The following is a 143,645-nucleotide window of genomic DNA, read 5'->3' on the forward strand; positions in this document are numbered from 1 at the left end:
TACAGTGGCGGTGCCACTTATTTACACGGCACCCCCAAAGCTCTTTTAAAAAATAGAAATAAAAGTTTGTTGTTTTTCCTCCAAGTTCCACACGGCACTTAAAAAAAATATATTATTTTCTCCTACTTACGCAAGTTACCACTCGACACTTTTAAAAAAAATTTAGCGGCACCTTTAATATGAATTGTCTGGCTCCATCACTGTTTACTTAAAATATACATGTATAGTATTGACTAATAATGATAATATATTTTCATACAATATGAGAAGCTATGAGGAAGACAGAGAGACAACAAAGAGTGGAGTTGTAGAAAGAAAAAAAAAAAAGAAAAAAAAAAAGGAAAGTGTGTGATAATAGAAGGCCCTATGGGGTAGGATTGAGACCTATTGCAATTGTATACCTATTTATTTGTAATTTGAACACCTAATTGGAGATGACCCATTAACAATTGTCTGCCCGAGGGTGTCAGAGCGATAGATGGAAAATGGTTTACGCATTGTGAATGTTATTTCCCTTAGTCAATTAAAAATATTTTTAAATTAACTAATATTTTACACTACGCCAAATACTTAATATATATATATATATATATTTCGAAAAAAATATTTTACACCAAAACGAAACGAAACCATTATCCTAATCATGTTCCATCCTAAATTATTATTAATTTATTATTATAAAGCTTGCCCAAATATGGTCAAAATGTATGTTGACCCATGCTCAATGATTTAAAAAGCAGCGCAGCCCCTCATATAATTGAGGCTAAAAAAACCCTAAAATTGCTCCAAGAGGTTTGACCCGACTACCCACTTCTTGCATACCAACAAACAAAATTGTGAGAGGTCAGATTCTGATGGCGCCAACAGCCAATCAAACCCCCGATTTTTCATCAATATTTTACTACCAATTAATTGTCAAACTTTGCTTTTATCATGTGTTGGGGCATTTCTGACCTGTCCATGCCCAATCAGAACGCGACACGTGGTGTTTTTGGGTCTTTATAAACAACGTTAGAGATGACATGTTCTGATGACGACCGTACATGACATGTTTCGATTAGACACCAAAAAGTAGCAGGTTTAAGTTAACTCCCCCCATTCGAATATCTAACGCATTTGTTCCCTTTTTTCTCTTTTTAATATTCTCTTCCTCAACTAACCAATATTGACACAACTTTCTTATTGATTCCAAGTGACACCCTAGTTTTATATCGAATAAATGAAGAATAGTTTACATAGAATAGAATGTGTAATTTATAAGGATAACAACGAATGTTAAGTGTCGTTGTAGTGTTCAGTTATTAAGTGAAATTAAACTTTATAAATAATTATAGAAAAACTTCAAAATTGACTAACCAGCGTTTTCTTTGTGTCGTTACTAGATTGAACTCTAGGGAGTCATTGCGTGTTCGAAATTCAAAGAATTGATATATTTTGCTTTATTATTCAAATGACTAGCAATTTGGTAGTAACTGGAATAAAGTCTTTATGAAACTTACATGCACAAATAAGTGGTTTGACGACTTATAATTTATTTGGATAGATCAATCTCATATAAGCTCCCTTACAATTCCTGCTTAAATTGCTAATAAATTGTTGAAGATCTTAATTTAAATCGAGATTAGTTCAATTAATTATTTGTCTATATTGCATCCAATACTAACCTCATACATGTTTGAGGTATGAGAGAGATTGAAATCTCTTAAAATTAGGTTATATGAATTTTACAAAAATTCAAGCAACATAATTTTATTGGATCCTCGTTAGACAAAAGCACTCATACTTCGATTCAAGCTGCTCGAACACGCTTCAAAATAGATGCAATGCCCACTTGCCTTTCGTGTAGAAGTAACCGTATTACATACAATATGTTGGGCTAATTGCTTCCCTCTACAGTCGTGAGTTCTCTCACTCTAAGAATGGAATTTTGAAATTAAGTAACGTTAAAAATTACATTTTTATTTCACAACTATTATAATATATTAATGTGACCGACATATTGTGCCAATCCATCATTAATATATATAATGTTTTTTTTTTTTTTTTTTCTGGACTGAAAAATAAAATGTGTAAATTGATATCATGCAACATAAAGAGAAAAATAATTAATCCGTCCTAAATTCTTCAAGTTCTTGACAAAGCATGGTTGAAACAAAATTTATCAAGGCAGTATTTTATAATTCATATCAAATTTGATTTATTTATTAGTGTATGATGTATATGTTGTCACGTGGTGTATATATTGCCACATTATTTAAAAATCTTGAAACGGAAGATCTTATTATGTGGGAATAGGAGAGCAATTCCTAAAAATTAGGGGCGACAATTTGCGTCTACGTGTAATTAGGTTCAGATATTGTCAAGGCATGGGTATAATTATAAGATTATATAGATTAACTGGAACTTGATTTATTTAATTAAACGGATCAGACCTCTTAGTCTTTAACTCCTTAGTTTTGTATTAGGTTCGTGTCAAGTTAGCGAATTGCGTTAAAAATGGTCAACCATAAATGGTTCGTGTCAAATACAGGGGTATAGAACTATTTATGTCAACTTTAATACAACTTATTTAATTAAACGAGTAAAACGCTTCAACTTTAACTCACTCATTTCGCGTCGAATTCACAGATTGTGTCAAAAATTATCGGTGGTAATAAAACTACACGTGAACCATGTTTGCATATATGAGCCACATTCAATGGGGATCCATTTCTAAAATGTTTATGAAAAAAAAAAAAGGTAGAAGAAAAACAAAAACAAAATAGTTTTTGGTAACCATCCACAACCTGCCGACCAAAAGAGCCCACTTAATAGCCTGGTATCTCATGAAGATATTTGTGTCCGATGGATGTTCAAATTCCAGTTGTTTCCATCATTTTGGCTACACTTGAGTCAATTCCTCATATAAAGCACACATGGTGTGTGGGCTAGGAGAGTAGGAGGGTACTTCATTGTTTTGGCATGAAATGCAAGTCTTTTTCATGTCATCTACCACTGCTTTCCCTAAAGATCTTGAAAGAAATATGACCCAACCAACCATACAAAAACCCCATCCTACTTCAGGCTTGTTTGAGTGTGCGTTTTAGGAGTTTAGAAGTGCGTTTAACGCTCAAAAAATTTGTTTGAAGAAAACGTACCCGTTTGATAAAAAAAATTGAAAGTGCTTTTAAGGGTCCAAGGGTTTGTTGGGGTGTGCATTTAAAATGCTTAAAAGTGCGTTCAACAGTCAAAAAGTTCGTTTCAACAAAAAAGTACTCGATTGGTAAAAAAGAATTCAAAACGATTTTAAAAGGTCCAAAAAGCTTAAAAATAGCAAAAACGCACTTTTGACAAAAGCTTAAAAATGAAGCTTTTGCAAAAAAAAAAAAAAAAAAGTTTTTTGACATAAAAACTCTATTTATCAAACACAATATCAAACATGCTCTAAAAATGGCAAAAAAACATTTTTTGACTTAAAAATTATATTTTTCAAACACAGTCATCAACATGCTATTCGGGTGAATAACCCTACTTGAGCGGTATTTAGAACATGTTAAAACATGAGTATATGATTATATATGTCAATCTTAATACAACCTATTTAATTAAATAAGTCAAAGTACTCATAAACTCTGTCCTATAAATTTCGTGTTGGGTTTGTGTGAATCGTGTTAAAACAAAATACGAAAAACTAAGATTTTAACCTACAAAGCAATTTCTATTCATTTTCCTTGGAAGATATTTGAGTAAGAGATTGGATTCCCATAGCTCTTTTTTTTTTTACTTTTAAGATCTTTTGTTCACACTTGTCTAACCATTTTAAATATCTGGTGGAGGACCTAATCTTTGACGAAAAGGAAGTAGTATCTTTAGAAGCCCCACCCAATTGGACCACTTAATTTGTTTTCCATCCTTATAGAAAGATCTATTACTTTCATGCTCCCCTCGCATGGACCTTTCCGTCATTTTGACAAGACCTTTAGACAAATTATCACCATCATTACCTATTCATGAAAATATATTGCAATGGTGATGAAGATCCATTTATGGAGGAACTTTGAATTTTGTATATAAATACAAATAATTTGTTTTCACAAGGTTTCACTTGTTTTTTATGCGTATATTTAGAGATAGGATCAGAGGATTAAGTTGCCTGTAACTTTTAAATCTGTGTATAATTTGAAGCGAAATCAGACAATCTTAAAACTATTGGATTTAAGGGTAGTTAAAATTGCTGCAAATAAACCATTAAATAAAAACGATTGTTGGAATAGCATCGGTTTTTAAATTGTAGCCAAAACCGCTTTTACATTTCTGTCACAATTGACATGATAAATCAATAGTTGAAAGTTGTAACATTTTCCATTTCCATAGATACATTCTCTAATTTTTGTTTTTGTTTTTGCGATTTGGGTCCTTAAATTAAATATTTAATTCTAATTTTTTCAATGTTTTCTTACATTGTCTTATCATATAGTATATTGGTATAATAATTATTTAATCATAATTCACAAACTTGAATTATTATTTTAATTCAAAAGATATAAAATCACATGACACGTGTCCATGATAATATTATATACATATGTCAATATTCTAAAAAAAGTTTTTACAGGAAATATCTATCAAATCAATAACTATCATTTCATAATAATAAAATAATATAAAAATAACAAATAAATTATTAAATTAAATTAAAAGATTAAAATCTAAGATATTTTTGTGCGTTTTTTAATAACCTTGGTTAACAGACTTCTATGAATTTTGCACGAGAACTCATTCCTAAGGCCGAGCGAGCCGAGCCAATAGCAATTAGCCGAGCCAACCTTTAAATGTAGAAAAAGTCCATGTTGTGTGTTTGTGTGGACTCACCTTGGGGCTCTCAAAAAACCCAGACGTCGCTGTCGAACCTCGACGCGCACGTTGCTAATACCACAGCTCGTGTCGGTACAAGGAGTCCAGCTATATGGGACCACCCCAGTTGGAAGTTGAACACGTGTCGTATTGCCCCGTTATGACAGCTCACAACCTATATCATTGGGATCCGGCTTGCTGTTGAAAATTTAAACGGTGAGGATTTAAGAAAAAATTGGTATTTATTAAGATGAATCTGAGCCCTTCAATTATTTAGTTAAATCCTCACCCTTCAAATTTTTAAAGGCATGTGTGCTGTAGTTTTGAGGGACCGGAGTCCGGACCATGCTCTTTTTTTGCTTCAGTTTTCCTATTTTGCCCCTCTTCCTCTTACTTTTCTCCTTGGATTCTGAGCTTCTCCTCACGGTTTTCCGCGTGCCACGTAGGGTTGGCTTGATGCGGTCACGTGAGGGGTCAGAGGCCACCTCAGCGTAGCGTCATTCTATTTTGGGTCCCATACTTGAGCTTCTCTTTATCTCATCCGTAGGATCACTTTGATATAAGCATGATCACGCTGCTCTAAAAGAGGATCTAATGAAGTAGAGTAGAGCCAGGCTTAAGGATATAATGTTATCCTATTTATTTATTTTGTATAAATATTGTTACGTTATTAAATAATTTACACGAGAGAAATGTTATACCGTACTTTCAGACGTGACAATAAAAATTATTATTAAATTTTAGATATATAAGATTAAGGGAGTGAAAGTGTGTTGAGAGAGAAAAACTCATCAGGGTAGATTTATTGGTTGACGAACAATAATTCTTTTAATTTCACTTTAAATATAAAGAATATCAATATTTAATATTGTTATATATAATTGTGTAGATAATGCTATGTCATTTGAAACGAAATGCTATACACTCTCAAGTGCACACTCTATGACGTGGTAGTCAAAATCACAATTCAATTCAAAATCCAATAATGATCCTTCCAAATGTTCGTGAAATTACATATATTTTTAATATGTGTCATTTAAAAAAAAATTAAACTTGTTTAAATGAAAATTTTGTCTAAATGAATAATCTCTTGTTAATTTTTTTTTTTTTTTTTTTCTACGGATTACCTGAGGTTAAATGGGTAAGGAAAATGACATAGAGTTGAATAGGAGAAAATAGTTATAAGCGGGACTCACAAAAGTACCCCATCCAAGCCATTGTAGCCTATAATAAACTTATAATATAAATTATAGTACCTATAGCAGCAGTCCTTTAATAATATTGGGCGGTTATATATATTTTTGAAGGGATTAAAAGGGAAGCTTGTGAAAGTAAAAGGACATAAAAAAGGCAGTGCAAATAATAGAAAGAAGAAGAAGAAAAAAAAAAACCATTCAACATTCTATGACACTATAATTAGAGCTTATATCCGCCATCAAGTTTTTCTCCCAAAGGATTGAGAAATGGCCCCTTAGAAGGCAAGCAATCATCATGAAGCAAACTTTTTCTTAAATTTGATATAAATAAAATAATAAAAAATAATTTGATTGGGCCTGTGCTCGGCCCACTAAAAGCCGCATATTGATTCCACATAAGGGTGGTAAGTTGGGCCCACAGATGCTCATTACCTATGACCTTTTGTCCAATCAGAACTACAATTCCCCTCTCAGCCTTTTGACTAAGTTATGAACTCTTCTTCCCAACTCTTTTAGGCCAGAGAATGAGTCTTTCACGCTTTGCTTTTCAATGTGCACCAACTTTCAGTGTCAACATAAACAGTGCCCCAATACTAAGCATCATTCACTTTCATACAAAAAGCACACATGAAAGGTGTTTCCATAAGTTTAGGCCAACCAAATTTTGGACCGGGTCAAGATCTACAGTAATTATCTATTCAACTACACATGTGAGTTAGTCTACATAAAATTCGCCAGTCCCAATAGATGGTTGGAAAACCCGACGTTTATATGGACAAGTGAGTCCTATACGAGTTCTCTCTATTAATTTGGAGAGTTAATTGCTGGAGATCTTAATTCCCAAATTTTATGACAGGTTTTCCTCAAATCAGGTCTTTCGATCCGATAAATTATTTACGTCAATATTTTTTTCCATCTTTTTTATCTCATCTTACAAATTTGGACCCCACGCAAATTCAATAATGGATACATCAATTCATTATGAAGATGATTAAAAAAATGAATGAATTCTATTATTTCTCTTTCAATACTGTCTATTAAATTGACATATGTCTTCTCACATACTCTAAAGAAAGATGTCAGATTATATTAAAAATGCACGTAAGAATCATATATTTTAAGAAACAAAAAAATTTTAATAGAGGTATTTTGGAAATTTCCTTAATAAGTCTGTACAAGTAGGGTTTAGGGTTTTTCTATATATATATATGTATGATGTAACCCTAAATCATTAAGAGTAAAAATACAGTCGTCTCTATATAGACGTAGATAAATTGCCAAACCACGTTAAAATTGTGTTTTCGACTCTCTCTTAATCTCTTTCTTTTCAATTCTATATTATTCATTAATTATCGTACATGATAACAACAGTTTTCATCAACCTAGTTTGAAAGAAGAATTTGTCCCCCATAGCCATAGGCTTAGCCGAAAGGTGAAAAAAGAGAGGAAGAAAACAAAAAGGACAAAACTTATTGGTACAACATCACACAACATTGTGGGGGCACCCAAGTGCAAAACAAGGTGCACCACATGACTTGAATTATTCACGTGTTTGAAATAGATGGGCCCATGGACCAATGTAGTGTGAAAAAGAATTATTTGGGCCCATATGTACGAGCCCATATCCTAAAAGTAAAAGCATGAGTTTTACGAGGGCCCACACAATAGCACACACATGGATCAAATCCTCTAGAATTTCTCCCTTTATCCCCCTTGCACTTAGGAAAAAAAATAAAAAAAAATAAAAAAATCCTCTAGAATTTCTAAGGTATTTTATCATATTTTTTTTTGTTGTTGAAAATTTCGATATTTATTCCAAATCAAATACTTAGAATAAATAGATAATCAATTTCACAATTCAGATTTTATTTTGTTGCACCTAATAGTGTATATAGTGTCACATTATTTAAAATTTAAATAACTTGGCAATATATAAAACATTTAGAATTATGAAATTTAATATGAAGTATGAAATGAAGAAAGATTAGAGACATTGGGGATTGAAGGATTGAAGGATGGAATCTATTAACTTAATGAGTTTAAGAGCCTATTTGGGATTGCGTTTGAAAAATAAAGCTTTTAAGTCAAAAAGAGTTTTTGGGCAAAAACCTCATTTTAAAGCTTTTGCCAAAAGTTTTTTTTTTTTTTTTGACAATTTTCAAGCTTTATGAACCATTAAAAGCGCTTTTAATTTTTTACTAAACGAATACTTTTTTTCTTCAAACGCACTTTTTAAGTGTTAAAAGTACTTTTAGGCCTCTCAAACGCAATCCCAAACAGGCCCTAAGCACAATTAAAAGTAATTTTTATAAACCATTGATTAAAGTAATTTCCATAGAGCCTGGGCCATTGGGAAGCAGGCCTTTTCTAGCCCAAAAAGTTGGTGACTCAGCTCTGCAGGTGCCACAAAAACAGCAGAACTGCATCATAAGATTCATTACCTCGGATTACAGCTGTTGGCTTCATCTTCGCACCAAAAGGAAAACCGAAAGAAAAAAAAAAACAAAACAGAAAACAAATAGATTCTTTGTTGTCAGAGTTGAATAGATCAGACAATGGCAAAAGAGAAATGGCAAAGCAGCACTAGCCAAAGACAATGAGCCCCACATAATCCACCACCTCAACCTCCCCACAAATAATGAGATAAAATCTTAATCAATTTTTCTCGAGATTTTCGTCTTACTGGGGTCGATGTGGGAAGAAAGTGTAATTCTACACCCCATTGGCTCGTCACACCCCTGTTAAACTAGGTTGATGTCACAGTGCTTTGAATCAGTTCTTGTTCAACAAAAAAAATTCAAGAACTGATGAACACTGCCAAATAGAAGGGTGTAGTGTATATTATTTTTGTTCACGATAAGCTGAAGTGAATGTGAATTTAAAAGGAGAGAGCACACATTGAATAGAAAAGAAATAAACAATCTTCCTTAAAAAAAATTTGAAAAAAAAAAAAAATAGAAAGAATTAAAAGAATATCAATAGAAGAGCTAATTAGGCTGTTCAATTAATAGAACTAATTAGCAATCTTCCAAGAAAAGAAAAAGAAAAAGAAGATAAATTCAGTGTTCAATTAATAGATCTCCTCCAGAAACAGGCATTGGTTGGCAGCTTTGGTTTGCTTTCAAAAGCCCTGGCAGTAGTACTAGTAGTTGACAGGCACGAATGTCCATTCCCATCAACACCTTTCCTCTCCTAATTTGCATTCTCTTTTCCCAACACTTTCCTATCATCACCATCCCATGAATTCACTTTTTTTGTTCTCAGAATCCCCACAATCTCCCTCCACCATGCCCCTCAATGATTGCCCCTTAATTCTTCATCATACCGTATGACACATCCCCATCCCGGCAGCTCCGGCGCCCGCGCCACCATCAATCAGCCAGAATCATCACTCACAACATTCTCGCCCTTTAATAGAATTGCCCATTTTAAGACCCAACCCTATAAAATTCTCCATTTTGTTTTTGATTTAATAGAAAAATAGTGAAAGAAGTTGTCATTTCTGGCTTCTCTTTTTTATTGCCGATGGAACATAAAGAAAAGTCCAACAAGTATAAAAGGCATGTTCATCCTTGTCTACAACTATCAAACTTTAGTGCCAAATATCCAGATATTATTTGTACTTCGATTTATAATGGTTGGAGTTAACAATTTGGATGATATATCCAAATCTATCCCCGTTGATTGAATTATTTGAAAGGTATTCCTATGGCCCCACCGAAAAAAGTAATATGCTCAATACAAGAAATAGGAAGCAGACGCAGTCAAAGCAGCGTGCATTAATTAATCATTTACCATGTACAATATACACATCCACATTAAGTCTCATCAAAGTTGTTTCTTATGATAGTCACTAGTTTGTAAACTACCATATTTCTTCTTTTCTAACAAGCCGGAAGAGAAGGAAAAAAAAAAAAAAAACCCAAATAGACAAATTAAAGGTTTTGCCTAACAAATCTGCCCCGCTAGATGTTGGGGCAGATAAGTACTCTCAAGTAACGTGCCAACTCATTCCCGTTTTGCTTCCCTACGCAACAAATCAAATCACGATTGGGCGCATCGTAGACCACAATAGACAGCTTTGCGAAAGAGAGGATGCACATTTTCCCCTAATACCTCCGCATCCAACTTCTCGATGTGAGGCCATATCTGCCGGCCAATATTAAACGCCGAAAAAAAAAAGTTAGAAACAAAAGATCTTTGTATTAGATGACAGTAAGTACACACATGTAGCAGAATATACAGCACACAGCCAAGCCCCAGATCATTCCAAAGGTTGATGCATTACATGAAGAACAATCAAAGTCTGAAAATAATGATGTACTAGTTAAGAACAGAAAAAACCTTCTTTCCCGTGAACCCTAGCATAGGATCACTCATAAATCTACTTAAGAAAGGACCAAATAAACCATCAACATTCAACAAAAGTATAATTATGTTCACACAATGCTAAAGTTATGCAGTAAAAAGAAGGCCCACCATGCCGTGAGGCAATGCTTTATGCTGTAAAAGATAAGACCGTCTGCCAATCCCCAAGACATGCTCATAACATGAGCAAGGGGGCTAAGGTGGGTAACATGCAGCAAGACTATAGGAAATTGTAAATAAGAAAAGATAAAAGAAAATGGAAAGTAAAATGCACTCTAAAGACAATTCTTAAAACAAAAGCTCCCAAAAGATAAAAGAAATTGAAGATTAGCAAGGCATCGCCATTTTAGATATTCTTCCAGGATCATTTATTCCTCCAGTCCGTTCAAATAGATCTATTAAGGTGAGATTTTTTTACATTTTGCATGAGTTAGTGGAGTCAAATAATAAACATCTTAGCTTATAATTGAATATTAGATAATATTGCACGTATAGACCAATAAATACACCTTTTCTTAAAGAGAAAAGAAGTAATTTCATGTTTTGTGCATACTCATCTCCCATATATGACCTCCTTAATTTATTGATTATTTACATTATTATAAAATAGATACTTAAAACTGAAATGGTTGACAATCTACCAAGATTGATAGGCTAGCACCCTAACATAGTTTATCCTTTATGTATATGCCATATTATAGCAAAAAAGAGAATATGCAGCTACATTAGCAGAAATGTACTGCAGATATAGAAGAGTTAAGAAAACGAGACAAGGAAATGGGAAAAGGAAACTCCAACAAAACCATAAAGAAGGAATAACAGGAGTGCCAATAGACTTTATTTACCTCAGAAGCATATTGTCTCGAAAAGGCCTTGACATAGCCCAAAGTTGACAAACACCACTGCTCTTTTTCACCTATGTTATAGCCGTTGCTTGTCCTTCCACCATTTGGCTGACTGCCAAAAATAAAACAGAGCTATTACTGGGATGCCAATATAAAGAAGTTTCTTTTCTTCTTTTATTTATTGATTTTCGGTTGGGGGGGGTGGGGTTGTTGTTAACCTCTTTTGCTGTCTTTCATTCTCATTGTCCACCTCCATCGTTGATGATTCTTCAAGGTCAACTGCCATTGAATCGACTTGAATAGATTTCAATTCCCGCATTGTTCCAGCTATAGATGCATCAGGTAGCCGTTCCATCAATACATTAGAGAAGTTTTTGTACAAAGAGAGGAACAATGCCTGTAAACGCCAATCATGGTAGAAACAAATGTGTAAGGTAATGCCAGATCATAGGGACCGAAATGAAAATGTTAAGTTATAGGTAAGGAGGTGCTAGATCATAGGAACCAAAAGAAAATGTTCTATTCTGAAAATCTCATCTAGCGCAGTCATGTAAGCTCTAACAATGGTTAAATGTTGGAAGCTATTGTAATCACACTTACTATTGCTGGAAGCGCCTACTGCTGACTCACAGATACACCATTGCATGAATTATTCAATAAAAGCCAAGCAATAGTAAACTCAATCTACATGCATGCAGTGTACAAATTGCCATTCGATGACATGTATCTCTGCTCCATTTTTCCAAGCCAAGGCACATAAATAAATGTCTTTCACATTATTTAGGAAAGAATCAATGTTGATGTCTTTCATGTAAAAAGCAAAAACAGAAAGGATAAAAAAAAAAAAGCCTGAACTAAGCATAAGAGACATTGTTTAGTAGATGTTATACACTGCAGGTCAAGAAGGTCAAGATGATAAGAGTCTAGAATTGAAAAGGCAAAAAGCAAAATAAAGCAAAATCCTTGTCAGAAATTAAAGCATAGAGCAGCATTTCCACCCAACCATCCAAGCAATATTAAACATGTCTGATTTTTGCCACCATACATAACTACTAAAATTTTTTTAATTATAACACCTAATTCCAAGATGACAATATGTGCTATGTTTCCATTTAGACTAGTGATTGATGAAAAGCACATTAATTCTTTTTCCCTGATGGTGAACAGAATTGTAACAGATCAAAGGTGTTGGGGAAAGGGGTGGGGAATAAAGAAACATTACTATGAATTATATATCAAGCACCTCATTTTCATCAAGGGCTCGAGCAAGAAGAGCCTCCTTTGCCTCCAAAGACTCACGTACTGATATCTCCTCCTCTTTAGCCTTTTCGGCACGCAATTTCAAACGATTCAACCTCACGGGGTTTTCACCAAGAACAGGTTCACCATCTACAAGTGTAAGCTTTGACTCGGCAACCTCCAACTCAGCTTTTGCCTTTGCTGCAGCTTCTTCAGCAGATACAATACCCTTCTTAAGAGATGATATCTCTTTCCTAAGATCAGAGATTCGATTATATGTCTTGCTAACCGCATTTCTTAGAACCTGTAGATGGGAAAAAGAAAAGGTCAGATCTACAAGACGAGTTGAAAATAATTATTATAATATTCCAATGCAGTACAGGAAGGAAAACCAAATAACCAAAAATATTTCTCTTGGTTTTTTTTTTTTTTTTGGTTGGTGGAGGCTTGGGTGCTGGTTATATTCAGTAAACATACATAAACCATCAAGTAACAGGGAACAAAACAATCTATAGAAACTGCGATGATGTACCTCCCATGGATGATCAGATGTATGAAATTGCTCTATATTTTCTGGAGAAAAGACCCATCTCACAATGGCTAAATTAGATATAAGTCGGTAACCCATCATCCTATCAATTGCTATAGCTGCCACTTGGGCATTATTCTTCCAGTAATAACCCACTTCAGCTATAAGCATGACTTGCTTGTCTTGATCAGGACATATCTTTGTAATTACTTGACCATATCTCTCCAAGACGGTGATCAAATGTGTAAAACTTTTAGATCCAATGTCAAGAAAAGTTTGCGTGACCACTTTGAGGGTACCTTCCAGACCATGAGGTGGAAACACACTTTCTTCAATCCATGAAATAATCTCACGGGCAGCTGCCCTTCCTTTCACCATGTTACTGAGATCTGCAGAAAGTGCATGCAGTTCAGTTCTTTCTGTATCACCATCAACACTGAATCTGAAGTTTGGTCCACCCCTCGGAGGAAGCAACTCTTCTAAACCAGGTGCGTTCTCAATGCTCTATATGGAAAAATATTATGAGGGAAATACGTCAGAAGATTAACACCATCTAGAGGTTGACTCTTATGGAAACAGTTACAACCATGCTTAAGCAGACTTCAGCATGACTTGTTACCTGCTTAACTTTGTCCCAGTATGACAAACGGACTTCTCTCTCTAAAACTTCCTGAACAAACACACGTTGCGGGGCCCATTTTGGGAGGTCCAAGACATATGCCCACTCTGTCCATGGCCAGATGAATTCGAAATTTGATCTGCATGGTTAGGATGCCATTAAAAAAGTACATAAACCAAGTAAAGAATATGTTCAACTTCTATAATGGGAGGATGAACTTCTTCGAGTAAGGTGTTTCCTTTTGTATACTTTTTGTGCACTTAGAGGCGTGTCGATTACTTATCCAAAAAAAATAATGGGAGGATGAATCATGAACTTAGCCGTAGTTCTAAGCACCTAAGTTCTACTCATGTGGACATGCCTTGATAGTAAGTTCACTAAACCTCAGAGAAAATTCGTAATAAATATTTAGTAACCTGGAACTGTCCCAAACACAAACGGCGGAAGAAAAAGAAAAAGAGTATTCCTTGTTTCTAGTGCACTGGACATCTAATCTGACCATGGTCAGACATAATCAAACTAGACTGTCAAGTGTACCAGAGATCATATATTTGGACCCATAATTCAGATTTTCAAGGAAACATACATAACTAGCAAAGACACATTCCAAATTCAAGGCCTTGACAAATCCTGAAAGTTCCGACTTCTTTATTAAATGAACAAAACATTGTTTTGATAGAAATCCATTGATAGTGACAACATAGGAAAACAATTCAGGCAGCAACCCCAACTAGCCAAGATTAAGGTCTAGTTGAGTTGAGCCAAGTAAATGGAATGTACCTGATTATTAGCACGTGTGGCCACTGAGTGACGCAATGTGCAGACTTTTCCTCTAAATAAATTTCATTCCTTTTTACACAATTAGCTCCAAATTTGGTACAATTTCAAATCCAAATGATTCTCAAAAGCAAAAACTAAAAGTGCAGTTGTTAATTACATAAACACAGTTCAAAGAGCAATACTCAATCTTGCTTTTATTTGGAGGAATGGACTTCCTCGTATCATTGCTACTCTCTCTTTATAAAACTTAACCTTTCCACAAAAAAAGGGAAAATATATTTTAGCCTCATGAACTACACCACATTTTCATTTACACCTCCGTACTTTAAAAAGTGACATCGGGGTCCTTCATACTCACCGCGTGTAAAATGAGACATTTTTATATTTTTCTCCCCAAAATATCCTTGAAGTTATTAAAAATACGAAAAATAATTCTTTGAAAAAAAATTAAGGGGCTAATAGGAAAAGGGCAACACCCCTCTTTGGTATTTTCAGTTTTTCTTTCTCTTTTGTTCATTTTTTTTAATATTTTTTATTTTTTAATATCTTTAAGGGTATTTTGGTAAGAAAAATGAAAAAAAAAATGTCTAATTTGACATGTGGTGAGTATGGGGGGCCCAATGTCACCTTTTAAAGTTTGGAGGCGTAAATGAAAATGTAGTGGTAGTTAAAGGGGCTACTAAATGGGGTAGTAGTTCAAGAGGGATGTGTACTTTTTTTAAAAAAATAAAATAAAAAATAAAACAAGATTACATTCCTTTGATGGCTAGATCTCATAGTAGCATAGTAGCATGTAACTATAGAATTGAGGAAACTCTTCATAAAGCAACACTAAAAGCAATTCTTAAAAAATGGATTTTGTCACCTCATCTAAATATCAGAAAAAGTAGAAAATGTCAGTCTAGTTATCACAAAAACTACATTCTCAAATAAAAAAAATCCCAATGCTTGAACTTACAGGTGGTGTGAAAACCAAAGAATGAGCCGTGTTCGACATTCCATATCTATATCAGCTATTTTCTCAAAAAGAGCACGAACTGCACCCGCTACAACTGAAGGAAATGCCCCGGGAAGAGCCTAAGAATAAAACTTCATAGTCAGATAACTTTACGAATGAAACAAATCTCATTTGCCTATGCAACTTATTACAGAGCCTCTGGTAGATCCTTCCAAGAAAACAAAAGAGGAAGTGGTAAGACTTGCTTCAACTAAAATAAAGTTTCCATAGTACCTTACAAAGGTCTATGATAACCAGGGTGTAATATATTGGCCTGAATGGAGGTTGTGGTAGCATAAGTAACTGCAAGAAAGAGGCAGAAGTATCATTTAAGTCGGACATTCTACTAAACCAAACTGTTAACAAATGCAAGTATTAAAGCTATACCGAGAACAATTGGAAACAGATTCTAAACATAATAAAACCCCTTTTTTCCCCTCAGTTTTGCAAGTTAAGACTTTGCTAACAATTTGCCTGCAGCAAGTATCACTTCCATATACTCTCAAGGGGAAGAAAAAAAATGACAAAGAAACCTCATGTTTCATATGGTTTTGGTTTCCAACATGAATATTGCAATTAAATTGAGCCAAAACTTGCACCAGGACTAGTTGGGTTAAGGGGACAAACCAAATAAATCTTTCCCTACAGCTTCTTTAAGAAATCCTACAAGTTCCAACTTCTGCAATTTTTCAGGCCTGAAGCAATGGACTAAACTCCTATCAAGATTGGCAAGATCTTGACCAAGGCTTTGCATATTAAGGGTTTCAATATGTATTAAAGGTAAATGCATAGCATTTTGCTTCATCACTTAAAAAAGAAAAAAAAAAAAAAAAAATAGAAGAAAGAAATGCATGTGCATGAGCAATAGTGCAATAAAATAAAAACTGACATGACTTTTGAAATCGCATGTACAGAGTGTGACCAGTAAAGAGTACCATATGATGCTAATAAAATGAAGAGAACTATTGATGTCTCACATATATGGAGATAGGGTGCAGCATTATGATTAATGACAAACTACCATTGGAAAATCCTATTATTTCATTTTTCACATTATAAGGGAACCTGGTCCACACAAAAATTGTATCCTTCAATTCAATTTAACAAAAACACAAATAAAAATACATTGAAGCAGAAGGAGCTACTTCAATTCAATTAGACCCTTAGCAATTCACACAAGAAATGAGAGGCCAAGGATGACTTCAAATGGCAAGCGCGACTTTACGCATATAACCTTAAAGAAGATTGAAGCTCACTCTTTCCATAGTATTTTTGACACAAAATATTGCACAGAAGACTGTAGTTCCCTAAAATGGCACAATGTGGTAAACTCCTAACAATTAGCCATCAGCTATCTATTTAATCACTATAAAATCATACAATGTATCATACCCCTATCAAATACATTATTTGACACCACATAAATGTGTAACCGATTTGAGAAAGCATATAATCAGGAAGAACCACATAACACATAGGATCTTGCTAAATTTCCAAATAGCATAATGGCAAGGTTGCAAAATCTTACTTGGGAGAAAATTGTCTCTGCCATAAGATACTCATATCTAAAAGGCACCGGCAGGCCAACCATGAAGGAAGCACATTCCTTTCGACTAGCTTTGCATGAACCAAGAAACATCAATAATAAAAATTAATACTAAAGGCCAAAGGTTAAAAAAAAAAAAAAAAAACTGAGGATAGGAAAGTTCACCCGCATAAAGTAAATTAAGGAGCATAAAAAAGCAGCAAGATAACTGATCTAGATCAAACAAATTAAACAAGAGACCAAATATAATAACTAAAATTGAAACTATAAGCAAAACAATATGCAGGATTAACAAACACTAACAAGTTGTACAAAAAAAATTCTAGGGTGTGCAAATCTCTCACTGACCCATTATTCTAACCATAGCATGGCTGGCACATTGCTTAAGATCTTACCTAGGTAACAATATGGTCCAATGAATTTTTTCCTACTTAATTAGTTATTTGATTGGTACATTACACACATTCAGTGGGGTCTTGAATCCATAACCTCATCCTCAACAAGAAGAGGAGGTGCAACTTCTTCAGGGATTCTTCTTTAGCTTGAAAGCTTTAATGCTTATGTGTCATAATGCTATTATTTTTCAGAATGAAGTCAATTAATGCTTTACGTGTGTTTTAGACTCATCTAATTCTTTAAGTACCATTAAAAGCCTTCGAATGCACTTGATTGAAGATCCAACTATGTCCCAAAACTTACAGAGGAAGAGGAAATTTAAGTTTAAGATATATATATATGAAAAACCACATAGGCTATAAAATTGGTCTAATCTTTAAATAGCAGCAATACAAACCATCCATTAAAGAAGAAAAGCACATCTAGCAGATACTCTTCCATAACGAACCGATCAATAGGTTGTAGGTCCTGCCATTCAAGAGAACACAAAAAATTATGGCATCAATCAATCACCGTTTCCAAATGCTCTGCCAATTTGCATTTGACAGAAATAAAAGAGTCCAAATACTGAAATATGACATGCTAATACTTAATATTAAAGTAGCATAGTGATAACACAGAATTATATACGAGAATAAATGCAATAATTTTCTATTTGCAGCCTTATTGAATATGCTATGTCCAGTCTAATCCACTTTTTAAAACTAGCGTAAAACTTATTAAAGAGATAGCACGAAATAGCATGAAAAATCAAGAAGCAGAAATGCAAACAAAAGTCTGCAAATCAAAAAAGTTTGGAACATCAAATCAGTCACCAAAAGGTATAAGCTCACAAAACTACCCTCCTTAATTTAAAATCAAATAAAGCAAGTAGAAAAAGGGTATTTATTGACTATTCAAATAAAGTAAAGGGTAAATTAGACAAGTTATTAAATATTGCAGACAATATTTTAGGACATTCCAAATGAAAGGACCAACAATATAGGGCAGAAGGGTAACTTTTAAGCCACACAGAATAAAAAATGTTTAATAGATAGCTGTATCACCTAGAGGTCAAAAGTTTAATAAGCACTAGTAATTTTAAAATCAAATAGCTTAAGAACCAAAGAGGTTAAATACACAGATAACCCTGAAGAATGAAAATATTAAACCACATACATTTAATATTAACATCTACTATTGAAAACTACCTCAAATTTACTTGCGGGAAATATATTGAGCCTGCGTATCCTTTGAGGATACTTTAACTCCGCTTCATGCTTTTGTCTACCATAATTTATCCCAGAAAGTGCTGAAGGAGAATGGGTTTGCTCAGGACAGCTAATGGGCCCAAACTCATGAGACTTACCAGAAACCAGCTGAGCTTCAAATGAAAGATGAGGTCTAGGAACTGACAAGTGAAAAAGTAGAACACAGATCATAAAACCAACCAGAGAAAACACGAATGAATACAAATGATTAGCTTGTCAGAACATAGACTAATCAATGAACATACAATACAATATATAAATAAGTTAAATACATACTTGTTCAATTTATATACTTCTGTAAAAAATTACGAATCCTTCCACAGTTCCCTGATAGAACTGTATGAAAGGAGAATACAACTTTGTATTCATTAAATTCAAAGCAGTGCAATCACCAAAAGTTATTATTAATTACTACTAATGCATTACCTATAAACCATCAATTGCCATAAAACATTTTAAAGTTGCAAATGATTTTCCCAAATTCAAGCATTAAAGGAATAAATGAACTAGTAGCCCATTTCATACAACGATTTAGCTAAAACACCATTACCGCTATCAAGTTTCCATCCATTGTTAGATAAATCTTGTACCCGACTCCATAAATCTTCCAAGAAATCCTGAACAAAGAAAATAAAATAAAATGATTGAGTAGAACAGCTGCACCATTGTAATCCAAGGAGAAACAAGAAAAAGAAATTGTTGTAAAAAATGGCAACATATATATAGTTTTGTCTTATAAAACGTCATTTCATGATTTAATCCACCCTGCTGTTTTGTCTAGGTTAAGTAGAAAATGAAACCCTAATGCCTCATTTTCTTTCTCCCCCACTCTGCAGCCTCAGATCTCCTTCAGCCCTCCCTCTCTCTCTCTAAGCGCTCTCTGTATTTTCATATTAGAATCTACAAGTGTATTTAGTTCAAAAATTAGATTAACCCCATAGAAAAAGGCTCATAAAAGCTTTAAAAAAACAAGAGGCCCAGATAAATTAAGTCCATAGTTCAAAAAAGCCCAAAAAGGAACCCAAAATGCAAAGCGGATGTCATGGGCAGGCAGTTACTAAAATCCATCCATCACAAAGTGCATATGCGGAACAAGAGTGTTATCCGCCCATATAGTGCAGTTTACACCCCTATTATGTGTACAGAGCGGGGCCAAATACTCTCTTCAGAGCATTTTCAAATCTCACATTATTTATATCCTCATTCTATATTATAATTTGTACTTATTAGAATATAATTTTAGAGTATGTAATACTTATTAGAATATAATTTTATTCGATAGCTAAATTATTTTATTCTAAATGCACTCATTTTTCAGATCAACCCTCCTGGCACCAACAGTCTAAGTAGCAATTTCTATATTTGTTATACAACGATTGTTTGAGGCCTATTATTCTTAGAAATCTACGAAGAGTCTTATTTTACACTGGCTTTAAATTGCAGATCTTTTTTCTTTTTTCTAGATCAAGGGACCTAAATGGGTCAATACTGGGTGCTGGAAAGAAAGCAGCAGTGGGCTGAAACAAAGCCCTTACTGGGCTACAAGTGGGATTCAAATTGAGAGCTGTCTTGGCCCTCTTTCATTTAATAAGTAATCAAATTTTATGGAAAGAAAATTAAAAGTGTACTCCCTAGTACATGAGATGTAAACAAGAGAGATGCAAAAAAAGAAACAAGTTGGTGTTTATTAGAGAGAGAGAAAGCCATAAAAAAAATTATAAAAAAAAAAAAAAAAAAAAGCAATTAGCACCCCCTAACAATTGATAGTTACTAAAATACCTTTTCACCAAGTCCGTTCTTAGTTTCATCATCATCTTCAAAAAACGACAAACCACTGTCAGAAGCATGCCTTCTGATGCTCAAATAAGCTTCTATACCAACCATGACTCTCTCTATCTCCTCAGGAACTTGCTGCATATAGATGTGCCATGTCAATAAACAAGGGGGAGAGATAGAGAGAGTTTTACAATTGATAGCATTAAAACTAATGATTAGAAGGGCACATACAAAATTCACAGTACATAAACAGTTAGACACTAGCATATTCTATATGGTCAAGCTTTCTGCTTATGATATGGTTCTTTTTCATTTTATCGAAAGGGAACTTTGCTTCAAATGGATCAATGCATAAATATGATTGACTGCACAGGACTGCTAATTTTACTCGCTTTTTTCAATTTTTTTTTTCCTTAAATGGTGATAATATTTCAATTCATCAAACAATCCCATGTTTTTCCCTATGTTTTGCAACTTAATTCATAGCTGTGACATACAAGCATATGCCCATGATAGTCATATACGCACAAAATATGAGAAGCAAAAGAATGAAATACCAAAGTTTGAGAACTCAAGATTAAGGATGTTGTTGAGAAAAATGTTGAAAGAGATGTCTAAGCTTTGGGGGAATAATGCGAAAAAAAGAATCCACTTTGATGATCATAACTTTCATAAGAAGATAAACTAGAAAATGCCACATAAAATCAGGCAGATTATATATGCAGCACCTAAATAACGTTAGAAAAAAAGAATCCACTTTGATGATCATAACTTTCATAATAAGATAGACTAGAAAATGCCACATAAAATCAGCAGATTATATATGCAGCACCTAAATGACGTTACCTCCATCAGTTCTGCTCCTCCCCATGGGAGACAAGATAAAATGCAAGTTATGTAAAAGTCAGCACATGCTTGCCACGAGGGATTTCCCTTCTCTTCGTCCACTGTTGTGGCAGCCGATGATAATAATGTTTCAAAGACAACGACCAGAGAACTGGGTTGGAGGACTTTACTACACATCTGTAGAACATAGATGTATATTATTCCAACTATTTCAGCAAGAAAAACGAGTGTCTGTACATAGTAGCACCAAAAAACAAAGATATTCCTACTCTAGAATACAAAAATACTGAATACAAAATTTTCTTCTAAATTGAAACTTATGTGTGCATGTCAAATGACAATAAAGAGAGAATAAAGAATGTCATGTGGCCTGTCGGAATTAAAGCCAGTAAAAAAAATGCAACTATTGTGCCAAGCACTTAAAGGGGCAAAACATGAAAACTCTTTCAAAAGTGTCCAAACTGATATCAGAAAGGGGTCAATATAGCGCCATCTCAAAAAGATCTTTTTTTTATAAGAGCAAGAATCCACTGAAAAAAAAAATGGCATCAGAAAATAGGTGCTATTGTGCTACCCAATCTACACATGATGTATACAGGTAGTCATGTCTAAAGCATTTCAAACACCAACTGTATATAGACAGAAATCTAGAAATAAAAGGTATAATAAACTTAGTTTATCATGTTGATTCTGGTTTTCTTATAGAGTATACTTTATTGGAGTTTCTACTTTTAATAAGTACAAGGGTAGAAAATGCAAATATGCATTATGCATTATAAGACTGAAAATTTCCCACTACAAGCATGGGAGCATGCATTTCATACAACCATAACAGTACAAGTAAAAAACATTGTTTTTTGATAAGTAATTCAGTAAGTCTTAGTCACAATATTACTTATCAAAAAAAAAAGGTCTTAGTAACAATATTAATAATTCAAAATCCCAATTTCTCTTCCAACATCATTTTCTTATAAGTGATCTAATTCAACCATTCACCAAAATTTTAAGGCTAAAAAGTCAAGTTTACAAACAAAAACTAGAGAGACGTCATATTCCCATAAGGTAGAACAGTTTCCCAGTGTATGTCAAAGAACTAGGTAATTAACAATACAAGTTAATTGCAGATTTTATTGCATATCTCATTCCAAAGTGTACATACCAAAACAGTCAGGAACCGCATCAAAATACGAATCCTGTTGCAATTTCCAGAATCTAGGGCATCCTGAATGTTAGCCACAAAGAAAGAAAGAGAACAAGAGGTTATCTACAGGAATAATCCCTAAAAAATAATAAGAAAGTTACGTCCAAATAAGATCAAAAACAAACTTTCAACCTATGACATAGAAGTTATCTAGCTTGAATCAAATTAAACAACACCTTCCACATCCTGGGTGGCCAACCTATGCCAAAAATCAGCAGCTTATGTCTATCTTCCCAAATCAGTTTCACATCAGCATCATTTTCGTTCTACTCATTATTCATGGCAGAAAATAGTGTTTATTAACAAAACTTTATCTTTATATAAAAATGATACAGTTGGACTCACTACAAAACAAAAGCCACCTCCCACCTTTCGTGTTGACAAAGGTCAAATTCTAAACAACAATCTGTTCTATTGGAATAGTGAATAAAATCCAATTTACTATCCTGTAATCATTTCTCTTTTTATAAGTAATCAGGAACCTCATTTAGAAGCCTCCGGGCGTGTACAACAGATTTCGAACAGAAATTCAAAAGATCATCAAAATCTAGAGAAAAAGGAATGTTGCTGAATGCAGCCATCCAATCAATATTTTGAATAGAGATAGGGATTTCAAAAAATAGAACTTTAGCTTGTTACAGAGAGCTAAAAATTTGGAACAAATATAGGTCCAGTTTGGTTGTGTTTTCATAAAACAATTCAAAGAAAAACACTGTATTTTTCCAGAGAACAAAAAAGAACCTTAAAAACATGGTTTTGCAATGGATTTATTTTTTCTAAGCCGAATAAAAAAAACAGAAAACATACTTTTAATGTTCAAATATGTTGTATTTTCGATTAGTTTTCTGGAAGAAAAAAAATGTTTGGTAGTGAATTTTTGCACCATTTCCTGTTTTCATGAATTTAAAAACAGAAAGCAAAGCGGCCCATACTCTCTCATTTCTAACCACTCCTGCTGCAGAGTCAATGTCCAGGTCTGGTCATGGGCCAGGCCAGATATCATGTGTATTGCTGGCCTTGGCCATTAGATGTTTAATCATGCATGATCAATCAAAACAAACAAAAAAAAAAATTACTCATTCGACATCTTTCTGATCAATCAAAACCTCTTCCCAAACTCTGTCCAATCAGGAATAACCAGAGAAGGCTAGGGCATCTAAGCTGTAAGATAAGAACTAGAGAAAGGCACCCTAGCAACCTTTGCCAGACACATGCTAGCTCACCTGAAGATTAGTTTGAGTAGTTTCCACTACTTTCCTGACAAAGTCTTCATTTTCCAAGTTTGTCAAGCCAATCTAATGAGAGAGATAAGAAAGAAGGGGGGTGGGGAGGGGTGGGGACAGAGACAGGTAGATCCATTAGTATCCAACAGGGAGTATCATCTAATAAGCACAAAATATCCAGTCATTTATGATAAACAAATTGAGGAAAACATAGACGGATTCAATAATTCAGTATATCTCCGATGTCCATACCCAAATTCTAACCAGTTTTTCTAGTTGGTGCACGTAAACATCTAGTCATAAATACACACACAGTAAGCCTAATGGAGTATCTTTGATAAGAAGCCTAATGGAGTATTCTGAAATCAACCTCTACATTTAGTTTCATAACTTACATTCAGAGAGACATAAATAAGTACATGTATCCATATATATGCAATGGCATTCAAATAAATATATGCTCTTTCTAGAATGAAAGCAAAAACATAGATGAAAAGGCTGAACGAGAATGGAGAGCAATATGATGAAAATGCACTTACCACTGTCCCATATAAAGGAATCTTGTGAGGCAGTTGTTCAGCACATTGGATAAGGAACTGTCAGCAAGAAGACAAGCAAGCAAATACCTCAATAGATGCATAACAGCTAAATCATCACATAATACAGAGCATTAAAAAACATCTTATTCAAAATTATAAATGTCAAATGATAATCTATTGAAATTGAACAGCAGACACAACATAGGGAGCTCGAAGAGACATGGTGTCAAGCATGGAACTGGAATTTGGAAGCAAGAACACATCTATACACATATTAGCTATGCAAGTACAATATATATATGTACATGTTAACCATAATAAATCAACAATGGGCCTGCTCTTTGGCGAAAAAAATATTAACTATCACTTGCCCCATACTGATATTCAACGATTAATAAACCTAAAACTTTCTTCCTCTCAATTTTCTGCTTTACAGTTAACTTAAGCAAAATTACTCTTCTAATTTTTCCACTTAGCAAACAAAGAGCCAATATCATCCTAAATAAATAAAATTACACCTCAGAACTTAAAAAAATAAAATTACTCTTCTAAATGCACACCCTTTTTACTATTCCTCGCTAATTGAAGTAAACAGAGTATATGCACTTATGTATAAGAAAAAGAAGCGAACATTACATCCAAAACATCGTTCTCGGAGTGCTCCATCTCTCGCCGAAGTGCGCCGAAACATGTTTCCTGCAAGTCCGAAACGAAACCCAACAGTGTTCAGTCAAGTGCAAAGCTCGCGATAGTCGCTTTGTAGGTAGGTAGAGCAGAGAAAGGTTCACGAATTGGTCGTGAAAAACACGAGTGTGGCGCAAAATAGGGTTTCAGAGTAACCAAGAACAAAGTAATACACACATGCATACATATATACAGAAACACGGAGAGAGAGAGAGAGAGAGAGAGAGATGCTACAGACAATGTGGTCTTTGAAGTCGGAGGAGGTGCTGTACTCTTGGGAATTGTCGCCGATTCGTAGAAGAAGATTCATCCAACTGCTCATTTTCTCCTATTTTCTTTGCTGAGAGACGAGCAGAGACTTTCAGAGAGAGAGAGAGGGAATTTGCAGGGTTTTATCGTTCATGGCCTGTACTATTGGGGAAAGAACCAACTTCACTTGAACCCTAATCCGAGCTGCCCCGGAGGTCCGGCCCATTAGAGTTTTTTCTTTCTTTCTTTTTTTTTTTTTTTTTTGGGCGGATAGCTTGAACTATATACTTTTTTTTTAAAAAAAAAAAAATTTATTTCTTAGAGTTTTCCTTTTTCTTTTTTTTTCGCGTTTCATTGCATAAGTTTATCACGAATTTGAAATGATCATTACGAGAAATTTTCAGCCATTTTTGCACAATGTCACGTTAATTTTAAATTTTTATTAAAAATTAAAATAAAGAGAAAAAATGGGAACCCCTTGGGAGGGTGGCCAGCAATGTACCCTAGTGGCGGAGTTAAGAATTATTTTTTGGGAGGGCCAATTTTGTTTTAGTTATGTATAAATAAAAATGAAAAATAGTAGGTATTCTCCGAATGTTCTTCGAGTGTCCTCATAGTTCTTGGTGGATATTATTTTCTAAAAACCAAGTGAGATAAATAAACATCACTTTCTTTTCTTTTTTTTAGAAAATAATTTCCACATGAGATCACGAGAATACCATAAGAATACCTAGCATTCCCCAATAAAAAAAATATAATAAACACAATCTAAATAGAAATGAAGTATTCTTCTATAAGATAATATGTCAAACTTTCATAAATATGTGTTAATTTGGTATATTAGTAAAGTAACATGCATGTAGGCATAATTATTAATTAGTACCAAACAAAAAAAAAAAAAAAAAAAAAAAAAAGCAATTTGAAGGTGTCTCTTTCAATTTTCTATATTTTCACATTTGTTCAAGGTCGACATTTTTCTCCAGAATTTTCTCTAGCTTTCTTTTAAATCATGAAATTGTTAGAGTATTTCATAAAAGTTCAGTTTAAAACTATTACTGAATTACAATTGAAGAATATCACTGAGTGACACTTGAAAACTGTCACTGAGTTACAAGTGAATAATTAAAGATTATCACCTAACTAACCTAGCTAGAATAGAAGTTTATTTGTATCCCACATGATTCTCCTATAAATAGGAGCATGTTATATTGTAAATATCACTCAGATAAATAAGAGCTTAATGTAGCCTTAGGCAGGGATGGAACCATCTTTGAATTTGGGGCAACCAAGGGCTAAATTTTTTTTTTTGAGGACCAATTGGCAAAAAATACCTTAAATTAGTTTTTTTTATCAAATTTTTTTTTTTTTGCCTTAATTTTTTTTTCTTGTAATTTGGGGGGACCTTGGCCACTACCGGTCCCCCTAGATCCATTAGATCAATATCTAGCCTAAGGCTTAATCTTATGGATGTAGATCATATACCGAATCACGTTTATCTTTGTGTCGTTATCTTATTATTTCTTATTTATTTCATACGTTCTCACATGTTAGAAATTTCTCACAAATGGTGCAATTCATTAATGAAAGATATATATATATATATATATATATATATATATATATATATATATATATATATACTTTTCATTTATTTATATATTTCTTCTTCTTTTTTTCCTCTCTCTTTTTGGATGAATAGTAGTTTCTTACTTTTTGCTCAAACTGAGAATGGACAAATCATTTATAATAGTTAGATCTGATTATTATTAGCATTTTTTTCTCCCTAGCAGAATATATATTTTGTAGATTTTCTTTATAGTATGAATAGTTAAATAGGCTAATTAGCATATTCAATATTCATACTATAAACTTTGTTTATTATTATTTTTCTATTTCTTTCTTTCCTTTATTACTTTCTCTCTCCTCCTCTTTCTTTCACATTGTCTCTCACACAAAATAACATTTTAAAAAATAAAGAGTATAATAGATAATATGTTGGAGTGCGTATAGAAAAATGAGTAGTTAAATTAAAAATTTATATTTTTTCAGTAGCTATTTTGATTATTTTTATTGGAGATTGGATTTATCTCAGAGATTCGCTAATTTAAATAATTAGTGATAATGCACCTTCTCCAACTATATAAGACAATGTTCACGTGAAATGAATGGTAAAGTTCACGTGATGCTAACATGCATATTGTCCCCATCATCATACATAACAAATTCTTAGCTAAAAAGCAAAATTAGTCCAAAACGCAACCATCTATCCAAAACTGATCCTACACAGCTCACTTTCTCATTGCCAATTTCAAGCCCAATTCAGTCATTTCAACCCTCCATGCAAATAGATAAAGTAATCCTCAATCTCATTCTATAAATTAATTAATCTAGGGCACATAGAATTAGGATTAATTAGAGGTGGCCGGGAGAGCTAGAGATGGCAAAAATCGGTTGCTTTTCTTTGGCAGTCTTGGTGGTTGCCGGAATACTATTGATGATCTCATCGTCCGGCAATGGTGAGCAAGTGATAATGGGCAAAGGTTGTGAGGGTGATGTGCTAGGGCTTGCGTCACAGTGCGAGAAGTATGTGCGTAAATCGGGGCCGAAGATTAAGCCATCGTGGGGCTGCTGTGCGGTGGTCAAGAATGCTGACGTGCCATGCGTGTGCAGTTTAGTTAACAAAGAAATCGAGCAGGTGATTGATATGGAGAAGGTGGTCTACGTGGCTCGCAGCTGTGGTAAAACAGTTGCACCAGGAACTAAATGTGGAAGTAAGTTTTTTTATATATATATTAAATTTTTTATGTGGTGTAGGATGTTATTATCATTTTGAGTTAGGTTAGATTTAAGGTAAAATTCTAACTAATAAGTGAAAAGGGTAAGGTAAATTACAAGAACATTGAACATTTAATTAAGGGAATAAGTGTGGTTTTCGCTTATTATTATTATTATTATTGAAAAAAGGACATACTAATTAATGTTGTGATTTTCAGGTTATTCTGTCCCACCGCCACAGGCATGAAATCAAGTCGAAGAAAAAGAGGGGGAAAATAACGATGGTGCTTAATTACGTATACGACATGTCTTTCAGTGTACTCAGCACACTATCATATATTGTTTTCCCTAAGTAATATTGGTCTACCAATTAACTAAGAAGTAATGGAGATTTGTACTCGCTTTGAATATGATACAAAACCTCTATATTTGTATCGAGTATTATTATAATCGTGCGTTATATGATTGTTATATAATTAGAATGACGTAAAAATGAACAATTTTTATCATTCATATTTTTTCATTTGATGACAACATATGAATGATCAAAAGTTTTCATTGGACTTAAATCAAATTTCATAAAATATCAAGTTCTAAAAATTATTTCCCAAAAAACAAATTTATTTTATTTTTTCTTTTTTATACACAGACACCACCGAACAAAAAAAAAAAAAAAACATATTTTCCCCATGGGTGGCCAGGGTAGTCGATCACCCATGGGGATTAAAGAAATAATAATAATAATAATAATAATAATAATAATAATAATGGCATTTAAAAAAAAATGATATTCTATTCTTATAGGAATAAGTAATGATGTACAATCAAACAATAGAATAACTATTTCATTCTAAGGCTATTCTTGTCTACCAAACATGACCTATATTGCAAACGAGACTTTGAACATATTCCGTGCCGAATTCCAGAAGCTTAGATATATAAATTTAATTATTTAGTTAATACTTTAACACTCTCTTTCACGTGTAAATTCAATCTCGTACATCTCTTAATTCAATTAACCTTTTTTTATTAGCCTCTTAATTAATTCAATTATCACAATCACAATTTAGATGGCTCTTATGGTGGCTAGTGGCTCATGATATATATGACTGGATTTGAAGATAAATACAGCAAGCCCAACTCTCTCTATCCCCATCAAGTTTTCAAGCCCAAGTGCAAATATCTTGTTTAATGAGAAATGTGAAACTAATAAATAGAATACAAAAAAAAAAAAAACAAATTAAATAGGATTATTACAAAAATCGTTATCATACTTAAATCCCTTTCTTCAAGTAAACCCAACTCTCATTCTAAAACAGCTGATGTATGATTCTATCACTATTTATAGCTACCCCTTAATTAAATTCATTTTTCACTCACACTATTTTGTGGCCCCATATTCGTCTCTATCACCATTTAAACCAGACCAAGTATTCTATCACCATATTCGTCTATATCCCCCTCTCCCGCTCTTTGAATAAAAAAAAAAAAATGCTAGAATCTAATAAAAATTTAATATTTTGTTCATAAAAGTCTATGTGGCAAGATGTCACATCATCTTTTTTTTTTTTTTTTTTTTGTTTCGTCTTTTTTTCTCCACAAAAAAGAAAAAGAAAAAGAAAAAGAAAAATGATAAAGTCACAACTTAAACTCATCTTTGGCCCAACTTTTCTCTTAAGTTTTTTTTTTTAAAAAAAAAACTGCCTATGGACGAGAGAGAGAGTCTTAAACTAGAGAGAGAGAAAAATTTGGTCTAGAAGTTGAGTCAAAGTTGGGTTTAAGCTTGCCATGTGAACTTTTATAGGTAAAATGTAGAGTTTTTATTAGGAAAAATGTTAAGGTCACAACACAAATCCAACTTATGGCCAACTTCTCTTCTACGTATCATCTAAAAAAAAAAATTTTGAGAGAGAAGATTTTGGGATTATGAAAATTTGGGAAAAAAGACAATTTGTTTAGTTTAAAATTTAAATTTTTTTACACGTAGGAGATAAGTTGGCTATGAGTTGGGTTTGTGTTGTGTCCGTATTAAACCTCTTTTATTAGATTCTAGAATTTCTAAAAAAAAAAAAAAAATTAAATTAAAAAAAAATAAAAAAATACCAAGTGTTTGGATATAAACCCCCAGCAGTCAGCACCCAACTTTAAAAGATAGACAAAAGCACATATATTGATAAAAGAGTTTCTACCATTTATTTTTTCATAGGAGAATATCCAGTGAATTTTTATAATTGTTGTTGTTGTTGATTTTTTTTTTTTTTTTTAAAAAAAAACTGTTATTATTATTATTAATACTAAGACTCTGTTTGTTTCGTTGAAAAATGTTTTTCGCTGAAAAATGATTTCTTGAAAACTATTTCTGAGTATTTTGATGCGTACGAAAAATCACAATATATATATATCAAACTTTAAATTATGAAAATATTCCAAGTAGGTCGTGGTCGAGCCTTGCGATGTCCTGATCGGGTCCCGACAAGTCCTAGAAGAGCCCCGGTCAGATCCTGGCGTGGTCCCGATCAGCTCCCCCGATTAGGCCTCAGCGGGGTTCGGGTTAAGTCCTGACGCGGTCCTGGTCGAGTCTCGGTGCGGTTTGGGCACCAAAAAATTCAAAAAACATTTTCTAAAAATCAATTTACGCAAAAACAAACAAAACTCAAAATTAATTTGCTCTTCGTATATCTTGTTGTAAATGTGGTACTTGTATCATAATAGTAACTTTGGACCAAAAAAAAAAAAAAAAAATAGTCCTTTTCCCAATCATGAAGATTAAAAAAAGTGAGTGTTGCTGCCTACTGCCTAGTTGATTGTTCGTTCCTTGCTGTTTCTGTCGCTTTGGGTGTTTCTGTCCTTTTGTCTTGTGTTTGTTCTTTCTTAGTTGTTCTGGCCCTTCTGGTCCCCTGTTTCTTTTTGTTGCTCTGGGTTTCTTTGTATTCTTTTTTACAGTTCTATTAACGGGTTTATTCACAAATTTTATTTATTTATTTATTTATTTTTTTAAAAAAAAAACTAAAGAGATTTACTATCACATCCTATATTTCTTGACGTTGCATGAAAACCGACATATTAACCCCAAAAAAAATTTAGAGAAATGATAAAATTTATTTTTTTCAACTATCTTTTAATCATCTCTATATAGTAAATAAATAAAACCTTCATTCATTTTGTGCGAAACTCACATAAGTTCATAAATTTAATAGTTGATTCATTCAATTTTTTTTAAAAAAAATGATGTGCAACAATGTTGTGGTGTAAAAAATTATGATCTTTTAGGTAAAAACTGGTCATGTTTGGAATGAAATGGAGTTGAACTGTTATGAGGCAGGTATATTGGGCCTTGTGGATAGGCTCAGCTTTGTCAGTGCTTGACAACTTCCCACCAAATGAATTGATAGCTTTTCATATGCGTATTCCACTCCGTACACCACTTTCCCTGATGTAGGGCGATTTGGTCTCAGGATTTTCATACAGCGCCAAAAGATTTCATCGGATAAATCAGCAGATACCACAATCATAAATAGTCTTATTCTTTGATTTAAACGATTTCGTTTTTGTTTCGGTTCATATTGTAACAAAAATTGATTAATGTGAAAAAAAAAATGAGAATGTTTTTTTTTTTTTTTTTTGAAAAAGTGAAAAATGAAGAATGTTTGGTTTTGAAAAATGAAATTTTTTTTTTTTATAATAGGTTTTTTTATTTGAATAGTAATAAAAAGTAATTGATGTAATGTAAAAAGTAAGAATGTTAGAAAAATAAAAAAGTGAAATTGTCTTGCCTTTGCCGAAACTTGTTTACCAAACAGACCCTTAGGTTTGTGGTGATGATCATATGCTCCTTGATGCTATCATTGAAAGTTCTAATCAAATTGGAAAAAAGTTACATCGGATCAAAACACCAAAAAAGAGGTGGGCTCACCAACAACGGATTACAGATCCAATACAAAAATAACAGTGCAGAACAATCAAAGAATATGAAATAGACTAAACAAGTGACTCGATCCTTTATGAATGACAGCATAAAGTGATTACTCAAGCAAAAAGGTCCCAGATAAGAGCACCAACACTATTTAAAGGTGTACGAATTTTAAGAGGTCCCGTCAAACCTATCTGAATCCCTACTAGGAAACTGCAATGACCACTATAAAGAAGCTGAGGCGAGAAAGAAACTGTCAAAATTCGATGAAGTAGTTAAGGATGAAGTGAAATGGATACATAATATCAATGTTAGATTCTTGATAAAGAGTGTAAGGGAAGATGGCCTAGAACTCTAGAAGACCAATGGTGGACTTGACACAAAGCGGTCTAATATTTGGCTCTCCTGCTTGATTTAGTGGTTTTAAAATATGTGATTAGGAAAAATAACAATTTTAAAATATAGTTAATAAAAAAGTGATTTTTAAAAATCCACCAATTCAAGGAGATTTTGGATGATGTTCTCCACCCTCGTTAGGTAGTTGTGCCTGGGTATCCTGTTTTTTTCTGTTTATCTCTTTCACTTTTGAGATAGTTTACTGTATTTTTCTTGAGAAACAAACAAATAAAACATCCTATACTCAACCAACCAACCACATAACAACAGAGAAAAAAAAAAAAAAAAAACTCAACAATTAATTACATCCTCGAAGAATCCCCATGATCTAACCAACCATCTTTTAGAAGAAGACTGAAAACTAGACAATGTTCTAACCCAAAAGAGAATATTAGAGAGAAAATTAACTACTTTTTTCACCTTGCTATGAAAGATCCTAGAATGTTTTTCATACCAACAAAGTTTAAAAAAGATTTCTCCATTGGATGGTTTCCTCCCAACAACTATTGAGCTAAGAAAGATTGCACTTATGATAAAGGAGGAGCTTTTCAGCTACAATGGCAAGAGCTTTGTTATTTCTTCTCAACAGAACCAACACCTCCCTTCACATGGCACAATTTCTCTGTAAATCATAATATCTTAATCTTGGTCGCCAATACTTCAATAGAGTCAACTTTTTTTTCTTTTTTTCTTTTAGCTACCTGGAACCTATTCTTTACCAGAAGGAGGACTGCTGGGATGAGAAATGCATGCAAATGGAATGCTATGGAAGAACTTTCTTCATATGGGGTTCCCCTTTGTTTTCTTAGAAATTTCCAGGCTTTAATTCTATCTGGTATCCATAGAATGGAGATATATGCAGAAATGATTAACCAGATGCAGGCATTGTCTAGATGTACTCAGGAGACAATTCTTTGGGAGTGAAATCACTGCTGAATGCAATTACAAGCACCATACTAAAGTTTAATCCATGTAATTTGAGGCTGCAATATTTGTAATTAAATTGCAGAAAAATGCCTAGAGAGATCCATTATGATAAATGCAAAAAATTAGTTCATAAATATACAAGCCAAACATTGGTTAAGGTTCCATTAGATATAAAATGAGAAGAATTAAACAAATTCTATATGTAGGTAATAAAAGAAGATGGCCTTTTTTGGCTGGGTAATTGGAGGACCATCAGAACACTCTTAACAGTATTCAATTGCAGATGAACAAAATTCTCTCATACAAAAAGAAAAAAGAAAAAAATTACTAAAACCTGGGAGATCAGTAATTCAGATCTCATTTCCTACACCTCCAAGCCGATATTGAAAACAAGGCTCGGTCTTGCCAGCATATTACCACACAACCATTCTCTTCCTTGATCTTATACCCATCACAACCATAACCTTGCAACAACCCCCTTGCTTGCAACATACCATAATAGCTCAAAGGCACATTCCCAAACCCAGCCAAATCAAGCCTTTGGATCCACTTCTCAAGCTTTTCATGCCTTTCTTTCCTCTCAGCTCCTTCACATGCTATGATGTTCTTGATTTCCTCCCCAAACAGCATCTTCTCCACCTTCAATCTCTCCAATGACGTTCTTGGGACTGTAGACTCCAAACAATCAAACAGTGCTGCATAAGAGTAAAGAGCTTCCAATAGCCTCTCCATTAGAGTTGATCCATTGTGGTTAGAATCTTGTTCTGCTATTACCATGAGCTTCGGTGTCAAACCCCACAACGCATTAAGGAAGCTATCCATCTTTGCTGAAGCATTTAAAGATATAGGCGATGATGAGGCTGAGTCAGGACTCTGGCTATGCCCGTTAACCATATCTTTCTCAAGCAGCTCACCCAATGTGCTTTGGTTAATTTGCAGGACTCTAGGTAAATGACTTCCATTCAGATTCTTTGATGCAAGTGGGGATTTCTTTCTCAAGAGTTCATCATCAGAGGCCAACAGGGAATGCAATTGGAAAACTGAGCTGATCGCTAGAGCCTCCCCGGTTTTGACACGGAGTTTGTCAAAATCAAGATTATCTATTTTGCTAACCACGGCATTGAACTGAAATGGGATATCCAGTTTTTCAGCTTCCTCAGTCAGTTTATACGCCATTTGGTCCAATATCTCTTTCTGTTGATGAACTCCAGTGATTCTCAAATGGGGTGGGCCTTCAGGCCGTATACTCAAAACTTGAAGAAGTGCAATCCATTGGGCAGGTTCAGCTGCATTCAGGTCAATTATGTGAACCATCTTTTCCCCTTCCATGGCTTCAATAATAGCCTGGTTTGAGAGCACATAGGTCAACTTCAAGAAGGGAAACAGCTCAAAAAACAGTTTCTGAACAAGAATTTCTTCAGAAACCAATGTTATTCTAGTGGAATTGAGGGCCTTGTGAAGACCAGGCCAAGCTTTCAGGATTCTATCGGCAAGTGCCTCAGTGAAATATGCAGCTATGCGCTGCATGGTATCACCATCAGGAGAGGCGAGTTGGGAGATTTGCTCAAGGGCAATATTTGCATTTTCAAGGCTACCGGCAGCAACATGATTTGCACAAGTGAGCAACAAGTGGATCAAATACAAACCCCGCTCTTCAGATTTAAGTTCTTTAAGCCATGGGTATGGTGATCCTAAGCTAGGAGGAAGTGACATCATGGAAAATAATTGGAGAGGCGACGAAGTTACAGACGAAGACCCTTCGTCTTGAAACATTGGTCCCATACAACAATCACAACAATTTGGGGAACTGAGAAAAAAAGACAGACTATCTTCAACAAAAAGAGAAGAAAACTCACTCCACAAAATGATCTAAATGATGAGGAAGTCCGGGTCTTCTAAGGAAACATCATATCCCTCATGCAAGAGCCAAATTTGCATGAAATCATAAATAGAGAAAAATGGTTAGCCCCCTGTCACCATTCGCAAGAACAAAGCAAAAGAATACAGATTCAGAGCCCGTGAGGGCTTAGTTATAAGTCTAAGAAGGCTAAGGATCTACCAAATTCGCCAGATCAAGCATGCAAGGAAAGGAGAACAGGCAAAACAAGTAGAAGGGTAAGATCAAACAACAGGCGGAACCCAAATCAAAGAAAGTTATCAGAAAGGCAATTTTCACTAGAACTAGAACTCAAAACGGTTATAGAATATTTTTTCATCAATTAAGCTCAAATTCACAGAGGAAAGCATCTAAGCGGTCACAGAAGAAACAGAGTAGACAAACAGAACCAGCTCAACCAAACCAGAACCAGAACTAGCCAACTAAAACAAGAACAGCCAAATCCTTACTGGGTTTTGCAATTGATCAAGAACCCAGATGGTGGCCCACGAGAATTCCAAAGATTGCTTCTCCAACCCCCCTCTCTTTTGAAACAGCTGTTGTTGTGGGTTTCTTCCTGGGTTTCCTCTGTTTCTCTCCCACAGAAAAATTCAATCCCCCTTAATTAAAGTTGCTCTCTTTGTAAGGGCTTGTCCATGGCTACGTTGTCGACAATGCGTGGGGGGTCCTTTTGTCGTTACTGTTTTGTTGTCCTTCACTCTAAGTGGAATATGGAATTTTGTGAGTAGGTGAGAGAGCCTTCTCTCCCTCTCTCTCTCTCTCCCCAAAACTCTGTCTTTCTCTCTCTAGAAATTGTCTTTATTTTCTCGCTCTGAAACTTCCACTTCTGTGGTTTTTTGTCTTCATATAAGGTGACTAGGGAATCAGGGCTGGCCTAATCGACTTTTTATTATTCCCAGAGGTTACATGAATCCAAACATGCCCTAACAAAGACAAACAAAGTCCTGAGTCTTGTTTCCTAGTGGGGCAAGTGTGGGAATTGCAAGGAGGCTCCCCAAGATGCTTCCAAGAACCCCATTTTGTTTTCTTTTCAAAGGCAATGACCATACAATTGGTATTATCTTCTCAAGTTAAGACAAAGAGACAAGGAGGTTAGGGAAAAAGCCAAAAGTAGATACCACATTTATCTTTACTTGTGGAGTCTTAGGTGTCAATATTCAAATCTTTGTTTTCTTCCTATTTTTTTCCTTTTATTTTATACATAAAAAATAATAATGAAGAAATTATCTATTTGCCATGTCATAATCTTTGGGTTTTCAGGATTGTACCACGTTATCTCATACACCTAGTAAATCCAATCACAAATCGCCAGGTTAAGAATCCTTTGCATGATCTCATAATATCACGAAATCTTGTGTTTGTGATTAGGGTTTAAAGTTTTTTGGATTTTAGGGTTTCGGTTTATATATTCAAAGTCATACAAACGATAATCTTCAAGGTCACATCTACTGAATTTATTTGGTAAAAAATTAATTTTGACATTGCAAAGTTTCAAGTCAAAAGAGAATAATTATTGACCTCTTTCCCTTTGCTAAACAATCGAGTAATTAAAGGCATCATGTATATTGTATTTGTGGTATAGGATGCAAGTTGAGGGTGTTATATCAATAACGAAGATACATGATTAGGTCGGTATAAGATTATATAGGTAAATCATAATCATATTCATTTTATTAAATGGGTCATAACCATAACCCACTAAATATGTGTTGGGTTCGTGTCGGGTTCGCGAATCGTGTAAAAAATTGTCAGTCATAAATGTTGCAGATAGGTCAGTCACAAGTTCCTAACCTAATTCAATTTAATTAAACAACCCATCAACTATGAAATATGATAATCTCCGGTTAGTTATATTGAATTGGTGTTTTTGTCTTTTTCACTTTTAAGATGACAAAAATACCTCTTCAATATAACTAACGGGATATTATCCGGTTCAAATGAACCGGAGAGGATCTTGTTCCATTAACTATAATATTCTAATTTCAGATTAGATTCGTGTAAAAAATTACCAACCTTACACATAATACTCCCAACTTATGTCCACACAAATACGAACACAAAACCAAAGCTCAAAATGAGAGTAATTGGCATTCATCAAGTGGAAAGGGGAGGCCATAACCAGGACACTTTATTTTTATCCAATTAGAAGCTTTCCTTTTGTTATATATGTTTAACGCAACTATTAAACACTTATTAAAGAAGATTAAAAAACAAAGATTAGATAATATTAGTTGAAACAGAGAAATATAATAGAGAGAGACACCTTTTTTCCTCTCCAATAAGAAGCTTTTCTTTATCATATTGACATTGACACAACTATTAATCCGTGCATGTATCTTCAAAGGGAAATAGATTTGTTGGGGCCAATTGGAAGGGCCAGATACATCTATGATACCCATTGTATTAATTATTAATTTTATTTTTATTATATGTTCCCATCCACACAAGGACATATTAATATAATAATTGGTAATAAATACAATGGGAACATGTCATATATATATATATATAAAAGTAATTGTGAGATTGACAAGTTGACCCTCTTTATAATTGTAAAATGATGTGGTTTAGGGTTTTTAATATTTTAATCATATATTTTTATAGATAATATAATGCTATTTTGAAGCCATATATATTCATCAGTGTCCCATAAAAACCCTAATGGGGCGTTAATTTATATGAAAATGGTAAAAATTTTCGTACATCATTTGGTTGCACTTAAATAGAAAGGAATCTACATACTCAACGGAATGTGTGAATTCCATTGTTTTCTTTACTGCTTGGGACTTGTCACTGTGTCCTTTTGCCATTTGTCACCGCTTTGTGCGGCCCTTGAAAATGCCCGACTTGTTTATGGTTTTTGGATCATAAATGAAATTATTGCCTACACTTTGTTACTGTTATTATATTTGTATTGCATTCTTATTTGGGCTTTGTTGTTGGGGTGTCTACCCGTATGTGGTTGTTTGATATCATGTAATCCGTTTTCCCTTATTTGAATAGAAAAAAAAGAAAAAAAGAAAAAAATGAATTTGTGAATTCCCTTCCAATTTAGAAGAATGTCCACATCTCGTATGTTTTTATTAATAAGGCGCTAAACATTTTTGACATTTTTGGTGCTACTATTTTTTTTTTCTTCTGAATATTGTTATAGTAGTACAAGAAAAGTTAGATTATGCGATAATTTTGTTATGATTATTTTTTTTAATGCTTTTTTTTTGGATTTGATCATGATCGTTTGTAAAATTTGTATACAAAAGTGAATAACTATTTTATCCCAAAAATCTATTTTATTCTAAAAAAAAAAAGAACATAAAGTTTGTATATAAAAGTGATGAACTATTTAAAATTGGGTTTTCGAAACCAAATTTATAAAATCATTTATTCTTTAAACATGTGAGAAATGTATACTTTCTTAATAGCATCAACAAAGTTAGAGGAAATTATATTAAAAAAACACGTGTTTTAATCACATGAAAATTTTAGAAATTAGATTGATTTCTCTGACCCCATTTTGAAAAAGACAAGTATTGTATTTTTTGTGAAATTTTGGATGAGATGGGGGTTCATGAAAGCTCATGACAAGGGGGTTCCACCAATAACTCATTACTATTAATTAGTTGTGATTCTGTCATAATGGTGTCTCAAATTACAGTCCAACACTATTGCATTGCATGTGGTGCCTCACCTTAATTTGAAGACATCACCACAATGTCATATTTTCCTCTTTTTTTTTTTTTTTTTTTTTTTTTTTTTAAATTTTTTTTTGGTCTGGTCCAAGAGAGCTGTTAGGCATTATAACACTTTTTTTCAAATTTTCTTTCCTAAATGATCTGAACTCTACATGTATTTAAGATAAGAAAGCAATATAAATCTATTTATTTATTGAATGGACCGGATCATTTGAGAAAAAAGTGTTGAAATATCTAGTATTATTCCTGGTCCAAAGGTCACTCATTATCTTGAGATTTGGGTAATGGTGAGAATTAATGCAATTGGTTGGATTTCTTGTTTTTATTTAAGTATGGGTAAAATTCAGTTTGAGTAATTTTTTTATTATTTCCTGCACTCTCCATAGCACAAAAAACACAGGTATCCCCCCTGTGATACAAGGCCACACCATTAGTTATTATGATTTGGTTAAAATATGTGGCATGTGAGACACGTGTTATGATCTTAAGCTAGGTGATATGGATCTCCGTTAAAAAATTTGACGATACTTTTTCAAAAGTATCAACTAAGTTTTTCGGTTAACGACAAGTATCATCTCTGACACTTTTTGAAACTGAGGCGGCCATTTAATTTTGGCTTTAACCACTCAAACCAAAACTGCATTTAACCCATATTATAAAAACATTGTAAGAATTAGAGTCCATTATCCTAAAGAGGAGGAGAGAAGGGTCATTAAATATGATAAGACCGAGTAGATAAATCGGTGTTGTCTTAACTTCATTGGATTCATGCATGTGGCCACCAAGAAGCAGGACGTGTTTCAGGCTAAACCTTAAGAAATTCAATTAAAAATAATTCCTTTTTGTAATTTTAATTCCCACTTACGTCAATTGCATTCAACCAAAAGATAAAAATAAAAGAATAATAATAATAAAAAAAACCATAAAGCCATGAAGTGGGGCCTTGTTTCACCTACTGAGAAAAATAATAATAATATATATATATATAAGGTCCATGTGGTAAGGTAAGAATCATAAAGTAAAAAGCGACAAATGGAGAATGTTAGAAAGCAGTATCCAAAATGATGCTAATGATGCTGGAGGTGGATGTGGAGGTGGAGGTGTTTACAAGAAGATGTTCCTTGATATTTTCGTTTAAAGCTTTTAATTTATAGGAATTAACTATTTTGTACCAACTTCAACAAAAGAATAAAAAATAATAATAATAAAAAATCTTAATACTAGAACTTTTAGTTTGGGAGTACAAAATTCTTGGCGGGGGGAGGGGTGCAAATGTTAAATTTTAAAGGTCTATTTTTTTTAAAAAAATATTTTTTTGGGGACCCCCCAAGCCATAAGATGGTTCCGCCCCTGGATAAGAGATTCAAACTAGTGATTTATGTTTCATGAGACGTAATCTTTAACCGATTGAACGGTTTTGAGTGTGGGGCGAGAAAGAAAGTCTAAAACCATTAATTTTAGAAGACAAAAGAGGTGTAGAATGTGTGGAATCATGCTTTGATTGTGACGTCCTAAAATTAAACTCTTAACAAACCCACATGTTTAGAGAGAGAGAGAGAGAGAAAGAAAAAGAATACCATACTCATCATCATAATTAGTTTTTTCTTCTTGTTATCTTATTCATCTTATATTAATGTCTAGATAGTGAGTTTCGTCTATAAGGTTATTTGCTAGTATCAGACGGATCCGAGTCAGAAAGTTTCGTTTGCTAGCCCGTTCACTCATGTTGGGGTGATTAATTTTCGTTCGTTGATGTTTCGAGAAGATGTTATAAAGCATGGAACTCTAAAGTTGTTTGGATGCCTCATCAGCATGTCATAAATCCTAATGCCACCACATAAAACCTAAACATACTTTAGCTCTCTAAAATACACGAATTTTAGAGAGCTAAGCAGTACTATTCACTTTTGATATTGAGTTCTTTCATACACTAAGGGCTTAGTAATTTATTGTATGCTAAAAGATACCGTTGGGATGAGCTTTTTAAGTTTCAATATCTTGGAGTAGACACCAATGTTCTTAACTTATCTGGTGAAATTGCAGATAAGAATCAAGAATTCTTCTTGTCTGTGTCATATTCTCTATGGGAGCTGTGTTTGTATTTATAAATATCTTGGTACAACGAAATAGCTATATGGTAGTTGCAAAGAGATATATTTGTTATCATCTCATGACATCAACATTTTTCTCTGTTGAAAACTCTTCACCTCTATCTTGTGCTTGAGTTGAATTGCTGTTGTCTCAATACGCCCCCTCAACCTCAACGATAGTTCACGAACATTGAGGTTGTCCCGCAAAAAAAAGTTGTAGTTTATGGGGATGTGTTTGATTCTGTGAAAACCGGCTTGTAAGAGAATGGTGTCTAAGAGTTTATATACACATGGTTAAAATTAAACTTAATCCATGTGAGACACAATAATCATAACAAAAGAGAACGATTAGAGAACGCCTTTCTCTAAAGCTAGCAAGAAGAATTTCGACAAAACACCAAAAAAGTAAATAGGCCCAAGATCCTTCAAGCAAAATTCACATGTAATGCATTGATGAGTTGAGAGACGGACTAAAAGTTAGAAATTAAAATCCTCTCCAGTTCATTTGAACTAGAGAATAATATCTAGTTAGTTAGAAGGATATTTTTATCATTTTAAAAAGTAAAAAGACAATAATACCCTTTAAATATAAGGGTAACTAATAATTATCCGTTCAAATGAACTGATGAAGAACTTCTTCCAAAAGTTTTGGATCCTGTTACAATAATGTCATTTTGGTTGTTGCTGCCTCAATAAGCAAAATGGTGAGCCAGAAAAAATTAACACCACAAGCAAAGTAGGATATACGAAGTAGATTTTCTTGGAAATGGGAAATGACAACCTAATGGAGTCGGATTAACTTTGTAGGGGCCTAGGGATTGAAAATGCTGTGCAATAGCTCTAATAAATGGTTTTGATGACATTAAGTACATAAACTACAAAAGCTATGGCGGTGGGAAGACTAAAGATCATAACTGCAGAATACGTCATCTACTTTTGAAATTATTTCTGTTGCAGTGGGAGATAACAATTCATAGAGCATTCAATACAGTTAATAAATGGCAACGAAATTGACACGTTTGCCCTTCAGATCAGTTTTTCATTGTCATCATGAGTAAAACGTCACACAAAGGAAGAAAGAAAGTTCAACTGGCCACATTGTTGGATTGCCCGGATCTGGATCAGAAGCTTTGGGGCCTATGACACTGACTCAGCATCACCTGTTGAAAATGAAACATGAGCTTCTTTTGAGAGAAAACAAGGCAGCTCAATCATATCCAATAGAACAAGGAGCCAATGAGAATCTTTTCTTCTTTTTTCAAGCACCTAGTGCAATTTCTATAAATATGTTCCCTCACTTTGAAATTAATAAAGAACTAGTGCCAGTACTAAGACCCTTTTTTTTAAAAAAAATTTAAATTTTTAAACTGAAGCGCCCCCTTCACATAGGTCGGTTGGGTAAAAGCTCGGACTTGTGGCCCAAAAAATTGTTTGCATTCAAGGAGAATCAAACCTTAGACATGATGTTTCATGAGGCGCAATAGCCAGGTTTGGCCCAATACTTCTCAACACTATTTATGTCGTCAGGTTTCCAATTATAACTTAAAGACTCAAAGGAGCTCCCTTTTTTTTTTTGTCAACATCATGAAATTATTATCACAGATCAGCAAAATAATCCTACCTTCATTACAAGATTTCCTGAGCTGGGAAAGGGCTACAGCTATCCTTGCACCAACAAAAGCGTTATTCTTCACAAGTGCAATGTCTAAGAGTTGGTTAAGAAAATTAAATTAAAAAAAAAAAAAAAAAAAGTGGAAATATAGACACATGCTTAAACAGATAATTCCAGTTAACTTTAGTCAATATAAGCATAAGCTGTGACTTGGGAAGTAAAAAGTAAGTGCAAATACTCATATAATAAAATTGAGAAAGGATACTTGAAGCAAGTGAGGCTCCTCCAGTTAGTTCATTCACTCTTGCAAGCAGGAAAGGAGTTTCAGCATTTCCGGTTATATTCTTCTCCCTGAGGATCCAACTCCAGATTTATTTAAATTAGTATGGGATATACAATATGTAAAAAGGAAAAACCAAACAAAAATAAAAGCAGTTTCATGTTTGCATGCATCTTTAAGCACATTTACCTAGCCTCTTTAAGTGCTCCCTGTATAGCACATTCAATTATGCTTCCAGAAGCCGAGTGTTCTTTTGGAATTGGAACTGCGAAAAGAATTCCAGTATCAAGCTTGAGTTTCATGTTTGCATCTGCAAAAAACAATAATAAAAAAAAAATGAAAACAGAAATTACTTGAAAACTTTTGAAGGTAAATGAAAATAAAAAAAGAAAAAGAAGAAGAAGAAGATAAAATGGAGCTGACTTTGTCACTTGCCTATAAGCCGAGCACAGTCTTCCGGGCTATCTACACGACAAGGCACCTAGAATTTTATGTTATGATTGGGAAAAAGAACTTCAGTACAAGATGTCAAACCTTAAAGTTATCTTCACTGACACTTTTGCAAAATAATTCCACCCAAGAAGTTTAAAATTTGTGTTAGAGATCATCCATATAACTATTTTTTTTCTTACTTGTACGTGTATTTATCATTACATCTCTTAAACTTTACAATCTTACAAAAACTTTCAAACCCCAATTAAATGAAAAAAAGTGTTTTTCACAACAATAAGAAGAGATCTTCAGAAGTTGATAAAATGTAAAACCACTTATAGGAATTTAAAGGAAGAAAAAGAAAAAACCAACTCAGAGAGGTATATAGTATAATCTATTAGCCACTACGTACCGAAGAGGTTTAGCTGTTTATGCCCAAGAACACAACATGTGACCGGGTCTAATGTTATATGCTAATGCCATAAAGAAAACACTAAAGTAATAGCAGAAACTATAGTTGAGAGTGGAGACAAAAATTACCAAGGCAATTTAACTGAACTTGACAGCTTTTAAAACAAAACAATAACACTGACAACACAATTTGCTTATTGAATGGAAGAGCAATGCAACTCTAAGAAACATTTCTCTGAAATAGAGTTGACCATCAATACCTTGCAGCCACTTGTTTCTGTAAAAAATGCTGGAAACTCGTTGGTTTTGTAAGCAGCAACACAAACTCCCTGCGTTTCCTGTAATGATGACAAGAAATGTAAGGAAAAAAAACCTTTAAATCATACTTCATAATCTGAACCTCTGTTCTAATTATATTGGAGATGAGTTGGTGAATACCAAATATTCCAGGGTCCTGGGAATATCTAAGATTGATTTTACACCGGCAGAGATAACTGCCACTGGGGTCCTTCCAAGCTCTGTAAGGTCAGATGATACGTCCATTGCTGCAAAGGAAGAACAATGAATATGAATACTAACATAAATATTCATTCACAGGTGATTGAACTCCAACAAAATCAATAAAGAACTTGAAAATTATAGGGAATCAGTAGTGCATTTTTACAATTCATAACTTGTATGGTTTGTGTACGTTAATCCTAACTACAAATAATAGGTGGCAAAATATATTAGCAACTGCACGTTTTTATTTTTTATTTTTTTATATATAAGTAATGTTATGCATATCAAAAAAAGCGAGGGGCACAACCTTAGAACACATGAAGTATACAAGACAATGCCAAACCCCCCCTCCCCCCTAAAAAAAAAACCCCAAAAAAGAGAAACGGCAAGACACCCACAACAGAACCCTAGATCCCAGAGAAACCCTAAACCCTCAACTGCATGTTTTATTTAAATTGCTGAACAAATAATAATTAATGATAGAGTCAAACATCAGAAAAGTGTCTGCTCTTGGCCGCTTACAGACATGGCCAATCTGTACCCCAAACCAGACCATCTCATGGACCATAAACTCAACAATGTACAGATCATATGACTTGTTGATTAAACAAACCCTACGCCTAAATGGGTTTGCTTAAATGAAGCATCAGTGGCAAACAAAGGATAGGGTCCATGAAAGAAGGCTCTGCGATCCAAAAAAGCCAAAACAGCATGCATGGAGTCTTATATAAAAGTTGCGTCCATCAAGAACATCACCTTATTTCTAACATCTGATATACATAAAGGTAAACTTACTTTGCTCGCCATGTCTATGTACTCCTCCAATACCCCCAGTGACAAATACAGGGATGCCAACCTGATGAGATGTATATTAAAATATAAGCAAAACCTACATTAAGGATATTATAATTTAAAAATGTGCATAGTACACCTGCATAAGCAAAGCCAGATGGAAAATAACAAAGCTAAGAGTATAGTGGTCACCACAGAAGCAAAGAACATTGTCGCAGAAACAGTAGTTGCTCCATTCCCTCCGGTAGCCACCTAAAAAGAGCATAAGTGAGCAAGTAAAATCAGCAGCAAAAGAAATAACAGCCAAATAAAGAAGTCATAATGTCAAAAAAGGAAGTCATAATGCCAAAATAGGGGTTTCTTGTGTCAAAATTTTACAATGTGATACAACATAAGAATATAAGAAACACAATAAATCATTTTAACACGCAGATCGAGTATGGAGACATCACCTTTGTTTTTTTTTTTTTTTTTTTTTTTTTAAAATTCTAAACAGCATATACAAGCTCTAAACATTCATGACAGAAACATTCGCAGATGTGAAATACTTAGTTAATTCAAAGGATTCAGAAAACCAAAGAATAAGAGGGCAATGTATATTTTTTCCAAAACGTTGCCAGACTTTGAAAAAGAGGGCAATGTATATTTTTGCCAAAACATTGCCAGGCTTAGAAAAAGTCATATTTTTGTAGTTTGAATGTTGAGGTATATGTAACTGAGGGATTCTACGACTTCAGAACATATATGACAGTTTTGCCAAGTTTGGTACTGAAGTTTAAATTGCTCAAGCTATGTAATATCTTCAGCGGTAATTAGTCTTGTAAGTCATTACACTTTACCCATTGTTAATATTTTTTTTTATAAGTTTTTCAAAACTGTTTTCACTTTTCAAACACTGAAAAATCTTCTTAAATATAAGTTGTCCAAACAGGTTTTTAGATGTAGCACCAACCACTAACACACTTTTCAAAACAAATCACAACTTTTTTAAAAAGACCACTTCTCAAAAAATAACTAAATACATGTACATTTTTTTTTAAGTGTTGAGACTGTTGTTACATATGAAAAAAATTAAAAAATGAAGGCGGCCACCCGTGGTGGTGGTGGCCACTAGGACTGTCTGGCAGCCCCGTGGTGCCTGCCAGTTGACCACTTCGGTAGCTGCCGGCAGGTGGCTACCACTGTGGAAACTACATGAGCTTCTTTTTTTCTTTGATTTTGTGAAAACAATACTGAAGTTTTAGTTTCTCATTAACATTCCCCAACTTTACCACACGAATTTCCTTTTTTGGACCCCACATACAACACTTTTTCAAATGTGGCCCCCACCAATTCAATTCTCAATTTTTACCCTTTTCAAAACCCAAAATGCTTCTCAAAATTTTTCCAAACCAACCCTAATATCTATCGAATTGGCAGCCAGTTCACATGCTTTAAAAGTGTTAAGAAAATATAGTGATTCCAAATTCACAATCTTTTCATTCATACACTAGTATTTACAGGAGTAAATACAATATTATAAATTTATGACACCTCACACTAGGACATCTCATAGGGACACCTCGCTACCTTCTAGAACAGGGGCACTTTTCCCTCTCTCTAACAAAAAGAAACACTTTGTTTTATATTGAAAATTAGGGATAAGTACACTTTTGGTCCTCAACTTCCATTAATGTGTCTATTTCGTCCCTGTTTTTCCAATTGCAACAATGTTACCCTCAGACAAAGGTCTGATTCTGAGTAGGATTCTCAGATCTGCTTAAATGGAGATTTTTCTTGAAAGAGAAAATGGGCAGCTGGGACAAACTCTGAATTTAAAGTCTAATCACCCCAACCAGTACTACAACTTTCTTTTTATACCACTGGAGAACTTACAAGGCAAGACCTGGATGATTGCATGCCTGAGTTCGAAATGCATATTAGCAGTTTCGTAGTTAAAGGAGTCTAAATCTCATTCTAGACTCGTCCTGCCAGTGCAGCTGATTGAAGTCTATTAAATCACCTATTTCCAATATAAGTATTGCATAAAAATGTACTAGATAAACAAGGTTTAAGGAATCATTACTATTTTTCTTTGAAATACATGCCAGTGCTTGTGGTCAGTTTAATTACCCCACATTACAGGTTTACTGTTATTCCATCAGTATGGCTTAGTGGCTCCTTAAAATTCCAAGATAAATTACTTACAGGACAGTCCGAGAAATAACGTTACCATTTGACAATTTAATGAGTTTCAAATAACAGTTTGAGATTTCAACATCTATATGAACTTGGTGGGAAAAAAAACTTCCTCTGATCAAAACAGGATATCCAAAAAATCAACTAATACTAATAACAAATAATGTTGATGAATGTATAACATACTACATGAACTTGGTGGCCAATCTAAAAGCTACTCACAACATGTGCAATGTCCCTCCGAGCTGTCTTCTGAGCTCTTGTTCCCAAAATAGCAAGCCTTTCCAGTTCTTCCACACTCAAGCCTATACATAGATATATTTCCACATTACAAAGTAAAATGAACTTAAATAGTTTATACCAGCATTAAGCAAGACTACTACTTCTTTTCCCAGAATATTTTGAATTTAAAAAGTTGAGGCCTCGATAAAGCTGATTTATAGAACATATATGTACTCAACATATAAAACCAAATGCAGACTCCAACCATCTTTCTTATTGATAATCTAATAATGATCCATCTTTTTACAGTTGCCCACCATTGTTTGTCTAATCAATAGGTTGCCCGGTTACAATAATTTTCCTATCCACGCTCTGTTATATCTGTGTAGAATGAGTTTCTCTTGGGTGTCCAACATCCAATACGTACAAGGTAAGGAGGGACCTACATGTATGCTAACAGTATAAACATGCTGTTTAAGCAAAAATGGCATCTGTGACATTATGAGGGATTCCACTATATAGAAAATATGTCAAAATATCACCATGATTGGATAGCATAGATCCATCTAATTTGCATTATATTCCTAAAACTTCTCAAAAGTTATATTACTGATTAAATAAGTTTAATTTCATGCAGTACAATCACTTGATCAAGCTCTTACTGTCTTACACTAGATTTACTTGATAGAACCTCTTCAACTGTCAATTCTCCAAGTGTACATATATGGATATGTAGTACAAGAACAAGTTCAATATAAACACCTACGCATGGTATGCCATCTAAAATTGCAGTAGTAGCAGGAACAGCTCCGTTTGTCCTAACAATCGCTTCCACCTCCTTTGCTGTCTCCAAATTTAGAGGATATGGCATTCCTGAATATATGTATAGAACATGAGTCAGAGTCTGCACCAGATATTTTGCAATGTACATACGAGGTTTAGTTGTAAACACAAATGCATATTATTTCCTTTCTAGAGAATCAAGAAAACAATTCCTCAAAACTTATGTATATTATGGCCAGAATCACTTAAAATGCTATTTAAATGAAATTAGGTTCAATTTAAATGTTAAGTAGGCATCTTTTCCAACTCAAAAGGATGCCAAAGGGAACCCACAAATATCCTGGGGAGTTTCTGAAACTCTAGATAACGTTCCCTACATTTCTTTGTTTCCATGGGAAACATTAATTTGAAAAATCATTCCCATGTAAATATAAATTTAGGTGCAAAGAAATGCTACTATCAATGAAGCAAAGTGTAATAAATTATAAAATCTTACCAATCATCGTCACAAAGTATATGATAAATTATCACTCATCCTATAAGCTTAAGCTATTGAGAAATGATGAATTTAATTGGTTAACCATTATTTTAGCACTTCCCCTGAGACCCAACACATGGAATTTAATTTAACTAAAAGGTATAATGTGCATACAGAGTTTAAACTCCACACAACTTGCTCTCTTACTGTGATGAATTACCAATTATACCAAAAGCTTAAGTTCATAGAAAATAATCATTTAATAATTATTTCTAACAAAATAATTAGACCTAGAAAACCATCTGCTGCCAGTGAGTATGAAAAAGGAATCAAGTATTTTCGCTTTCTTTTTTTTTTTTCTTGTTTTTTTTTTGATAAGTAAGTGGCCCAAAGGGAGGGGAGGGGAGGGTAAATGAAGATTCGACCTAGTCACCTCTTTCATAAGGTGTACCCTTTCCCATTATAAAAACAGAGCAAAAATACCATCAGATTTCTCAAAGAACTAAAAATCATGTTACGCAAAGCATCAAACTTGCAAGAACACACAAAGAACAGAATGACCATTACCATGGGAAATAATAGTGGATTCAAGAGCAACTACCGCACGCCCATGCGACAAGGCTTCAGATACCTCTGTAGAAATCTTGATCAACCCTCCACCAGCACCATCACTGCCCCCCTATGAAAAATAAAAAGAAAAGAAATTTAAAAACCGACTCATCAGTTCATGTTCCGAGAAAAGCAAGCAGCAATGGATGACGAACCACACTAGGAATAATGGGTAAATCGAATACTAGCTGATCAGTTTAAGCATTGGTTTAAAACCCCAGAAGAGATAATTGTGAAACTTGAAGGTGGAGAACCGCTTTGGAAGAGTGGAAGTTGAAAAAAATATATGAAAAGAGAAAGAAACAGAAGGGAAGGTTGGGTGCCATAGGCATAGGACCTTGTTGTTGTTCGAGTCCGTGGGTCGGAAGTGTCTCTGCAGATTCGTTAGTCTTGAGAGTGCTGAAGACGCCATTTCCACGGAACTGAAGGGAGCAACCCGAAGACCATAGTTTTAACTTTTTTTTCGCCTTTTTTTTGTTTTTTGTTTTTTGTTTTTAAAAATAATTTATTAATTTTTCTTTTGTGTTTTTGTATAGTGTCTTTTTTCCTTTTATTTCAAGAAAACTCAACCGAGAGGGCCCATGGATCATTTTGGTATTCCACCCCTTAAAACAGAACCAGCACCACACAACCGTTGTCCTTCCGCCTTTCTGCTTGTTGCTGACTCATGTCCATGTTCATGGCTTCCAGACTCTCGTTCACTCCACTTCCCGATTTCCCAGTCCCAGTTGAAGTATCCCCGGGACCCCATCGACGAATCCCATGTTTTACTCTTCCACTATCAAGCTTTTGTTCTGTAGTTTCTTCTTCTAAGACCATTTCAAGCTCTAGAAGAGGATCGCCAGCTCTCAATGCTGTCAAGGAGGAAGTCCTCCAATCCTCAAGTTCAGAACCGAGCCATGATTCCAAAACTGCTCCTTCTTCGTCTTCTAAGCTCGTTCTCGTCGTTGGCGGCTCCGGTGGAGTTGGTAAGCACTCTTTGCTCGTTTCCTCTTCTGTCTATGATACGACATGGATGAATATATGCTTATCACCCTATTTGTTTGTGTGCGTTTGTATATAAGTGAGTGTTTGACAGTTTGTGTTAAAGAACTTTAGTACATGTAATTGTTGTGCCTCTTTATGTTCATTCTGATTTTTTTGTGTGTTTTTATTGAAAGTTTATATTTGCAATATAATGCATTTACAAACCATGTAATCATATAATCTTATCGATAAGCTGGTAACAAAAAAGAGAGGGAGAGGCTAGAAGTAAAGTGTGAATTTTTCATGAGCAATAATTCTTGTTATTGGGTTCCGGTTTTTGAGCAATTGATATGGCTTCCACCAAGATTTTTCAGTTTCACACATACCCTTTTGTTAGTTTGTTTGGGGCGTTTGCAAGTTTAGTGTTTTTCTCTACTTTTCAGGGCAGTTGGTAGTAGCATCATTGCTAAACCGGAATATCAAGTCACGGCTACTAGTGAGAGATCCTGAGAAAGCAATCGACTTGTTTGGTAAACAAGATGAGGAGACATTGCAGGTGGCAGCCTTCTGACTGAATTATGCATCAACTATTCCTCATCAATAATAAATTTGCACGTATTTTATTTTTATTTTTGGAGCATAATTATATGAATTTTCTAGTATATAATTGTTATCTTCCCTCAGGATGTTAGACTTTGTAGTCATAGAGCTTTTCAACTTGATAGGTATTTAAAGGGGATACTCGGAATCCAGAAGCTTTAGATCCATCTATCTTTGAGGTTTTTCTTTTGCTTTATTCAAATCTGCTTTCTATTCTTTTATTTTATTTTATTTTTCTCAATAAATGATGAAGAGAATGTTGGGCAATAAATGACTTCTATTCTTAAAACCTTGTCTCTAAGGGAGTTACACATGTGATTTGCTGCACGGGAACGACAGCCTTTCCTTCTAAACGGTGGGATGGGGATAATACACCAGAGAGAGTAGGTCAGGATTAATATTTTTCATCTATTATATATTTTAGCATCATGAGTAAACAAGAGTCTGCAAGTAACAAGACAGACAACACAATCTTCAAAGTTTTTCTTGTACTACTGATTGTGCACTGAAGTATAGCCCTGCATAGTCGGTAGAGTTCATTGTTCTTGTGCCTTCAAATCACAGTTAAGTGTGTACACATGACTGCAGGCATGCGTGCACAAACACCCACACACTTCCACATGTATCTATGCTTTCAGTGCTTTTGACTATAAGTTTTTAATTGAAGATTGGGATGGTGTGAGAAACCTTGTATTGGCACTGCCGCCTTCACTGAAGAGAATTGTTCTTGTTTCATCAGTAGGTGTAACAAAGTTCAACGAACTACCATGGAGGTAATACTACTTCTTGAATGGATGGAAAATTAAAAAACAAATAATTATAAGGAAATTATTATTTAATGACATATATAAATATTAGGACCCTATAAACAAATATTGAGGTTGCTACTCAACTTCACACAATTTCCAAATTGACATTCCCAATAGTTTATTTAGGAAGTCACATATTATGTACCCTTTCTTTAGTGGTTCTTTGAGGCTGTGTTACAAAAGAGTGTAGGTCATACATATGTTGCAGCAGATGTATATATTTTTCGGTGGTATGAAAGCGGGGATCTTTATGTTCTCTTCTTGTTATGGCTACAGCTTGTTCAAACTGCTTGTTGTGAAGTTTTAACTGGATATTGATCCCATTATATATTCACAAATTATGAATTGACTAAAAAAACTTGCTTATTTTCTAGTACCATGGGCTAATTTAATTATTTTGTATTATTTCTATAGCATTATGAACCTCTTTGGTGTTCTGAAATTTAAAAAGATGGGGGAGGATTTTCTTCGTAATTCAGGTCTTCCATTTACCATAATCAGGTATGGCACAGATTATTATTAACTTGATTCTCAGAAACAAATGCATAGTGACTTGAGAGAGGCATCAGCTTAGCAAAATGTGTCTATGTAACAGACCCGGCAGATTGACAGATGGACCTTACACATCTTATGATCTCAATACTTTGCTCAAAGCTACAGCTGGGCAAAGACGTGCAGTCCTTATAGGTCAAGGTATGCCATAATAATTTTTTTTTTTTTGTGGAACACGATGCAACATGTTTCTTTATCATGTCAAATGGATTATAGATCCATATACCTATTAATCAAATAACAAATAGCCTCATCTGTATATGTAATTTTTGACAATTTATTCTTTCTTTCTATTCATATATCTTTTGTCTGACGGGTTTGTATATGAGTGCTCAGGAGATAAACTTGTTGGAGAGGCTAGCAGACTTGTAATTGCAGAAGCTTGCATACAAGCGCTGGACATAGAATCTACTCAAGGCAATGTTTATGAAATCAATTCAGTTGAGGTAATCTTCAAAAGATGACTGCATCAGTTTATGAAATAAATTCAATTGAAGTAATGTTTAAGTAATGATTGATGTAAATATTTAATCTGCATAGTAATGTTTAGGTAATCTCTCTCTCTCTTTCTCTCTCTCTCTCTCTCACACACACACATGCTTACATTTTCTTCATCTAAACAGAACAAGTCATCACCACCAAAAAGTCCACTTTACCATGCCAAGTCCACTTTGCAATATATTGAATCTCTTGTGAGGGATTCATTATAAATAAGATCAATTGATGTCTAAATCTGCATAGTATTGTTTGTCTTGAAGCATTTTTTCAAACGGCTAGAGTGGTGACGGACCACCTGCTAAACAAGGGAAGACTACCGAGGTGACGCCGGCTGAGAGGACCGGCGGGGAACATCCGATGCTTAAGTCAATAAGGTGTTATTTTGGAAAAAACCGAATAGAAAGAGAGTATATGTGTACCTGAGGATGTGTGCCTTTTTAGTGGGTGAGGCCCCTTGTCTAATATGGTAACATAGGTGTCAACAGTACATGATTTTTCCTGTAGGGTCTATCAGTAGCCGTTTTGTGATTGATGAGGGTGTATGGTTTCCATGTGGAGATGATTTTGAGAGCTTTCGAGTGAGTTTCTTTGTGTGAGCTATGGCCTTATTATTTTTAGGGTTTTAGGCTGAAATAGTTGTAAAGTTTTTGAGTGAGGACAAGAATTGATTGTGGGCATTGATGCAATACCTATGTCTCTTTGATGATCTTGCCATCAATGTGATTAATTGTCTTAAAACATGTTTGAATGCACATATGCTGTGTATCCTCTACTAGTGGTACTCCTTTTGAAATTGATGCATTAAACAAAAGGATGAACCTGATAATCAATATGTAAAGTAACGGTCCCTTCTTACTTTGGCATTTACGTTCAATGAGTACCTTGAGCTGATGTAATACTCTTTTTAATGCACATCAATGATCTAGATAGATACAAATTTGATCTATAATACACATTCATTAAGATTTATAACATATGCTAATGTACCATTGTAAAGGTGCATAAAAAGAATATAAGAAAAATGTTTGACTCATTTCATTCTTGCTTGAGTAGCCGAATTTTTTTGTCTTTGATTTTGGCATTAAAGATAGTTCCTTGTATCTCCCTGAACTGGCGAACCATGGCATTCCTATACTATTATAGAAAGTTTTCAACTCCATTACATTAGATTTGTGGCTTTACATGAGCATGGGGTATTTGGTGTAGGCAATTTGTGAACATTTGGCATGCATCAATAGTTAAAGAAACCTTTATATATGTATGGCTGTTCGAAAACAGGCTGATATGTGCACTAACAACATTTAAAACAAATGTTGCTTTTATCAGAATGCTTAGTTGATGACAAACAAAATGGGTTTCTCACTTTCTCCTAATGTCTTAAGATTTTTGAAGTTGGTTGTTTCATGATGTTCAACATCCACCGATTATCTTATCTTATATAAGCAATGTGTTGCCTTCTTCTTCATCCATAACAGGTTTTGCGAATCCGTAAAGCAGAAAGAAACATGTTTGAACGCATCTTGTATTTTTTGTAAAATGTGTCATCTTGGAGCTTATACGGACCATAGAATATTGAATGTTTCTATCAAATGTTTGTGAGATTCAATGTTGTGCAGTACAATTTCTTAGGCCTTGTTTACCAGAGTCTTTGCACATTCACTTATTTACCAATATTCTTTATCTGGAGCTGAATTCGGGATTCAGTTAGGCTTAATCTGTGTCAACCGCATAGATTTACTCCTAGTTAACTCTACCATATTCTGCCATACTTCAGAAATTGCTTCATTTTGCCAAATTGAAATTTGCATGCAGGGGGAAGGACCAGGAAGTGATCCACAGAAGTGGCAAGAGCTATTCAAAGCTGCACAAGGCCAATGACTCAACAATTTGGTTCATCTATGTGTATTAAGGTATAGATTCTGTTTATCATTACTGTATACAGTACATAAAATAATTATTATTTATGTAAATTCAAAAGACTACTATTAGGGAGTGAAAGAATTACAGAGGAATGGTGTAGCACTTCAAGACTTTCTTCATACCATTCTCAACATAATGGATTTGTAAATTATACAATAGCATTGGTTTGTCGATTGTTTGTACTGAACCATGCACATGAATTCAAACATCTTGTGCTTTATTCAGAATGGTGCTAATTGACCAAAATTTTGTCACAATTATTTTTTTTAATTTTTTATTTTTAAAAGGAATAAATAAGCGAAGGCTTGAACCATTACTCTGCTGCCCTGAACTTAGCTACTGATAGCAGGGTACCCATGTGACATAGGACTTGTGTGTCACCATTGAGGCTTGGAATGTGGCTGTACTTTAGCACATCAGTCTTTGGATTATAGAACAAATAATTATTTCCAGATTTGTCCTTTTGCTTCAGCTTCAGTAGTATTTCACCATGTTCACATAGCCCCATAACTCGAACTTGTGCCCCTACCAGACCAATCTTGTATTCTTTGACCCACTCTTTCTTTTCATATTCCTTCATGACCCATATTTCAATTTCCTTATCAGATGACCGATCAACAATGGCCAAGTCTCCTCTCATATCAACTAAATGAAACGGGCGAAATTCGGGTCGAGAAATCAACCCGAATTCCTCCTTCCCAACATCAAAATGAACAATCTTGCCTTTAACCAGATAACCCCGAGTGCTGGTAGCGAGGTCAACAAGCCAATGAAGCGCCCCGCGTGCGTATATAGGCGATCCAAAGACAGGACAAGGAGACTCTTGACCTTTGCTAATGGCTCTCCACGAGCCTGTGCCTCCAAGAATGTACAGTACTTGAGCAAATAAGCCGCACAAAAGTCCAACAATTTTTTTTCATATGTAACAACAGTCTCCACACTTGAAAAAAATGTACATGCATTTAGTTATTTTTTGAGAAGTGTTGTCTTTTTAAAAAAGTTGTGATTTGTTTTGAAAAGTGTGTTAGCGGTGGGTGCTACATCTAAAAACCAGTTTGGACAACTTATATTCAAGAAGATTTTTCAGTGTTTGAATAGTGAAAACAGTTCTGAAAAACTTATAATTACATAGCTTGAGCAATTTACACTTCAGTAACAAACTTGGCAAAACTGTCATATATGTTCTGAAGTGGTAGAACCCCTCAGTTAAAACAAACATATACCTCAGCATTCAGACTACAAAAATATGTCTTTTTAAAACAAACAAAGGTGATGTCTCCATGCTCGATCTGCATGTTAAAATGATTTATTGTGTTTCTTATATTCTTAAGTTGTGTAACATTGTAAAATTTTGACAGAAGAAACCCCTATTTTGGCATTACGACTTCTTAATTTTTTTGACATTATGACTTCTTTAAAAAATTTATAATGGACCTGATATTCTTTGTTAAGGAAGAGCAGAGCCTCTCTGTGACTTCCAGTGATCTTCTAGCTCGTCTGCAATCTCGTCTCGAAGAGATTGTGGACGAGCCTTTCTGGTTGCTCTCGTCTGCAATCCTGTCTAGACAAGATTGCAGATGAGCCTTTCTTTTATGAGTTATCTAATTCTATAGAAACTCCTACTTATTGTATTGCTATTAAAGACAAACAGATCAATTCTATCAAATCTCTTGTGGATAATTCTCTTTTGTAATTAGTATCCCTTTTGTATTAACCCTCTTAGTTTATTATCTTATCACATCAAGATTAGCTTGTTAGCTTGATGTGATAAACTACAATTGTAACTCTTTTCTATTTAAGCTCAATGAGAAAGCTGCAGAGATTAATCCACCTAAAAGCAAGTTTTTCCTTGCTTTCTTTCAGCAAAGATTGAGTATCATATGTGCTTTACAACTTAATTACCAGATTTAATTGTCGATTATCAATTCCTATAAATAAAAGTAAAAAATAATAAAAAATTGATATTTGAGAGTAATGTATGATATTTTTATGTTATTGTTTTAAAACCATTAAGAGAGAAAATCGGTTTTTGACTTAATTCACCTTCTAGCAATTTCCGTATTAATAAGTACAAGAGAAATTGTCTCTACTTATAATTTTGTTGTTATTATTATTATTATTATTAAAATAAATATATCCCCTTAACTTTGAACCACCCGTATATGCCCTATCTCTCTCTCTCCCCCTTTCTTATCTTATTTCTAAGAGCACCCAAAGGCCAAATACATAGGAATAAGAGAAAACCATATCCCCCACTTTTTCGGTTTTTCCTCACTAGCCCCACGTCTCTCTCTCTCCAACCCCCACTTTTTAAACTATGAAGTCATAGAAGCCAAGTCCATATATAAATATATACATCATCACAGAATTAAACCCTAAAAAGTATCAACACACTTGATCCTTTGGCAATAGCTTAGCGTACACTCAACCTAATTATATAGCATGAACCCTGGCGAAGGCCTCCGAGTAAAACAAGCTACTTACCATGGGGATGGGGCGAAGCCAAAGGAGTTTCCGTCGGATATACTGTTCGACATCTTTTCCCGACTACCCATCAAGACACTCTTGCGCTTCAAGTGTGTCTCTCCGCTGTGGTGCACCATCATCGATGATCCATACCTTGCTCGCCTGCATCGACTCCAATGCGTTGAAAAGCCCAAAGTTCTAGTTCTTGAACCCACGCGCAAACCGGCCGTCCCGGTGTTTAGAGAAGATAGAAGCGGGATCTTAAGGTTCGTAAGTCGCAAATTAAATGCATATTCTCTGGAGAGCTGCTGCAATGGTTTGCTTTGCTTCACAAGAATTTTTGTGAATTGCAACCATAGCCCTTTGTTTTTGGTTAATCTTCAACGGCAACAAGTTGTAGAGCTGCCACGTCCGCCATGCATAGGCACCCCGTGGCCTCCAGTGCATACTTCAGATTCAGATTGCAAGTGTAGTTATGGTTTGGGGTTTGATTGTGCAACAAATACGTACAAGATTGTTGTAGTTTTTTTCAGTGGAAATCCAGGCCAAGATGGTAATTTATGTGCTCAAGTCTACACTCTTGGAGGTAGAGGATCCTCATGGAGACCCGTTAAAGGTCCTCCTAATTGTAGTTTCTATGACAAGCCTGAATGTGAACGTGGTTTCTATGAAATGCCTGTATATGCACGTGGAGCGCTTCATTGGCTTGTTAAGCCCCAAGGTTATAACCTTCCTTGGCTTTTTAAGCCCCCAGGTTATAACGACGTTCCTTCGCATGAATTTCAAAGGGATCTAATTAATATTGTTTATTTTGATGTTGGGAAGGAGGAGTTTGGGTTGATTTCTCCACCCAGATCTAGAACTGGGACCCCCTTTCATTTAGTTGATCTCGGAGGAGACTTGGCCGTTGTTATTATAAAATATCATTTTTGGTTAATCCAAATATGGGTAATGAAGGAATATGATCAAAAGAAAGAGTGGGTCCAAGAATACAAGATCTATCTTGATCAGGTGAACAGTATTCTACCATCCATTAGAGTTATGGGGCTGTTTGAGGATGGTGAAATACTAGTGACGGTGAACTGGAAGAGCTTTCTCTTCTATAATCCAAAGACCGATGTGCTAAAGCGCAGACGCCACTATATTCCAAGGGTGTTCGATTTTGAAAGAGAAGTCTTATGTCACAACATGGGTACCCTACTATCACTTGACATGTTTCGGGAAGAGGGTAGTACTCTACTATCACTTGATATGTTTCAGGAAGAGTAATATATATATATATATATATATATATATGGTTAATCCTTTGTTTATTTCTTTGATTTTCCTTTCCCCATTAATGTCACAATTTCCGTCAATTCTTAATTAGTTCTGAATAAAAAACAAGACAAGTTTGCTTTCAATTTATTTTTTTCAACCTTTATGTTAATTAATTGTAGAATACTTTTTCATTAATTTAGATTTAATTGAAGGAATAAATATAGAATTAATTAGTCCATGGAAATAAATATATTTGATGATCGACGTTGTTTAAAATAAATACAAGAGCATTAGGATTAAAATTGACAATTGTTTACCATAACGAATAACAACTTACCGAAAAGATTAATTAAGTTACAATTGAAAGTTCATAAAATTACTTATAAATCCCAATTTTAGCACTCATGAACATACAAGGGATAAACCCAACTTAGTGCACTAGGGGCTAAAAATTTCCTTAATTATAAGGTGGACCCTTAAAAGTTTATTGTTTCCGCCCAAAAAATAGTCTTTTTATAATTTTACCCCAACATTAAGCTAGCAATCCAAACCTAACTTTTTGAATTAATGTCGCACAATTATATATATGTACATGAAATCAAATATCTTTGTGTTTTATTCAAAATTTCGACACCATGGGAAAGAAAAAACAAAAAAGAAAAAGAAAAAAAAGCCATTATATATATTAATCTGCCCGAAACATAGCAATTGATAGGAGGGTACCCATGTGACATAGGACATGTGTTCGATGATCGAGCCTTGGAACGTGGGTATACCTTAGATTATCAGTCTTTGGATTATAGAAAAAATAATTTTCATGGAAGTCGCCTTTCACAAGTATTTCACCATCTTCACATAGCCCTATAACTCGAACTTGTGCATTATCATGCACCCCTTTTACACCAATCTTGTATTCTTTGACCCACTCTTTCTTCTTCTTCTCCTCGTATACCTTCATTACCCAAATCTCAATATTCTCATTAGATGAAAGATCAACGATCGCCAGCTCTCCTCTCAGCTCAACTAGATGATCACACGAGCTAAGCTTTGGCCGAGAAATAAACCCAAATTCCTCCTCATGAACGTCAAAATAAACAATCTTCTTGCCTTCAATATCACCATCAACAATATCCCAATGAAGCCCTCCACGTGCATATATAGGCTTTCCAAATCCAAACAAACCACAAGGAGGACCTTTATTAATGGCTCTCCACGGGCCTCCTCCAAGAGTGTACACTTGAGCACCACATAAATCAAAACCCTCAAAAACTGCAACAATCTTGTACGTGTTTGTTGAACAATCAAACCCCAAACCATATTTTCTCCTGCATTGGCCGCGGTCGTCCTCCATGCACGGCGGTGGCACTTCTACAACTTCTTGCCTCGCAGGATTAAACAAAAACAAAGGGCTTATTTGGAATTTGCGAACCTTTTTTGTGAAGCAAAGCAAACCGTTGCAGCAGCCCTCTAGAATATTACACGCTTTAGAGTCTGCTGCGAACCTTAAGAAAGCTCCATCTTCTCTTAGCATCACGTCCGGTTCGTGCGCGGGAAGATCGACGAGTAAAACTTTAGGCTCCTCGGCGCGCCGGAGTTGGTGCATCTGCGCAAGGCATGGATCGTCGATGATGCTGCACCACAGCGGAGACACGCGGCGGAAGCGCAAGAGAGACTTGATGGGTAGTCGGGAAAAGATGTCGAACAGTATATCTGTCGGGAACTGCCCCCCAACCGCCATGTTTGTTTTACTTGGAGGCCGTTGCCAGGACGTTTCAGACCTAATATTAATTATACTATATATTTCTTGCTTAGGAAGAAGAAGGTTTTACTTTGGCCGCACTCCTCTATATATATAGGGAGGGTTGATCTGGAGATCTAGTGATATTATGACAAAAAGACTATATATATATAGTCTTTTTGTCATAATATCACTAGATCTCCGGATCAACCTTCCCTATATGTAATCAATTAATTAACATAATCTTCTAATTGTACAAAAATTTTCTTTGATTAATTGGGTTGGAAGAAATTTTTTCTAAAATAATTTTATTTCCAATTCTATTAAACTGAGATGTGTTATTAGAACATGTGATTACATGTTCAATTAAAAATGCATGTAAAAATCTCATATTCTAAATATACTTTAACAGAGTTGATAATTGGAAGAATTTTCTCTAATTAATTTTGGAGAAAAACTTTGTTAAGAGATTATTTAATTGATAAATTTACAATTTTTATATATCATATGTCATGTATAATATGGTATAGATGGACGTGAAGGGCCAAGAAAAAGCGCTATATATAATAATAATTATTGAAGGCGACGTATGCTAAACTAGTGAAACAATTGGATTTTTTTTTTCAAAAAAAAAAAAGGCATGATAAAGGCACAACTTTTCTCTTATTTTTTATTTTTTTATTTTTTTAAAAATAAAATAAAAAACTATTTTTTTTGAAGCAATAACATCCTATGTGGTTCTTTTTTTATTTGGTATTTTTTTAAAAAAAATTGGTATTTTTCGTCATAAAAATGGTCTTTTTTTTAAATGGTCATTATTATGAAGAAAAAGATCTTTTTTTAAAAAAAAAAAAAAAAAAAAATACTAAATAAAAAAAGGACCACATAAGATGTTATTGCTTCAAAAAAAATAGTTTTTTATTTTGTTTTTTTTTTTAAAAAAAAAATGACCACATAAAAAAAAAAGTTTGGCCAAAGTTACACCTTTATCATTTCTAAAAAGAACACCTACAAACGATTACCTCAATCATCACTCATCGGCTAGAAATTGGATTTTTTTTATTTTTTTCTAATTTCAAAATGTTTCCTACCTAATCTACTTTGTGCCATAGGGCCGGACGCTATCCAGGCAGCAAGCACTATACAAGATATATAACTAAATCATAATAATAATAATAATAATAGCAGTAGTACGTACGTAGATACAACAACAAATAACATTAAAATTAAGAGTGTTGATATACATCACTTCAGGCATGCATGAACGCTTGTGTTTACTTTTTATATATTTTTTACAATTAAAATATTAATGCACGCCCGCGTTATGTTAATCACTGCTCTAAAATTAATAATAAAAAATAGTAGGGCAAAATCATAATTTTTTTGTTTGAGGGAGTAGTCTAGCTAGCCATATATATAGACCTATAGAAACTAATAAGTTAATGGAAGAGAGAAAAGACAAAAGTGAAAAATTGACTTTTAAAAGTTTTATATCTTAAGAGACATGTATTTTTATTTTTGGTAATATAAGCACAACTGATTAACCAAAATTTTATTACAATAATACATCCAAATATAAATATTTTTAAAATAAAATATATTTGGGTAACCTACATGATTTATTTAAATATTTCACTTTTTTTTTTTTAATTTTTTAATTTTTAGAATCAATGATAATAAGATATATGCACATGTATGTATAAAAAACAATACCAGGAGCGGGAGATTAAAAGCCGAAATTTCCTCACGACCATCAATAGGTTTAGCTTGGGCATTTATGACAGGACAAAGTTTTCCTTTAAACTTGGCTGAAGGAACCAAACTGGATTGGAGGAATTTCCTTCAACCTAGTCTATAAAAGTGACATGTGTCCTTTGAACATATATGTGGGATGCATATGTTTTTTTAATAACATGGAATAACTTTTATTAAAAATTCATGTGCATCTCATATGTTATTAAAAAAAATGACACATGTCATTTTTATAGACTAAATTAAAAAAAATTTCTCCTACCCAGTTTGAAAGAAAACTTTATCCTTTATAACACACGACCTAAATAAGCCTTAATGAAAGATAAAATATCAGAAACCATGCATTAAGGGCTTCAATTCATGAGTGCAATGACATTATCCATTGGTCTTTTATGCATTATTCGATTAGCTTTTCAATTTTAAAAAAGGCAACAAAAGAAGAGAAGAGAAAAGATAAAAAAAAATTGGAGAAAAAACTACATTTACCATCTTCAATCTACCACCTTTGTTTCAATGTCCCCCAATAATCTTTCAATTTGATTAATTTATCATACCAACCCCTAATATCCCTCAAAAAGATAAAATACCTTTAAAATCTTTTTTTAAAAAAAACCTAACCCACGGAGTATGCGCCCGTTGGACCAAACCCACTGTGTTTCTTGACTCTTGAGAGGGTTAGGTTTTTTTCTTGAATTTTTATGGGCATTTTTATCTTTTTGGGCATAAGATGGACATTGCAACCCCAAATGAGAGGTTAACCAAATTGAAAGATTGTAGGAACATTGCAACTAAGGTGGTACATTGAGGGGCCGGGGTAAGTGTAGTTTTCTCAAAAATATAACTCTCAAATAAAAAAATAAACCTCAAGGATTGATTCCATCAATTTTAAACCTTAAAGAGCGACTTAATAAAAGATAAAATATGAGAGACTACTGAAGTTTGTTTTGGGTTGAGTAAAGGTTGTGGTGAGTCTAAAACTAAATTTTATCCAAACTAAAAATTGGGATATTTTTTTCAACCTTTCTGTTAATTAATTGTAGAATACTTTTTCATTAATTTAGATTTAATTGAAGGAATAAATATAAAATTAATTAGTCCATGTCCATTTAGTATAATAAATACTTTATGGGTCTATGTAGTTATCTTAAATTACAAATCACTCCATGTAATATAATAAATAATTTATAAGAAAAAACTTTATAATGGGCCAATTTGCTAAGCAACTTCTCTTTAATTTACGTGGTTCGACTGATCAATTCTCAAGTTGTTGGATTTTCAAAGGGCCCATCAGAATCTAATACCTTTCTCAAAGATCCAAACAGCCGAAGACAATGTCAAAATAATTTTTTTTTTTTTTTTTTTCATTTTAAAAAAAGGTTATATTTGAAAATATCAAAATTAAATTCCATTTAAACTCAGACAAAGATATGAAATAAAACTCAAGAATTGGGCAATTACTTCCTCAATTTCTCTATAAACTTCTTCCCACAAACGAAGTCATGCTGAAAAAAAGAGAAACTCGTAACAAAGATCTATAAGACAAATAAAACATAGCAAGTTTACAATTAACAATGTTTATTTTATTATTATTATTTTATTTTCATGTGTTGAGTAACTAATACTTGGCAAATAGTCATATGCATGCGACTAAATTTAGATTAAAAAAAAAAAATCTTATATGAATTTCTACTTCGGGTAATATGGTTTGGTCTCTATCTATCAAATTATTTAAATATTAATTCTCAGTCATCTCATCTCAATGTTGCAAATAGAAACAAACATGCGTCCATAAAAACTAAACAAGGAAGAACCTAAATGATGAAAATTAACATGGAGAAACAGGAAATATTGAAGTTTATATAAAAATATCCAATCATAAAGAAGCTTCATTTATTAGTAGGCATAAGATTATCTTCTCTACTGTGGTCTTTGGAAAGAGAATGCTCTTAACCAATTTTAAAGCGGAGACTTAAGGCATTTCTATGCATTTCTTTTACACCATATATAAAAGGAAAATGTACTATATCAAGTTGAAAAATACTTATTTCCTCAACAAAGAGGAGGCTAAAGAAGCTACTTTTTATATAGCTTGTAAGATTAAAAAAAATATGATGCCTATTACCAGTCGAATCCTATGCCAAACAAAAAGTGCCCAACGACTATAGTAGGCAAGTCAGGTGCTAATGCAGTTATGAAAGCTCTAGTACAATAGAATAAAGCAATGCTATCAACTCTCTTTTTGGTTCAAATTCACCATTTAGCTTATTCAAGACACTGAGAATATCATCTACATCAAATGTATCGACCAAATTTAATAGAGAAACTTACCTAAGAAGTCAGCAGCTTTAAAGACGAAGATAAAGCAAATCAATACACCATATAACGAACCACTGGTCTACAAAAGGCACCATCTACAAAATTAGAAACAAAAGCAAAGGGTGTATTCAATTTTCACTATAAATTCAAACAAAAAGTAAGCATTTGATATAAACAAAAAAAGATAATGAATCAAAAACAACTTGTCAACATATAGAATCGTTCTCAAATTAAAATCATTCCCAACATCCAATCATTAATCTATGAAGAACACATAACAAAAATATTAAGTTTCACACATAGCCCTAGCTAGCTAATTAAAAAGATTAGTCACTCATAATCATGAAAATAAATTACATGATCAAAATGCTAAACATTGAGTACAACAAAAGGAAAATAAAAAACCAAGGAAAGAAAATAGTGCTACTGGTCGAATGGGCAAGAAAAAAGTGCTACACGTCGAGCACCAGCTCTTTAAAGCTGGTATTCTTTTCCTCTAGTTAGTCCCCCCACAAGAGACAAAGAACTCTCCTTTGTACAAAATTTTGTTTCCATTTTTAAGCTTCACGTACTGAGCTCTTTGTCTTTGGTCTCCACGCCTCTGTTCTGATTTTCTGAGAACGCAGAGGTGGCAGTGGTTTTTTTGAAGAAAATTTGAAGAGAGGAGAGTTGTGGGTGAGGCCTTAGAAGCCCTGCTTCCATGGTGAAGATGGAGATGAGAGTCAGACATTTTTAAACGTACGGCCAACCCAAAAAGAAAAAAAAAATAAAATGAAAAAACTCTTTTTATGTGGGATATCAGATATGGACATATATTTCTTTTATTTATTGCAACACTTACAAGTTGATAAATATAAATATATAGATCGAATCAATAATATTTTACTTTACGGTCATGCATGTTTCAAAGTTGATATATCTTATTTATATATAAAATTAATATTAATAAGTATTTTAAAAAGTTTATATAACATAAAATTATGTTTTAACTCTAAAATTAAATCGGACATGTATATTTGAGAATCAAGTTTCATCTTATTGACTTATTTCGGAGGAATCAGAACCAGAGCGTTCTGCCTCAAGTATCATTTGAATACAATCCGGAGGATCACTCCACCATACACTATCCATCGAATCATGTAGAGCCTGTTGGGCTAACGTGTGAGCAGCCAATCGGACATGTATAGAGGTGGCTAACTTGCGCGTCCACGTACGTAGCATTTAATGAACAAGTGGCATGGTCTCTCTCTTCGATCTCTTTGGCATTTATTAATTGCGCTCATATGATCTTAAATGGGTCGCTTTTTTTTTTTTTTGGATTAGTAAATGGGTCGCTTTAATTTAAGTGGACAGACACGTTAAAGTTTTTCTCATGAAAAATCCACTAGTTGTCCTCATGTAAACACACAAGTGTTCTATGTGTTAACACACTTTTTAATAATTAATATTTAATACTCGGTTTGGTAGTGAAAAAGAATTTACAATTATCTCTTATATATTCCTCCAATTTTCGATATTATTTTTTGTTTCATCTATTAGCAAATATTTAAAAAATAAGACAACAATAAACTAAATTAGACAATAATTAACTATATATCACAAGCCCAACAAAACAACTATATAATTAATTTTCTACTTATTTTATTCATAACATAATCGCCTATAATATTTCTAGGGATCAGTTTTTATTATTAGAATATAAACTATGGCTGAATGGAATAAAATAAATACAATATAATAACCCTAATACGACTAGGGTTAGCCGACTTATTCTAACATAACGTAAACCTAATACATAAAATTAATAACACTAGCCTAATATGAAAATGTTCGTAACAGTTCCTTCACTGACTTTCCAATCACTCGCACAATATCAGCATCTGCTCTGCCCTTCTTCATAAACCCGATTCTGCGCAGCGCTTCCATAGCCGCCTCTTTCTTCGTCTGTGATCCTTCAAGAAACTCACGAAGCATCCTCAAAACCTTCTCACAACAAACAACCCGTTGTTTGTGAATATCCTTGCACCCTTCTCCAACAATAGTTGCACCGAGCACTCTGATGCTTTCAATATTGCTCTCCATCAAAGCCACCACAAATTCAATGTCTTCTACTCTTTCGAAATTGTACTTGCTACGTACATGTCCATTTTTGCACATCTCTAACAAGCAAGCGGCAACCAATTCCTTAACCTATAAACAAAACAAAAATGAATAAATTCAAAATGCAAATCAATCAAGCACAAATAAAATTAAGTTACCTCATCATCTGGATGAGTGAGGAGGGGATGAGAGCATGTCAAAAGGGGCCAATCTGATTGAAGTTGTATGGCCGCATAAGGTAGCCAATCACTTTCGCCATCTGGACTAGGATGCCAGCGTGTTCCGGACGAGCTTGTTGTTGGACGTTGTTGAGAGCCGCTTCCAACTTCGGGAGGAGTCCAAGATCAACTAGCGTGCGCTGGTCATGAAGACAAAGACCGGTGATCATGTTCAGAGCATTCAACAACTCTTTTGGCTGGTTAGATTCCAGCTGGTGAATCACATTCTCCAGTGATAAATCCATTGCAGGGAGGTGAGGGAGAAATGGAGAATGCAGGGAAAAGGAAGGGAAACACTGCGTGAGGGAGAGTGGGAGGGAAAAAAAACAAAGTGAAAAACTAATCGACTCCCAATTTAAACAATCATGTGCGGAAATAAATCAACCATCAACAAACACAAAGATTTGTTTACGAAGAGGAAACCATTTAGAGAACTCTCTAAATGTAAAACCTCTCCGGGGCAGCCAAACCCAGGAAATCAACTAAATCAGTAGAATAACAAGAAATATCTTAATGTTGAAGACTCACATAACCTATGCACTTTGACATTCAAGTATACCAGACAAGCGACCCACTTATCTACTACCGCAGTAGTTCTTCCAGAACATCTGGATTGTTCCTTCTACGTGATCTCCTTTCACCGGAACTCCGGTTGACTTCGATTTCTTCAACTCCTTTCTAAGCCCAAGATCTCTTAAAACCTAATTAGAAATCGTCCATTTACTTCTATGCACAGTTTCATATATATAGAAACTGGACTCCTAGTCCAACCAAAATACAAATTTGAAAGCTAACAACCTTATCTGCTATAAGGCGTTCGGACGAGTAGTAAGCTCGTCCTACTACTCGTCCGAACGAGAACTAGTTTCTTCGTAAAATATACCTGCAACTTACTAGTCGTCCGAACGACATCAATGACCGTTCGGACGAAGCTAGGTTAAATATGCTAATTCTAGTTCTCTGGAGCGGCGCGTCCGGACGGTAGTGCAGACGCTGATTCAGACGAAGCTCTCGGGTTTCTGTCATATCTATTGCGTCCGGACGGTACATCAGACGAGACTTCAGACGAAGCTCTCAGACTTTCTCGTATAGCTATCTCGTCCGGACGGTGATGCAGACGAGACTTCAGACGAAGCTCTCGGGTTTTCCTGTATTGCTATCTCGTCTGGACGGTGGTGCAGACGGGGTTCAGACGAAGCTTTCTGGAAACAATTCATTCTTCTCGTCCGGACGTGGTGCAAACGAGAAGAATGAATTGTTTCCAGAAAGCTTCGTCTGAACCCCGTCTGCACCACCGTCCAGACGAGATAGCAATACAGGAAAACCCGAGAGCTTTGTCTGAAGTCTCGTCTGCATCACCGTCCGGACGGTACTTGCTACGTACATGTCCATTTTTGCACATCTCTAACAAGCAAGCGGCAACCGATTCCTTAACCTATAAACAAAAAAAAAATGAATAAATTCAAAATGCAAATCAATCAAGCACAAATAAAATTAAATTACCTCATCATCTGGATGAGTGAGGAGGGGATGAGAGCTTGTATGGCCGCATAAGGTAGCCAATCACTTTCACCATCTGGACTAGGATGCCAGCGTGTTCCGAACGAGCTTGTTGTTGGACGTTGTTGAGAGCCGCTTCCAACTTCGGGAGGAGTCCAAGATCAACTGGCGTGCGTTGGTCACGAAGACAAAGACCGGTGATCACGTTCAGAGCATTCAGCAACTCTTTTGGCTGGTTAGATTCCAGCTGGTGAATCACATTCTCCGGTGACAAATCCATTGCAGGGAGGTGAGGGAGAAATGGAGAATGCAGGGAAAGGGAAGGGAAACACTGCGTGAGGGAGAGTGGGAGGGGAAAAAAAACAAAGTATAATAAAAAGTTAAAAGTAAAGAATGCTATTTATAGATGTACAGAACATGCGTTTCTTTCCGTAACTTTAGGGCACAAATTGAATGAATTAAAGATTTTCAATCGCATATTGCATGGTAGTATGCATGCAATTTCCCCCCTGCATGCAGAATTAAAGATTTTCAATCGCATATTGCATGGTAGCATGCATGCAATTTCCCCCTGCATGCAATTTCCCCCTGCATGCAGAATTAAAGATTTTCAATCGCATTTTGCATGGTAGCATTCATGCAATTTCCCCCTTCATGCAATTTCCCCCTGCATGCAGAATTAAAGATTTTCAATCGCATACTTACTTGAGAATTCACCATTTTATGCTTTTGAGTTTTGATTATGTGCGGAACAAATTTTGGGTGCCACAGGGAAAGAGAATGGTAATTTTGGATGATTTGAGTTTTTCATTTCCTGGATGGCATCCTACACATTATGTGCATGGAGGCCCCTGAACCAATATAAAATGTTTTATTTGATTTTTTCTCGAAAAATGATAAATTAATTGCCAAAAATATCTAAGGATTAAATAAAACCAAAATTAATTTATTTATCAATTAATTGGCAATTATTATTATTATTTTTAATTAATTTATCTTTTTTCGAGATCTTAATGCCATATGAAAACTTGCCAAAAATATCTAAGGATTAAATAAAACCAAAATTAATTTATTTATCAATTAATTGGCAATTATTATTATTATTTTTTATTAATTTATCTTTTTTTGAGATCTTAATGCCATATGAAAACTTGCCAAAAATATCTAAGGATTAAATAAAACCAAAATTAATTTATTTATCAATTAATTTGCAATTATTATTATTATTTTTTATTAATTTATCTTTTTTCGAGATCTTAATGCCATATGAAAACTTGCCAAAAATATCTAAGGATTAAATAAAACCAAAATTAATTTATTGGTACTGATAACCAACACACGATCCGCACACTAACCAATCTTGGAGTCGGCTCGAAGTTGGCTGCGGCTCTCAACAATGTCCATCAAAAAGTTCGTCTGTAAGACACAGGCCTCCTAGTCCAGATCTGTAGCCTCATATGGCCATTCAACTTCAATGTGGTCGGCTCCTTCTGGCATTCTTTCACCCCTCCTCACCCATCCAGATGAGACGGTAACTTATTTCTATTAATTGTGCTTGATTTGCATTTTGAATTTTGAATTAATTTATGTTTTGTTTATAGGTTAAGAAATATGTTGCCTCCTATTTGCTAAAGATGTGTGGAAAAGAAATTTTAGGTCACAAGCAAAATTTTAAAAGCGAAGAAGACGTTGATTCTATGGGGGCTTTGATGGAGAGCGATAATGAGAGCATCGGAGTGCTCGGTGTAAAGATAATTTTAGGATGCTGCGTAGATGTTCACAAACGATGGTTGTCTGTTGTGAGAAGGTTTTAACGAGGTTGCATGCCTTTCTTGAAGAATCATCGACGAAGAAAGACACGGCTGTGGAAGCGTTGCATAGAATCGGGTGGACGAAGAGGGGCAGAGCGGGTGCTGAAATTGATGAGAAGTTTTTGCGAGTAATTGGAAAGTCAGTGAAGGAAATCAATCGGATGCACAATAAGATGACGGGATTTGAGATGGGTGACACACATATTTGTAAATATATTCGTGTTTCTTTGTTTTGATTTGAGATATGTTAATATGTTCTTGAGATGCAGATATTCATTTGCATTAATTGCATACATTTTGAGATATACATATGTTTTGACTACTGATCATATACATTTTAATTTGAGATATAGTTGTTTCCAAAATTTACGACAGGCTTGTTATAGTTAATTTTTGTCTAATTTATTATTGTTGTTTTATATTTTTTAGATCCCATTAATATGTTCATCAATAATAATAATAATAATAATAATAATAATAAAACACTTTAGGATTCCAGATTATGTTGATCAACTGATATGTATTACATGGATGATAAAATAGTTGCAAAAATAAGACTAGATTGAAGTTTTGAATTAAGATATAGAAAAATGATAAATTAATGAAAATGATAAATTAATTGCCAATTAATTGATAAATAAATAAATTTTGGTTTTATTTAATCCTTAGATAGTTTGGGCAATTAATTTATCATTTTCATTAATTTATCTTTTTTCGAAATCTTAATGCCATATGAAACCTTCAATCTATATTTATTTTTGCAACTAATTTATCATCCATGCAATACATATCACTTGATCGACATAATCTGGAATGCTAACTTGATCAACATAATTTGGAATCCTAAAGTATTTTCTCATTATTATTATTATTGATAAACATATTAAGGGGATCTAAAAAAAATATAAGACAACAATAATAAATTAGACAAGCTCATCATAAATTTTGGAAACAAATATATTTCAATATATCTCAAATCAAAGTGTATATAAGCGAAACACAAATATATCTCAAAAAGTACAAATATGAATTATTCAAAGTAGGTGTGCCACCCATCTCAAATCCCCTTCATAAACATCCAATTGATGTCATTCACTAACTTTCCGATTACATGCAAAAACTTTCACATAACAAACAAATGTCAAAGCAGAAATTCAAATCAAACATAACCATAGAATTTCATGAGACTTTTAAGGTATTAAAAAGTTTTGGATTGTTATGATTTTTGGATATGTTGTTGGCGCTTGAGTGAAGAAAATTTTAAGTCAAATTTCATGTCATTTGGATTTAAATTGAAAGAGATATGATTTTTCTAAGTTTCGAAGGTCAAGTTATCAAACATTTAAAGCGACTCAAAATGTATGGAATATTTGAGTGGGTTAATGATCACATTTGGTCACAATTTTTGGATATTTTGTGGGCCTTTGAATGAAGAAAATTTCAAGTAAATAAATGTTATGAGCCTTTGCATGGTTAGTATATGGTATAAGGGTTTTTCGAAAATTTTACGTGTTTGTTTTTTGAAAAACAGCGATGGAGATTAATTTTACATGTTTGGTTTCTGGTAAACGGTGTCGTATTATTAATTTCACTAGTTTGGTTGTTGGTAAACTGTGTGATATATGGTATATAAGGGTTTTTCGAGAATTTATACATGTTTGTTTTTTGAGAAACAATGATAGAGATCAATTTTACCTATTTGGTTGCTAGTAAACGATGTTGTATATGGTGTATAAGGGTTTTCCAAGAATTTCTACGTGTTTTTTTTTTTTTGTAAGAAATGGTGATTGAGATTGTAAGTAAACGGTGTCGTATATGGTAGATAAGGGTTTTTCGAGAAACATCAATTTTATGCAACAATTTTACCTGTTTGTTGTGTTTGTTTACCGAGAAACGATGATGAACATCAATTGTATGCAATAATTTTACATGTTTGGTTTCAGGTAAATTATGTCATTTTTGCATGATCAGTATATGGTATAAAAGGTTTTTCGAGAATTTCACGTGTTTGTTTTTCGAGAAACGGTGATTAAAATTAATTTTAACTATTTGATTTTTGGTAAACGGTGTCGTATATGGTAGGTACACAAGGGTTTTTTGAGATTTTTTACGTTTTCGTTTTCCGAAAAACGGTGATGAAGATCAATTTCACCTTTTTGGTTGTTGATAAAAAGTGTAATATAGTATATAAGGTTTTTCAAGAATTTATACTTATTTGTTTTCTGAGAAACGGTGATAGATATCAATTTTACATGTTTGATTGCTAGTAAATGATATTGTATATGGTATATAATGGTTTTTCGAAAATTTCTACATGTTTTTTTTTTTTTTGGGAAAAACAGAGATGGAGATTGCAGGTAAACGATGTCGTATCTGGTATATATGGATTTTTCAAGAATTTATACATGCTTATTTTCCGAGAAACTGTGATTAAGATCAATTTTGCTTGTCTTGAATATATTGACAGTGAATATCAGCACAAGAATGGAAAGAATTGAACGTAATATTTGAATGTTATTTTTAGAATAATATATTATTTTACTTTCTCTCCAACTTTAGGGATATTTTTATATTTACTTTTTTTTCTTTTCAATAATACAAATATCCCTAAAGTTAGGTTTATATTATTGTGAATTAAATTTTGAAGTATCAATTAAATTTAAGATATGAGGAACCATTGAAGAAGGTTGAGAGCTTATGTGTCGAGGAAAAGAGGAAAATGGAACAAATTAATTTTGAAGTATTAATTAAATTTAAGATATGAGGAACCATTGAAGAAGGTTGAGAACTTATGTGTCAAAGAAAAGAGGAAAAGGGAACAAATTAATTTTGAAGTATTAGTTAAATTTAAGATATGAGGAATCATTGAAGAAGGTTGAGTGCTTATGTGTCAAGGAAAAGAGAAAAATTGAACAAATTTCAGTGTACAGTCCACAAGGTGTTTATGTATCCCTCTTAACGGTGGACAGAGCTACTCAAGAATAAGACTGAAGATGATGATAAGACTGAGGGTGCTGCTGAGTTGGAAATCATATGGAGCATTATGAAGGAAGTAGAAGCAGGTTAAGAAATTCAATTGGAAATCAAGTGGCAGAGAAATCGCATGTCTCAAAAGGTAAATTTGTTCTTTAATGGTCTCTCACGTATAACTTTATAGAAGGCTTTTCTCGTATAACTTTATAGAAGATTGAATCTCACTCTTTATTAACTCCATAGTATATATGAAACAAAATATTGCATAGAAGAATAAAATTATAAATTGAAAATCAAGGAATAAAATGATTTTGTTTGATTTTGTAATTTGTGAAAGATTGAAGTGATGATTATTTCCCCAAATGATCAAAGCTGATTATAACTGTGCTACATTTTGTAATTCTCTTTTTTAGGAGAATCCAAGAGTTTAATTAAGGATTTGTGATTAATCAAACAAAATCAGAATGCAAGCAAGTGAAGGTTTGGGGTGGCCAGCCAACCCTTCGAATTTTTGTTTTTTGTTTTTTTAATTTTATTATTTTTAAATTTAATTTTTAAATTAAATTAATAAAAAATTATTATGCTGACGTGGCATTAACGGAAGTTAAAAAAAATTTGACGGCAATGATTTTATTGGCATTTCGATTGACCCAGGGAATAAATTTTCAAAAAAAAAAAAAAAAACTTAGGGACAAAAAAATTTTGACGCGTTAACCCAATGATTTATGATATATTTACCCTAAAAATTAATATTAAAGGCCAAAGGTTTTTTTTTTTTTTATAAAAAAAAAAAACTAAGGAGAGGAAAGTTCACCCTCATAAAGTAAATTAAGGAGCATAAAAAAACAGCAAGATAACTGATCTAGACCAAACAAATTAAACAAGAGACCAGATATAATAATTAAAATTGAAACTATAAGCAAAACAATATGCAGGATTAACAAACACTAACAAGTTGTATAAGAAAAAACATTCTTGGGTGTACAAATCTCTTTCTGGTCCAACATTCAAACCATCGCATGGCTAGCACATTGCTTATGAACTAATCTCGGTAACAATATGGTCCAATGAATTTTTTGCTCCTTAATTAGTTATTTGATTGGTACATTACACACATCCAGTGGTTCTTGAATCCATAACCTCATCATCAACAAGAAGAGGAGGTGCAACTTCTTCAAGGATTCTTCTTTAGCTTGAAAGCTTTAATGCTTCTGTGTCGTAATGCTATTATTTTTCAGAAGGAAGTCAAGTAATGCTTTATGTGTGTTTCAGACTCATATAATTCTTTAAGTACCACTAAAAGCCTTCGAATGCACTTGATTGAAGATCCAACTATGTCCCAAAACTTACATAGAAAAATGAGATATTGTTAATATCTTCTTTTAAGATTCAACTTAATAGAAGATATTGTTATGTAAAGATTGAAACATTTGTTATGATCTAGAGTATCATTCTGTTGTTGAGTTGGTGTAGAAGATAATGTCTTGATACTCACCATGTCGAGTGTTGCGGCTTTGTCAACTTGATGCTATAATCCTGGCAACTCTTGTTGCCCGGCAGACTGGGATGCAAACTGGGTTGGTACGTATGTATGTTTGACTACCGGTTTGCTTTATTGCCCATGTTGAAGTCACTCATGAAGGTTTGTATTGGTGTTTTCTTGAATGTTTTTTACTACCTTTTTTTTTTATTGGCTACTATTTTGAGTTTTTTTGGGATAAATCATTTCTTTAAAAGAATCACTGTAATGATCACTTTTAAACCTAAACAAACAATAAAAAGAATCACTATAATAATCACTTTTAAACCTTGCCGGTCATAGTTGGTGAATGTAAACATGAAGACGTACTCTATTCTTCGGTCATGAAGGAGATTGACTTGTCTATTGCATTTAGTAAAATCGTAGTTTCATCTTATTAAGTGGTTTTTAATTAGTATGTTAAAACAAACTTAGTTAACTGATTGATCTAAAAAATCACAGCTTAACATTTAAAATCACAATTTCACCTTTAAACCTTGCCAATCACGTACGGTTTTAGAGACTTAGGGTTTGTCTGAGTTTGCAATTTAAAAAAGTGCGATTTAAAATAAAAAAAAATTAAAACATACTATTTGAAAAACCTAACTTTTAAATACACAATTAAATATTTGATAAAATGACCTTTAAAATTGCGCCTTTTTAAAAATGCCCCCGTCATGATTCATTAATTGTTGTAACCGTTGGTGAATGGTAACGTGGACACTTAGAGCATGCTTGAGAAATAAAACTTTTAAGTTAAAATTTTTTTTTTTTGCAAAAGCTTCATTTTTAAACTTTTATCAAATGTGTGTTTTCCCCATTTTTAGAGTAAAAAATTCAAAGTACTTTTGAAATTTTTTTACCAAACATGCCCGCTCTTGTTTGGTACAACTTTTTAGGTACTAAAGGTACTTTTTAAGCTCTTTAATGCAATCTTAAACATGAGATTGCGTTTGAGAAATAAAGCTTTCAAGTCAAAAAAACGCTTTTGAGAAGAAAAAAAAATTCATTTTTAAGCTTTTGATAAAAGTGCATTTTACCCATTTTGATAATCAAAAGCGTTTTTTTGACTTGAAAGCTCTATTTCTCAAATGCAATCTAATGTTTGAGATTGCATTAAAGAGCTTAAAAAGTACCTTTAGTACCTAAAAAGTTGTACATTGTTATGTACAACTTTTTAGGTACTAAAGGTACTTTTTAAGCTCTTTTTTGGTACAACTTTTTAGGTACTAAAGGTACTTTTTAAGCTCTTTAATGCAATCTCAAACATGTGATTGCGTTTGAGAAATAAAGCTTTTAAGTCAAAAAAAGGCTTTTGAGAAAAAAAAAATTCATTTTTAAGCTTTTGACAAAAGTGCATTTTAGCTATTTTGAGAATCAAAAGCGTTTTTTTGACTTGAAAGCTCTATTTCTCAAACGCAATCTCATGTTTGAAATTGCATTAAAGAGCTTAAAAAGTACCTTTAGTACCTAAAAAGTTGTACCAAACATGCCCGCTCTGTAAGAATTTAATGTCCCACATGACATGGCACATATGAGTATTTATTAGACTCCTTAAGTTATGAGATTATTTAATCTTAATCCTTAATAAACTGTTGGTTAATTAATTAAGAGAAGTGGTTTCCTATTGAATTAACTCTTACTTTGATGGGAAGTTGAGTTATAAAGGAATAAAGCAAACCGGTCCTCTCTTTACCCTATAAATGTACGCAATTTCCATCATCTTCGTGTACCTTAAGTGGGTCAAGCGAGAGAAACCAATTTCTAGTGTTTAGGCTTTTAAAGAAGAATTAAAGAAGAAATGGATTCTGGTATGTTTTCTTTTATCAATTTATTGTGAAATTCATGATAATTAAGATCTGGAAGTTATAGTATGTTATGTCCATTTTATGTTTTACATGTAGTATCAGAGCCTTAGTTGTAACTTTCATGATTTTCCATTAAGAAATATGTTAAATATTAATAGTTAACCTCTTAATTAAATCCATATCTATCGTAATTTATTTTTGCATATGCCAATGTGATGTTTTTGTATTTGCCACTTGTGTATGCAAAACTAAAACGACTAGATGCTAAATTGAGGTTTCTATAATTATAGTACATTGAATTTGGAATCTATCTTTATTTATGCATGTCATGTACACCTGTTTCATAATTATGATTTATGACATGTGACTGATTAATGATACTCTTCATGAAACGTTCCAACATATAGGTATATTGGTGATCTCTTTTAGGTTATGATTTCTAAAAGAGTTATTGCGTGGACAATAAAGAATTCGGACCCTACTACACGAATTGCACTTGCTATTAATTGTTTGTATTATTATGGTATAAAATAAATATTTTGCTGTTACGGTTTATGTCATTTTGCTAATATATTCAGAAGGCATTTTGGTACGTGTTTGACATATATGATTATGAGTTTGGCATAAAGTGCATAATTACAAAACATATGCACCATTAAAAGCATGAACTCGTGGATGTTGTGTGCAATAAAGGTTAGTTCAGTCTTTATTGTGTACGTATGAACGATAAACCTTCTCAATGTTTATTGTGTACACATGTATGTCTTTATTTCTATATGATTAATCGAGTTCTTTATTTTATCATGCAAAACTCTTAGTGGACAATTTAGCAATATCATTTAGTGCAAATTATAAATATTGGCAGATGCAAAAGTTTTATGTAAATATATTTGCTATTCGCAAAATTCATTGCTCCAAATTTACTGCTGCTTTAAAGAATTGAATTAATGTTATGACAGTAAATGTCGTCTTTAAGAGATTGATTATTTTATTTCATGTATTACTTTTATTATCTATAAACATGAATATTTATGTGAATCAATGTTAAAAAGGCATATTATGACTTTTCGGTTTGCATTGTCATTATTTCGAATTGAGATCTATACTATGAAATAGTTTGGTAATCACCAAAGTGACCAAACTAAAAGGATACATAGATTTCAAGTCGTATGCTAGAAACTTAATACCCATATCCCAGGTATTAAGATAATGGCATTGCAAATTTTTGACGGTTTTTCTAATAACATGAATATTTTGGATAGGCCCAAAGGTGCACCACCTTTCAAGTGATTGATAAACTAAGGTGGGATAATTAATGTGCATCCTTAATTGAGAGTTGGAACCGGATACCCAAAGGTAACAGACCTATTGAATTACAGATGCATTATTAATTATTCCTATAGGTGAAAGGGAATCACCATAATGATCATATATATATTTTTAGTATATCATAATTTCCACCCAAAGGTGAATTGCGGTAGTACTACTTAAAATATTATTTTATTTTTGATAACTCATAGCATTAATATAGTGAGCATTTATTTTATTGCAGTGTTAGTTCCTATTTCGCTACATTCGCATGCTTCATCTGTTCCGATTCTTAATGTAACAAATTTCTCTGACTGGTCTGAACAAGTTCAGTTTCACCTTGGTGTTCTGGATCTTGATTTGGCACTCCGGACTGAGAAACCGCCTACTATTACTGATTCAAGCGGTGCGGAAGAAAAGGCATTATACATGTCTTGGGAAAGATCGAACAGATTGAGCATTATGTTTATGCGAATGAGCATAGCGAATAATATTAAGTCAACACTTCCTAAATGTGATAGTGCTAAAGAATTCTTTACAACTGTGGAAGAACGTTTCCGTTCAGCTGACAAGTCTCTTGCTGAGACATTGATGGCTGAACTTAGTACCATGAAATTTGATGGTACACGTGGGATGCATGAGCATATCCTTGAAATGACAAATTGAGCTGCTAAATTAAAAGCTCTTGGGATGAATGTGGATGAATTTTTTCTTGTGCAATTTATCTTGAATTCCTTGCCTTCTCAATATGGGCAATTTCAAATTCATTACAACACTATTAAAGATAAGTGGAATGTAAATGAATTGACCAGTATGCTTGTTCAAGAAGAGGCGAGGCTTAAGCAATAAAGATATCATTATGTTCGTCTTGTAAGTTATGGAGCCAAAAAGAAGTGGAAGAAGCCTAAGAAGGGCAAAAGATAGAGTCACCTAAAGTTAATGGACCTCCTCAAGTAATTGAGGTTCATCAAAAGGGACTAAACAGTGTTAAGTGCCATTTCTGCATAAAGTTTGGGCATGTTCAGAAAGATTGTCTCAAACGTAAGGCATGGTTCGAAAAGAAAGGTAAGCCTTTAGCTTGCGTATATTTCGAATCAAATCTTACTGTTGTTCCTTCCAATACTTGGTGGATTGACTCAGGTTCTACTGTTCATGTTTCTAATTCGATGCAGGGCTTCCTTACAATCCAGAATTTAAACCCAAATGAAAATTTCATAGTCATGGGAAATGGGGTTAAAGTTCAAGTTGTTGCCATCGGAACCTTTCGTTTGTTTCTAGATACTGGTTGTTATCTAGATTTGTTTCAGACTCTTTATGCTCTTTCTATTTCTCGAAATTTGGTTTCTTTATCTAAACTTGATCTTGATGGTTATTCCTTTACATTCCGCAATAAAAGATTCAATTTATTTAAAAACACCTCTTTTGTTGGTTCAGGGAATCTATGTGATGGTCTTTATAAATTGAATCTTAATAGTCATTTTGCTGAAAGCCTTCTAACTCTGCATCATAATGTTGGAACTAAACGTAGCCTGATTAATAAAAATTCTTCCATCTTTTGGCACAAAAGACTGGGTCATATATCCAGAGAAAGATTAGAAAGATTAGTAAAAGATGAGATTCTTCCGAATCTAGATTTTTCTGATTTTGGTGTGTGTGGATTGTATTAAGGGAAAACAAACCAAACACACAAAGAAAGGTGCTACAAGAAGTGGAGGACTTCTTGAAATTGTCCATACAGACATTTGTGGACCTTTTGACTCACCATCTTTTAGTAGAGAAAAATATTTTATCACCTTTATTGATGATTTTTCACGTTATTGTTATATCTATTTGTTGCATGAAAAATCTCAAGCAGTAAATGCTTTGGAGGAATACATTACTGAGGTTGAAAGACAATTAAATAGAAAAGTGAAAGTTGTCAGATCAGACAGAGGTGGCGAGTATTATGGAAGGTATGATGGATTGGGTCAATGCCCTGGCCCATTTGCTAAACTCCTTGAAAAGCATGGCATTTGTGCACAATACACTATGCCAGGTATGCCTCAGCAGAATGGAGTAGCTGAAAGGCGTAATCGTACTCTAATGGATATGGTTAGGAGTATGTTAAGTAATTCCTCTTTACCCATTTCATTGTGGATGGAAGCCCTTAAGACCGCTGTATATTTATTGAATAGAGTCCCTTCTAAAGCAGTTCCAAATACTCCTTTTGAACTGTGGACTGGAAGGAAACCAAGTTTAAGACACCTGCATGTTTGGGGTTGTCCTGCGGAGGCTAGAATTTACAATCCACATGAAAAGAAATTGGATTTGAAAACCATTAGTGGTTACTTTATTGGTTATCCAGAAAAATCCAAAGGGTATAGGTTTTACTGTCCTACACATAGTACAAAAATTGTTGAAACCGGTAATGCCAGATTCCTTGAGAATGGTGAAATCAGTGGGAGTGATAAATCACAAAATGTGGTTATTCAAGAAGTTAGGGTAAAAGTCCCACTACCCATAACTTCTAAAGAAGCTGTTGTTCCTATAGCCTACACATAGTACAAAAATTGTTGAAACCGGTAATGCCAGATTCCTTGAGAATGGTGAAATCAGTGGGAGTGATAAATCACAAAATGTGGTTATTCAAGAAGTTAGGGTAAAAGTCCCACTACCCATAACTTCTAAAGAAGCTGTTGTTCCTATAGTTGTACAATCATTTGACAATGTTGAACAACAAGTTATTGATCAATCACTCCATGATGAGATTATCACCAATGAACCAATTATAGAAGAATCACAAGGAATAGCATTAAGAAGGTCTCAAAGAGAACGAAGATCCGCTATTTCAGGTGATTATGTTGTTTATTTATAAGAATCTGATTTTGATATAGGGACAAGTAAGGATTCGGTTTCATTTTCACAAGCCATTGAAAGTAATGATTCTGTTAAATGGATTGATGCCATGAATGATGAGTTGAAATCAATGGACCAAAATAAAGTCTGGGATCTCGTTGAATTGCCTGAAGGATTTAAGACAGTCGGGTGTAAATGGGCCTTCAAGACCAAGTGCGACTCACATGGCAATATTGAACGATATAAAGCTAGGTTTGTGGCCAAAGGTTTTACTCAGAAAGGAGGCATTGATTATAAGGAGACATTCTCTCCTGTGTCTAAGAAGGATTCACTTAGAATCATTATGGCTTTGGTACCTCATTATGATTTAGAGTTACATCAAATGGATGTGAAAACTGCATTTTTGAATGGGAGTTTAGAGGAGGAAGTCTATATGGACCAACCTGAAGGTTTCTTAATAAAAGAAAAAGAGCACATGGTTTGCAAATTAAATAAGTCAATATATGGACTTAAATAAGCTTCCAGACAATGGTATCTTAAGTTCAATGATACCATTACTTCCTTGGGTTTTAAGGAAAACACTATTGATCGGTGTATATACTTAAAGGTTAGTGGGAGCAAGTTTATGTTCCTAATTCTATATGTTGACGACATATTGCTTGCTAGTAGTGATCTTGGTTTATTGCATGAAACCAATGAATTTCTCTCTAAGAACTTTGAAATGAAAGATATGGGTGAGGCAACCTATGTGATAGGAATAGAAATATTCCGAGATCGATCACGTGGATTGTTAGGGTTGTCTTAAAAACAATATATTGAAAGAGTTTTAGAGAGATTTGGCGTGGAGAACTGTTTAGCTAGTGTTGCTCCAATTCAAAAAGGGGATAAGTTTAGTCTCATGCAATGTCCACAGAATGAATGGGAACGTAAACAAATGGAAAGAATTCCTTATGCTTCAGCGGTAGGAAGCTTGATGTATGCACAGACATGCACTACGCCAGACATCAGTTTTGCAGTTGGTATGCTGGGAAGATACCAAAGCAATCCTGGAATGGATCATTGGAAAGCTGCAAAGAAAGTGATGAGGTACTTACGAGGAACAAAAGATTACATGCTCACTTTTAAGAGATCTAATCACTTAGGTGATTGACTACTCCGATTCAAACTTTGCCAGATGTGTTGATAGTAGAAAATCAACTTTTGGTTATCTATTTTTGTTAGCCGGAGGAGCAATCTCATGGAAAAGTGCAAAACAGACCATCATTGCTTCATCCACAATGGAAGCTGAATTTGTGGCATGCTTTGAGGCCACTATTCATGGCTTATGGTTGCGGAACTTTATTTCGGGACTTGGAATTGTCGACACTATTGCCAAGCCGCTGAAAATTTATTGTGATAATTCTGCAGCTGTGTTTTTCTCCAAGAACGACATATATTCTAATGGTGCTAAACATATGGAGATTAAATATTTTGTCGTTAAGGAGGAAGTTCAGAAACAAAGAGTGTCTATAGAACATATTAATACAGAGCTCATGATTGCAGATCCATTAACAAAAGGGTTACCACCAAAGACATTTAAGGAACACGTTAACATAATGAGTCTTAATTGTAACCCGTTGTGCCCGTAATGTTTATGGATTGCATAATGTTTGTTTATGTTATTAGACATTTTTTAGATCTCATTAAATATGTTTCTGATTTTCCTGTTTTCCATTTTGTACGTACATATAAGATTGGATGAATAACAACAGGGATAGTCTTTGAAAAAAGACATTTTTGTGGACCATTTTTAGACACTTCTCATTTATGAACCATGATTGAACAGGTTACTAGTGTTGTGGTACATGGAAGGGACTATGTCGCTTTTTGATGTACAACCGCCATGACTCACACTAGTAGGTTGTTTGATTGTGGTATTTATGATGACCAAATTAAAGTAAGGATGTATTAGATTTTTTGCGCACTTAATGTTAACCTCATTGAGTCTAAAACAATATTAGTCATATGGGCCAAGTGGGAGAATGTAAGAATTTAATGTCCCACATGACATGGCACATATGAGTATTTATTAGACTCCTTAAGTTATGAGATTATTTAATCATAATCCTTAATAAACTGTTGGTTAATTAATTAAGAGAAGTGGTTTCCTATTGAATTAACTCTTACTTTGATGGGAAGTTGAGTTATAAAGGAATAAAGCAAACCGGTCATTTCTTTACCCTATAAATGTACGCAATTTCCATCATCTTCGTGTACCTTAAGTGGGTCAAGCGAGAGAAACCAATTTCTGGTGTTTAGGCTTTTAAAGAAGAATTAAAGAAGAAATGGATTCTGGTATGTTTTCTTTTATCAATTTATTGTGAAATTCATGATAGTTAAGATCTGGAAGTTATAGTATGTTATGTCCATTTTATGTTTTACACACTCTTGTTTGGTACAACTTTTTAGGTACTAAAGGTACTTTTTAAGCTCTTTAATGCAATCTCAAACATGAGATTGCGTTTGAAAAATAGAGCTTTCAAGTAAAAAAAAAACGCTTTTGGGAAAAAAAAAATCATTTTTAAGCTTTTGACAAAAGTGCATTTTAGCCATTTTTAAAGCATATTTGTGATTGCGTTAGAAAAATATAGCTTTTAAGTCAAAAAACGTTTTTTTGGCCATTTTTATAGTACTTTTGGAAATTTTTACCGAACATGTCAATTTTTGTTTGGCACGGTTTTTTAGGTACTAAATATGCTTTTTAAGCTCTTTAACGCAATCTCAAATAGGCCATTACTCTGTGTTTTCGGTCATGAAGGAGTTTGACTTATCAATTTGGATTCATTTATAAGACGGATTCCTAATGGAGTTAGACTTGTTACCTTCGTTATTTTCTTATATTTGCTTATCATGTATTTAAGTGGGGAATAATTCAAAGAATATTGGCTAATGACCAGTGAAGTATGCTATTACCTTTTACAAGTTTGCCCCAAAAGAATTCTGATATTTTAACACAGCGGAATAGCAAAACCATATTCAACATAAAGCTAAGCCCAAACCCATTTTTCTTTGACATCAGTGGCCTAAAAATTCCTAAGGTTTAATTATCAACAACATCCTCATATACTATCATGATTGTTCATATTAATAACAATACCATTAATTACTTAGTATGACTATGCAACAGTGAATATCAGCACAAGAATGGAAAGAATTGAACGTAATATTTGAATGTTATTTTTAGAATAATATATTATTACTTTCTCCTCAACTTTAGGGATATTTTTATATTTACTTTTTTTTTTTCCTAATAATACAAATATCCCTAAAGTTACGTTTGTATTATTGTGAATTAAATTTTGAAGTATCAATTAAATTTTAGTCTTTTAGAGTTATTTTTCTATTTGCTTATTTGGGGCAACTAGAATATTTCTCTTCTTTATTTGTTATTTCCTTTCTTCCTGAATTCGGAGCCAATGAAGTGTGGTGAAGGGTAATTGACATCAGGTGGAGCATGAGGAAGGAAGAGGCACTGCTTGAGTGAAGCCAATTAATGAAATGAAAAGATAGGTTGGGGTTTATGGTAGAAAGATTGTTTTTATATGGCTTGTTTTTTCGGGGCAAGGCAGGTCGAAAACTCAATAACTTTAAAAACTATTACTAAATTCCAACACATACATGTCAGAATTACAAAAGAATCACTGTCCTTTTTCAAGCAAGGCCAGATCGGGGGTATCAGGTAGGGCGAGTTCGAGCAGGTTTTGCCCTCCCTAATGGATGTGAAGAGCCAAGAAAAAGCACCGTATACTGTCAATAAATTAAGATTAGTTCTTTGTTTCCATTTTGGAAAAAAGAAAAAAGAAAAAAGGTCGAAGGTGATTGTTTTGAGAAGCTACAACGTAATTTTTTAAAGAGAGGGTATACGAGAGTTATAATATCACTTGTTTAGCTGGTCTAGAGTTTGTTTGCCGATATGTAAGGGAGGGTTAGGGGATATGAACTTGTTGAGCTTCAATCGTGTTCTCTTACTTAATGGCTTTGGCGCTATAGGCTTAAGAAAGAGGCTTGGTGGAGATCGAGTGATGGTAAACGCTAAATATGAAAGATCATGGAGAGGGTAATATTCTAATAATCCTTGCGGAGTGTAAGGGGTGGGATTATATGAAAGAATATCAGGTGGGGTTGAGAAAAGTTTTCAAGTCTAATCGGATTTAAGGTAGGAAATAGCTCCAAGGTTAGACTTTTGAAAATGTGAATGATAACTCATAAATCATTAACAACATGGATATGTGGAACACAAGAAGAAACACATGGAAATAGTGAAAGAGGGAGATGGAATAAACTTGACGATGGATTAGGGTATTTAAAATAAATAAAACAACATTAGGATCAAAATTGGCAATTGTTTACTATAACAAAGAAGAAAATTACAATTTGTAACTCAGAGAAAGTGTTAGTCATTAGTCAAAATTACATGAATTAATGATTAATTGATGTTTCTTAGAATTATTTTCATAAATCCTTAAAATTACAAATGAACCATGCACGTACAAGAAAGCAAATTGACATCTCTTCTGTTTTATTCAAAAGGGTGCCAATTGACCAAATTTGACGATGGGAAACACCACACCAAAAAGAAACAAACAAAGACTTGAACCATATATGTATTACTCTTCCCGAAACAGAGCAATTGATAGTAGGGTACCCATGTGACATAGGATTTCTGTGTCATAATCGAGCCTTGGAATATAGTGGCGCTTGTACTTTAGCAGGCCAGTCTTTGTATTATAGAAGAGAAAGTTTTCGTTGGTCACCTCCACTAGTATTTCACTATCTTTAAATAGCCCTATAACTTTAAAGTTATCACCTCTTATCTCTTGATGCATCTCTTGCAGATCTGCAAGACAGATCGTGTATTCTTTGACCCACTCTTTCTCTTGATCATATTCCTTCATTACACATATCTCGATTTCCTTATAATAATATGATCCACCAACAACGGCCATTGCCAAGTCTCCTCCGAGATCAACTAAATGACAGGACTTAATTAGACTGAAATCTGGGTGGATAAATCAACCCAAATTCCTCCTTTCCAACATCAAAATAAACAATCTTGTATTGAAGATGAACCCCATTATTATGTATATGCATAACAAGCCAATGAAGTGCTCCACATGCATATACAGGCCTTCCATGGATACACTTACGATTCCTAATTGTGGTTTTAGAAGGACCTTTAACGGCTCTCCATGAGGATCGACCTCTTCCAAGAGTGTACACTTGGGCACATAAATCATCATCATCATCGCCTGCATTTTTTCCATTGAAAAAAACTCCAACAATCTTGTACGTATTTGTTGAACAATCAAACCCCAAACCATAACTACAACTGCACACTGTATCATGCACTGGAGGCCACGGGGCGCCTTTGCAAGGGGGACGTTGCAACTCTACAACTTGTTGCCTTTGAGGATTAACCAAAAACAAAGGGCTATGGTTATAATACCAGAAAGGTCTTGTGAAGCAAAGCAACCCATTGCAGCAGCCCTCAAGAGAATACGCTGCTTTGCCACTTACAAACCTTAAGAGCCCACTCCTATCTTCTCGAAACACCAGGTCTAGCGGTTTGTGCGTGGCTTCAAGAAGTAGAATTTTGGGTTCTTCAACGCGTCGGAGTCGGTGCGTGCTAGCAAGGTCTGGATCGTCGATGATGGTGCACCACAGCGGAGAGACACACCTGAAGCGCAAGAGTGTCTTGATGGGTAGCCGGGAAAAGATGTCGAACAGTACATCCAACGGAAACTGCTTTTGCTTCGCCGCCATCCCCATGGTAGCTTGTTTTGCCCAGAAGCCGTCGCCAGGGTTCATACTTTTCAGGCTGCGTTGATACTTTATAGGGTGTAATTCTGGGCTGATACGTTACTAGTATATATATATATATATATATATATATACACACACACGGGAGTATCAGCGTTGCAAGAGTCAATTTGGAATTGCATTTTAAAAATAGAGCAATTTGGAATTGCATTTGAAAAATAAAGCTTTTAAGAGTCATAAACAGCTTTTGGGCAAAAGCTTTATTTTTAAGCTTTTGTCAAAAGTACATTTTAACTATTTTTAGGCTTTTTTGGACCCTTAAAAATGTTTTTACTTTTTTTTTACCAAACGAGTACTTTTTTCTTCAAATGAACTTTTTGAGTGTTAAAAGCACTTTTAGGCCCTTCAAATGCAATTCCAAATAGAAACAAGTCAAAAAGAATTTTTGGGCAAAAGCTTTATTTTTAAACTTTTGCCAAAAAATACGTTTTAACCATTTTGGACCCTTAAAAGTGCTTTTCATTTTTTTACCAAACGAATATTTTTTTCTTTAAACGATTTTTTTGAATGTTAAAAGCATTTTTAAGCTCTTCAAACACAATCTCAAATATGCTCTAAGGAGGGTATTAAAAATACACATCTATAATACAGCAAAATATACAAGATCTTTAGTACAAATCCAACAAGAAAAATGTTACCAAAGAGCAAAAATGGAAGGAACAGATGGGAAAACAAACATATCATCAAGAATTTATATCAATGAATTCCCCCTTTGTATCCCAAGGGCGATTTTCAAAAGATTTCCCCACAATGCTACGCTTCTCATTGATTGTCCCATCCTCACAGCGGTACTCTGGAAAGTAATCCAGGAATGTTTTGCATCCTAGCTCATCAATTCCATTAAAGAGGAAGCTCCTCAGCAACTCCTATGGAGATTACACGTAAGAATTAGCTGCAATTATTGTTTAATTGGTGAAGAAACATTAAATTATTTTCATGAAATAAATAAATAAATACCTTTGCCATTGTCTCCCCTATCAACTTTTTCAGAACTCCATGGCCTGGATCCTGCTTTCCAAATGTTGGATGCACCAAATAAGTCGGGATAATGCAGCAGATTGGGCATAAAACTCTGAATTTCAACATGGTATATACAAGAACAAGAAGTTTTAATTCAGAGTATCATTTAATTTCCATGTTGACCTTAGGTTTCCGCATTTAAAATTTTAAACTATCATTTAATTGCATTTAAAGCTTTGTGACTCCTTATGTTCCTTTTGCGCCTCTGAGACATTAGTTAACAAACCTAGCCTTAACACGCCGAGGCGTGTTACGTGCGCAAATGCAACCAAATAGGTGACCCCAAGAGGTAGTTTCTATAACTTAAAGACCCTTATCGCTGAACACTTTGAGAGCAGCATGCCCTAATGTATCAACCATTTGGATTATACTCTAGGGAATATGTCTGAGAAATGTTAAGGAACATTTGTTTGTTCCCCTCATTCTGTGTGACTTGGAAAACCGAACAACCAATAGTCAATCACAAAGGTTTAGCAATGATGCCATGCATGAAAGAAGAACTGTGAAAGAAATTAATCACCTTCTCTGCTCTCCATGTTAGATATCTATGTTGTGCTTCACGATTGCTCATAATTTGGGACACATCTGTCTCTGCTACTGCGTGTTTTATCAGCTTAAGCCACGCCTGCAAGAGCAACAGTGTTGCAATCTTCAGTCATCCACTTTAATTAGGAACTACCAAATGAATGTTAATTCTCACTTCCAACTAACAGGAAGCAGTTGAAATATTACCACAAACACGCTTTAAAACGGGATGCAAAAATTCATCAGTCCATACCTTGTAATAATCCGTGAATGCAGAATATAAAACATCATTTTTGAGTTCGCTTGGAGTAAATCTAGTCCATATCACAATTGGTGAGAAAAATTTTAGGGACTCGCTCGTAAGCTTTCCTCCCCACGGTAAAAGCTGCATGAAATCTGTGTTCAGTCATGTCATAGATCTTAGGAGGATTAGCCGAAAAAGACGTGCACACGTGTACACACACATATACCTATGTATATATATATACAAGATCAGGATTTATTTAATGTCCAAGTATAGGCAATGCACTTACCTCAGCATACTTTAGGCCAAGAGGCATCAAACTTTTATAGTATCTTTCCTTATAATCTCTTTGACTGATGACATCATGCAAAGGGTTAAGGTCCCTATAAATGGCCAAATTAAAAGTTTATCAAGACCTAATTCTTCCCCATATATTGGTTTCCAGCTTACAAGAATAAACTAACCAGTCATTTGCTCAGGCAAAAAAAAAAAGTCATTGACATGAGATGCACACAGGTACATGCAGACAGCCTAGCATAGAACTAAAAAAGGAAAAGAAGAAACATGCACTCAAATTAAATGAGAAAGTGGCAAAGCATAAATTTTCTGTTAAAAGTAGTATGCACTCTTAGTCATTCGTCTGCGAAATCTCAGTGAAGTCTGGGATCAAATTGTTCAAACAAACACAACTATGCATGTTAACACCCCACCCCAAAACCTTTTTTCCAAGTGAGTGAGAGAGAGAGAGAGAGAGAAGCTAAAGAAATCAATAGAATTGCATAGTATCATTTCCTAAGCTGATTGCCCTGTCCAACAGATGCTGCCTTGTCAGAGCTAAAAGAATCCAAAAAAGGTTGCAAGTCCATAGAGCAGTTTCTGAGAGGTGGAAGTAGCAGTAAGAGAAATTTCCTTCTCAGGATCACGATGTACCATCCATCCAAAGCAAGGGGGTTAAAATAAAAAACAATTAGGACAGCCACTTCGACTAATGGGGAAGCCTTGCATAGTATGTCGAACTGAATATGGAAGAATACAGTCTCAGCTGCCCTCTCACCTTTCTCAATAATTTAAATATAAATATCAACCAAAATCCAGGTTATTTAAGATTGAAACCTTCAATCTGAATTTCAGTTGAAATACCAGAAACATTCTATACAGCTACGGTTGATATCTAGAAAAATCATTAAAAACTAGTTACCATTGCCCATGACTTCTTCACAAATTAAAAGAGCAGAAAAAAACGGAGGAAAAGTCAAATAAATAAATAAACAAAAATACCAAAACAAGATAAAACCAGAAGGCGCGGACACTTAAATGTCAAGGAATCATAATTGGTCAAAACTAAGAAAAAAATATGAAAAGAATAGCCAGAAACAAGTAGAAATGCTTGATGAAAATGTTCCCATTAAAGAATCTAACCATGGATGTTGCAGACAAGGAAAATTGTACAAATTAGCATCAATCCTTTTCAAGGTAAGGATGTAAGAGTAATACAAATTTACTCATTAGGTTGCCCTAGAGAATGAATGTTTAAAATCGTTTATTATTAGATAGTTGCATGAAGTACCACAAACTATAATCAAACAACCAGTGAGACCCTGTATTATCGAAATTTCTGATAGTGGATAAGATTACCCATCAGAACTGTTCTTGGTGACATCTTTAGTAATATATAAAACTAGAGGGAAAAAAAAAAAATTAAATGAGTCATTGCATAAATCAAGTGAAATCTTTTGCTAGTTAGGAAGAAGTGATCTCTTACAATAGAAGCACTAGCAAGGGGATCACTATGCTTGCTGAGAGAGATGATCCATCTTTCCTAACTACAATTAGAGGTTTGGAGTTTTTGCACAAGAGCTGGGTAGGTAGACCCTACAATGATGAAAATGTTAAGCCAGACACAAATGAGCATGAATTGTATCCAGATCTACATATATACATACATATGTGATTACAGAGGTCTATATGTCCATACATGCTCTAAGGGTTGGGAATTATAAGAAATTACATGTAAAAGATTCTACTTAATGTTGTCAAAGCAATGAAAAACCTTATCACCTTTTGGAAATTTCATGAATAGGAAAAATTTGCACTGCTCAAGCATTTCCAATGAGAAGAATTTCTCTCTAGGAATGAGTTCTCCTTGAACATTTAAAAAGTTCTTATCAAACCTTCTAAGAACAGATTGGAGGGCAGCATGTTTTCCCATTCAAGAAGAAAAGAAAAATGGGAGAAAAGTTTAAGATTTTTTTTTTGCCGTAGTTGTAGTAGTAAACGAAAAATATTCTGTTTCTCAGATGTCCAAAATTTAAAGAAAGGAGAGAGCTTACAAGACCACTATGTTTATGCTGGTGGTGGCAAAAAAGTTGGCACAAAATATGGGTACATCAAATTCTGGTTCTGGAAAGACAGTAAAATCTAACACCTGCATATGAATTTTCAAAACAGAGTTAGTAGACAGAAAAAAATATATATATATTGGCCAATACATTAGAAGAAAATATATTGATAAAGCACAAGGTTTGAAGAGAAACCCTGCAGCTTGAGGCTTCCAAACTTCTTCACGTTGAACATATGGACCCACGCAAGAATCAAGATCACACCAGCCAATATCAGATGAGGGAAATCAGAATTTCTTATTGCATTTTCCTTTTTCCCCTACATCAACTTGTTCCATTAATTATTCTTCCTTGTTAATTCATCCTAGGTCAGAATTCTAGCAATGATTTTGGGAAAGTCTCCGAGAATACCATCAATTATGTACTGATATTGTTTTCCCAGTCAATATATCTCAAACTATCTTCAGATAATAGTTTTCTTTACAACAAACAAGGGGTTTGGAGGAGCATATGAACCCACAAACAGACCCATCACCCCCATTCTTATAAGGGGAGGGAGGAGGTGCAACTTGAGCTAAAGTTCATTGGCAACAAAACATAAATACTTATCAACTTCTTTTAGAGTTCATATCTAACTTCTAATTTTATGTGCATCCATAGTGCCAAGAATGTAAGAAACTCAGCATAACAAGATTAAGTTAACCATGATGCCTTTGGTCAAGGGATTTGCATATATATGAATTTTTGCAGCCATGCCATGCCATATGATAATTGCATCCAGATAATAAAGAAGAGCATAAATCATCATAAGGAAGATTTAAATTATCTTGAAAAACTATGTGCTGATGTCATCCACCCACTCAACAGGCAGCTCTAAACTGACCAGCCTTCCTATTGACTTTAAGTAGGTTTCCTTTTTTATTCAAATAAATATCACAATTCCTAAAGTGGCTGATACTAACACCAAATCCAAGAGATTTTCTTGTACTAAATGGCAGTAAGAGCTTACAAGAAGCCCAAATGAGGGCAAGTTCTATTATTCACAATAAATAATTTCAGAAGAATTGAAGTGATAACTGACTATGAGCTATTTGAAAACTTACAATATCAAGGTAAATAGCGTGAATAACAGAGAATGATACCTGCATTGCTTCAGTCTCAATGCACAAACTTCGCAGAAGTCTAATCTTGGGAGCTTGGAATGATAACATTTGAAGCTCTGATTTACCATCTATGGAATTCATTGAATTAAATTTTTCCTGATGACATAAAAAAATCAATATTCTCAGAATATTTCCTACTAAGTTAATAATACTAAAACATTAATAGTTACTTGTTCTTTGAAAGCTTTAACATATTGGTAGTTGCAGCAGCTAAATAGAGTAAAATATCGACATATGTAGAAGCATTAAGTACTTGGAGCAGCTGGAGTAATTACAAAATTTTATTATGTATTATCACAAGTGATCAGTTGAAGAAATGGCTAACATGGAGTTGCAAGTATACCAGTGAAAATTTAAGTATTGACAAACTCTAACTATCTCGTACAAAAAAGTAGGAAGAAGTTCTTCTATTTTTTAAATTGTTAAGTAGAACCAATGTACAAAAATGACTTGTTATAAAGACCATAAGTTGATAATAAAGGACATAGATATGAAGAATGTGATAGATTCTTGATTCCATTTCCTAATATATAGAAATCAGCAGACATGTAAGACTACAAGCCCCAATGAATTGATCACTCTTCACTATTCACAAGATTAGGACAACTAGATACTAAGGTTCTTTACAACAATTCAGTAAAGATAATAACAAGAAGAAGAAGCATGTGGATACATAAAAATCTAATCTAAATTGTTGATTTGTTAAATGAGCATAAAATGATTAAATTTGATGTCACAAATACCAACATTTTTTAAAATTTCACTGTACCGTTTGCAAAAGTGATGATGCATAAGTATTCTAAACTTTTTTTTTTTTTTTTTAACGTAGGAGAACTTTACTCAGATTAATTGCGCGTCGCAAACGCATACTGTACAACAATCCTCACCATTAATCAAACTCCTACGGATAACTAACCCCACCTGCCAGAATCAGTTACCAGGTAACCTAGGAGCTTTCGCCCCTGACGGGCTAAGCAGTTTATCCTCATGCCCAGGAGGTTATTCTAAACTCTTCCCTAGACAAAAAAATAAAATTAAAAAAATAAAATAAATAAACTCTTCCCTAGCTTTTGAGCAAGAATCTAAGTATCATCAAAAGAAGACAGGGGTAATGGAGAAGGGCAGTCAGTATTCAGAGAGAGAGAGAGAGAGAGAGATAGGGAGAAGCAAAAAAGATAATAATAAGAATATTGATTTTAATAGTAGCCTCAAGAGTATCAAGCAGCCCGCATATCCGAAAATTCTACTCCCTCCTTGATTCTTATATCCAAGGGAATGGTTAGACACGATTTGCTGACATGTTTGAAAAACATCATGTATACAATTTTGCTTAACCATTCAAACAAGATAAGCTTAAATATTTGAACAATATTATTCATCAAACAGGCACATCTCTGTGAAGAATTTTCTGTATGGAGAAAGCATATGTCTACAAAAAAAACTACTTTCACCAAAACCTTTGTCCAATCCAATCTATAAGGCAAATAAAAGTCGATCAGCCAAACTGCTGCCCATCTCACTCTTAGGAATGCTGCCAATGCCCAATTGATGGTACCTGTTGGAGGGATTGGTGATCGTTCATCTATAAATCCTCGGACAATGGGAATATCCCCAACACTAGTGTTCTATTAAGCCAAAAAGGGGAGGAAAAAAGAAAGAAAATAAATAAAAGAGTCAAAATTAGGAAAAATGGAGTCCCTAATCAAACAAAACTAATTCTTTTGTTATTGCAACATTAACTTCTCTTTTTATGTGGAGAAGATGACACCAAAAACAAAAATGGCATCAATTATCAGACAAATTCTTAGAACTTATCACAATATAGCACTCCAGTGCAGAGGCCACTTCAAATTCAACAAATCACCCAGCATCAAAGCAGCAACAAGTTGAAGAAGAAAAAAGCTTAAATCATGCAAGATCTTGAATGCAAAATGGAACAAATGGGTTTAAATTAAAGTAACCCCAGTCAGCTTAGAGACAGTACAATGCATATATATACCTGTAAAGGAGAAGGGACCAACTGGGTTTGGCTCTTTGTTTCATTTACAGCGAAGTGGATGTATTTCTGGAACGAAATTGCAGAAACTTGAAAAGCAGCTCTTTTCCTCCTCCAACTGCTGTGAGTGATAGCAAATACTCTTGCATTCTTTATCAGTGGAGGCTTTAGAGTTGCGCTAAAGCTTCTCAGAGAAGAACAGGACTCCATTAAGAGAAAGACTATCACTCACTAAGAGAAAGCAACCCAACCAACACCGCCATTAATGGCAAAATTGTTGCTCTCTCTCTCTCTCTCTCTCTGTGTCTCTCGGTTTTGGGTTCTGGAGTTCGCAACTAAAGCTGTCTTTCCTGAAAGGACCACACCACAAACTCTGTGGCTCTGTCTGCCCACATCAGCAGACATTTTACCACAAATAGTTGAGGTTGGATTACGTTATTTTTAGTTTTACATAGCAAGAATCAAAAGTACGGTTTCACATGACTCTTTGAGAGCAATGACGGTCATTGAATGGCAAATGTTATTTTATTGGACAGAGTTTTGCTTATCTGTTGGGATTTTTTCAACTCTAGACTATAAATTTACCTATTTATTTGCTGTATTTTTAAATAATATGTGAGAAATTTATTTTTTAAATAACATTTTATTTCAACTTTGTTATTGTTATTAAAATGCATGTGTTTTTTTATATGTAAATAGATATATGACATTTTTATAAATTAGATCAAATAAACTTTTTACAATTTAAAGAAAAATTCTACCTGTTATTTTCGATTACTAAAAGAAAAATATATGATTTATAGTTATATAGGTCAAATAGGTTACATATGAGTTATGCGATTTGACCTGAGATTTACTAGCTCGTTTATTAAATAAGTTAATTTGGGTTGATCTGAATTAACAGATATCCGACTATACATAACTTTAATCCACTAATTCGTATTGGGTTAATGACAAATTTAGAAATCATATTACAAATTATAAGCTATAGCCACGAGCCATCCCAAGCATACAATGGGGAGGCCACCTCCACTCCGGGCTCCACCCCCCATACCATCAAAATGTTTACTTTGTTTTGTTTTTTTTTTGTTTTTTTTTTTTTTTAATTAAAAAAAAAAACTCATAAAACTTAAAAAAATATTATTTTAACATTATACGACAAAAATGTTGATAACAGATAGTGCATAATTGGCCCAATAACCCATGGAAATGACCTATTTTAAATTTGCAATAAATTCATGCTTTTGAAATTAAGGCGGGCAATTTAACACCCTAACCGGCGAACCCGATATTTACTTTTAGAGTTTAAGTTAAATGAATTTGGATCATAATGGACCACTATTTTATGACCAATTTAATAAAACGTGTGACACGGGTCAAGCCCCGGGCTCATAAGTGTATTTGTTTATATAATTTTATTTTTAAAGTAAGTAGTCAATGAGAATGGTTAAAAAAAAAAAAAAAATCTAAAGTTCATGTCATTCATGCATGTCGTGTCTTATTAATTCAACCCGACCCAATAATTAAACGGGTCATACATGTCGTGCTATGTCACCTGTTAAATTAATGTGTTGTGTTTAGATTGGCATGTTTGACTCATTTATTAAATAGAACAATTTGACAGTCAAGTGGGTCGGCCACCCGAACCCGACCCCTATATTTGAAACTCATCTAGATCACCTATAGTCGGACAAAACTTGGAACGAGACAGTGCACGAGACTTCCTAAAATCTTTCTATGGTCTTCTACGACAGCTCGATGAAAAGTATTGTTTTGATTATGAATCTTACGATTTGAAAGGTTTTTTTTTTTTTTTTTTTTTTAAATGAAATTGACATTTGAAAAATATTTTGTGTTTTAAATCATTGGATGACAAATTGGGCCTGAGCCCAGCAAGCTTCAATGGGCTGACAAGTTCCAGGGATTCATGCAACAAAGTAACAGAGCAAGTGGACTCATGGGCTTTATTTCACACAATCTCTCAAAAAAAATTAAAACAATATAAAAGTGAGCCTTATATGTAGAATGGTTAATCAAAATCCACTTTATCTAGTTTAATTAATAAATTTTAAAAGACACCAAACATCCGACTATCTTTTTTTTATTATTATTATTTTTATCTATATCATTTGAATTTTTTTTTTTTTTTGATAAGGATAGTATTTTTCATAAAGATCTTATTTTTCAACTTTTGAAAAAAATGGATATTGAGAGAGAAATAGTAGGATAAAATTTTGGAAAAATAGAGATGTGGAGAGAGAAATATTAGGAGAAAATTTTGGAAAAAGAGAGATGTGGAGAGATAAATAATATATTAATGAGATGGATGTGTGAACAATGCCGCTTGTTCACAAATGTAAAAAATATATATTTTGCATTTGAGATGCATAATCCAATGTAAATGGTTTTTTAGTGTGAAAAATTTGAATGACCTAATTTAAGAATAATAATAATTAAATTTTCAAGAACTCTACAATTGAATTTACCATATTAAAAACAAAAACTTGTTTGGTTAAGTCAAAAAAAAAAAATAAAAAATAAAAACAAATTCCAAAATGGTTAACAAACTTAGCAATCATCTTGACCTAACTCCATACTCTTTACCGGATTCGCCACCTCAAAGAAGAAATAAAAGAAGGGATATGCTGAGAAGATTTGAATCTTTACATCAAAAGTAATCAGCAATCTTTGTGTAGAATGTAGATTGTTTCTCGATTTTCTGAGTAATATTAGAGGTCGACCTAACTAACATGTTTTAAGTGACTATTATTTTTATTTTTTTAAATAATTTAAAACTCATCAAATCAATGAATATAATAAATAAATGTGAAGATTTATTGACACTAGGGTTGAAAAGGCTTTGGTTGTAAAAGAGAGATACCTAGTATTCTTTATCTTAGCCCAGAAGCCAAGAGACAATTTCTAGGCATTCCCATTTTGAGCGTCTGCAGTCTGCACAAACCACAGGGTGGTACAGTAAATTACCTTTTAATCACATTCCCACACGCCCAAGCCCACTGCCATGTGGCCCCAACCCATTGGCCATCGTCACAATAGCGAATTTGGGCCGCGAGAGTTTAAATAAAAAAAAAAAAAAAGTCTAGAGAGAGAAAAGGGACTATAAACACGTTTCTCCAGATACAAAAGTCACCAAATCCCCCCCCCCCCTTGCGCCTTAACCTTTACTCTTAACCCTTTACCCCCAATTTCTCTAATTTTCTCAATTTCTCTCTCTCTAGAAATATATTTTTCCCTATTTTGGAAATTTTTTTTTGTCTCTCTCTCTCCCTCTCTGCCTCTCTCTCTCCTGGGACACCGCCATCAACAATCATCGGCGATTAATCCAAAAACCCAACTTCGTCGCATTCCTCTTGAATCGGGCAGTTAATTTCACCCCCCCCAGGCGAATCGTAGCCGCCGCCGATATTGCTTGACCCGCCCGAAAATACTGACCCGATACCCGACCCGGAAACTCAAGCGGGTTTTCCAATTTCGTTATTGTCCTTTGCCGGCGATTCAGGCCCCGGCGAGTCTAAGTTAAACAAGGTGCGCACGATTTTTAACCCGCGCACCTCCTCTCTCTTAGTTGAACCTATTTAGTCGAACTCGTTTTTTTTTTTTTTCTCTTTAGCTGTATACGAAGGTGAGCGTTTTGGAGTTTCGGTCATCGGATTCTCTGGTCGCTTCAATTTGATTCTGGTGTGAAATTAGGGTTTTGGATTTTGGATTTTAGGGTCTGTGCCTGTTATAGGGTTTTGTTTTTGGGAGTTTTTGAAGGGTTTTAGCGATTGGTTTTGTAGGATTGTGAGAATTCGCTCGTTGATCTGTTGCTTGCTCTGTTCGATTTGTTTGTACCTTTGGTTTTTGGCGTTCGTGAATTTTCCGATAATTTGGATCCGGTCTTCGTCAATTTGTGATTGCAATGCGTTGGAGTTCAATTGTGTTCAAGTGTTCTTCATTCAAACTGCTTTAGGCACTTGTTCCTGATTTTTCTTTTTCTAGTTTAGGTTTGGAATTGATCAGAGAAGCTTGGTTTTGATTGGAACTTGCTCTTTTGGCTTTGAATTTGAAGTTTCAGTCGGTGCTTACTCTTTCCTTTTGAGTTCAAATTGTTTTTTTGAGTTAAACTGAAACTTGGGCCACTTTCTTAGACAATAATCCAATATTTGGTTCATGAGAAAGTGTAGGGAAAGCGAGAAAATGGAATTGAGTCAATGATTAATCATTATTTGGTACGCATACATTGGATTTCTATTTGACTGAGCCAAGTACAACTAGCTGGCTTGGTTGATTAAAGTTATTGATTACCTGAGAAGTCATGAGATTCAATATACTTGTTTCCCTCATTTTTGCAGTTTCTCTGCAACCATATGGAGGGGTTATATATATGTTTGTTTTTGTTATTTAGTTTTTGGCCCACCTAATTAATTTTAGTTTCGAGTGAGTAATGGCTGAGAGTGTTAGTTTTCTTTATTAATTTCCGTGAAAACGATAGACAATTCTACTAACAGCCTTCACTTTCTTGTTACTTGGACCTTTCAGAGGGATTTTCGGAGACAACAGAAGCACTAGGTGGTTACAGCTTTACCTTCGTGAAATTGTCCCTTTATGGTAAGGAGATTGAGATAAATAAGCTCCATCGAGGTTCCATGTTAAAGGATGGCTTTTTTTAGGAACTATAGTAATGAAACTGTTTCACAGAGTGTCCTGGAAGAAAAAGGCCAGGGACAGAGTGTCAACAGAACTTGTAGCACGGTAGTGAATGAGGATTTAGATGCGACTTCGAGTGAGAAAGAATTTGATATGAACATGGATGCACAGTATCAAAGTGAAGGTGAACTGAATGATGCCAATAGGCTGCAAAACGAGGGAGCTGCTAATGGCAGTGTTAATATGAGAGCGTCAAATCTGCAACCTTCTGGAAGGAGAACAGGGGTTGCCGGAAAATGGGGTTCAACCTTTTGGAAGGACTGCCAACCCATGACTGGGGGTGGCTCTGATTCTGGGCAGGATTCCAAAAGTGGGTCTGACTATAGAAATGCAGAGGCGTCAGAAGACAATTCATTGGATGGCAGGGAAGATAGATTGGAGTCAGAAGATGACAATAGGCAAAAGGATGTGGGCAAGGGTCAGAGGGGCCATTCTGATGTCCCTGCAGATGAGATGTTATCTGATGAATATTATGAGCAGGACGGGGAAGAACAGAGAGACACGTTGCATTATACAGGATTGAATTCTAGGCCACAATCAAAACCTGTTGCTAACAGTAACCATGTGAAAAGGAATTCCAGAGTTTTAAATGACAATGAAGATGGTGATAATGACGACAAAAATGATGATGCCGATGTGGATGCTGATTATGAAGAAGAGGATGAGGAAGATGGTAGTTTGTTTTTATTTTTCCTTTGTCTGATAGATGGTTGCTATATTATTACTATACTCACTGTGGTGAGTCAACGCTGAATTCATGTTTTTTTGTTGTTGCATGCAGAGGATGATCCCGATGATGCAGACTTCGAGCCTGATTCTGGTGTCACGAGTGGTCGCACAGGGAACAAGGTTATTTTTATATCATTATCGTAGTTGCTAAGCGTTAGTTCGTAATCATGTTTTGTTTTTCTTTTTCCTTTCTACTTTTGTTTTTCATTTCAAGTAGGACTTGTGGTATAGATTTGACATGTTGTAGATCAACTGACCAGGCTCAAAGATATCCCATTGGACTTCCTTTGCTATTTTCTCAGATTTGGTCATGCTTTTTTGATTTGCTGCGCTTATCCCTGTAGTCTGCGTAACTTTTTTAGTTCATATGGTTTAATGCTGTCAGTTGTATATAGCTGCTTGTGGCTCTAGTACTATTTCCCAATACCATCTGACATGGCTATTCCGTGTTTTGCTTCTTCTATCAGGTTGAACAGAGAAAAGTTCTTAAAAGTTTGTTTCTTTTGTTGGTTAGAATTCTGCGAGGGAACCACTTAAGCTGTCCATAATTTTATTTGGTCTAAGTAACTTGCATACTGTAGTGTGGATTCTAGTAGTTAGTATAGTCCAATGTGAAACTTGGTAGTATCTTTGGAAGTAGGTCTAAGCATGTTCTTGTCTGTGGGAAATCATACTGCTAATTGTAATTGTGTGGGTTGTCCCAAGCTAGCTGGTGTCGCTACCTATGATGCGTGTCTAGTAGTGGGGAAATTTTTGAGGTATTGTTCTTTTTATTTCTAGAAATACTATTTTTCCATCTCCCATCCATCTTTTTATCAAATCCGAAAAAAATATGGATGTAGATGGAGGAATAGCAGGTCTCTATTTCTAATTATATTCTGTCATCATCAAGGTTTAAATGTTGTGTTCCATTGTAGTTTAGTTTTATACTGCTAGTTAGGAGAAGGATATTGTGATTAGTGTACTGAGTATACGATGAAAAGGGGTTGCTACTTTGTTTTGTAACCTGTGGGTGCTTACTTGAGTTATGTATTCTTCCACTTAGGTGCCATCTTCTTAGTTTCTGCAACTGCTACTTAGTGTTTTAAACACCAAGATTCTGATATAGACTAGATCTATTTACAGATCATTAAGATTCAAGGTTTTTTTGTTTGGTTATATTGATAGAATTCGGTGTTGAGAGTGATTTGGTTGTGTAATGTTGTGGATTGGTTTATGTTGGTTTGGGTTTTGGTAGGAGTTGGAAGAAGTTTCTTTTTTATTTCTAGTGCTGGTTTAGAAAGGTGACTTTTGTAGTGAGAAAAATGTTAGTTGTAGAAAAGAAAAATAAATAAATAAAAGAGTTTGATGGGAAACCCCAAACTAACGAAGGGGTAAAATTAAATTTCAAGTGACATACGAGTATGTATAAGGGAATCCTTAACCAGAATATTAAACGAACACAATAAGTAAACTCTAATCGAAGGTAGTTAAAGTTTTATTTCATGATTTATGCAAGTAAAATCCTCTTAAAAGTAGTGAAAAGTTTTACCGCATGATCTTATGTAAATAGACTTCCTATGATAGATGGGCTATTATTATATGCATTATGTGTATAGTAGCATTTTCAACAAAGAAAGTAGTATCATGATTTAAATGTGATATAAGCCCATATTTTATGCAGTATTTCATGGCATGAAATTTTTAGCAATTTTTTTTTTTGATAAGTATGATTTATTATGATTATTCAGAAAAAAAGTCATTACGAGAAGAATACTTAGAAAAGTTTTTAAGAGGGACTTATTCACAAAATTTTTTAGAAAAATTTTTAATAGAAGAGACTAGACAAAATACAATTCCATTCGTTGGGTGCAGCGCCCTTGGTGTCAACTTAGTCATGGTTATATGCCACCTGTGGTATCAGTACAGTCATGGGTTGAGGAAGGAAGTGTCTCCCCAATTCGTTTTAGTATGTAATTTTGGAAAAGGGTTTCATGAGTAATTTTAGTAAGATTTAAAAAAAAAAAAAAAAAAAAATTTAGAAAAGTTTAAAGGAAGAGTATTCAAAAATGTTTTCAAGAGAAAGATTAGACATGACAAGATTCCCTTCCATGGGTGCACCACCCATGGCGTCAGCATAGTCGTGGTTGTTGGTGTCACCACTGGTGTTAGTGTAGTCAGACTCATGTGCTACCCATGATGTCAGCACAATCATGGTTGTGTGCCACTCGTGGTGTCAATGGAGCCACAGGTTGAGCGAGGAAGTGTTTCCCTAGTTCAGCTTAGTAAATATTTTTATTGTATAAAAAGTTGGTAGTTATTTTGATAGCACGATGCAACCACATGAGAGTGTGAGCTATCACTTGGAATTCTGTCCTTGGTTGTGTCAGCACAATCATGGTTGGTGTCACCCCTGGAGTTAAGCAAGTCAACAAAGATCTTCTAGGCTCTGTCCTAAAATCTATCAACTCAGCATGTCTGATGTAATTTGCTCTCTTATTTAACAAATAATTGGCCCTCAACTAAAGGAACAAAGCATGTTTTAATGTGATAAACCATTGGTGGCCCTCACAAGCTCAACAAAACTTGGCATTTATTCACCACAACTGGGTGAGCCTCGTAGCTCCGGGTGCCATGGACCAAGTTAACAACTGTGAATACATGGAGGCACCAGAATGAGAGAGGGGCAAGGAAGGCTTACGCAAGGCGCTAGTGCGTTAAGTGAGGTGAAAAACGTTGTACGCTTTTTTTGGGTTTAAAACTTTTTACCCCCCCATGCCCTTATGTTTTCCGTGGTTAAGAAAATATCTTTGGGTTGACCAATATTTTATGTTGTGCCAAACACGCAAAAAAGGAAAATATTTGATGGAAAACATTTTACATAGAAACAAACAAGGTAGCAAGTTGAGACGAGGTGGCGAGGACAAAATTTGTTAGGTCCATTCCAAAAGGCAAAAGTTCGAGGTCAGATCTTTCTTTAGGAGTTTGGTATTCCCGTTGGCTCCCCATTTCCTTGGAAGAGCGTTTGGAGAATTAGGGCTCTTTCTTTGTGTGGACGGTGGCGTTAGGGATGATTTTAACTTTGGATAACTCAAGAAAGAGATACGTCATAGCGGTGGACTGGTGCAACATGTGCAAGAGGAGCGGAGAGAGTAGATAACCTTCTTCTCCATTGTGAAGTGGTTATAGAATTGTGGGTCTTGATCTCCGTCTTTTTGGTGTTGGGTGGGTCATCTAGAAGGGTGGTGGAGTTGTTGGCTAGTTGAAGAGGTCAATGGGGAAGTCAGTGCTTTTTACAAGCTTGGAGGATGGCTCCTCCGTGCTTAATGTGATGCATTTGGAGAGAGGGAATGTGAGGAGCTTCGAAGATTGTGAGTCTGGTGTGAGTAAAAAGATGTTATGTTCAAATCTGTTTATGATTGGATGGCAGTGTATAATAGTCCTTGTTTTTCTAGTTTTATGGAATTTTTGGACTCGTGTTGTTATTTTTTTGTTGGATCTTTTTGTATACTTTTTGTGTGCTTGGGATGCGATCCTCAACTCTTTTAATGAGATTTATTTATTTATATATAAAAAAAAAAAGATAGAGAAAAAAGAAAGGGTTCATTGAAGCTAGCTCTACCCATATTGTAAATTTAGTGCATGATTTATCTATTAATGAACTTCTAAGAGTTTTGTAAATGAAAACTAGTTGAGGGGAGTTGTTGATGGGATTTATGTTCTACTAGATTTGGATTTTAAGCATATTTATGTTTTTGTCCATATGTCTGACAAAATAGAATTGTTGTATTGTCCAGGACATGTCCTTAATGTATTGTTTTATTTCCTGTTTGATTGCCATATATTCTTTAATAGTTATTATTACTAATCATTTTTTTGGGAAGAAAGCTTGTTTTTGTTTTGTTTTGTTTTTTTTTTTTTGGGGGTGGGAGGATAGTAATGAGACATTTATTTATTTATTATGTCTGCTGACTTATCTTGTTATCTTTTTAATGATTCAGGATAAAGACTGGAATGGTGAAGATTCTGACGAAGATGGTGATGGTGGTGATGATTTAGAAGTTTCGGATGAAGACGATTCCTATTTTACAAAGAAACCTAAGGGTAGGCAACAAGTTAAAGGAGGACGTAATGTAGGGTCCACTAGAGATCGTGTATCATTTCGTGCGTCTAGTCGACAAAGAAGAGTGAAATCATCATTTGAAGAGGATGAGTCTTCAGCAGAGGACTCTGACAGTGTCAGTGAAGAGGATTTTAAAAGCATGACCAGGAGAGGTGTAAATCTCCGCAAAAATGGTGGTCGATCCACTGTGTCAACAAATGCATCTGGACGACACAGTGAGGTCCGCACTTCTAGTAGGTCAGTTCGAAAGGTGTCATATGTTGAAAGTGAAGAAAGTGAAGAAGTTGATGAAGGCAAGAAGAAAAAGTCCCACAAGGTGCAGTCTAGTTATTGTTGTGTTAAATCCATGTATTTACCTGACATCTATACGTACTTTCTTTTTGGTTTATATGTTTTCAACTTTTATATTTGATTTAGATTTGGAAGTATTAGTAGATTAGAAAATTTTAGAGATTTAGTTGGGCAGTATAGAAGTAGCATGAGATGATCTTGTAGGGCTCTTTCTTATGGTAAGCGTTGTTTTGTGACATTAATTAAAGTGGTTATTGTTACTGGATGATTTGGAAATTTTCTTCTTTAGTTGCTGCTTTCTTATTTTGCCGAGAAAGATTTCATCAGAATTTTTAGCACAAGTTTGACTGAATGACCTAGTTTTTACTGGGATTTCTTCCATGTTTAGGTCTTCTCTTGTGGGTGACATTTAAATGCCTACCTTACGTAGTTAAATTGTGATATTGCTGAGGCGTGGGCTAGCGTTTTGTTTTGTTAGTCAAATAGTGCTAGAAAATCTGGATGTTCTTATACACGATTTCTAAGAAGCAAAGTGTTGTCAAATAGAATAGAGGTTAAAGAAAAATACAGATTTGTGATGCTTAAGCACAATTTGTCGGGAAGTGTTAACTTCATTTTTGCTGAAGGGTTCGTTGAGTGAATAGTCCTGCAGTCATGAGTCTTATCTGTTTCTAGGGTATCTATCAAATGGAAAAAATTTTTTTTGGACTAAAGGAATCTCCTCCTTGCAAAGCCTTACTTTCTAAGATATGCACTTCCTTAAGTAAGACTAGTAATTCTAGTAGATGATGTTTTTTTTTTTTGGTCATCTAGTTGGGGATGACTTATTTTATCAGCTTTGTTTAGGATTGTGGACAGGTCCATTGGAGGCCTGCTTTGTTTGTGAAGGTTAAAAAAGGCAGAAACTAAAAATATTGGGAAGGATGGGTAGGTTGGATCTGATGGCTACATCCCATACTTTTTGGTTTGGCTTGCCATCAAAGAGCTGGTGGTATCTCTGTAGAGAGAATAGAATATAGTTTCTAAGGCATAATAGATTGAAAGCAATGTGTAGCAACGGGCATGTGCTGGACATGGGGATGCTCTGGATTTGACTGATGTGGGTTTGAGAGCACTTTATGTATCCTCTAACTTGGAAATTAATCTTTTGAAAAGCAGGCACATTTGAAATTAGCCAAGGATAGCCTTTGGGTATGCTTTCTTGCATAGAAAGGAACTCCAAGTTACTTATTTTTCTCAATTTACTGATAAAAGGTAAGCTATTAGTCATTAAAGATTATCAAGTAGAAGAAACATTGAAGAATAGATCCAATCTGGTTTCTGAAAAAACTTGGTGAGAAGAAATTAGTATGTAGACCATTATTTTTTGAGGGTCTACTTATCTGAGTTGTGGCTTCTGCTGTCTGGATATTCGTAGGACTAGATTCTGCTTGTCCTGCTGTCTATTTTTATGTTTTTGAAGCTCTCTTGTTTAGCATTCAAAATGTCTTCACCTGCTCAGTCTAATTTATGTTGTTAATTTTATGTGTGTGTTCATGCATGTGTATGCTCTCTTTTTTGTGCTAAGCTATGACATTTTGAAATGCAGAAATGCTTAGGACACCCCAGTGCGCTCACATAAAGTTGTAAGGAATGTCAGTTGGAAATTGCTTATCCTGGTTGTGACATGGAGTGCTGTTGTTTATTGATAAAAAAACTCAGAACTCTTCCAATCTAATAATATTTATATGTTTGTTGTTTGCACATCTGTTTGTTAATTGGATTTCTCTAAGGTGGCTTACTCTGAAATTGTTTCTTTTGCTTATTCATGAAGTTGTTCTCATGTATGATATACTTTTTTTTTTAATTGTATCTTTTAGGAGGAGATTGAAGCGGAAGACAGTGACTCCATTGAGAAGGTACTGTGGCATCAGCCAAAAGGCGTGTCTGAAGATGCTATAAGGAATAATAGATCAACAGAACCTGTTCTGTTAAGCCAGTTGTATGATACTGAGCCAGATTGGAATGAGGTGGAATTCTTGATAAAATGGAAAGGCCAATCACATTTGCACTGTCAGTGGAAGTCAATCTCTGAGCTGCAAAATGTATGCGTTTTATTCTTTCTATTGGTTGCTTGTAACTTATGGAGGCCATGATTAGTTTTATGGTTCTGTTGTCACATGTTATTCATATGTGCAGCTCTGTGATTTTTGTCTATGTGAGTTTGCAGCTTAGTGGTTTTAAGAAGGTTGTAAATTACACAAAAAAGGTGATGGAGGATGTTAGGTACAGGATGGCGGTCTCACGTGAGGAGGTAATATTTGTCCTTTGCTCTCATCAAACTGAGCTTTAGAATGACTTTTTTTGTTGTTTTCTTTTTCTTTCAAATAACAGAGCAAGGTTTTATAAAGTATTTTGGTAGTTAGATTATTAATCAATTGCAAGAGGGGCACACACAAACAGGACACAAACAAACACTAATATATCTGTGAGGACATACACGCATATGGACATGTAATAGAAACATATTGGTACTTTGCTTCTATATCTATGCCTGAAAGTTAGATACCTAGCGTTCCCCAAAGAAAGAATCAGTATTTTCTCTCTCTCTCTCTCTCCAATATATATATATATATATGAAGTTATAAGTATTATTTTTTTTTTCTGGGTAAGTTATTAGTATTACTTAATGATAGCATTCTTTCTGGTTCTTTGCCTGTGTATCTGGTTTCTAAGGTTAACTGTAATCATTGGGTTAAAACATTGCAATGAACTTAATTGTTTCACTGAAACAAGATGGGCAAACCAATTTGTCAAATGGAACATAGGCACACACAAGCTACTATGGCAGTGTTGTTAATACTTTTTTCTCAGGAGTTTATTCCATGTTATTCTTCTTTTTTTAACCTTTTTTTTCTAGACTTTTAACTTGTAAAATATGTTGATATTACCATCTGAGTAATAAGTAAATTTTTGAAGGTTGAATAACAATTGTTGGTTTTTTGATGAGTATTCAATATATTGTGGTCAATCAATGATAGCTTGGCAAGATTTGAACTTTGCCCTATGCCTAGTGTGGTGTTTATGGCTAGAAAGGAATGCGAGATGCTTTGAGGATTCTGAGAGATCCTTGGAGGAACTCATAGCTTTCTCCTTCTACACGTTTTTCACTTGGACAGCTGCTTGGCTTGCCCTTTTAGTGATTAGCTATCTTGATTTTCTTGTTCTTTTCTCTTATCCTAGTTAGGCGTTTTCTCTTGTATACTCCCTATGTTCTTGGGTTGCGCCCCTCTGCGCTTTTGTTAAATAAACATTACTTATCAAAAACAAAAGATTTGAACTTTGAGATTTACTTCTCTCTCCCTCTCTCTCTCTCTTTCGACTTATTTTTATAACCTGAGCTTGGTGTCAAACCTCAATCGAGCAATATCAGCTTGATCACATGTATAATTTCACTGCACCTTAACTTTTTTTCATTTTTAATATTTTTTACTGACAAGTTGCAACAAGGCTACCACTATAGTTTGTTCATGGAGGAAAACTTACCTCTTAGGTGGAGTTTATTTTTTGTGCTGCGAGGGGTTATTATTCTATATTATTAAGGTTTTTATTGCAATTGATGATTAAATGAGGGCCCTAAAGCATATATAAATAGATAGCCTATGTGCTATTAAGACTATTTTTTGATTTTTTTTCTTGACTCATATTGGTTAATGTAAGAGCTTCTCTGATATTGTCTGTGGTCCTAGATGGAATTATGTGCATTCGGAACTAGAGCTGGAATTTCTTCAAAAAAATAGGATCTTGCTTTGATTTTAGAAAGTTGGGAATGGATATGTTGTGAGTTTATTTCTTTATTGTTATTAGGAGTGGAGAATTGAGATATTCGGCACAGTATTAGCTCATCAGCTCTTTTTATATTTATGCCATTGGTTTCTTGTCCTCTCTGATCTTGATATGAGTATGTTCCACGTATCTGTCACATTTCAGTTTCTTTCTCCTATGAAGTTTCTTTAAGGGTAGTGAGGAATGACCATGCTGCTTTTATGAATATTCTTATGTTTCCCCCCTCCCCACTCTGAATTTCTTTTCAATTGCTTCATAAAAGAAGCATGGCCATTCCTCACTACCGCACCTCCCACCCCCCCCAACTCTGAGTTACTTTTCAGTTGCTATATCCTATGAAGTTTACATACACTTGAAAAACGGGGATATTAATTTATTTAATATGGTAGCTCATTTATTCTTCATTTTTACTGTTTCTGTATATACCTGTTAGATTGAGGTAAATGACGTGAGCAAGGAGATGGACTTAGATCTCATCAAGCAAAACAGTCAGGTTTGTTTTCCTGCTTTGCATTTTTTTGTTGTCTTTACTTTCCTTTCTAGTGTTAAATAATTCTTTTCAATTCAATTTGAGGTTTTAGTTATTGGTTTGCCAAAAATGCATATTCAGGTGGAGAGAATATTTGCAGACCGAATCAATAAAGATAGTTCTGGCAATGTGGTACCAGAGTATTTAGTCAAGTGGCAAGGGCTATCTTACGCTGAAGCAACATGGTAATCTAGACTAGAAGTTTGTATGATGATTCCGTTTCTGGTGTACTATTTACTCCTTTTCCTTACTTATTTTGGCCTGTATATGCTCATATTGGTTAGGATGTTGGGTAGATTAACTTCATTGATACTGGTGTCTAGTCCCTTATGAATAATATAATGTTTTACTTTAGCTAATGGACTATAAATCAAATGACATCTCCTCTCCTTTTAAGAATGGGGCAGAAGGTGTGATCGTTGGTTCAAGACCCACTAGGTTAATGTAGAGGGTACCAATCAAGCAAAAAATGTATTGCTTTGGTGGGTTTGTATGTCTCTTTTATTTACTGGTTTGTTCATTTCTATTTCCAAAATAAAAATTGGTATGCTTATATTTAAATTTATGTGTTATCAGGGAAAAGGATGTAGATATCGCGTTTGCTCAAGACGCCATTGATGAATACAAGGTATGTGTGTTTTAATTGTCTTTCTGCTTTTGATTTATAATGATTGAAAAAGGGCACTTCTTCCAACATCTCCATTTGCTTGATTTATTTATCTAGCCTTAAAATTGTGGAAGAAATAAATGGTGTCTCGCATGTCCAGATTAATGGAGAATTGCGAGCTCATATTGATTGAGGCATATTTGGAGATTGAACATCTAGTGGGCAACTCTTTAACAAGAAATGGAATATTTGGTTATCAAAATTTTTGTCTGTGGTTGATGCCTTGGCATCCCAAACTGAAATTAAGGCTTTGAAGTCTTTTGAACACGGTATTTTCTTTGTTTTTCAATAGGTAATAAAAGAAAGCGTAATAATGGGCTTGCGCAACCTCAGTACTAGGAATCTATACAAGAGAGACACCCAAAAGCAAATTTAGTATCTAAAATTCAAAAGATTGAAGAACTCCAAATAAATTTGAAAATAAAGAGCAGTAGTAGTTTCCATCCGATCATAAAGAGAACTCAAGGACCAAAGCTTCAACCCCTCATTACATGGATATCAGTTGGAAATGAATGGGCCATCTGCGACAATTGTTCTGTGCTTTTCAAATTATGTAGCAAAATTCTTTCCCAATACTGCTGTTTTTTTATGAAGTCTTTCCCAATGCTGCTGTTGCTTTTCGAAAAAAAAAAAAAAAATGTTCAAAGTTCAGGAATGCATTTTTTTTGCAGAGTACTACCACAACATTATGTCAAAACTGAATCTGGAGGGCCATTACTCCCTCAAACCTAATAAATTTGTTAAAGTTATTCCACGGGTGCCTTAATATTCTTCGTAGATTAACACCATAGGGTCCTCTAATTACATCACCGCACCCTTCCTAAGAAACCCTGTACTTATTATCTACCCTTATCCTCCAATGATTATTCTTCTTTGTTGCATAGCACCACAACCATTTTCTGAGTAAAGCTTGATTAAAAACCAGAAAGTTCCCATTCCTTAAGGCCCTTTTTCGAAGTGGAGCACAAACATTATGCCATTTGACTAAATGGAATTTAAAATCATCCCCAATACTTCCCCATGCAAATTCTTGCTGCAGTTTTTCCAATCTATTAGCAATATCAATGGGCGTGGGGCTGGGAGATTAGATAGCATACTATTGATGACTGTGATTCTGCCTCTTTTTGACAGAAGTTCTTCCAGCTTGTCAATTCTTACATGATTTCTGTCAACCCCATCTAAGCATGCCCTTTTTAAATGGAGAACCTAAAGGTAGCCCCAAATATTCTAAAGGGCAATATAACACTCTACTATCAAGAGTATCACAAGCTCCTCTTGCAACACTTCACCGACAAGTCAATTGATGTTTTCTTTGATTCTTTCCCCTTTTTTCTGTTCCTCACCAGTGTTTCCCATAGCTCTCTTGTCAGTATTAACCTCGAATTTTAAGCTTTGTTTGATTTATTACTGTGTCCCAGTGTATTATCATATGAATGTGTCCAAATGCTCATGCACCCAACACATGAGTAAAATACAGGTTTCATATCATGTTAAAGGTGAATGGTTTGTCATTTGTGAGCAGGCTCGTGAAGCTGCAATGGCCGTACAAGGAAAAATGGTGGATTTCCAACGTAAGAAGAGCAAAGGTCAGTACTTTTCTGGTGTTTGGAAACACGCATTAAGTGAATTCTAATGTAGCTATTGTGAACTGAAAATTGGTTATATAATGGGTTTGGTTGAAGTTGGCATCTGATGGAATTTTTGTTTAAGTAACATCATTTAATAACTTTAGATTAATGTTTTGTAAGTACTGTTAGATCACTCTTGTATTCATACTTATCATGTATGCCAAATTTCATATCAATTGGATGGTAGTTACCATCCAATCCATAAATTCATTTATTTAATATTTTAAAATTATAAATTAAACTAACATTTTGAACAATTTATTGATGAGATGGTTAATCTCCCGTCATTTAGTATTTGACGAACATGATAGGTATGGGAAAACCGAAAACATATTATTCAATAGTGGGGGGTTTATTTTTATAAGTAATTGAATTTCATTAAAAGCACAAAGGCACATGAAATATACAAGAGAGACACCAAACCAAGAGATGAAAAAAGATCAAGAAAATCTTGAAAGCTAGAAAAATGAAAGCAATTTATGGCAACCATCCATTGGTAAAGGGTTAATAGTGGGTTTTACAAAATACTAAACGATTAAAAAGATGGTCATTGGTGTACCATAATAAAAAATTATACCAGGTGTAAACTGATATATATAGACAGACATTACATACATACCCACACACACACACACACACACACACACAGTCACTGTCCAGTTTTGTTAGTACTCTATTCCTTTTGGAGATATCCCAAAATATGCGTACTTTCTAAAAGCAGTGTTTATTATTTTACGGCTTTCCTATTTGTTAGAAGTGATTTTAGATGTTTAGTTTAATGCTTTTGTCTCTGCAAATTTTGGTACACCTTTGGTGTTGTATGTGATAAGACTCCCTTAACCAGCATAGTGGATTTTGATTTCCATTTCTTGTGAGATATGGGTTTGGGTAACTAGGCTTCGTGATTGAGACAGCAGAGAAGGAATATGGGAAGGATTAATGATAGTTTTTTTTTTTTTTCCGATAAAACATTCTGAATTTCCCTTAGATTTAGGTGAAAATACACAGGCTTCCCTTATGTTTTTGAAATTACACTCAATTCTGTATCCAGATTATTTTATCAACAGAAATCATTAGTAGATGAATCTTATCATTTCAGACAAAAACAACTAAGATTATGCTTCATTTGAAGGAAAAATAATATATAACAGGCACATGGAGAGTAGAGGTAACAAGATTATGAGTTTTGGAGAGAGGAGGTTTATGACATTCTTTAGGAATTTGATAACAACAAAGCTAAGTGTAGCTTGTAATATTATTTTAACAATGCTTGTAATAATTTGTTAGTGATGGATTGGTTTGAAGTATATATGTCAGCTATGAACTTAGGAGAATTCAGTAATTTTTGGAAATAAGTGGGAGGATCATCCCTTAACTTCATGAATATCGGGTTTTGCATGGAGATTTGTTTTCTATTTTTCAGCACGCAAATTACATACAAAGTTATTAACTAATGTGAATCTGTAATGTTTAGCAAGCTTAAGGAAGCTTGATGAACAGCCTGAATGGTTGAAAGGAGGAAAGCTACGTGATTATCAGCTCGAGGGTTTGAATTTTCTTGTTAACAGGTATACTTTCTCTAAATATTTGTTGCATGTTCTCTCTGTAGTTTGAACCTTTCATCTTTTACTGAAAAATTATGACCTTTCTTTTGATAAGTAGTGGAAAATTTATGCCAAAATGAGGCAGTCTAGTACACAGCAAGTGTAGAAGAAGGTTTCATAAAAGAATTACAATCTGAAATGCATACAGTCATGGAAATAAAAAAAAAGAAAAAGAACTGGAAGAATAAGGACTATGAAAAGTGCACATCCAATCATACAGAGCCCTTTGAAGGGGAAAAGAAAAATTTAAGAGACAAAATTGTTTGCTCCAAGTGGTTACGCTAAAATATTTTTGCTCTTGTACATGGCCTAATCAGTGTCTCTTGCATATGACAGTTGGAGGAATGATACAAATGTCATCTTAGCTGATGAAATGGGTCTTGGGAAAACTGTTCAGTCAGTTTCCATGCTTGGCTTTTTACAGGTAAAATCTTATTCTTCTTCATGCTGATGCCATTATAAGACTTCAGAGTCATCATTTTGCATTAAATGTTAATAATTTTGATCTCTTCTTACAGAATGCCCAACAGATCTATGGGCCTTTTCTTGTTGTTGTACCATTATCCACTTTGTCAAACTGGGCAAAAGAATTTAGGAAGTGGCTTCCTGATTTGAATGTAATTATATATGTTGGCACCCGTGCAAGCAGAGAGGTGAGTCATACTTCTGGACACTTATGGTTGAAGGTACATAGGAGTATAGGATGGGAAAAGAGTTTTCATGTATATACATCTTTGATTGTTTAGTGATGACAGGTTTGGCCAAATGAAATTTCTCTAGATAAAGATAGTTGATTGGTGTACTAATAGAGCTTGCTTATCTTATTGCTAGAGATATATGACTTAAAATGTCAGCACAGCAATACACAATCTGGATTGAGCCATGGTGTACAGTATATGATATTTGACCACAGTAGGAAGTTTGGTTCCCAAGCTTTTGCTTTGAAAAATTTGTGAATTTTATTCTCACATAGCTAGAATAGCAAAGTGTATGTTATAATTATTCTTTTGGTACTTGAATGCTAGAGAAAGTTTTGGTCCCATTGCTGTCTGGGTTGATGGAGCAGGTGAATGTCAAATATCCTTGGCAATCATTAATATTATACCAGTGGGCCTTTGCATCATGATGACATTAATTACTGATCACCGTTTTACTGATTAAAAATCATAGGGCAGAGGCTGCTAGTCTGTTGTATTTTATATGATTCAGATCTGCATTAGGAATGATGCTTTTTTTATGCCACAATGCGTGGTTATGATCAACTTCTCATCAAATTTTTTGTGCTCAATATCACTTATCAAAAAAAAAAAAAATTTGTGCTCAATATTTTTACTGCTATATGGTTGCAGGTTTGTGAGCAATATGAATTTTTCAATGATAAAAAAGTTGGCAGGCCTTTAAAATTCAATGCGCTATTGACTACATACGAAGTTGTTCTGAAGGATAAGGCTGTTCTCTCCAAGATTAAGTGGAGCTACCTGATGGTTGATGAAGCTCATAGGTTGAAGAATAGCGAGGCACAGTTATACACAACTCTTTCGGTATGCTAAATTCTCCAATGAATTTGATTTCTGACCTTTGTGTTTATATTATTGATATTAATTTGGTTGGTTTTGGATATTGCCTTGTGTTTCCTCAGGAGTTTAGCACCAAGAACAAATTACTTATTACTGGCACTCCGTTACAAAATAGTGTGGAAGAGCTTTGGTATGGAATTTTTCTCTTTATATTAGTCAAAACATTGCATTTTTTTTTGCATGCTAAATTAGTTAATTGTTCTTTCTTTGTTGAGTAGTGCAAATATGCTGATAAAAAACGTGTTGCAAAGCTAGAAAATTACTTTTTTTTTTTTTTTTCCTATTTTTAAAGTATAGTATTGCATATTGTGATGTATCTTTTATTTTTGAACCCACTCCCTTTGCTTTTATAAAATAGAGGTTGCAATTACATATGCGTGCCCTATTGATTATTTGTAAAACTTGTAACTCTACGTTTATAATGTTTTCTGCTCATCACCTTGACCTACAAAATTTTCATGCTTCCTTTTTTCTTGGCTGTGCATTTAACATCAATGACCTTGGTTGTCCTTGTGTGAGAACTGGTATCTGTTGTTTCTGAATAATTAATCTTGAATGACTTACCCTTATGTTGATTGTGGCTAGAGTTCTTGCTTTTTTGGTTATTTGAATATCCTTTAATTTGTTTTATGTAATTTTGTTATGTTGCTGCTGAATAATTGGAGCTTCTTCCTGGGCTTATGTAGGCTTTAAACCTTAAAAGATATTTAAACTTGGTTGGTCAGGATGACCAGCTTTAGTGAAATTTACATAGCTACTTGGTAGCTCAGCATGCCTCATGTTCAATTTGAATTTTCAGTGAAATGTTTGAAGTATTTGGTTGGTAGGATTTAATTAAGAAAACTCAAGTAATAAGAAACAACTGCAAGACAATTATATTGATTTATTTTCAGAATATAACATTTTACATGCATCTGGGAAACCGTTTTATTTGTACCTCCAGTGTACTAGGGTTGCACCCCTGTTGGACATTTAAAATATTTATTAGCTTATAAAAAAAATAGGGAAACTGTGTTGTATAGATACATAGTATATGAGCAAAATACTTGGAAGATACTTTTCTATTCTGCTCTCACTAATGTAATAATGTTGATGTAAATATGTATGCTTGGAAGTCTTTTTTGTATGATGCATGTTTGGATGCAGACTGCATGGATAGTTGCATGTAGAACCATCAGTTACTGTCTCATATATGCAATGCACAAATGCAAACATTTATTGTTAACATATACACAACCATGAACATAAGCCCCTTATTGATGTTATCTTTTGTTGGATTTTGAGAATTTTAAGCAATAAAATGTAGGATCATTTATAATGAATATATAGATCACACACTCTTGTCTGTATGTATGTGCGTATGTATATATGGATATATATGCACAGGCACTGTAGTATTTGTACATGGATATATATGCACAGGCACTGTAGTATTTGTACTTATTACTTACTCGGCTATGTTCTGATCTTGTGACTCGGTGATTGACCCTGGAACCAATGACTGAACCAGTTCAATATCTAGTTTTTGTAACAAACCATGATTGTGTGTGTTTGATCTTAAGCCCTGTCTTCTGAAACTTATGTATCTTATAGTGCTTCATAATTTTAACTCTGATGAGACTCGGTTCTTTACCAGGTTTTTTATGGGCCCTCCTCCCTGATTATATCTTGTAGGGTCATCTGTTATGAATGAAATCTATAAGGGTTCAGTGTTGAATTTTATGCAAGGCTATTCTGAGTAGAACATTACTTCTACCTTCTCCCATTGCTTCCACATGAACATATGCTTTGTTTCATTCACCCTTAATGACTTAATTGTTTTTGTTTATAGTCCTTTTCATCCACTCCTACTGCATTAATTCTTTAGAATCATATAATATACTTTTTGTAGACAATATATATTTCATGGACTTTTTATTCTTCTTCTTGTTTTCTTTTTGTCCCTTGTTATTATTCTTTTCCTTCCTCCTTTATCATTAGAAGGGTTCTTCTCAGTTATAGTTTTATATTGTCATTTAACTTATGTCTCTGTTTATTGTTTGGTACCTGGATGTTAGTATAGGGGTACTAGATGTCATTAGTGTGATATTGTTGATTTTTCGTGACTACTTGGAAGCCAGTGTGAGAGTCCTCTTGATTATGAACAAAATTTTGGGAGATCAACAAGGTGTTTTTATTCTTCTTCAAAGTAGAAATTTGCTGTTGTTGGTACCATATCTCATTCATAGTTCTGCTTGTACTCCACCCTCTTTTGTTATAGGGCTCTGCTTCACTTCCTTGACCCTGAGAAGTTCAAGAGTAAGGATGATTTTGTTCAGAATTACAAGAATCTCAGCTCATTCAATGAGAATGAGGTACAATTTACAGTCTTCATCATGCTCTTTTACATTATCTGGTTATCTTCATTAATTTATTTGAATAATATTGATTTCTCTGAACATTAAAATTATTGGTGGTTTTTAATGTAGCTTGCTAATCTTCATATGGAGTTGAGGCCTCATATTCTCCGAAGAGTTATAAAGGATGTAGAGAAGTCTTTGCCTCCAAAAATTGAGCGTATTCTTCGTGTTGAAATGTCCCCCCTTCAGAAGCAGTAAGTGCTATAATAAGCTTGTAATGAAGTGATTTATTCCAATTGTGTCAGTGAGTTCACTATCTGCACACCTGGTTCTGGTTGCGTTTGTGTAGGTACTACAAGTGGATTTTGGAACGCAATTTTCATGACTTGAACAAAGGAGTCCGAGGGAATCAGGTTATTATACACTTCAAACATCATTTATAATGTTTTGGATTGAATTCTGTTTATTATTTCTTCATGTTCTGCATAAAGTCACTATCATAATTGCTAAGCACAAGTGTTATTTGATTTGATTTTTTTAATTTATTATTTATTTTTATTTTTTGTCTCTTTTGGGTTTGGGGGGTAAAGATGAATGTATTGTGTGTGGCATAATACTGACAGAATCTTTAATTTGTTTAAGAATGCCGCCCCTATGCGCTCTTCAATTAAATGAATTATTTATCAAAAAAATAAATTTGTTTAGGAATGCCTTTTTGTTAATAACTTTGGCACATTAATATATCTCTCCATTTCAGGTTTCACTTTTAAATATTGTGGTAGAGTTGAAGAAATGTTGCAATCATCCCTTCCTGTTTGAAAGTGCGGACCATGGTTATGGTGGGGACTCAAGGACAAATGATAGCAGTAAAGTGGAGAGAATTGTTTTAAGCAGCGGGAAGCTAGTCATACTTGATAAGCTTCTTGTTAGATTACACGAGACAAAGCACCGTGTTCTGATTTTTTCCCAGGTTTGTTTCAGAAATCATTGCATTGAATTTGTAGCTTAGGAACTTGGAGGAAGCTATGAATTTTTGTATGGTCTTACCTTGTAGTTTTGTTTTCTCGAGTCTTCTCTTTGCATGTAGATATACCAGTCAATGGGATGAATTATCTTGAGACTGGTGCAACGCATTCTATATTGGTGATATATTAAATACATAGATTTCAGTTATTGTTTTGGAAGTTGAGTCTAGGATAATTGTTTCTGAAGTGTCCAATCATAGACAGAATGGCTTATGCAGATCCCTAGAGACACTCAAGACATGTAATTAGCTTTCCTGACTGAAAGTTAGTGTAGATGTTATTGGCTTACCTGATTGCGTAGTCAGTTGTCCTAGAATTTGGTGAACTTATTGGGAACTGAACAAGTTTTATACTTATGCTGCTTTATTCGTTCTTAATTTAAACAATTGTGTATATTTACTTGTTCCACTTTTACATTGTTAGGGTGTAAATTGGTGTCAATGCAGGGCACTTTCTTTGGCATCAGGATATTTTACACACGTGTATCTTTGGTCAATATATATATATTGAATGCTAGTTGTATGCATATATGAATGTGTATATGCTCTTATAATGTAGACTAAAGGATAATATTGAGTTTTTGCCTAGTGTATCTAAGTGTCTGAGTCATGGCTACAAATGATGGTTTGCTGCAGATGGTCAGAATGCTGGATATACTAGCAGAGTATATGTCACTTAGAGGGTTTCAGTTTCAGAGGCTTGATGGTAGTACGAAGGCTGAGTTGCGCCACCAGGCAATGGATCATTTTAATGCTCCTGGTAGTGAGGATTTCTGCTTCCTTCTTTCAACTAGAGCAGGTGGCCTGGGTATCAACCTTGCAACAGCGGACACTGTTATAATATTTGATTCAGACTGGAATCCCCAAAATGACTTACAGGTTTGTACTGGATGATATCTTTCTCTTTTGGTTACCACCATTTTACTCTTTTATTTTATTTTATATATTTTTTATTGTGCATCAGGCAATGAGTAGAGCTCATAGAATCGGACAACAAGAAGTTGTTAACATCTATAGATTTGTTACAAGCAAAAGTGTTGAGGAAGATATCCTGGAGCGAGCCAAGAAAAAAATGGTACTGCACAAAAATGTTTTGAATTGTTTAATTATTTTTTCGTTATTTGTTCTAGGATGTATTGATTTATACATGTACATGCATAACATTTTAATCTATACCTATATGTTGCATTATATATGAATCTTGTTCTTTTGGCTCAAGGTAAATGAATTTACGTGTTCCTTTGTGTTCATGTGTGCCTCTATAGGTTCTTGACCATTTGGTGATCCAAAAATTAAATGCAGAGGGCAGACTGGAGAAGAAAGAAGCAAAGAAAGGGAGTTACTTTGACAAAGTAAGGACATTTGTTAGAATATGGTTATAATGGTATCATTTGATTGCATGGTTACAATAAAAAAGAAAGTAAAAAAAGCTTATAAGCTTTGATTTATAGTTGGAATTCGTCTTCTTCTTCTTTCAAATATTAAATGTAGCATCAGATTTTTACTTTGTAGTGGCCTGCTGTACTTTTTGTCTTTTGGGACAATCAATATATCTTTTATATTTCATGATTGCAGAATGAGCTGTCAGCTATCTTAAGATTTGGGGCAGAGGAACTTTTTAAGGAAGACAAGAATGATGAAGAAAGCAAGAAAAGGCTCTTAAGTATGGATATTGATGAAATTCTTGAAAGAGCGGAGAAGGTTGAAGAGAAGGAACCTGGTGGAGAGCAAGGGAATGAATTGTTGAGTGCTTTTAAGGCAAGATAATACAGTCACATCTTTTAGTTTAATTGCATGGCATTTTTTCTTAAGCCAATGATTGATAGGTCAAATGGAGGGTGAGGTAATTAGTGCAACACCATTTGGCGTATTTGTAACTTACTGATGAAAAGCAAAAATATTTTATTGTATAATGGCTATTTCTTCTTTCCTCTAGGGTTTTGGGGTTGGGGGCAGCATGTGGGTTGATTTGTTCTTGCTTCTGCTTTTAAATCCAAGCATAGAGTCATTTATATTTTTTTTGGCGAAGCCTTTAAGTCTTTATCTGTTTATGTCCAGGTTGCCAATTTCTGTGCTGAAGACGATGGGAGCTTTTGGAGTCGTTGGATAAAACCAGATGCAGTTGCCCAAGCTGAAGTATGAACCTATTATGTTGATATTGACTTAATATACAATACGTACATTAATTTTTCCAAGTTATGTCTATGAGTTCTTTATTCATTTTTTTGTATATCTTATAGTTTAGACATTTGTTCTCCCTTCAGGAAGCTCTAGTTCCACGTGCTGCAAGAAATACTAAAAGCTATGCAGAGGCTAATCAACCTGGGATGAGTAATAAAAGGAAAAAGAAAGGACCTGAGCCTCAGGAGCGAATGCAGAAACGCCGCAAAGCTGATTATTCGGTCCCGGCAGTACCAATGATTGAGGGAGCTGCTTGTCAAGTGAGAAGATGGTCTTATGGGAATTTGTCTAAGAGAGATGCATTGCGTTTTTCTCGTGCGGTAAAGTTCTATTGATACTTATATGCTATGGCTTGATAGTGTCACTTGAAAATTATTAGATTTTACAGTTTTTTGCTTTATAACATGGTAAGAGTTTATCAAAATGAAATGAAAGTGCTTTTGATCTATCTCCTTTTATTTTATTTTGTTGCATTTTTTAACACTTCAACATAAGAAGGGTCCATTTTTTCTTTGTTGGTAGACACCCCTGGGATGGATATACTAGCTTACTTACATGTGGAATTATGGTTTGGCATAGTAAAGTTACTGTCTGCACGATTGTATCGATGTCCAATATGCATTTTCTTTGAGATACATAATAAGGATCACCCTCTCTTCTGCTGGCTTTCTTCATTCCTGCCCCACACTTTTGCCCATGAGCCAGGGGGGACTGTTTGCCTGTCTGCAGATATTTTTGATTGGGAAAGCATAACTTTTTGACTCATTTACAGAAGCAGTTATTGTTGTATGAGATCCTATGTATAAGTTCAGTTACCACCATCTCTGACATGCTGACAGCCAGGTTTGTTGTAATCACAAGGAAAGAGTACAGAAAAAATTATTCGCCTCACTCATGTGCTTACCTTTGTGGTGTCATAAATGTTTTTTTGGAGCTTTTAATGTTTTATTTTTTAGAACATAATCTTGCTTTGGTTCTGATTTGTGTTTGAATTTCATGTTCGGGTAATTGAACTTTTTTTTGAGAAGTTTCAAGAGAATGAAAGTTCAGTTACTCTATTGCAGTGTTCGAGTTTGGACACAGCCAGCCCTAGAATATTTTTTGTTTGCTCTATTATATTTCTTAACTTTTCTTCCATCATTACAAATTAGGTCATGAAATTTGGGAACCAGAGCCAAATCAGCTTAATAGCTGTGGAGGTTGGGGGTGCAGTTGGAGCAGCTCCGCCTGAAGCACAGATTGAACTCTTTGATGCTTTGATTGATGGGTGTAGAGAAGCAGTTGAAGTAGGAAATCTAGACCCAAAGGTTGGTCTTAAGATTAGACTCTTGTTGTTTTGTCGAATGCTGCATTTGCTTTTTGTTTGTCTTGTTTGCTCTTGTAATCTAACGTTACATGGTAATAATTCGTAGGGACCTGTGTTGGATTTCTTTGGTGTTCCTGTGAAGGCTAATGATCTTCTCACCCGTGTTCAAGAGCTTCAACTCCTAGCGAAGCGCATTAGTCGCTATGATGACCCCATTGCACAATTCCGAGTGCTGATGTACCTCAAACCTTCAACATGGTCCAAAGGTTGTGGCTGGAATCAGAGTACGTGTTACTCCCATTGTTATTTTAATTTGTTTTATATTTCTTTCGGCCATATGAAAAATATTATTGTTTTTCCTGATTTTTCATGTTTTTCACTGTGATAGTTGATGATGCAAGATTGCTTCTGGGAATATACTACCATGGTTTTGGCAATTGGGAAAAGATAAGGTTGGATGAAAGGCTTGGCCTTGTGAAGAAGATTGCTCCAGTGGAACTGCAACATCATGAAACCTTTCTACCACGAGCTCCAAATTTGAGAGACCGTGCTAATGCACTTCTGGAAATGGTAGGCAGTCTGCAATCTAATTTCTGTCTCTGGATTTTTTGGCCTTTTCCTTTTCCTTTCCATATTTGGTCAATGTATAAAAGCCATAAGTGTTGATTTCTGAACCTCAATTGTGAATATCTTGCTCTGGCTTTAATGGTATAAAGTTCAAAGTGATAAAATTTACCCCCTTTTTGTTCATTATGCTCCTCTTTGTCTGATGAAGACGGGGGCATCAATAGATATTTGTAATGCCAATGTGGCTTCTACATATGGTTCCCACTACCACAGATTAGAAAGTGCAGGGGAGGGGAGTAAAAAAATATTGAATTTGTTGTCTCATGGTACCGTTTGAGGAAATAAACTTGTTCATGTGTGTGTTTGGTTTGAAAGTTTTGTATAATTAGTTTCCACTCTTTTTGCACTTTCTTCGTCTAATATATCATGGATCAGTTGTTTTTACTTTGTCTCGTGTCATTTTAACTTGTTTAAGCTGGACAACTGAGGGGTGAACGGCTGGTGTAAGACATGAATGAACCAGTGTGAATACAGACATTTGATGTCCTATTTTAACCAATTGGCCTTATTTCAAGTGAGTGTGAATAATTCAACTACTTGTCATGCATGCTTTTGCGGAAGTCCAGAAAAGTAATATGTGGGCAACTGAGTCTGGTAGCTACTCATATCATTTTGCTGCTGTTCATTTCATGCATGCTTGAATGTGTCCTTTTTTGTAAAATGATTGTGCAAAGCCTGGGTCTTGTCTTCCCCTTTTTCATTAGCTTCATATTTGGTTTTTTATGTGTTTAATGTTGCTGATATATATTAGAAGTGATCGTCTCCTTTTGCTTCATGTCAGTGGTTTCTTTTTTTTGGGTCATGACTTGCATGATCTGATGACTAGTGCTTTCACCCAGGAACTAGTAGCTCTTGGAAAGAGAGCAAATGCTAAAGTGGGTCGTAAGGCTTCCAAGAAGGAGAGGGACAATCTTCTAAACATCTCAGTTTCTCGTGGCCGGGATAAGAAAGGAAAGGCTGGATCTCAGAAAGTCACTGTTCAAATGAACAAAGAGAGACGTCAGAAACCTACGAAAGTTGAACCTTTGGTAAAAGAAGAGGGTGAAATGTCGGACAATGAAGAAGTGTATGAGCAGTTCAAGGAAGTGAAATGGATGGAATGGTGTCAAGATGTCATGGTTGGCGAGATGAAAACCCTGGAACGACTTCAGAGGTTGCAGATCATTAGTGCCAATCTTCCAAAGGAAAAGGTAGATTTTTCATTCTGGTTTTCCATTTATCTTGTTGTTTGTTATTATATTCTTGATCTTATGTATTCAATTTCCTTCTCCTTCAGGTGCTTATGAAAATTCGGAATTACTTACAGCTTCTAGGACGAAGGATTGACCAAATTGTTTTAGAACATGAGGAGGAGCCGTATAAACAAGATAGTATGTGTTTTTTTATCCTGCTTGATTCGTTTATTATCGCTGTGGTATAGGTCACTTTCAATCTCTGTTTGGGGCTGTCACAATTTTCATTCTCTTGTGAGCATAAAGTGTTATTTTCCAATTTTTTTTTTTATTTTTTTTTTTCATATAATGGTTGACTTTGTGTTCAATATTATAGCAGTTTTAAAGATGATCTGAAAACGCATCTGTTTCAAATGTAAACCTTTCTTAACAATGTAGTTATTAAATTGACAGGGATGACCATGCGGCTTTGGAACTATGTCTCTACCTTTTCAAATCTCTCTGGGGAGAGGCTTCATCAAATTTATTCAAAACTTAAACAGGAGCAAGAGGAGGAGGCAGGGGTCGGCCCCTCCCATCTCAATGGCTCTGCACCTGGTCCTATTGGCCGTGACAGTGACACCAATTATTTTCCTCCTTTCCCTCGGCATGTGGAGAGGCAAAGAGGGTACAGTAATATGAGTACCTACCAAGCATCAGAACCAGTTCAAAAGGGGCATGATACAGCTAAATTTGAAGCATGGAAACGAAGGAGAAGAGCAGAAACTGATAATCATTTCCAGGTTCAGCCCCCATCTGTAAGATCTATGAGTAACGGTGCTAGGTTATCTGATCCAAATTCATTGGGCATTCTTGGGGCTGGACCATCTGAAAACAGACGCTTTGCTGGTGAGAAGCCTTTTAGGATGCGTCAAACTGGCTTCCCTCCGAGACAAGGTTTCTCATCAGGTATTAAGTAGTCTTCATGTTATTTGGAAGGAGAGCAGATAATTTGAGAATTAGGGCTTGTTGGCTCACTTGGTGAAAACTGCTTCAGCCATAATATATATCCTCCGGAATTTTTTTCACCCATGGGAATAAGTGGTCTCAGATTCCTATTTGGCGTCCTGCGGCTGATCTCGGAAAGTATTCACTGAATGGGATTGCATCCTTCAACAAAGGTTGCTGAGAAACAGAGCGAAAATTCCTCTGTTATGTGCAAGGTTCATGGAGTCTTGCTGCCAATTCTTTTCTTCTTTTGAAGATGAGTTCAGTAATTTGTTTTCGTAAATAGTGAAAAATCAAAAAAAGGATTAATCTCATTCCATATATACACACATGAGAGGAACTTCCTATATGTAATATGCCTTTGAAAAGTGTACATTATCAAATTTTCCAAAAAAATTTTGGGCTTTTTTCTTTCAATTTTTGTTCTCCGCGTGTCCATAAGAACATTATATGTGTTTTGTTTGCTTAATGGTTTTTCCTTGGTTGTTATAGCAAGAATATGATACTAACAACAGCTGACACATGCCTTCATAGACTTGTATGAGTTATGGAGGTTCTGGTTGTCAAGAAAGATGAGAAACCAACACGATAATTGGACGACATTTTGATAAATATTCAAATAATTGGAAAATTCCCTTTGATTTGCCACTCATGGTTTAGACTTTAGAGATGATGTGTAATGTGTACAAAATGTAGCTACACTTGCTCTCTTCTATGGTCAGAAAGATGAGAGAAAATAATAATAATAATAATAATAATAATAAGATGATTTGACAGGGAATAGAGGACAAAAACAAAATAAGGGGTTTGGAAATGAAGCTGCAGAAATTCAAAGTGGTGTGTCATGTGTGGCCGTGGTTACCTCTAGAGAAGTGTGGTTGAGACATCCCGTTATCACGTTATCTTTCACATTGCTTTCTCAACCTCAAATCCAAAAACTACCTTGGCGCTCCTATATCTTGCCATTTTCTTATTGCTGCCTCTTGGCTTCTTTATTTTTCCCTTTCTTTTTTTTTTTTTAAAAAAAAAAAAAAAAAAATTGTTAAAATGATTAATTTCTTTTTTTTTTATTAGTTTAAGTTTTGGGGATAACATGTGATTTAACCTAAAAATAACATAAACTCATAATAAGAAATGGCAAGAGCAAACCCAATTAATTAGTTGGGGCAGTTTGATGTTATTATATGAGTGATGGAACTTACTATCTAAATTGATATAATGGTTTAAAGAGCGCATTCATTTCTAATCTATTTTTAATTTATTTTGTAAATCTATTATTGAATCTGTAAGATTGACACGTGGGTTTTACAAACTAAATGATAAATTAAAAAAAAACACACACACACACATTTCTCAATGATATGCCCACATAATTGTTTATACCTCAAATGCTTCATATCTTGAATAGGATTAACTATTAAGAAATTTAAATAAAATAGAAAAAGGACAGAATGGAATAAATGAAAATACAGGGGCACAGGAGAAATAAAATAGTAACCAAAAAAAAAGAAAAAAGAAGAAGTATAATCACAGCCTCTACAGTCTCCGTCACTTGTTCGATCTTAGCGGCTCTTATCTGCCACGTGTGACGGCGTGAGCAAAGTGGGCGCCACATCGAACGTTGATTGGCTCTCCCGCGCTCTTATAAAAATAAAATCTCTCTTTGGCATTTCTCTTACGTATGGTTTTTCTCTTTCACTTCTCTGCCAAAGAAGTTAGATAGACTGTGTGTGAGAGAGAGAGAGCCGTCGTAGAATCCGGTGTTCTCTTCCGGGTAAGCCCACTTGTTCTCCTCAAAAATCTTCTCATCTGGTCTCATACATCATACATGGCTTACGTTTCGCATATATGTGGATGTATGTATATGTAAGATGGTCTTACTTCTGATTGTTTTTGTTCCTCTGTGTGTCTGTCACTCTGTTTGTGCCTCTGTGTGTCTGAATTTTTATGGATCCTCTGACAAGAACATGAAAATCAAAGTAGGAAAAGAAAAGAAAAGTCCTGTTTTTACTTTTTTAATTTGCCTTATTCAGTAAGTCGTAGAAGCAGCAAACTGAGCAGTGAATATTCAATTTTTAGTTCTTGGATACAGTGAAAGAATATCAAATTTCGAACTATGGTCCTGGGTTTTTTTTTTTTTTTTTTGGATTATCTATTTTGTTTCTCAGTTTATTTATCAATTTATTTGTCGTAATTATTTTTGGCGGTTATATTGAAGTGGGTTCATTGGAGATTTCAGTGAAATATTGAGAAGTAAACAAAGAGCTCCTTTATGCTTTCCTATTTGAACCCATCACTTACTCTTATCCTTTTTGGTAATGGAAAATGGCTTTGTAAAATTGCTTGTCCTTATTACATTTTTAAGCCCAGGAATATTTTTGTGGAAATGGTGTATAAAATTTTGGAATTTGTGGAGAATCAAGAAAAGTATCTCAGGACCAATTTTTGTCACCATGCGTTTTTTTCCCAGAAAGGCAGGAAGCTGTCTTCTTTGACTATATGGGTTACAAATTGTAAATTTCTCCAAATGCTCTATGGAACAGTAAGAAACGTTTGCTTCTACTTAAAACTTTCGAAGCCTTTCTGCAGACAGTCAAAATGAAGACTCAAAGAATCCTAATCAATATAAACGTCACAGTTTCATCAACCTCCATGTATCCTACTTTTGACTGGTTTGTTTCCCTGTATTTAATGTTTTTATGTCTGTTTTTCATCTTATATCCACCTATTACTTCCTCAAACTAGTTCTAATTGCATAACTGTGAGTACACAGACAATTTGAGTTCTTAATATGATTTATTGACAAATAACTCATCAATTCAGCAATATACAAGAGTATCAAACAAACAAGTTCCATTTTCTTCAATTAGATTTTATATAGCCGAGGCATCAAAAAGTCATATACATGATGTAATAGATTGTATGTTTTGAGACTTCCGAAAGATGTATAATGGAAACTATATAAGAAAGTTATGATTAATTTGCTTGACGCCTTTTTGCAGTGAGGTGTTTTGGCGCTGGAAAGCGCCAGGAGTTTGTTAGAACTCAATTCCATATTGAAATTTCAAGGGAGAGAAGATGGACTATGTTTATGGACCAGGAAGGAACCATCTCTTTGTTCCAGGGCCGGTCAATATCCCGGAACCTGTCATTCGGGCTATGAACAGAAACAATGAGGATTACCGCTCTCCAGCTATCCCTGCGATGACAAGAGTTCTGCTTGAGGATGTGAAGAAGATTTTCAAGACTACCACCGGAACCCCTTTTCTGATCCCTACCACAGGTAATGTGTTCATGAATCTGGTTATAGCTTTTATTGTTGGATATGTCAGGCTTCCTTGCAAAGATTTGAGCTTCATTGAATCTTAATTGGCATGAAGGTTTGAGTTTCTATGCTCAGTTGGCTCCCCTTCTAATGCATAAAAACATGTCCATTTCTCAAAAGAAAACAACTTGCTTGTATCATTTCAATTGATTTTAATTGGCATTTATAAATGAAAACATTTTTGCCATCATTTTCATTTTTTGATTATCGTTCCTAGAGTGACTCCCGATTTTCATAATAATTTTCTTTGATTCCTCTGCCTCCAAGAGACTCCAGTTTGAAGAATGGAAAGTCTGGAATCAATTTCTAGGCATTTCCAAATGCCAAATGCATGCTTATGAGTTTGTACTACTGCAAATGATTATTGGTTGTGGTACTTTCAAGCTTACTAGATTCAAGCTAGGGGTGGAGTACTAGACACAATTTCACTTGTTTTTGTGGCACTGTTTGTGTACAAATATTAATGTGTCAAATAATCTTGCTATTTTTGGTTCAGGTACTGGCGCATGGGAGAGTGCACTTACTAACACATTATCTCCTGGAGACCGGACCGTGTCTTTCCTCATTGGTCAATTTAGTCTGCTCTGGATTGATCAGCAACAGCGCCTTAAGTTCAACGTTGATGTTGTCGAAAGTGAATGGGGCCAAGGTGCCAACCTTGACATTCTGGCATCCAAACTTGCAGCAGATACTGCACACACTATAAAGGCAGTTTGCATTGTTCACAATGAGACAGCAACAGGTGTTACTAATAACTTGGCTAAAGTGAGAAAAATCCTTGGTAAGTGTATCATCTAATGAATTTTTGTTGTAAATATTAGTCATAATGATATGATGCCTTCTACATACCTCCCCAACACATACACACCCCCACCCCACCCAACACCCCCAAAAAAAAAAAAAAAAAAAAAAGGATGTGAATCATATGATGCCTTTGGAAGTTATGAATACTTTAACCTCTTTAAAAACATTTTGCTGTAACAGAAAACATCACTGGTCAATACGCTTGTTTTGGCTTGGCATCATTGCTCAGTGCATAAACCAAAATAAGTATTTAAAAAGGATAACTTGTGACTCAACTTTTCTTGGAACACTTCTGGTCATTGACAAGTGTTTTCTGCTGTCAAGTGTGCAATCTCTTTAAGTGGAGACTACTTGCTTGAGTAGGGAGTGGACAGAATTAGATGCATCAGGTTTTTGAAGATAATTCAATCATCAGAAACTTGAAGCCTCTCTATGATGTTTCTCTGCATGTGTGTCTGGGCACGTGTATGCATGTATTATAGTACTAGATTAACCAGATCCCTTTCTTCACCATAAACTAGCCATGAGGTCATCTGCCAGATGGCCTCTATGCCTACTAATAATTATTCTTCTGTCTGTTCAAGCTATCAATAAGCCTAAAATAGCTTAGGTTTGTGATTTGTGCTCTTAAATGTTTGTGAATTCAACAGTTATATTGGGTATCAACACTCTTCTCTGTAGCAGCTAAATCTGATCATGTTTATATGTGTGGCTTCCTGACTCATCTATCAAGGTCTTAATTTTGGTATGCATCATGACAGTAGCCATTTTAATACACTAGAGCTTCTAAATTTGCAGGTGTTTTATCTTTTGAAGTCCTATAATGTGGTATTACTGACTGAAAGTACCGATTAGTCACAATTTACTTGATTCACGTCGTGAATTTGCAATTCATAACTGCTGAGAATCTGTAGTTACAATCTATTTATTTGACTTCCAATGGAAATGTGGACATTGGAATAGATATATTCCATACAACTCTTACTTTTCATTTTCCAACTTTTGATACTTTAATCAGTTTACTTTCCCTTTGCAATTGACGATTCTGTTCTCCCCCACCCCACACACACAAACCCCCAAAAGGTGGAACCCCAACTTTCCTCAGTATATTTCCATCGGTTTTCCTTTATAAAATGGTTCTTGTGTTTTCTGTCGAACTCTCAGATAACTACGGGCATCCAGCCCTCTTTCTTGTTGACGGAGTGTCTTCCATAGCTGCTCTTGATTTCCGTATGGATGAATGGGGTATAGATGTGGCTTTAACTGGATCTCAGAAAGCTCTTTCTCTTCCTACCGGAATTGGTATTGTGTGTGCAAGCCCAAAGGCTCTAGAGGCATCTAAAACTGCAAAATCAGTTAGAGTTTTCTTTGACTGGAATGACTACTTGAAGTTCTACAAAATGGGAACATTTTGGCCATACACCCCTTCCATCCAACTGCTCTATGGTCTGAGAGCTGCTCTGGATCTCATTTTTGAGGAAGGACTTGACAATGTTATTGCAAGGCATACTCGTCTGGGCAAAGCAACAAGGTGACACATATTTTTCAATTTTCTTATAAGGTCTGTAACTAAGTCAGTAACTTGAGAGTCTGAATTCCTATGTCATACACTTGAATTGCAAGTGTTTCTCTTGCTATGTTTCTCTTTTCTATATGAAAGCTAGCTAGATTTGATATTGGTCCCGTACTTAAAATATTGTAGGCTTGCTGTGGAGGCTTGGGGCTTGAAGAACTGCACCCAAAAGGAGGAGTGGTTCAGTGACACAGTGACAGCAGTTGTAATTCCTCCCTATATTGACAGTTCTGAAATTGTTAGAAGGGGATGGAAGAGATACAATTTAAGCTTAGGTCTAGGCCTGAACAAAGTAGCTGGGAAGGTTTTCAGAATAGGGCATCTCGGAAATCTGAATGAGGTATGTTCATTTCTAATGTTCCTAATGTCTGCTTTATCACATGATTAATTGGAGATTAATTTCACATGCTCCTGATGTTAGTTTCTTTGTCTGTTTCTAAATTTTTTCTTTTTGGTAAAATTTTCCATCCTAAACAATTAGAAATTACGGTTCATAAGACATACTTGACTGCTTTATTGTCTGGTAATATGATAAAATACTTTTTTTCATAATTTTCAGCTGCAATTATTGGGTTGTCTTGCTGGTGTGGAGATGATACTCAAGGATGTGGGCTACCCGATTAAGCTAGGTAGTGGAGTCGGTGCTGCTTGTGCATACTTGCAAAACACCACCCCACTCATCGCTTCCAGGATTTGAGTCACCTCAATGTAATTACTTTTTCTTCTATTGTTTTGTTTCCTTTAGCTTTCCCTGTAAAAAAATGTATAATGGCCTCTGCTTACACTCTTTTGAGGCTCACCACATTCCCTATTTAATCTCCACTGCTTCTTGCAGTAGTATTTGGACACATTTTTAGTCTAATCATGTGTTTTATTATTATTTAGTACTTCTGAACATGATATTTATCATAAACTCACTAATGGTACGGTATAATTAATGTCTCATAAAACGTACGTGCTAATTAAGAAATATGTCTTCCAAGGGTATCAATACAAACTAAATACCTCGAGCTTAAGGCACTTTGCTTAAAAAGCCTTATTAATATCTTCATTAGATTTTTGCGATATAATCTCTATTTTTCATATAATACTTTTCTTTACATCCGATCCATTAGCTAGGGTTCAAACACTCATAAAAATTAAAAAGGTTTGCTTGTAATTCTATCTTTTTGTTTTTTGCTCTTTCAATTTTGATCACTTCCAAGAAACTCATTCTGGTCACATTCAAGGAAGCTTCAATTAATAATATAGCAGATCGAAGAAAGAAAAGTGATGATATATACCATGTGTTTTATCTGTGCAAAAATAATATTGGTTTGTTTAATACATGCATGATTTGACACGTACCTTCATGGGCTTCAAACTAAGGTTAGAAAACCAAAATCATTAACAAACAACTCAAAATACAACACATGCACCCATCTATATATATATAGTTTTCAAAAAAAAAAAAAAACCCAAAAACACATTAACAAACACACTCAATGTTGAGAGAGAGAGAGAGAGGATTTAATATTCAGTGCACCACCAAATTTGGCTTTCTGGGATGAGCATGCCACTAAAATCCCACCTTCTAAGTTGGCATCCTAGAATAGTACCCCTCGTTCAATTCGTTTAATTAATTAATTTCTGCAGTGCCAAAGTTTGTTGTTTCCTCGCTGTACTAATTACTTTTTTGGTTTTTCTTTCTTATCTTTTTCTTCTTCTAGAAACAAAATTGGATAAACTTGTTGCCTTCCCCCCACCAATTATCCTTAAATTTATCATCACAAAGTCAGAAACTTTGGTCTCACAAAATACCATGTAGTGCTTTGGTCAAAACAAACAGCGTAAACCACTGCCTCTTTATAACCATATATATATATATATATATATCCCCATCTTCTGCTTCCTCGATCTCCTCCTGTCTTCAAAAATTTCCACCATACCCCAAAAGCCAATGAACTCCAACAGCCAAGAAGATGATGATCAGTTTGATCGTCTTCCAGATGCACTTCTCCTCTTAATCTTCAACAAACTCCTTGATGCCAAGACTTTAATCAGATGCCTTTCTGTCTCTAAGCGTTTTGCTTCTCTTCTTCCTCAAATCCACACCATTTTTCTCCCCCTCCCTTGCTTTGTACCTAATCCAAAACCGAGGGAGATAGGCTTCCCCATAAAAGTTTTCAAAGTTTTGGTAAACAAGTTGATCACAAAACCTATACAGTTTCTCCATCATGTCGTTTCTTCAAAGCCTCATGCAGCAGCCTTAAACTCCAACATTAATTCTAACCATTTCTTGTACTATTCCCCTAATGAAGTTTTGAAGAACTTCAAAGAAGTAAAAACTTTGCGTTTGGAGATCCCTCGCCTTGGCTGCGAGATGGGATTTAACGGTGGTGATCATTCCTTGCTCAAGTGGAAAGCTGAATTTGGTGAGGAGCTCAGGAGCTGCATAGTTCTTGGCGCAACATCTTTTCAAAGACAAGAATGTGAAGAACACGAAGAAATCCGACCACCTTTGACGGGGGAAGAGCTGCAGTCGCGAATAATATGGACGATATCTTGCTTAGTATCTGCTTCGATGAGGCATTTCTTGTTGAAACAAATCGTGGGAAAGTTGCCTATGCTTCAAAGCGTGGTTATTACGGATGCGAGTAAGCAAGGAAAGCTTTGCATGGTGGAACAACAGCTTGTGGAGCTGAGAAATAGTGTGAAGAACTCGTCGTCGGAGGCGGAGGCGTTAGAGTCGTTGTTGGAGAGGACTCCGATACCTAACTTGTGCATGAAGCTATGGTTCGTGCCTGAGATGGAGCTACCGGCATCTGGGTTTGTGATGAAAGGGCTGACACTTGTGCTGATCAAGCCTGCTAGTGAGAGGAGTATAAGTGAATGTGATTTGTTGTTGGGAGATTTGGATGGAGAGGATGACGAGGAGAAGGCAGTTTTTGGAGAAGCTATGAGAGAGATAGTGAAGAGGAAGATGATGTTTATGATCGAAATGAGTTCCTTTTGAGGTGTACAATATTTAAGTAAGCATATATATTTTCTTCTTAATTGGATCTACCCTTTGAAATAGAAAATTAATCGTTTGCTTTGATTGTTGGGATCAATTAATATATATTAGGCATTTGTGCATAGGTAAAGTATCATTTGTTCTAATCTAAGCACACCAATTGATGCATGTTTTAATACTTTCCTACTGGTGTAGGTTTTAACACTAAAAAATTTCCATTTTTTTTGGGCTTGGGGTGGGCGAAAGGGGAAGGGAATGGTATATGTATAACGTAATGAAACAAATTAAATGAGATAACCCATTACTCTTTGTTTTGAGTATACATGTGTGAATGTAGAAAGATTGAGTCTTATTACATTTAAAAGTTGTCACAATGTGAAAGGTTAATATAACATAATTGGGCTAAACTCATTCAGACCTATCTCTGAACGCTACTCTGAACAAGGCTCAATAAATCTTGCTCGTTTGAGCTTGTTGGATGCCATTTCAAATGAGACCTTCGGACCCACTCCGAACGAGACTATTTTTAAATTTTACGCAATCGATCCCAACAAATATCTGTATGTTCTTGAGAAATATCTATGTCATGGTTAAACATGCCAAAATTTCCCCATGGCCATATATTATTCTTACCAACGACAAAAGCCTTACAACTTTGTGTCATTGTTGCATCATCTATGTAATTCTTGGTTTGGTTTTGGCCACGCAAAACAATGAAAAGTTCAATGTTCAAATTCTCTCCTTAATTTATTTGTTTCTTTCTTGTCTTGCATATTTTAAGGAATCAACTGCTAATTAAACTGGCTTGAGGATTTTAAACTTGATCTTAATCCCAATCTTACATATTTTTAGAAATGTGTCACTAGTTAACTACAAAAGAGTAATTTTAGAAGTCACTCTAAGAATGAGGTGATTTTTAAAATCATCATTTGATCAAAATTCAATAATAATCAATCACAAGGCGAACGATGATTTTAGAAGTCACATCATTTTTTGAGTGATACAAAAGTGACTTTTAGCATTACTCGCTAGCAGGGCCGGCCCAATGTATTTAGGGGCCTTAGGCAAAACTTTAAAATTGGGTCTTATTTTTTTAATATTTAATATTAATTAAATAATATTTATTTTAATATTGCAGGAGATCTTTACCTAATAAGCACCGATTCCGCACTTAGTGATTTTTTTGTTTGAGACTAAAATTATCATTTTGCCCTTACTCTTTGTTCTTTATACTTAAATTAAGTAGACTTATTTTTGTCCTTCAACATTTTCGTAGATTGCAAAATAATTCTTTTAACCTTTTTGAATGTGAAAAGTTGAACATTTTAACCTTTTGTGAGCGGAGTGCTACACATCCCAAATTTTCTTCCCAAAAATGAGTTCTCAAATGATATGTCATCATCTCATGAGATTTATTATTTTGGGAAGTATGTCACCAACTCATAGGATGGTGACACATCATTTGGGAGCTCATTTTTGCGAAGAAAATTTGGGATGTGTAGCATTTCTCTTATGCAAAATAACCACAACAGACAAGTATGTGGGATTCTTAGATTTTTTTTTTTTTTTTCCGTTCTTATTTTATAGAGGGTGTCGATATTATAAACAAATAATATTATTTTTTTTAAAAAAAAACATGTTGACTGTTGAGGGTCTCGTGGCCGTTGTGCAGAAGGTCTCCATATTATAAAAAAATATATATTATTTTTTTAAAGCATGTTGAAGGTCTCAAGAAAGCATGTTGGGGTTTTGATATTATAAACAAATAATAATATTTTTCTTAAAGCATGTTAAGGGTCTCAAGAAAGCATGTTGAAGGCTTTTATGCAAATTATTTTTGGCCTTATTAAAAAATATTTTGGGCCTTAAAAATTTTTTTTTTAGGCTTTAGAAATCTAGGGCTCTAGGTGCCGGCCTAACTTGCCTAGCGGTTGGGCCGGCCCTACTCGCTAGGAAAATAGTCATCATCCACAAGCAATTCTTAAAAATATATAACCTTCAATTCGATCTTAAAGAAAATTGCATCTCCATGCACGACCTTAAAATTTATTTATGTAGTATTAGGACATTCATTAATACAAATTAAGTACGATAAACTATATAGCTCGATCGTTGGCTTAATTTGGTTTATTCCAGCACACTAAAAACATCTTTTTTATTACAATAAAACTAGAATAGAAAGTGATGAGAAATAGCTAGAAATTTGTTTTGCATGGCCGGCGTTCACCTGGCCTTATTCACGTACACCTGCCATGCACATAAAAACATGTCTTTAGATTCTAACAGAGTAATTGGAAATATTGTTACAAGCTAGTTTAACTTTTAGAATTCTTCATATGAGTATCGATATATAATAATACTAATTATGAGATACGTACGACATTTATTAAAAAATTCCGATGATGATAATCTTATATTAATCTTTATTATCTTGTATGAGATTTAATCACTCAATTGTTACATTATATATATAAGATATTCATAACGTTACAGGTAATTATATACAGTAATTGTTTGGACTTTGTAAATATATGTTTGAATCAATATGCCTGTGAAGTGAGAATGATATATAGGAAGAGATAATTACCATGTTGTAATCTGGTGTTAATTAGCAAGAGTGCAGCTATTCAAAGACCACCATGACACATAAATTTCACACAAAGTTTAAAACTATCTTTATAAGGCTCAGGTGCTAGAATTTCAATGCATTTTAGAGCACAGTATACATAACAAAATGGTCTTGTTATAAAGATGTTACTATCACTCAGAGGATGGGGGTGGAGGGAGGAAGGAGGAAGCAGCTCATCATCCGCCTCAATTACAACAACCATTATCATCATCACGACCAATGCAATTACTCTCCTCATACCATAACCATCCATAGCTTCCTTCACTGCTATATCTCTTCAACTTTTTGTCTATATATATTGCATGCATGGTCCAAATTAACCTTTTACCATGTGGAAAAGCAAAGGTTAGTTTTTATTTTTTTATTTTTATTTTTTAAATATTCAAGATGGAAAGCAAGAAAAAGAAAAAGAATAACAAATTAAGGTTTGATTTAAATGAAAGGGTTGTTTTGAGGCGACCTTTGTCAAAAGCTAAAGAGAAGTGCTAGAGAGCAAAACAAATGAATCTAGAAAAATTTTCAAACTGTCATGGCAGACCGTGAGTGGCAAACAAAGGAGATAGAATTGCATTTTCTTAATTTAAAAATCCTTGCTACGTCAGTTTTAAATTTTTTTTGGGTTTATTTGTTTGGGTCTCTAGCACTTTTCTTATTGCAATTCTCTCTCCCTTGTCTGCCACGTCAGTTTGAAAATTTTTCTGGTTTATTTGTTTGGCTCCCTAGCACTTCTCAAAGCTAAATATTGATGGTCTTCAATGGGTAGCTCAATCGGCTGTGAACTACGCCTAATGAAGCGAAGGTCACTAGTTCAAATCCTCTCTCCCCTTTCCCTTGTGTAGACATGTCAAAAAAAAAAAAAAAAAGCCAAATATTGTTGACTTTCGGTTGAAGTTATGACAATTATTATATCGAAGTTAATTATGTATATTAATGTGATAATAATTAAGGAAAGATGCCATTTGTATTCACAACATTTGGCAATTATAACGTGAGACTATTCATAAATAGGAGGAGAAATATTTTGTTCAGTCTAATAGTCACAACATATTTGGTAAATGCACTGGCTTGAAAAGGTAATAATAAAAAACATATTTTTTTTGGAAATAATAAAAAAAAAAATATTGGTTACAATGAATTGTATCTAAATGCTTGCATATCGAATTAAGCTTAATGCATTTGATTAATTTGTTAGGAAGAGGAAAGGGCACCATATAATATTGGTTAAATTTATAAGAAATTCTGCAATATATTAATGCATGGCCCATATGCTACATGTATTTATTGTGGTTTAAATTAAGGGAAATTATATCAAAACACCTTGGGTAAGCACGCCAAATTTTTTTTGTCCATAAGTTTTTTTTTCCGACAATTTACTTCCTGGGTCAATCGAAATGCCAAGAAAATCCCTACCATCAATTTTTTTTTAACTGTCGTTAGATTGGTTGAAGCGTACTGTTTTATCACGTCAACATTTAAATTTTTTTATTAATTTAATTTTTTTTTTTTTTTTTTAAAAAAAAAAAAAAGGGGGTGGCCAGAAGCCACCCCTAGCCACCCCTAGCCACCCCCAAGGGCTACGAGTGGCCCGCAGCCACCTAGACCCAAGGGGTGGCCGCAAGCCACCCCTAGGGTTTAGGGGTGGCCCGTGGTTTGGGGTGGCCTGCGGGCCACGCCCAACCCCTGGGTATGGCCAATTTTTATTTTTATTTTTTTTTTTAATTTTTAAATTAAATTAATAAAAAATTTAAATGCTGACATGGCAAAACGGTGCGTTTCAACCAATCTAACGGCAGTTAAATTGACGGTAGGAATTTTCTTGGCATTTCGATTGACCTAGTGAGTAAATTGTCCGAAAAAAAAAAAAAAAAAAAAAAAGCTTGCTTACTTAAGGTGTTTTGATATAATTTCCCTTAAATTAAACACATTTACGGGTGTTGGGGAAATTTATTCCAAATAAGAAATTGTTTGTAGAATCCAAATTAGAATTGCTTTTTATTCCTTGATAGGAGGAATAATTAAGGAAATTGTTAATTGATGGTTCGTGACTTGACTTATAAATACGGATTATGATCCCCTACAATTTCAAATATTCTCAAATTATAGAATTTAGTTCGTTTCTAAGCATCAAAACGCTTGAAAATGTCACTTATAAAAGAGATGGCATGTTATTATCAAGGTAGCTATGAAGAATTTCCCTCTTAAAGGGCATTTTCCTTACTTTTGTAGACTTTTTTTTTTTTTTTTTTTTCAAAAACGAAAAGGCTTTTTGCTTAAAGCAATATTTTTACGACATAAACAACAAAAACCTGATGAAAATATACTTAATTATCAACTGCAATATGCCACATTTTTAATAGATGCCATTTTCCAAGCACAATTTTCTTGAAATTCTTGGATCAAGATTCCCTACAATTCCGTGAGAGAAAAAGAAATTTATTAACAGAGTGACTGCATTGAAAATTTTAAAAACTTGGTATGGTACATTGTCAATTTTTAAACATTAGAGACAAAATTGAGAAAGAGGTGAAACATTGATGGGTAAAATGTATTGTCCCCATTTTTAAAATAACATTAATCTTCATAAAATTCAATCTTAATTTCACAATTTTTATTTTTCACTGCGCAAAATTGTTTTTGCACATAATCCCAACAGAATCGACGATTGAATGGGATGCTGGGCGTGATCATTTTACAAATTAATGAATGCCACTTTAATTTGTTGAAAATAATTATTTTCTTTACTTGTAAACCAAGCATCATTGTTGCATCACTATCGATCTGTGAAGTACTTTAATTTGTAGAACAAAGAAAAGTTCAATGTTTTTTTTTTTTTTTTTTTTTTTGTGAGTGAAAAGTTTAATGTTTAATTCTCTTTTGTTTCTTCTCTTGCATATTTTAAGGAATCAACCGTGGAGTTGTCTTGAGGATTTTACATATTCTTAGAAATGTGTCACTATGGAAATAGTCATCTACTAGCAATTCTTCAAACTATATATATATATATATAATAAAACGTGTGATTCTTAAAGAAAATTGCATCTCCACGAAGCCTGAAATTGCTTTAGGGCATTGTTACGGTCCACAACTCGGTAAATATATATTATAATTATTTATATGTTCACGGGGTTGTGGACCCGTAAGGGCATTCATTAATACAAATTAAGAACAATACACCTCGTTGGCTTTGGTTTATTCCAGTACACTAACAACATGTTTTTTTTTTTATTTGTTCTGAAATAGAAATTGATGAGAAAGAGCTGGAAATTTGTCCTGCAGGTGTTATAGCTGGGAGGCATCTATAGATCATAGATGGGCGTTCACTTTATTCACACCTGCCACATAAAAACATGTTGTCTAATTAGAATCTAATGGAGTAATTAAAAATGTTACATGTAGAATTCTTCATGTTAGTATTGATATATACATGCATACACACCACCACCACCACCATCATCATCATCATTATCATGCACTTATTAGTTATTTAGTTCTAGTTTGAATCTATGTCCATGAAGTGAGAATGATAGAAAGAGATGATCATTACCTTGTTCCAAGTTGGTGTAGCTATTCATGAAATAATGCACGATTACATATAATACGCACACATAGCATAACCGTATGTCCATAAATGTAGGGGTGTAAAGGCAGTTACGGTTAACGGTTAGTGGCAATAACCGCTAACCGTAACCGCCTTAGAGATTAGTAGATTTTACTAACCGCAACCGATAACTGCCTAGCGGTTAGCGGTTAACTGCCTGTTAGCGGTTAACCGCCTGTTAGCGGTTAACCGCCTGTTAGCGGTTAGCGAAATAGATAACTGCCCGCTAACCGCTTTTTAAAAATTTGGCTTTTTTTTTTGGCTTTTTGGGCTTTCTTTAGGGCTTTTTGGGCTTTTTTTTTGGGCTCTTTTTAACCCTCATTTTTTTTTCTTGTATTTTTAATATCTTCTAAATCCTAAATTCCTAAAGTATCTAATAATGCTTTAATTAAATTGTAGACTTGTAGTTATAAGTAATATATTGTTTAATTCAATTGAATCAATTGTGATTATCATTGTACATGAATCATATGATTAACTTGTAGACTTATGACTTATGAGTTATGTCATGTTATATATGTATTATTTATTATTATATAATCATATGATTTAATGATCAAGTCATCATGTGATATAATCATATCAATTATAGTGATAATATATAAATTACTAAAATTATAATGATAATACATTAATACTTAAATTGTGTTTATAAGTAACACATTGGTCATTGTTTAATCTAATGTCAATTACTTAATTTGATATTATACGAATCATATCATCATTGTACATTAATAATATGATTCACTTGAAGTCTTGAATAAAATATTTGAATTGTCATTGAATCATATGATTAAGTATTGATATTATACATTTATATTATTCATATACATATGTAGACTTATATAGACTTATAACATATATAGACTTATAAGTTTATAACATACATTGGAAATAAGTCTCTAGATATTTAATTGTTGTATTAGTATGAATTGATATACTTATGAGTTATGTCATATTATATATGTATAATTTGTTATTATATAATCAAATGATTTAATGATCAATCTCATGTGATATAATCATATAAATTATAGTGATAATATATTAATACTCAAATTGTGATTTAATTATTTTTTTAAAAAAATTGTGATTTAATGATCAAGTGATTATATGATATAATCATATAAATTATAGTGATAATATATTAATACTCAAATTGTGATTTAATTATTTTTTAAAAAAAATTGTGATTTAATGATCAAGTGATTATGTTATATGTATAAATATTTTTATAATTATAATTATAAAAATATATTATATAAAAAGGCGATTAGCGGTTACGGTTAGTAGACCCAATAACCACTAACCGCTAACCGCTAGGCGGTTATAGCGGTTAGGCGGTTAGCGGTTAATGCGGTTAGGCGATTAAGCGGTTAGGCAGTTGGCGGTTATAGCGGTTAGCGGGCGGTTTTTAACCGCCCGCCTTTGCATCCCTACATAAATGCCACTTTCTCGTATAAGGTTGAGGTATTTTCGAGTACAGTTCAAATAACATATTGGTTTTGAATAAAAAGCATCACTCATGAGAGGGGAAGAGAGAGGCGGGGCAAGTGAAAATGATGAGTGAGCAGGGAGAGGAGGAGGATGGGCATGGAGAGACGATGATATAGGCATAAGTAACATCATCATCAATACAACTCTCCTCATACTCATACCATAACCATCCATAGCTTCCTTCACTCTCTTGAAGCTTTTGTCATTTGGATCTCTAACACAAAGCCATATATATATATATATATTGCATGCATGGTCTTAAACCCTTTACCATATCCATGTGGGAAAACAAAGTTTTTTTATTTTTTATTTTTTTTTATTCGAGATGGAAAATAAGAAAAAGAAAAAGAAGAACAAAAGGTTTGATTTAAATGAATGGTAATTGCTTTGAGGTGACCTTTGCCAAAATGTAATTGGTGGCTATAAGCCTATAATCGTGAATTTCTAAAGTGTTAATTACCATGTTGAAGTTAATGTGTCTATTTGCTATATATGCTAATAAAGATGTCATTTGCTTTACATGTTGTATGATGATTTTAGATTTAACTCGTTTGGGTAGCTTAATCGGCTTGGACCACACTTAATAAAGTGGAGGTCACTAGTTCGAATCCCTCTCCCCCCCCTCTCTTGTGTGGACATGTCAAAAAATAAAAAAATAAAAAAAATAATAGCGTGACATGAAGAAAACTTTCATATAATAATAAAACTTACATATAATAGAATGAATGATTATCTTATACAAACGGGTACTAATTATAATTTACAAAAATATTTTTAAGAAGAATAATTTTTATTTTAAACACAAATCTTGTGCTAAGAGCGTGTAATTTTAATTCTTATTAAATAGTTTTGACAATTCTAATAATTTTTTTTTTTTCACATTTTTCATAATTTTTCATTCTAAGTAATCTTTATTCTTAAGATGATTCTTCGCCCTTCTATTGGTTGCATCATGAAGAACATGCCTTAGATATTATGAGTAAAATAAAGAAAGCAGTGAGCTATACTTTTTTTTTTTTTTTTTATAAGCAAATAAGGGAAAAGGGAACAGGGAATTACAAGGTGGGTGGCCAACCCAAACTACATCACAAACCAAACCTAATAGCAAAGCAGAAACAAAAATTGAAAACCAAGCAAGGTAACAAGAGGGAATGGGACAAAAAATGACCCGGCCCTATAAAAGCACCAATACAGCCACAAAGGGCTGCTAATAAAGGCAAAACAAAGAAATCCGAAGAAATTTTTGCAAGCAGAACAGAAACTGCGATGCAAAAGGCCAGAAATGGGACATCGACAGATGGCCACACCATAACAGAAAAAAATAAATACAGACAGAATAATACATAAAGCAGGAAAAAACAAAGACAAAACAGCAACATCAGAGACTGAAGCAGCCGACAACCGAGAGGAGGGGCGGAGGAAGACGCTGCACGGCGGCGCGTGGCGTTCACGCTCCCGCAAGTAAGACCAACTCTCGGGCGCTTGGGGACCACGTACCATCTTGCAATGGCCGAACGATGACGCAGTCGACGCCGGCAGGAAGCGGAGGGACCAAGGATCACAGAGGAGGGGCGCGTCTGAGGAAGTGGCTTCCTGAAAATGCTAGATCTAATTTTTTAAAAAATCAGATCCAAAATCTTTAGAAAGGAAGCGGATCCGAGGCCGAGGACAACAATTGGAGGCTAAAACCGAGCGGCTGAATGGGCTGATGGGTAAGTCCTCCGAAGAGGCGGTTATAGCCTCCAAAGAGGCGAAGATAGCCTCCGAAGAGGCGGATATAGCCTCCCAAGAGGTGCAAAAAGTATCTGAAATAGACAGGGGAGAAAAAAGGAAAAAGGAAGGGAAGGAGGGAACCGTAGTTCCTTCCCCCATGGGCTACCGGAAAGGAAAGTTTTTCTTCAGTAAGATGAGAGAGGGGAGAGCTCCGGAAAAATTATGGACCTAGCTATACTATTTATTACCGAAGGCTTCGGCTTCTATGGGATAGGCTGAATATGAGGGATCCTTTTCAAAGATAAGGGTGCTGATTCTAAAGGCTCTTTATTAGGAAGAATTTCATATAACATAGAATAGCCTTATAGAGTATAAAGGGCCTTTCTAAGTTTTTATTGATACATCTTATTAATAAAAACGTATTAGTTGTCAGATCTAGCACAGAAGTTGAATACAAAGCTCTGGCTAGTGTAGTGGTTGAGATTACTTGGTTGATTGAAGTCCCTTCTTTCTGAGCTTTAGATTCATGCATGTGCAAAAACCTCATCTTCTTTAGTGTGACAACATTAGAGCATGCCACGTATCTCTCTTCAAATTCTGTTTTTCAAGCACGCACCAAACACGTGGAAATTGATTTTTCACTTTGTGCATGACATGGTTGCAACAAATCTCTTGATATTCATTTTTCGTCTAGTCGTGATCAGTTAGCCGATAACTCACAACACAACCCAAAAAAAAAAAAAAAAAAAAAAAACGAATTTAGTGACGTTCTGTAGAGTGTGTTGGTTCAACAGTAAACTGACACCTTTAAGGTATCAGTTTACTATTCAACCGACACTATTTTTAAATTGGTGTTGGTTCAACAATAAACTGTCACTACTAAAGGTGTCGGTTTACTGTTCAATCAACACCCCTAAAAAGTGTGTCGGTTGAACAGTAACAACTGCTACTCTTGAATGTGTCGGTTTACTATTCAACTGACACCCCCTCTTAAAGGGGTGTCAGTTGAACAGTAACAACTAACACCCTCCTTTTTAATTTGGTTATTTTATGGGTTTAAAAGTTGAACTCATTGTCATCCCATTTCACATTTCTTCCCTTCTTTTTTTTTTCCTGCATTTTTCATCCCCTTTCCTTTCTCTAACTGGATCTACCCCTAAAAAGCCTCTTTCCTCATCCCAATTTGCTCTACTTCGATCCAAGCTCATTGTTCTTCTATTACTGTGTTAGAGTTTGAAGGGGTATGTTAAGGATATAATCCATATATTCTCTCAGTCAAATGAGGATAAAACGATCAATAATTAAGCTGGCAATAAGGATAAACAGTATATGTTATCTATTGCCAAATCTATTGTGCATTTTAATTATTCAATTACATGTACATTGCTATCTGATGTAAACCAAAGGTTCTATAAATACAAAGCCTCAGCCTAAATTATGAGAATATATAGTTTAAACCATTTTCAGTATATTGTAGTTTTCTATAAGTTTTAAACCAATGTTCAAATTCTCTTTTGTTTCTTCTCTTGCATATTTTAAGGAATTAACAGTTAATATAAGTTGTCTTGAGGGTTTTAAAATTGAGCTTAATCTCAATCTTACATATTTTTGGAAATGTATCATCATCTACATACAAGCAATTCTTAAAGAAAATTGCATCTCCATGAAGCATAAAATTTATTTATGTAGTATTAGCTAGGGCATTCATTAATAAAACAAAAGTAAAGTACACCTCGTTGGCTTTGGTTTATTCCAGCAAACTAATTAACAACATGTTGTTTTGCTTCAATAAAACTATATATAATAGAAACTTATGAGAAATAGCTAGAAATTTGTCTTGCATGGGCGCTCACTTTATTCACGTACACCTGCTACATAAAAACATCTTGTCTTTTATTAGAATCTCATGGGGTAATTGGAAATGTTAGAAATTTAACATTTAGAATTCTTTATATGAATATTGATCATATATAATATTTGAGATACTATTTATTCAAAATCTAGCAAATTCTAATGATGATAATATTATATTAAGAGTAAATAGTATATTAAGAGTAAATCTACACATTAGACTTTGGTCTTTAGCCAGTTGCTTGCATAGACTAATGCTAAATGTCATTCTTGTATCTCTTTTGTATCATTTCAAAATTGATGTGGTTAAATCGAATGATAATTTTAAAGTCACATTAATTTTGGAGGAACACAAAAAGGACATGAAAATGACATTTAGCATTAATCGCTTTTGCATATAAGACGTTAAAAATAACAACTTCAACACTAGAGTCTATAAAGTGCTGGTTGATAAATTTTTATAGTTCCACCCATATATGAAGAGTAGGTAAATAGAGTACTTGTACAAACTATATATATTTAGATCTGTTGTACATGTATTTGTGAGGTTTATGTCCCACATTGAGAAAATATAAAGAAAAATAGTACTTAATATATTTAAGTGGATCTAAGCCCATTATCTTAAGCTTTTGGGTTAGAAGTGGTATCCTAATATGTATATTAATTTACTCTTGTTTGACTCCATTGTGTTTCTTTCCCCAACAATTGGTATCAGAGCCCATGATTAACTTTCGCTCACATTGAGAAAATATAAAGTGTTTTTGGGCTAAAAGTTGTGTCATAATATATATACTAATTTACTCTTGCTTTACTTGCTTGCTGTTTCTCTCCCCAACTAGATCAAAACTCATTCTTTTCCATAAGCTTTAGATTAAAAGATCCATATATATATATATATCTGTGTGTGTGTGCGCGCGCGTGTGTGTGTGTTTCCAAAAGAAAAAAGAATGATAAAATAGTTTATGAAAATCCAGACTATAAAATCAGTTTTCACATGTGATGAGCTAATTTTGAAGTAAAAGAGGCACAAAATTATGGTAGTATCTCCATTGTCCCCTACACGAGTCAGTACAAACATATTAACATGTAGAACAAACATATTATCTCAAAAACCAAGGGAATATAGCTCAAACCTTTAGGATAAATGTTAATTTAACATGGTATCA

At 34.4% G+C, this 143,645-nt stretch overlaps 13 protein-coding genes and 1 non-coding gene across 16 annotated transcripts; 7 read left to right on the forward strand and 7 right to left on the reverse strand.

The window, feature by feature from the left end:
• Window positions 1–9,774: 9,774 nt before the first annotated feature.
• Window positions 9,775–25,341, reverse strand: LOC132164088 (nuclear cap-binding protein subunit 1). The gene is made up of 19 exons (XM_059574506.1): window positions 25,106–25,341; window positions 24,820–24,879; window positions 24,184–24,240; window positions 23,645–23,716; window positions 22,380–22,442; window positions 21,221–21,397; window positions 20,378–20,509; window positions 19,149–19,215; window positions 18,539–18,738; window positions 17,746–17,816; window positions 16,935–17,019; window positions 15,641–15,709; window positions 15,368–15,486; window positions 13,630–13,768; window positions 13,014–13,514; window positions 12,486–12,785; window positions 11,461–11,639; window positions 11,243–11,354; window positions 9,775–10,178 (listed from the first exon to the last, which is right to left on the reverse strand). Exons 1-19 carry the CDS (start codon window positions 25,187–25,189, stop codon window positions 10,074–10,076), a joined length of 2,592 nt encoding a protein of 863 aa, XP_059430489.1. The 5' UTR covers window positions 25,190–25,341; the 3' UTR covers window positions 9,775–10,073.
• A 2,140-nt stretch (window positions 25,342–27,481) lies between these two features.
• LOC132164090 (uncharacterized) lies at window positions 27,482–28,307 on the forward strand. Its single transcript, XM_059574507.1, has 2 exons — window positions 27,482–27,887; window positions 28,110–28,307. The coding sequence occupies exons 1-2, from the start codon at window positions 27,554–27,556 to the stop codon at window positions 28,136–28,138; spliced, it is 363 nt and encodes a 120-aa protein (XP_059430490.1). The 5' UTR covers window positions 27,482–27,553; the 3' UTR covers window positions 28,139–28,307.
• Window positions 28,308–33,273: 4,966 nt separating this feature from the next.
• On the reverse strand, window positions 33,274–35,798 carry LOC132164091 (scarecrow-like protein 3). Its single transcript, XM_059574508.1, has one exon. The coding sequence runs from the start codon at window positions 34,904–34,906 to the stop codon at window positions 33,482–33,484; it is 1,425 nt and encodes a 474-aa protein (XP_059430491.1). The 5' UTR covers window positions 34,907–35,798; the 3' UTR covers window positions 33,274–33,481.
• Window positions 35,799–41,713: 5,915 nt separating this feature from the next.
• LOC132164047 (pseudouridine-5'-phosphate glycosidase) lies at window positions 41,714–49,560 on the reverse strand. The gene is made up of 13 exons (XM_059574455.1): window positions 49,439–49,560; window positions 49,060–49,171; window positions 47,994–48,104; window positions 47,232–47,314; window positions 45,024–45,083; window positions 44,835–44,895; window positions 43,977–44,083; window positions 43,799–43,876; window positions 43,131–43,176; window positions 42,885–43,005; window positions 42,681–42,766; window positions 42,425–42,508; window positions 41,714–41,963 (listed from the first exon to the last, which is right to left on the reverse strand). The coding sequence occupies exons 1-13, from the start codon at window positions 49,511–49,513 to the stop codon at window positions 41,941–41,943; spliced, it is 1,047 nt and encodes a 348-aa protein (XP_059430438.1). The 5' UTR covers window positions 49,514–49,560; the 3' UTR covers window positions 41,714–41,940.
• A 132-nt stretch (window positions 49,561–49,692) lies between these two features.
• On the forward strand, window positions 49,693–54,691 carry LOC132164347 (sanguinarine reductase). Of its 2 annotated transcripts, none has more exons than XM_059574844.1 (9): window positions 49,693–50,069; window positions 50,511–50,623; window positions 50,793–50,846; window positions 50,970–51,054; window positions 51,335–51,440; window positions 51,891–51,977; window positions 52,072–52,169; window positions 52,365–52,474; window positions 54,339–54,691. In XM_059574844.1, exons 1-9 carry the CDS (start codon window positions 49,769–49,771, stop codon window positions 54,402–54,404), a joined length of 1,020 nt encoding a protein of 339 aa, XP_059430827.1. In that variant the 5' UTR covers window positions 49,693–49,768; the 3' UTR covers window positions 54,405–54,691. The 2 variants fall into 2 exon arrangements, with proteins under 2 accessions (XP_059430827.1, XP_059430829.1); XM_059574846.1 differs by having other exon boundaries at window positions 49,868–50,069; window positions 50,516–50,623.
• Window positions 54,692–54,759: 68 nt separating this feature from the next.
• LOC132163860 (F-box/kelch-repeat protein At3g04660-like) lies at window positions 54,760–55,623 on the reverse strand. The gene is made up of 2 exons (XM_059574239.1): window positions 55,608–55,623; window positions 54,760–55,298 (listed from the first exon to the last, which is right to left on the reverse strand). Exons 1-2 carry the CDS (start codon window positions 55,621–55,623, stop codon window positions 54,760–54,762), a joined length of 555 nt encoding a protein of 184 aa, XP_059430222.1.
• A 1,265-nt stretch (window positions 55,624–56,888) lies between these two features.
• LOC132163861 (F-box protein At5g49610-like) lies at window positions 56,889–58,181 on the forward strand. The gene has a single exon (XM_059574241.1). It carries the CDS (start codon window positions 56,889–56,891, stop codon window positions 58,179–58,181), a length of 1,293 nt encoding a protein of 430 aa, XP_059430224.1.
• A 676-nt stretch (window positions 58,182–58,857) lies between these two features.
• LOC132163862 (F-box protein At3g07870-like) lies at window positions 58,858–59,910 on the reverse strand. The gene has a single exon (XM_059574242.1). The coding sequence runs from the start codon at window positions 59,908–59,910 to the stop codon at window positions 58,858–58,860; it is 1,053 nt and encodes a 350-aa protein (XP_059430225.1).
• A 13,007-nt stretch (window positions 59,911–72,917) lies between these two features.
• Window positions 72,918–73,012, forward strand: LOC132164824 (small nucleolar RNA Z103). Its single transcript, XR_009438427.1, has one exon. It is a non-coding gene; the product is annotated as a small nucleolar RNA Z103 (small nucleolar RNA).
• Window positions 73,013–85,072: 12,060 nt separating this feature from the next.
• LOC132163867 (putative F-box protein At1g47790) lies at window positions 85,073–85,858 on the reverse strand. Its single transcript, XM_059574247.1, has one exon. The coding sequence runs from the start codon at window positions 85,856–85,858 to the stop codon at window positions 85,073–85,075; it is 786 nt and encodes a 261-aa protein (XP_059430230.1).
• A 613-nt stretch (window positions 85,859–86,471) lies between these two features.
• On the reverse strand, window positions 86,472–93,570 carry LOC132164719 (phytochromobilin:ferredoxin oxidoreductase, chloroplastic-like). The gene is made up of 8 exons (XM_059575270.1): window positions 93,200–93,570; window positions 91,180–91,296; window positions 90,029–90,123; window positions 87,988–88,081; window positions 87,708–87,839; window positions 87,450–87,554; window positions 86,867–86,917; window positions 86,472–86,775 (listed from the first exon to the last, which is right to left on the reverse strand). Exons 1-8 carry the CDS (start codon window positions 93,404–93,406, stop codon window positions 86,593–86,595), a joined length of 984 nt encoding a protein of 327 aa, XP_059431253.1. The 5' UTR covers window positions 93,407–93,570; the 3' UTR covers window positions 86,472–86,592.
• Window positions 93,571–96,381: 2,811 nt separating this feature from the next.
• LOC132163242 (protein CHROMATIN REMODELING 5) lies at window positions 96,382–122,911 on the forward strand. Of its 2 annotated transcripts, XM_059573450.1 has the most exons (32): window positions 96,382–96,742; window positions 97,739–97,807; window positions 97,898–98,579; window positions 98,688–98,755; window positions 102,616–103,053; window positions 104,888–105,112; window positions 105,238–105,321; window positions 107,287–107,346; window positions 107,464–107,567; window positions 107,959–108,010; window positions 109,572–109,635; window positions 111,152–111,245; window positions 111,618–111,705; window positions 111,800–111,934; window positions 112,631–112,822; window positions 112,921–112,988; window positions 115,119–115,212; window positions 115,327–115,451; window positions 115,547–115,610; window positions 115,955–116,167; window positions 116,858–117,100; window positions 117,186–117,296; window positions 117,487–117,573; window positions 117,797–117,979; window positions 118,280–118,357; window positions 118,486–118,722; window positions 119,554–119,709; window positions 119,815–119,992; window positions 120,097–120,278; window positions 121,175–121,525; window positions 121,612–121,705; window positions 121,961–122,911. In XM_059573450.1, exons 2-32 carry the CDS (start codon window positions 97,805–97,807, stop codon window positions 122,464–122,466), a joined length of 5,259 nt encoding a protein of 1,752 aa, XP_059429433.1. In that variant the 5' UTR covers window positions 96,382–96,742; window positions 97,739–97,804; the 3' UTR covers window positions 122,467–122,911. The 2 variants fall into 2 exon arrangements, with proteins under 2 accessions (XP_059429433.1, XP_059429432.1); XM_059573449.1 differs by having other exon boundaries at window positions 97,739–98,579.
• Window positions 122,912–124,176: 1,265 nt separating this feature from the next.
• Window positions 124,177–129,044, forward strand: LOC132164040 (serine--glyoxylate aminotransferase). Its single transcript, XM_059574447.1, has 6 exons — window positions 124,177–124,268; window positions 125,497–125,777; window positions 126,316–126,600; window positions 127,788–128,154; window positions 128,326–128,536; window positions 128,756–129,044. Exons 2-6 carry the CDS (start codon window positions 125,573–125,575, stop codon window positions 128,891–128,893), a joined length of 1,206 nt encoding a protein of 401 aa, XP_059430430.1. The 5' UTR covers window positions 124,177–124,268; window positions 125,497–125,572; the 3' UTR covers window positions 128,894–129,044.
• A 1,042-nt stretch (window positions 129,045–130,086) lies between these two features.
• Window positions 130,087–131,242, forward strand: LOC132164593 (F-box protein At4g18380-like). Its single transcript, XM_059575129.1, has one exon. The coding sequence runs from the start codon at window positions 130,136–130,138 to the stop codon at window positions 131,189–131,191; it is 1,056 nt and encodes a 351-aa protein (XP_059431112.1). The 5' UTR covers window positions 130,087–130,135; the 3' UTR covers window positions 131,192–131,242.
• Window positions 131,243–143,645: the final 12,403 nt, after the last annotated feature.

This window comes from Corylus avellana, chromosome ca10, assembly GCF_901000735.1.
Source record: "Corylus avellana chromosome ca10, CavTom2PMs-1.0".
Taxonomy (NCBI): domain Eukaryota; kingdom Viridiplantae; phylum Streptophyta; class Magnoliopsida; order Fagales; family Betulaceae; genus Corylus; species Corylus avellana.

Excerpts from the sequence above, each read along its gene's own strand:
- LOC132163242 (XM_059573449.1), top strand. The coding sequence starts at position 97,856 with ATGGCTTTTTTTAGGAACTATAGTAATGAAACTGTTTCACAGAGTGTC. Across the intron at positions 109,636-111,151 it reads CCAACGTAAGAAGAGCAAAG|CAAGCTTAAGGAAGCTTGAT; the intron begins GTCAGTACTTTT and ends TGTAATGTTTAG. Across the intron at positions 116,168-116,857 it reads GTGTTCTGATTTTTTCCCAG|ATGGTCAGAATGCTGGATAT; the intron begins GTTTGTTTCAGA and ends GGTTTGCTGCAG.
- LOC132164088 (XM_059574506.1), bottom strand. The coding sequence starts at position 25,189 with ATGAGCAGTTGGATGAATCTTCTTCTACGAATCGGCGACAATTCCCAA. Across the intron at positions 22,443-23,644 it reads CTACTCAAACTAATCTTCAG|GATGCCCTAGATTCTGGAAA; the intron begins GTGAGCTAGCAT and ends GCTAACATTCAG. Across the intron at positions 11,355-11,460 it reads AATGAAAGACAGCAAAAGAG|TCAGCCAAATGGTGGAAGGA; the intron begins GTTAACAACAAC and ends TATTTTTGGCAG.
- LOC132163861 (XM_059574241.1), top strand. The coding sequence starts at position 56,889 with ATGAACCCTGGCGAAGGCCTCCGAGTAAAACAAGCTACTTACCATGGG.
- LOC132163867 (XM_059574247.1), bottom strand. The coding sequence starts at position 85,858 with ATGGGGATGGCGGCGAAGCAAAAGCAGTTTCCGTTGGATGTACTGTTC.
- LOC132164593 (XM_059575129.1), top strand. The coding sequence starts at position 130,136 with ATGAACTCCAACAGCCAAGAAGATGATGATCAGTTTGATCGTCTTCCA.
- LOC132164040 (XM_059574447.1), top strand. The coding sequence starts at position 125,573 with ATGGACTATGTTTATGGACCAGGAAGGAACCATCTCTTTGTTCCAGGG. Across the intron at positions 125,778-126,315 it reads TTTTCTGATCCCTACCACAG|GTACTGGCGCATGGGAGAGT; the intron begins GTAATGTGTTCA and ends TTTTTGGTTCAG. Across the intron at positions 128,537-128,755 it reads ATCTCGGAAATCTGAATGAG|CTGCAATTATTGGGTTGTCT; the intron begins GTATGTTCATTT and ends CATAATTTTCAG.
- LOC132164719 (XM_059575270.1), bottom strand. The coding sequence starts at position 93,406 with ATGGAGTCCTGTTCTTCTCTGAGAAGCTTTAGCGCAACTCTAAAGCCT. Across the intron at positions 88,082-90,028 it reads AGCATAAACATAGTGGTCTT|GGACCTTAACCCTTTGCATG; the intron begins GTAAGCTCTCTC and ends GGCCATTTATAG. Across the intron at positions 86,776-86,866 it reads TAGGGGAGACAATGGCAAAG|GAGTTGCTGAGGAGCTTCCT; the intron begins GTATTTATTTAT and ends TAATCTCCATAG.
- LOC132163862 (XM_059574242.1), bottom strand. The coding sequence starts at position 59,910 with ATGGCGGTTGGGGGGCAGTTCCCGACAGATATACTGTTCGACATCTTT.
- LOC132164047 (XM_059574455.1), bottom strand. The coding sequence starts at position 49,513 with ATGGCGTCTTCAGCACTCTCAAGACTAACGAATCTGCAGAGACACTTC. Across the intron at positions 47,315-47,993 it reads AGATGGCATACCATGCGTAG|GCTTGAGTGTGGAAGAACTG; the intron begins GTGTTTATATTG and ends ATCTATGTATAG. Across the intron at positions 43,006-43,130 it reads AGACTGTGCTCGGCTTATAG|ATGCAAACATGAAACTCAAG; the intron begins GCAAGTGACAAA and ends TGTTTTTTGCAG.
- LOC132164090 (XM_059574507.1), top strand. The coding sequence starts at position 27,554 with ATGGCAAAAATCGGTTGCTTTTCTTTGGCAGTCTTGGTGGTTGCCGGA. Across the intron at positions 27,888-28,109 it reads ACCAGGAACTAAATGTGGAA|GTTATTCTGTCCCACCGCCA; the intron begins GTAAGTTTTTTT and ends TGTGATTTTCAG.
- LOC132164091 (XM_059574508.1), bottom strand. The coding sequence starts at position 34,906 with ATGGGACCAATGTTTCAAGACGAAGGGTCTTCGTCTGTAACTTCGTCG.
- LOC132164347 (XM_059574844.1), top strand. The coding sequence starts at position 49,769 with ATGTCCATGTTCATGGCTTCCAGACTCTCGTTCACTCCACTTCCCGAT. Across the intron at positions 50,070-50,510 it reads TGGCGGCTCCGGTGGAGTTG|GGCAGTTGGTAGTAGCATCA; the intron begins GTAAGCACTCTT and ends TCTACTTTTCAG. Across the intron at positions 51,978-52,071 it reads CTTCCATTTACCATAATCAG|ACCCGGCAGATTGACAGATG; the intron begins GTATGGCACAGA and ends TCTATGTAACAG.